This window comes from Aythya fuligula, chromosome 2, assembly GCF_009819795.1.
Source record: "Aythya fuligula isolate bAytFul2 chromosome 2, bAytFul2.pri, whole genome shotgun sequence".
NCBI classification, from domain to species: domain Eukaryota; kingdom Metazoa; phylum Chordata; class Aves; order Anseriformes; family Anatidae; genus Aythya; species Aythya fuligula.
Genome location: NC_045560.1, coordinates 44,366,315 through 44,500,031, shown reverse-complemented (window position 1 = coordinate 44,500,031; position 133,717 = coordinate 44,366,315). Strand labels below are relative to the sequence as shown.

Here is a 133,717-nt window from a genome sequence, read left to right as displayed (position 1 = left end):
GCCTAAAAGCCATTTTAGTGTAAATTTCTTCCCTTCTTCATAGCTGAAGGCATGCTACGTTTTAGGGCCATATCCCCATTGGAAATCCTTTCTTTGGCACCAGCAAAATTAGTGTAAGCTCCTGTGGTTGAAAGAGGAGGGCTCGTTATGGGTTTTGCTACAAACCAGCCAAACATGTCTTTTTTTTCCCAGCATCAGCAGCTTGTACCACTTAACCTTTTGTCACTCAAAATAATCTGTGAGAGAAACAGAGCTGTGTTCAGTGTTTGTTTCCTAAATGTAAAACCAATGTGATGCTTTTCCAATATAAATTGTTTCTAAAATCAAGTTGAGCATCGTTTAGCCAGCTGGGGGGGGAACAAAACAAAGTCTCGACTCTCTCCAGTTGCATTTGGTTATCTTCCGAGCGCTGCCCAACCCACTGTAAAATGTTCTGGAAAGTAATTCCTTACTTAAATGCGTCAGAGCTGATGATGGGGCAAACCGTAAAACAACCTCGTTGTACATACAGCGTGTCCAGTTGCTGAAGGCTTGCTCAGATAAAGCGTTGCGGGAATAGCCTGCACCTGAAAAGGGTTGGACGTGGCTCTGGCTTTGATCTATTAGGTTGCCAGTGTACAATAACTGGAAGGCAGCAAGCCAGCTAGCTGCCGATCCTTCTGGCAGCTTTTAATCTATTTATGTTTGTTTGAGAGACTTTTGCCCTTGAGTGTGCTTTGGCAAAGATTTTGCAACGATAAGTAGGATTTGCTCGATACTGGCAGAGTTTCAAATGTAAGTAACCCCGTGTTGCAAGTACATAATCTGTTGCTGAATCCTGTTCCTCTTGTTTTTCCCTCAAATCTGCCCTGTTCATTGCTAATTTGTTACACGTAGCAGTAAAAACACTTCTCCACCTAACTGGTCACGAGCTCCCAGGGTGTGAAATGCTAGCAGGAAGAGACATCAGAGCACAATTCTGTGATCTTCCTGTACGCATTACGATGAAGCTGAAGTATTTGTTACTGCACAGTCAGAACGGATATTGCCAAAGTACTCCAACTTTCAAGGAAGAAAGGAGGCAGCTCAGCTGCCGGGGGGGCTGCTTTAAGGAACTGCTTCATTTTAAAAGCTGCAGTGATCCAGCATTCACCTTCTTACTTGACTTGAGAGTCCCCTTCTGGCTCTCCCTTACCCTTTGGCAGGCGTACCTGCTGCTAGAGAGTGCAGGCTGTGTGCCCCCATCCCTACGCCTCTCCCCACAGAGCGCGGTGCTGGCTCCTGGGACGCCACACGTACGTGCAGTGGTAATGGACAAGACGTCTTCCTTCATTACCCTGAGCAGAAATCGGAATGTAATTTGCGATGTCTCATGTAAAACGTGTTTGTATTTCTTTTCTTTTTTTTTTTTTTTTTTTTTTTTAATTGAGCAGTATGATTGCAAGTTGACTTAAGTTGTTCCGAGGTACTCTTTTTTCAATGGTCTGCCAGTACGTAATCATGAATGAAAATATTTTTTTATTGATTTTTTAGGTTGTCTGTTAACATTCCATTCGTGTAAAATATGTACAAATCTATGTAATAAATCTTTTGAAGCACAGTTTTCTTCACAACTTCCAGGTGATTTGGGTCGTGAGGTAGTGGATGAGGCACCACCACGGTGGGGCAGAGCTGCCATATGTATGTCTGTGCTACAGACCAGACTGGAAATGGATGAGGAGAAATATGTAGACCCATCTAGAAGGCTCTCCTGCCTGTCTGAGACCCTGCAGGTGGGGATCTTGACCCTTGGGGCCAGAATTAAGGCTGTCAGAGCCCCTCTGCCCTTGTGAGGCTGCCCTCGTCCTGCTGGCTGCCGGCCTGCTGTTTGATGTCTCCTCCGGCGGTCGTTCACAGACATGGAGGCCTTCAAGGCCAGCCAGGTCTGGAGGTGGAAAATTCACCTGGGCAGCTTGAAAAACAACACAACTCAAAACCAGCACAAACTCAAAAACAACACAACTCAAAACCGAAGGACTGGCTGTCCTTCAGCGCTTTGCCGTGCCTGTCAGAGCAGCCGGGGTTGGATGTGGTTACCAGGGAACATGCTCCTATCTCTCGCTAGTGTAACTTCCTTTTTTTTTCTTTCTTTTTTTTTCTTTTTTTTTTTCTCCTGATTGCTTTCTGGGAAGCCTGAATTCCTTCACTGCCCGTAATTCATACGTTTTCCTCCTCCGTCTTGGGCACGTGAAATGGCAGCTGCGTTACGGGAGCAGTCGCTAATTAGGCAGCGCCGGGTTTGGCCTCGCCTCAGGAAAATCCGCTGGAAAGGAGTCCGTTTCGGTAGGTGCAGGATTTCGGGTGTGAGACATGGATCTGCGGAGCCTGTTGGTATCGTGTTCCCCTCACGGCTCTGCTGTGAGCGCTGTGCGTGTGTGGGGCCTGACGCGGGCAGGGACAGCGCTCGCTTCTGGACCTGGTGTCCCTTGGAGCAGCAAGGGGAGCAAAACGCGTGGCCAAGGAGCAAAACATGTGGCCAAGGAGCAAGGAGAGAGCAGGGAGGGTCTCCTTCAGCAGCTGGAGCTAAACAGGGACGTTGTTTTCTCTCCCCTGGGGTCCTCAGGGCCTCGTGCTCCTTCCAGGACTACCCCTGAGGAGCCATGTCTGTGCCTGAGGGGTGCGGGCCGGAGCCCTGCGCTCCTTCAGCAGCTCTGGTCGTGGATCTGGCCCCGTGTCCAGAAAGGCGAGAGCACAGCATGACCCCGCTCACACCCAGACAACGGGCAGCCCTGGCAGCAGCCGAGCAGGACAGGGTTTTCCAGGCCTGGCTTAATAAAGCGCCTGTTTTCTGAGGGGGATGAGGTCAGGGAGGCGTGGGGGCTGGGAGGAGGGGGTTGAGATAAATAAATAATTGTATGAAGCCCATCCTTGGTTGTCTCAAGATGACTCACTCCTCAAGGCGAGAGAAGGGAGGGAGGAGGCAGATGTTAAAAGGACGGGCCCTCAGCGGTGGGAGCTGCAGGTGCTTGGTGCCCCTCCAGGCTCAGCCCCCTGCGTTTTGAGCCACGCTGTGTGCCAGGCTCCTGCCCTGCTTTTCCTTTTCACCCTGGTTACAGATTTCTTTGTTTGAACAGGCGTTTAAATTTTAACCCAGGCGTCTGTCTCCTCCCCTCCCTTCCTGGCTGATCCTTTAAGCAGGCTTCAAATGCTAGGAAAAGGAACAAAGTCTCCGTCTGCCTCAAACCAGCTCCATCACTGACCAGAAAGTCCCACCACGGGTCTCCTCCCGTGCCCAGGGGGGACCCGGTGGCTTACTGGGAGGAAAGCTCTTCAAAATTCACCCATGCCAGGATTCACATCTGCTAAATTCAGCATTAAAGAGCCTGGCAGGTAGCAGGGGCATGAACACTTCATTTGAGCCAGTCCCCGAGCTCCAGTTCTGCAGCTCACGAGGCTTTCACCGCTGCTTACGTTGTGCCTCCTGTGTGCAGGCTGAAGCCCAGGCCAAGTGTCTGCTTGACACGGCTTCAGCAAGGCCAAAGAACTTGCAGCAGCCTGGTGGGGTTCTTTAAAAAGCTGTTTATTATCACAGCAGACGAGTAGAAAAAAACGTAACGCTGCATACAGAGAACGTCTTCGCAAATTACAAGCAAGTCTTAAAAAGGTTACAGCGGTGTCTGTCTCCCAGTAAACATGGCTTTTGCTGCAGACCACTAAGGTGCTGATCAAAAGCTCTCTGCAAGTAGCCTGGTGAGACTACAAAGAAAGAAATGGAGCCCACGGTGCTGTGCCAACAAAGTAGGACACTCAGGCCACCCCATGAGCAGTTCCGCCAGCCCCAGCATCCCAAAGCTGTGACGTGACTTGGGAGCGGGGTGCAGGGAAACCCCTCAGAGCCAGACCCAGCTGGACCCAGACCTGCGGGCCAGCCCAGAAGAGCTCTTGCAACCTGAAATCTCCGCTGACACCAGGGGGTGTGACTGGCACGGGAAACGAGCGAATAATTCAATGATTGGAGCAACCTGGAAGCAACACGGGCAAGTGAGGGCTCTGGGGAAGGCCCTTCTCACCCCAGTGTCTCCTCCCTTCGCAAGGTAAACCACGAGCAAGATTTTGACGAGGCACACGGGTGTCTGATTTGTTGAAGTGGCTGAGAAAGCTTTAAAGGCCTTGTTTTGGCAGATGTTTTTGCAACTGAAATCCAGCTCGTATGTAACTGTGCCCTTTTGCTTCAGTAAACAAATGGCTCAGGTGCGGAAATCATTCACTGGCTTTCCTCTGGCACAGTCTGAAAGCTTCGTCTGCCTGTCTCCCTGTAAAAAATCAGTGCTGATAGCACGGGCAGGGAGGAAAAGTCACTGAAAAATAATTACTGGGTTGTTATTAATCTTTTTTTTTTTTTTTTTTTAAATGCTGAATTGTTGAAAAGCTTTATGAGTGTCGTAAAATGTGTTAGAGAGCTGGAAAGAGCAGACAGAACTGAGGACTGGTAAAGGTGTGCTACCAAGCAGGAAAAGGAGAAAACCTACAAAGGAAGCCTTTTTTTTTTTTTTTTTTTTTTTTGGATAGTCAAGAAGTTTTGTGGCTTATTCAGCAACTGGAGAAACATTTCTCAAAATTTTAGGGGGGGCAACAGCATGGGAGAAAGAAGGAAGCTGGATCATGCTTCTCCATTTTCCGCTCTTTGTATGCAGCGTAAGGTAGAACTTGAGATTCCCCTTATGAAGAATGCCTAATTTGCACCAAAAATAAATATCAAGCACCCTGCTTCTCTGTAAACTGGTTTTGTTTAAGGCTTTCTAAAGTAACATTCTCTAAACGCTAATTATTTTGGAAGGGGGTAGTGTTTTCTTGCTGGTCCTTATCATCGCTACGAGCACCTCGCCTCGTGCTTTGCACTAGTTGAAGCATAGGATAGAAGGTTTCCCAGCAAATCTCAGTGCTTTTTTGTGCTTACACGTTGCTGGGAGAAGGGATTTCCACTTGACGCACTTGGTTTTCAATTGTCCCTTCACCCCCCCGAAGCGAGGCAATGTCATATTGGTGTATTGCCACCAGCACAGTGTCTAGGCCAAGAGCCAAGGCAATGAACAGGCTGCTAATTAATTTTTCACATTTATCTCCAGCCCCTCTCCCCAGAACAAACACTGTGAAAGCAGGAGGTGGCAGTATCTGTGCAGCCCTCAGGAGATCTTATGCAGAAGTGTTTTACTGCCAGTGTTATGATGCTACAGTGACGGTAGGAAGGTTTTCTGCTTCTGTAAAAGAACACGTATTGGTTTCAATATGGAAAAAAAAAAGATTATTGAAGGTAATCTGAATCTCACGTTTATCAAAACACGGTGTCTACGACCACTGTTTTCCAGTGGGAAAATGAAGGCCTCGTTTCTAGGCAGGAGAAAAAGATTCATGTGGATAACTTCAGTACCTCACAACTCTTACAGCCAGCTTATGTTTCCAGTAAGACCATTGTTTGCAGCTATGAAGCAGATAATACTGTCAGCTTGTGGAGCCTGGGCATCCTGCACCCCTTCTCGTGTACGCGTGCATATAAATAAGTTAGAGATTATTTACATCAGTGTACAGAATAGATCTGAACCCAGTTACCCAAATCCATCTAGCTGCTCCCGGATTTGGTCTGTTAGCACTTTGTGTTTCATCTTCAAAGCACCACACGGACATGAATTATTTACCAAGGCAACTTCCCACTCACCGAAAGGATTAAGAATAGCGAGCAGGGTAAGGGATGGAGCCGAGGGAGGGCAGCTTGTTCATAAAAACGCAGCTACTCGTGTCTCTCTCTCCTGCCACGAGTACTGCTGGTTTATGCCTTTATAAACTCTGCAGTCCAAGTGTAGGAGCAGTCTTTGTAACACGAAGCTCGTCGAAATGGCAAAGTCCTCACTCAGAAGCAAATGATCCGCTCTTCGTTTTCAAAAGCTTTGGCTTCTTCTTGGCTTATCAGGTTCCCGTTCAAGCTGTTGGAGAGGGAAAATAAAAGGGATGTGAAAGCAAGGCAGTGATTGTGCCCGGCTTCTGTTTCTCCAAGGTTTTGGAGCAGAGATCAGAACTCAGCAGTGCCGTGTGCTTCCCAAGGGTGTGCGCGTGGGAGCAGCCTCCAAAGGCTGACTGCATCTTGCTGCTCCCACTGAGCACACAAGGAGCAAGGCGACTTCTTCAGAAAGAAAAACAGAACACCTAAATTCATCTTCACAGCCTTTTGTGTCTTCCACGACAGCAAAGGAAGAAAACCCGTAAGTACTCAGACATTATTAATCTGAAATGACTTAGGGGAAAATTTTCCAATCTGGCTACGCTGATATTTACGCCCCTGAAAAAAAGCAGCCTGCTAAGTGCAGCTTTCAGAAACGATGGATACCATTAAGCCACTGAGATTTATGGAAGTATCAGGGCTAACAAACACCTCTCAAAATCCAGGCAAGAATCAAAAGACAGACTTTGGTTTGAAAATGCAGAATGACTCAAGCGGGAATTGAGGCCTCCTTTGTAGATGACAGCTGATGCTGGCCTTTGAAAAAAAATAAAATAAAAAGCATCTTTTCCACATCTCCGGGGAAGCCACTAGTCAGATAGTGAGTCATTGTCTTTCCAAGCAAGAATCCAGTGTCCTTTCACTAAAACAAATATGTATTTTTAAAAATACATTTCAGGTTCGATAATATGGGAGCAGCAGTGCTAAAACCAGCACCACTCTATTGACTCCCGAGCTCCCTGAGGTGAGGGAAGGAATGTGGTATTTGGCTTTGTGCCTTATAATGCACACGCGTGACTGGGTGATGCCTACCTAATCTAAAACAAGCAAATCTTACACAAAAAGTTAATCTCCTTGTAGCTTAGCACTTTTCAGGTGGCTGGAGCACTGCCCGAAGAAAAATCCTAGCACAAGTTGTATGAAGCAAATTAGTAATGCTAATTAAATGTAACCATCTCCTGCGCGTTGGGATTTAACTCCTGAGGAGCATGAACACGTTAAGAAGTTTGAAAAAAAAAAGTCATGAAAAGCAAACTTGTCTAGAAATTTAGACCCTAAGTCTGCAAGCACATGCATTCAGTGAGTCGGTGATACAGACAGATATGAATGTCAAAAAGTTTTGAGTTCCTAACACGCAGGGAAGTGTTTCAGTGACAGAGGCTTTTTACCTCTGTGAAACCTGCAGCTGGATCTGCAGCCCCTGCCTCACATAAACTTGATTTTTAAAAATTTTTTAAGGCTGGAAAGTGAATGCTAGATGTGTTTTTGAAGGGAAAGAAAGTTTACAAAGTGACCCTTTGAGGAGAGGATCTTTACCAGACTTCTTTAATCGCCGTGTTCTCCTTGAGAGCTTCGCTGAGGTACTTCACCCCTCTGGCTGTAATTTGATTCTGGATAAGCCTAAAAAGAAAGCGCTTCATGTCAAACTCGCATGCAAACCATTTCACAGCACACGCAGAGCCTAAGCTCAGCTTGACATCACGGAGCAGGGTTGTCAGTCTTGCCACAGGCAGACGGCTGCAATTTCCATCCAGGATGGTGCCCAGTGCTGCTCAAATGCCCCACAGGTGCACTTTCAGAACCAGAGCCCGAAGCATCAATCCCTTCCTTTTAAGCCTGCACGTGGCTGCGCTCTGTGTGGACCAGCAAGATCTTAACAAGTTGCATTTTGCTCACTTATGAGTATAAAACTACTCATCATCCTGTCCTAATTCCCTACTCACCTTTCGGTCTATCGTGGTGTGCCCCATGGCTGTACCACTTCACGTGGCTACCTGAATGAATCCTACAAGATTCATGAGGCTGAAAATCAGAAGGAAATGAAGGATCTTGTAGGGATGGAGGGAAGGAAGGAAGCAGGAGGTATCCATTGACATAACCAATCAGGCAGGAGATAAATTTGCCTACAAGCAGAAACCCTCTGACAATGCTGAGCTTTGGGAAGTTTTCTCATGACTCAAACCGAACCGTCCAGTGAAGCGTATCTGCAGCTGTGCACCAAGAAATCCAGCCCTTCCCACCCCTCTTTCATTTTCAGGGTGCTGGGCAGCAGGACTTGCACTGCTTTCACAACAGGCTGCAAGCACTCAGCCCCTCCGACAATCAGCACGCTTCCTAAGGGGCACAAACCAAGATTAATACAGGGAATGCTGAAGGGTGCTTAGCAAAGATTTTATGCAAGTCTGCAAAGGGACTCTGTTTATTACATTTTCTTGGCCACTTGGGATGAACAGATGGCTGTTTGTTTCACAGCCCACATCTGCCCAACCCCATTCATGGAGAAATTCCTGTGAACCTCTGGATTAGGACAGCCAGTGCTGTGTTTTCTTAGAAGCTTAACAAGTCCCTTTGCGATTGCTAGAAACCATAACCTCTGCTTTCCTGGAGGTTTGTGTCTCGTGGTTGAGTGTCTTGCCTCAGTGACAGAGCCTACAAGAAAACACCAGGCAAACGGGAGGTGTAAATGGCTGTCAGGTAGCTTCTTGGTGGAGGAGTCAGAGTTGAGCTTGCTACTTTGACAGTGCTGACAAAATAGCAAGAATTATAACAATGTTATTTGATTCTAGCTGTCTGCTTGTAGATTTCTGAAACTTACCTTGGAGGCCAGTGATGCTCTGCTAAAGAGAAACGAAATCAGCTGGTGGTTCGAAAGTTACCAGGACACACAAATAGCTTCAATTTTTCCCTGTAGGAAAGTAGTTTCTAGATGCTAGACACAGCTTTATTACCTTTCTATTAAAACTGTCTACAAGCAGTCAGCTGCATCCAGACCATGCACAGAAAGCTTACTGTGACCTACATAGACTTGGAAGGTGAAGCTTTAATGCGGTGACTGCCAAAGAGCCTGTGCCTCTGTGGAATGTAACTCACCATAAGTGCACCAGTTTCTTGTTGACCTTCAGCATCTCTGCAAAACTCATTGCTGCCTCATCATCCAGCTCATTTTTTGTCAGCCTAAGTGGGAGAGAAAACGTTCACTTCAGATGTTATTGTTATTTTTCATCCCCCTGCTTTTCCAGCTCGTCTGAGGCTTAGCTTTGGACAGCCAAAGGGGCGTGTGCTGTTCCTGCCCTGAGCAATTTCTAAAGTCTGGACCACAGACATGCTGAAGAGAAGCCCTGGGGTAAAAGGGACAAGAATATTAGGGATCTTCACTTCTTGGAGCAATGATCTATCTAATGCTATTCTCTCATGATGTTAAGGTGAATACAAAGCATGTGAGCTGTGGCGGAAAAAGGTGGAGAGGTAGAGACAGCACTGATGAGGTGCAAAACCTGTGAGGATGAAGAAGTGAGAGAAAATGGGGAAGGAAAGGTGGAGGGAGTAGAAATAAGCACAGACCAAAACTGCAGGTAGCCACAAGGGGAACTGAGAAGCCCAAACTCAATACTGGGCACGACAAAACCAGAAGCAGATGGGTTAAATCACTGCTTTCAGGCAGCAGTCTGCAGAGACACTAATAGGAGACTTCTTATGCCTTAAGTCAAAACCCAACCAACCTTTCTAAAGTTAACGGGTGACATAAAGAACTCAGCGTGCACACGGGAAGTGTGGCAGTGCTCCTCCAAGCAGGAAAGCTGCTCCTCATGTCCACGCTCTTCCAAAGGGTAGCAAGATACAGGGGATGGGAGAAGGGAGAGCAGGAGGCGCAGATGGGATCGGAGGAAGTAAAACTAGGCTGTGGCTTTCTCTGGAGAAGGAAGAGGAGAAGCAGAGCACGCTGTTGCTCACCAGAAGATTTTCACGGAGTCGTTGTGCTGCATGGCTTCAGCAATACTTTTGCCTCCCTCTGACGTGATGCCGTTGAACGCGAGACTGTGAAGCAAACAGACACAAAGGCTTCAGAACCAGCCAGCACTACCCGACCCCGCCGCTGCCAAACACTAATGAGTATCCTGGCGTGGTGTGTTTTGACTCCTAAACACAATACCTGCTGTTGTGCAGGGAGAGAGGAGCTTGTAAATGCATGCTTTCCATTACAGACCACAAACATTTCTGAGTCTGCTCTTCCTTCTTTGAATAGACGTCGGCAACATCATCCGGTTAAAACTTACGCTTCAGGCTTTGAGGGTTCAAAAAGCATTTCCAGCCTCAGAAGCTAGGCCAGAGCTTGAAAATAGCGCAAGGCCTCGGAAAAAAAAAAAAGAAAAAAAAGGCAGAAAGGGGATGAAACGGGGCAATGGCACAAATATGTGCTAGCATGAGCCCCTGCTAACTTCTGCTGAGACTGTGTACCCTCAGTCCCTCATGACTGGGCCTAAAAATGGCAAATGTGCTGACGTGAGCTGATGTAGCAGGCACCATCTTCTCTTAACCTTTGCATCAAGCTACCACAGTGAGCTGGTGCTAGCTGTGCATTCAAATCATGAACCAAGATGAAGCAGTGGGAGATAAGAAGGGAGCCCCAGTGCAAGGACGCTGCAGAGCAGCAGATTCACCCTGCACGGGTGCCAGCAAAGCCTGGCTGTGGCTTGCAGTTACCCCTCCTTATTTTTGCAGGCACATTCAGCAGCATATTTGTTCCTGTCCGAGCATCCCAGGTGTAGCCCAGCTGTGATTCAGGCTCAAACTGTTTGCTTTCAAGTCTGATGCACCTGGCTGGATTCTGCAATGAGGGGGAGATGGCTATTTCAGACAGCTTTTAAGTTTAAATGTATCTAGGTCACTGCACCTGCTTGGCTTTGAATTTTTTAAGGCCAGCTATAAGCTGGCAGAAAGGAGGACAGGCCACCAGCTCCGAGATCCCTGCATCTGAAGTGGCAGCAGCAAGCTCTCAGGAGATCCCCAAACTCCCCGAGCGCTGCATTTGGGAAGAAACCGGTGCCGTGTGCCACCTTGTGGGGAAACCAAGAAGCCTCATGTGTTTCCTCGCAGAGAGGCCAGTGGAAATGGGAGACAAATAGCAAGGATCACCAACGCTTCCAAGCGTGGTGGGAGAGCCAGCGCTGCGTCGAGCTGGGCTGGGGTTTTACCTCACGTTTGTTAAGGTGGGGTGGTTCCTCAGGGCCTCTGCGAACGCCTTGGCGCCTTCGTCTCCGACGTGATTACCCCACATGCTGGTGAAGACAGGAAACCAGGAGAAATCAGGCGTGTTGCCCTGCTGCCCCTCAGCATCGCGTTCTCTCCATTTCTCTCCCTCTCCCTCCCCCTGCCACCACCTCCCAGGCTTTGAGGCTTGCAAGAAAGCTGGCACGAGCCATCCCCACCGAGCCGGGCATGTTCCACTCCCTGCACACCACGCCATCAGCCTCTCTGACTCACCAGTTCCCTCAGGCCACAGCGCAGGAGACAGCCTGCTGCAGTGCCAATGCTTTTGGGATCAGCTTGCTGTGCTGGGCAAACCCTCCGCAGCCCTGTACCCTTGTGGGGTCAAGGAGTTTTGTGATCTGTGCAGCGAGCTGCTGTGACACGTAGACAAAGCCCTAAATCCTCAGCATTTGCTGTAGGTCCCCCTGCTGCAGTTTTCCTTTAGCTGTGGGGCACGGACTGGGTGTAACACAGCTCAAAGTAACGTGGCAAAAGCTGCACAGCTCTGATCGACGTTCAGCAGCAATATCTGGTCAAATCCTTGCCACGCAGACCGAGGGCTTTGACAATTCACCGGGTATTCTCAGGCTTGAAAGAGCCTCTGCTGAGTTACAATGTTTTTTTCACAGATCTCATGTCTTGATGACTCAGAGCTACACTCAGCTTGATGGGTAATTAGTTGGCAGCTCTTAAAATCAATTGAATTTTGTGGTATCTACACAGAGCCACTTCCAGTAAGTTCCCTAGAATTTCCTTCTCAAAAATAAAGCCTGAAATCTGATTGTTCAAACCTGATTTTCACATTTGTTACGGTGGCCAAACAAAAGTTTTAATTCCATGTATTTGAGTATTAGATCCTAAGAACATTTTCCTGCAGAGTGAAAAGAAAAACTGGGATTTGCCAGAGGGAAAAAATCAACCCCTCAAGTCTAGCATCTCTCCTAAGAGGACAGGGATCAAAGGTTTAGAGGACACTAAGACCTCTCTCCAGTAACAGGGGGCTCTCCAGTCCAGGACAGAAGGATGAGGAGGAGTTCCTTTTTATTCTCAGAGCTCACAAATTTATCAGGACTTGGCACAGAGTGTTTGACAACCTTAACCTTGACACTCAATAACTAGGTACATCGCCAATAGTCATAAAACCATTTTTTTTAAATAGAAAACGTGGCTGTGCTTCTGCACCGGTTTGGTCTGCAGCTGGAGGGAGACAGGAAATGGGAGAAGGAGGGCAGGTAAGAATGAAAGAAGAAATCCTAAGGGATTTATGAACACCTTGCCAAGACCAAGCCCTGAGCATTCCTCCTAAGCACTGAACTTACCCAATTTCAAACATTGTCTTGCTCTTCTGGATGGCCTGGGCGAGGCACTTCCCTCCTTCGCTAGTTATTTTGTTTGCTCCTATTCTGCACAAAACACGTGAATTGATGAGGTACCTCGCTGACAACACTACAGCTGTCAGAACACCAGCTCATGAAGCAATACAAGCATTTAAGGCTAATTAACTCTGGAGGCTAGTTACAGTTATCAAAGATTAACCCGGAGTAAAAAATCCTGCAGGCATTTGACCTTCGATTAAAGGAAGACATACTTTGTATGTTGGCCCTCCTAATATGACATATTTCTGGGTAGTGTCTTGATTTTGGTGCTCTGTGTGTCAGAAACGAGGCTTAGGAACTGGTCCCCAAGACAAGGCTCCCTGCCTGGTTTTTAATCTAACTCATAGCATCAATTGTTGCTGCAGAGTACACGAATTACATGCAGCACGATGCCAGAGGGAGCAGAGCAGTTCTTGGTAGTGTAGCTCGAGAGAAGACTAATAATTTTAGGTTTTTCTGTTCTGAGCACAGGCTACAGGTGGTGGCACAGGCCAGTCCAGCACTGGTCAGTGGCTGGTGCTGCTGGAACACCTTTTCTTTCCTTGGCTTGTGTGGGAGCATCACATGGCTGCAGTTCAAGAAAGAGGCAAGTCTCGATTGTATGCACATTGCTGTAAAGAGCAAACCAACCCCCCAAACCCCTCGAGCCACTGAATTTACATAAATGAAAACTGGTTTGGCTGACTGACTTCAGGCACACGAATATGCATTCTATCCCAAAACAAACTCTGGGATTACTAGGTAGCCTGACAGAAACTGTCTTCCAACAGGTTTTTTTGGTGGAAGTGAGAAGATGAAATAAACAAATCACTCTGTTAGAGCAGTGAAAAAAAATGGAGAGCTCTTGGCCTTCAAAAATCTGCAAGTATTTCAAGTGGGAAGTATGTGGCTTGTGTGGGGTTTCATAGCCAGTTAGTGGCAGAACAAAGCCTAGAACCCAACAACCCCTGGCTGTGGGTTGCTGCCTTCATACCAGCAGCTGGCACTGCTGTAGGTACCTCTATTTTCTGCTGCGGTCATAATTAAACCATTGGTTAATGGTTTACCTTTATGTCAAATCAGTGCTGTGCATGGCCAGACAGTTATGTGGAGAAGTTCCAGGAATTAAAGGGAACAACTTCCCAAGTGAATTTGGGTAATTCCAGCATTGAGGTATGACTCCAAAGGCCCATAAGAGGCTGGGTATAAAGAAGCCTGGTGCTAAATGCAGGTGAATTCACCCATTGCAATGGCCAGCAAGGTTTGTGCACCTCACTCAAGTGTTCAAACTGGATTTAAGTAAAAAGTTTCACCTGCTGCCACTCACTGCTAGACTACTGTAAAAAAAAAAAAATACATAAATGCAACCAAAATTATATTTTACTTGCAACAGGATTTTTGCCTTTTTTCACTCCACCTCCCTTTTCAAGTTGCTTTACCTTAATTATGATGCTGTACAAGTATAAAGGGAAAAAAAAAGCCCCACTTACTTAACATATTCAAGGCTTGAGCACTCCTCAATGAGTTTCGCAACATATTTGGCTCCAACATCAGTGATTTGATTGTTGTATAAGCTTAAAGAAAAATCACATTGGCAAAAATGGGTTATTCCTGCTGTTACTTTAATATTTACAACCTGCATGTTTTATAAAGCACACAGAGCATCAATCTTTTTTGTACGGCCCTGTACACATGCACAATTGCTTGTATTTCTATTTTGATACACAGTTAATATTGTGAAGGGCTAGATATAAAATACAAGAGACCAGGCTGTAAATCATGGAAAAATATGTATATAATTTTTTAAATGCACGGTCTCCTCAAGCAAATAAATCTTCCCTTTATTCCCGTGTCAGTACAGAAATAACACCACATAAGTCTGAAGAAAAAGAAAACACCAGCAGAATGTATTTTCATTTTTTAAAATGTCATAAAATCCCCTTGCAAATATTACTGAAGATCAGATACCTGAGCAGATGTACTTACAGTAAGGCACTGGAACAAGGAGGTAATTCTTGGTATCCACGCTCACTTCTCAAAAAATCATTTTCATTTAGCCTCTTATCCAAGAGTGGGAAGCCAGAGCTAACAGGCCTACCAGCTTTAACTTGATTAAGAATTAAAGTTTTTAAAAAAATGCTACTTTATATGTTAAAAAAGGAGGTGTCTTTGGTTCCCACCCCACCAATGCTGTGTCAGCACTGCAGTTTTATTTTCCAGTATCAATACCTCGTGCTCCCGGTTGGTACGTACCCCAAGAAAGTCACAATTTTGTACTTGGAGAGTTCTTCGTATAATATCCTGACTCCATGATCTGTGATTTGATTTACACTGAGCCTGGGATGAGAGGAAAGAAAAGAGAGTTTGAATCAACAGGGATTACATGTCTTCATCCCCCATGAGTTAAGGGATGACTGGAGGTCTGTGCAGTCCCCTCTGACATTTCAATAGGTTCTTAAATCAATAATCAAATCAGTTCTATTAAAATCAATTAAGGCAGATGTGAACTCAGTTTTACATGGTTCACTTCAGAAACAAAAGAAAACAAAAAGCCCCCGAACACCAAGGCAGCGTTCTGGAAGCTGCCCATAGGCCTGAAAACCATAAAAAGCGGTAAGTCAGAAACCAGAGACAAACACCTCATCTTCTTCCCGTGCTTAGTGATTGCAGAAATTCCCCTTGACACGAGCAACAACAAGCTTTCCAGCCCACTCTTGCAACCTTCTCTCTGGGTACCTAGTTAAAGCCAGGCGTCTGGAAAGGCACAGCACTTTCAGGCTCCACTGACTAAAGGTTGTGAAAAGCTCTGGCCAGGAAATGGAACCGCAGTCCCAGAGGCATGCTAGATGCTTCCAATTTATTGGCCCAATTACACGCAAAACAAATCAATGTCAGTCACTCACAGAATGAAAAATATGTATTTTTTTAAAACTCCTGAAGCTTTTTCATTGTTGCTAAAGGGACGTGTTCCTGTGAGACATTCCAATTCTGATGAATCGTTAAGCTCTTGGAAACCTTTAATTTCTAATGACCAAGTTCTGTAGGACAGGAGAAGTCCCAACATCAGAAAAGCCACCAAGACAACAAGGTGGGTGCCTAAAAGTCCGGTGTGGTGCTGCAGACAGCGCTGAGCTCCCCCTGAGCATCACTTGCTTTGATCTAGTTCTAGAAGATTTATAGAGGGGAAAAAAAATAAAGGCAGAGCAAAGCCAAGCAAGAGTTATCAATCCATTTGTTAAAAATAAAATAAAATCTCGTGAGGCTGAAGGAGCTTCAAAAAATAAATACTTCAAGTTCCTGTTTTTCTTCACCTGACTATTTGGACAAATAAGGCCTGGCTACATTACACAACCTCAGCAGGTGGAACAACGTGGCCTGTGATGTTAGAGGTGGAATGAGTTTGCCCCGATCACAGCAGCTCATGTCCTCCCTCCACACCACCTCAGGGAAATCCCACAACTAACACTTCAGCCACCTCCTTTCATGAAGTACTGCATGTTAGCTTTTATTCTGTGAAAGCCAGATGCTTTGGCAGGATGTAAAAGCAAGACATTCGCAGCATTTGGTCGTGGGTTACTGTGAATGGCAGATTCGCTCTCACCCTGTATGTCCAAGGGCAGAGACGGGCTCAGGCAATCTTCAGATAAAAGAGGAAGAATTTCTGTTTCCTTTCATCTCCCTTAAGCACCTTCTCCTATAAAAATCCTCTTCTGAGAAAAAAAAGTTTGTGATAGAGCTACCTAAACCTAGAGATGTAAACAGTCCTGGCTTCTAAGGACTTCTTACCACCTTTTCTGTTCGAGTTCCCAAATTCACTCACCCCTGCTCCTGCCACTGACTGAACAAATATTTCATGAGACCTGAAAGTGGCAGAGCTGGGGGTAATCAAACCTCTAATCCAAATCATGCTGCGTGGGGCTATTTCCAGGGTTTGGTCTCTGCTTTGAAGGCCAACTGCACTTTAATTTCCAGCAGCAGTGAGAATTCTGCTTCTCCACTTTGAAGATCACCTCCTCCAGCCCCGCTGCCAGTGGAATGAAGGCTAAGGGGGAACCAGCTCGTACAAACTCCTACCTGATCACGGCAAGCTTGCTGAAACAGGGCAGCAGCTGCTTTATTCCGTAGTCGTTGATGTTGTTGTTGTCCAGATCCAGAGCCAGGCGCTTCTGGAGGTGGTGCACAACAAAGGAAATGGCGCTGCAGTCAGCGGAGTAGGCATTGCAGTACGTCAGCTTGATGTAGTTGGCGTGCATGCGTTTGGCAGCCAGCTTCCCCACCTTCTCGCTCTGAGTCTCATAAAGGCACCTCAGCATCCAGACAAAGTTTGGCTGGACCTGAATCTGATTGTAGTTTAGGAGCCTGGACCGAGTAAGGCCCTTCAGGTGGGATTTCATGCTCTCCCCGAGGTAGGTGATGAGGGTCTTTCTCTTCCTCTTAATGACCGCAGGCAAAACTAAATGCCTGAAGAGCTTCTGCTTGGATCTGGAAAGCAGGCCACAGAGAAAAAGGTTGGTGAAATGGAAGTGCTCGTTGTTTCGGAAAGGATCCTCCCCTGCCAGCTGTTTCTTCAGCCAAGGGATGTGAAGGCAAGTAGGCTGGGCAGTCTCCGTGGAAGAGCATTCGTTGAAAAACTGCAGTATCTCCTTGGTGCCCGCTCTCTCTTCGATAACCAGGAACAAAGCTGTGAAAAAAGACTGAAGGGTTAAGTGCAAGAACTCATAAGTGGACTGACTGTCACAGCCGGTATAACCTTTGACTGTCCTGAGAAAACCCAGCTGCAAATCTTCTTCAGAGATGTTTGCTGCCGTGACCTCCTCCTGCTCGAAGATGAAGAAGGAGTTCCCCATCCCTCTGTAGGCAATTTTACCCAAGGCTAGCAGGGTTTCCTTTCTTGCCTTGAACATCTCTGCTTGACTCCTGGTGTTGCTCTTCAGCAAACTTGTTTTCAGAGACCGGTTCAGGTGGACCTCAATCATGAGCAGAAACACGTCTGTCAACGTAACAGAACAGTCTGGCAGCTCGTGGCTGTCATACATGGAGCGGAAGTGTTCGTAGCATTTAAAGATAATCCAGCAAAATAAAGGCACCGAGCACAAACTGCAGAGATTGGGGTTGGCTTCCAGCTGGTTCAACACCAGTGCTCGCTGCCCCTCGTCTTTGAAAAACATGGCAGTGTATTCCTTCAGGTTACTGCTGGAGAAGCCACGGAGCAAGACTTTCTTCCTAATGATGTTCCTTTGGATCTCAGTTCCCGTCCGTGCCGTAAGAACTTTCTTGGATCCCTTCAGAAGCTTTCCTCGGAGCAGGCTTACCAGCAGCACCAGGGGGTGGCTGGGCTCGTCGGGTGAACACATCTCGGGAACGCTGCTGAGATCAAAGTTGGAATAGATCTCATCAAAGCCATCGAAGGTGAAAAGAACCGTATGAGGGAACTGCAAGATGTGACGGAACACCTCCGCGGGGTCCTGGTCTGGGTAGCAGTTATATTTGAAGAGCAAGTCTTTCAAACACACGGCTTCGTCTTCCTTAAAGCAACTAAACATCCTACATCGGAAACGGAAGAAAAATTTGGCCCCTATGTCCAACTGTTTCCTGGCCCACAGGCTTTGTATCTTCTGCAGCAAGATCGATTTTCCAATTCCTGCATCGCCGAAGACATAAATCGTCTCTCCATCTTCATTAATTAGCCCGACTGCATCGTCAAAAAGGGCTTCTAATTGACACACTTCACCTAGGCTCTCGTTGGTAAAACTGACCAGCTCCATAACGCTGTTAGAGTAAGTTTCTTCAAGCAGCATCTCTTCCCTCTGAGCATACGACATAACGAACTTGGAGTCTCGTCCCAGCTCATATCTGAGCTTCTGGCAATACCTGCTAACTGAAAAGACAGGGAAGTGTTATTAAAAAGCCCATTGCATATGATCACCCGTCTCTGTGGGAACTGTGAGGGGCAATAAGTTAAAATAATTCTTCTGTAAAATCAGTTCTTTGGCAGACTGATGCTATGGATTTGGGCTGCCATCATTAGTCTCTTGGAAAAATCAGAGATTTGCTAATGACCTTGCTAATGAAAGAGGTAACGAGTAAGTCACCATCTCCTGAAAACCAGTACTGACTTCAAGACACCGCACTGCATTACGAGGCTTCCGTCTTTCAGCTGAGACTCAAAGTCAAGCCCTTGAACCTTTGTTAAAGATTTGTCTCTGCAAAGGCAGGGGGTTTTGGTCACAGATTGGTTTTGGCATCTGCCTTTTCCCTCTGTTTATATTCTACTTGTTACTTCTATTGGGTAGGTGGTGATTCTTTCCTAACTTGTTTGGTAATTTTTATTATTGCAAACGCATGAAAGCACGTCCTTTAGAAAGCAGGCATCTCAAAAGACCTTTTTTAGGCTTTGTTAGGACACAGAAAATTAAAATTGTGCAATGTTGCACTGGGTTTTTATTGCAAGAGAAGCTTTACTGCTGATGGAGGCAAAGTAATTCTTGTATTTATACACAGTGGGGCAGGTCTAACGAAAGGGATATGGATGCACGGCCTTACCTGGATCTGTATTTACCACAGGTCTGCTACAAATATTCTCCGAAGGCTCATAAGCTATTTCATCCAGCCAAGGCTGAAGTTCATAGTAAGCATCAGTGACTTTCTGTAGGACACGGATGAAATATTCCGAAACTTCTTCTCCCTTGCTTTGGACCAAGTCTAGGATTTTGCGAACCTGAAGAAACAACACGTGGAAGATCGGTGATGCATAGTGATGACTGTTGTACTGCTGGGCTGCTTTAGGATCCCTTTTGGACTGGGACAAGATCCTGAAATCAAAACTGGTGCTTAAAGAACTTGAATTCAAAATCTACCTCTGAATTTCAACCATCAAAACCCTCACTTTCTGTCTGTATTGGGATGTTGCAAGAAAGTCAGCTCTGCAGATTAAGGTCCCAACTTTTAGCTAAATCATATGCTAAAAAAAAAAACCAACAAACAGCGTGGATAAATACTTCTCCTCAACAGGGAAACTAAAGGATTAGCCCAGCCTGGCTGAGTATATTTTAAACCCCAGGCTGGTTAAAACAAAAAAGATGGAGGGGTTTTCTCAGTGCCCTAAATTAATTTCTCTTATTTGTAGATATTCCGGTCACTTTTAGATTTACCTCTGGCTCCTGCTAGAACCAGAGTGTGGCAGGCAGAATCTCTCTCTGGATCTTAATGCAGATCCAAAAAAACTGCAATTCTTTCTTTTAGCACAGCAACTCACTACAGCAAGCTATCTCTGTACAATTTACTTGTTGCCTGCAACTGTTGCTGAAGCTAATGGCTACCAAACAGTGTCTGGAGCAGCTCAAGGTGAATCCTTCCAAAGGCAAACCAGAGCCTGATCTCTGTGCAACCAGCACAAGGCAACCCCAGTACCGAATCCTCCTCAGGACAGAGCAATCCTTTTGGGGTTCAGTTTGAATGTTTGGATCCTCTTCTTGCTGAGAATGAATCAAGAATTCAGTTCAAGCAAGGGGTTTCGAGAGACTATGGCCTTGTGTGAGTAAAGCAGGGCGAGTTACATGGGACACAGCAAAATCATGGTATTTTTTTTGACATTTTGTGTGCTCTGAAAAACAACTTTAACCCTTCCAGACAAGCACCCACAGAGTCCAGTTCACTTACTGTTGTGGCCTGCTCCCTGTCTCTGCTTAGAGTCCTGGTGCACAGCCTCCCCTTCAGCTTTGCTACAACAAGCATGTATATTATGCTGAACAAAAAGAAAAGGGGATGATGGTACAGTGTGCATTTATTCAGCTTTGACCTTGCACACAGTGAGCACTGTGTTAGCGTCTCAGCTCGCCAGCAAGAACGATTATTTTATGAAAATCTGCACTGTTAGGCAAGTCCAAGCTCTCTGAATTCTTTACGGTTTGCCTGCCCCTAATTGTGACACTATTCTGAAGCTGCACGACTGGTCGGGGAATGAGGAGTTTGTGTTGGGTCACGACTCACAGAGCAACTGTGCACACCTGATGATTTTCTCCTATCAAAAGAACAGGAATTAATTTTTCCTCCTGATGCCCACAGATGAATTCCAAACCCCAACGTGCCAGGATATATCAGTTTCACAAACATTTACCATGTCCAAACATTTCCTAAAGTAAATTTTCCTTAAAATACTTTACATTATAATGAAGGCTCTTGTGCAGCAAGCTGCACTGACAGCCACGGTGGCCACCTCTTTATCCGAGGACAAAGCTGCAGCTGGGGACACAGAGCAGCAATTACCAACCTGCTCGTTTTGGCAGCTGCCAGCAGGCTTACGAGCAGTGCCAGCAGGGCTGGAAAGAGATGTGGTGGAGATGCTTGTCCAGAAGGAACGGGGTGGGGAGTCTCCAAAATAACAAAGATTGGGAAAGACATAAAGCCCATAAAACCCAACAGTAAAGTAGAAAGTAACAGAAAGTTCAGGTTGGCTAGTGAAATGAAAACAATACCTTGTCTGCTTGAGTTGGAAACTGAACAACAATCTCGGCATCCTCGGTGGAGAAGTACTCATTGTAAAGCAAGTTGTCGATCAAACACTGCGTGTTTCGGATCTTACTGACCAGAAGCTCTCGGTAGATCTTCAGCAAAGCAATGCAGGACGGCGGGCTTGCTGCTGGAGGTTTTTCCAAGGAAATCTCCCAGTTAGCACAAAGTTGGCCTTCCATAGTCGAGACAGCAAGAAGCTGCTCCGTCTAGCCTCATCTTCGGCAAGCTGGCGGTCTGCAGTGAGGAGTCAGCTCGGGGTTAGCTTCAGGGAAACGGGCGATCTGTCCTTCACGTTACCGAGCCTGTAAAAGGAATTGCACAGAGCCTCAATGTAAACGCTATCCTGTGCAGATACATCCTGCAGGTAGCCATCACAGAGTAATTCCAGCCTCTGCAAAACACCACTGACAACTTTATCCCAAAAAAAACCCACACCCTGTTATCTTCCTCATGTACTTCCAGACATTTATTCAGCTTTTGGAAAAGAAACAAACCAAAAACTGCTGCAGGCAGTCTCCCCTGTAATATAAATACTACGGTGCAGCTTGCCTCAAACAACAACGCTTGCATCTGCTTTAACTGCCCATTCCTCGTGCATAATTGAATATTTTTATTAGCTTTTCGTGTTTCAACAGACAAAGCAGGGCATCTGTCCAAAAGCAGCTCGACAAGGAAATAAAGGGGAATCAAATTCTATTTCGTAGCGATTAATTCTGTAGGAGGAATTAATTTCTACTAGCAATTCCTTTTGTCTTCGGTCGCAACGAAAGCCTCTGTGTAAAATAATTTTGCCAGGAGGGCGACTGTCCTCAGAAGTGAAGCTTTGTGAACTCTCCAACAGCCCTGGCTGAAGGAAAGCAAAGCACATCCCCAGCACAACTGTCTGGGGTCGCAGCCAACCCCAAAACGGCAGAGCTCTTCCGACCAAACGCGACGTGACCCAGTGAGCTGGCTTTCCGACCACGAGTGAGTGACTGCATCTGTTCAGACAACTCAGCCCTGCAGTGCACCACGCGCATGACCCAGCGGATCGAGTGGCTGACTCCTGAGTCACCCCGCTGCCTAGGAGCCACGCAGGCACATCCCTTCCTTTGAGAAAACTCATTTCAGAACTGAACTCCATCACCGAGACCAAACAAATGTTGAAAACATCGTTTCCTCCAGAGCTTTTGCAAGTTAAAGAGATCGAGTCGCCTCTAAAACACAGGCAACACAGACACTAGCACTTTTCTTTCAAGCCACTGCACCCACCCAACATCTCCTGCTTGCTTTGGTTGCTCTAGGATCACCTTATCCTAAAGCACATTTTCTTCCTAGTTTGGGAGGGCTAAGGCAAACGTCCAGGAGCCCGTAACACTGGACCAAGTGCTGCCACGGGTACAAAATAAAGAGAAATATTGTCTTTACTCTTTCAGATCCATCCATAAAGAAGGTTTTTTTTTTTAAAAAAAAAGACAAAAACATGGAAAACATGGAAAGTTCAGATGGTCTGAAACATGCGTGCCCCCCATTTGAGTGAGTCTATGTCAGCAGAGAACATGGTTGCTGTTGGAAGGGGTTGGCATATGGATGCTGCAAGACAGTGGAGAAACGAGAGGATTCAGAAAAGCATTTAAGGTGAAGGCAAGCAGCAGGGGAGAAAGGGAGAAAAAGCACAAAGGCAGAACGGGGAAGCTACAGCTGGCAATATTAAATCCGCGCACAATGACGTACTCAGTGATATTTTCTGTAGTAATATTAACTTCAGGATTAAAAAAAAAAGAAAGAAAAAAAAGAAAAAAAAAGATATTCAGTATTGGAGAAAACAGTAACTTTCACCGGTATCTTTTATAAGAAAAATGGAAAATTTCCACCATCCCCAGACAAAGAAAATGTCACGTCAGATGAAGAGCTGAGCGCCTGAAGTTAGAACAGCCCTATCTCCTGGCACAGGCAGCTAATAGCAAGGCAGGTACCTGCATGTTTGTAACAAAGTGGATCGGCTACATGAGGAAACTTCGGGTCCTACCCAGACTAAAGCAAACACAAAAATGTTTTACAGTAGCTGGTTTAGGTGCAGCAGCACCTACAGGTCCTTGTCAGTGTGGGAATGTGCTTAGTTTTTCAGAAAAACTCTCCACAGGACTCCGACATGCACAGTTTTGCTTTGCTAGCTTCAGGTTTTTGAAGCAGGAGACCAATGTGCTGACACTATGAGGTATCAGACTTATCTGCAAGTCTATCGTCTCCTTCTGGAAAGAGTCCCAGCTTCCACGGTGCTTTACAATGGCCTCTTTGAGTGATGGATCACAGGGTTACAACATACTGAGTCTCCCCTTACAAGGTTCTGTTAGCTTTACAATGCTGGCTTACACAGCTAGCATGTTTAAAGGTAAACGCTTATGTGGCTTAGAAATCTATGTTGAAAGCAACCACTTGCTAGACCACAGAGCATGTACAATGTTTTCTTTCTTATCTCAGGCACTCCAGCTGCTGGATCCAATTCCCATGCATCAGTCGTGGGGATGCTGGAAAAAAAGGCTGAGGCATACATTCATGTGGGGGCACCTCCGTGCACTAAGGTCTAAAAACATCCTCTGTTGAGAACTGCTGCCTCATTTAACAGCCATTCCATTTCTGAAAGGCCTAATGAATGAAATCGTTTCTAAAAGCCACCCTGAGCTTCTTACAGTCCTTTTTAAGGTATCGCTAAGTTACGATAAAGAGAGATCTAACAGAGATGCTAACAGCAACAGCTGAAGATGAGCACTGAGGTTTGTACAAAGGGCACACACACGGGGAGGAACAGAAAGATTTGCCTGCTCTGTAAAGCACCTGAACCAGCAGACCACCTAAGAAGGAAGGGAGAGAGGCAAGAACAGTGATACCTGGGCAAAGCAGGAGCCTGGTATAGGGGGACAAGGAGACAGACACATATGGGGCAAAGCTTCATATCTGGGAACAGAATGGGCTTCTTGTTCCTGCTGGGAAAAAGAAAAAATAAAGGTTTACTCGAGAGGCTGCCAATGATACTGTAGAGGAAATTAAGTGAGCCTCTTTGAGAACAGCTTCAGCCGAGTGGAGAGGACAGAAAACAGACTATCAGGAATTAAAAGGAGCCAGAGAGCAGAGTGCTCACCCATCAATTGCAAAAGCAAATGAGACAGAAGACAGTCTTGGCCAAATGAAGCATCAGTGGGGACTGAAGCGATGTGAGAAGCAACAGCAACACTAGCAAGGGCTGCTTATCACAGGCCTGCAAAACTGAGAGTAACAAAGAGGAAGCAAGATGGGGATCAGGCCAGGAATAAAGAGGGAAATGAAAAAGGGAAATGAAATTCGTCATAGTAAGAGATACAGCAGAAGTATCAGTGCTCACAGCAAAGTTTTATGTCAATAACCTGCAGCAGTGCCGATAGCTTCCGAGAAAAGGTATTGGCACTTTTATTTAGTGGCTCTTCTGACTTCCCTCTGTTTAAACTCTCGGCATTGCACAAGCATATATAGTTATATTTCCTGGCCCTGCCCTTCTCATATCCTCTTTTCTCGAAGATTGCCTGCTTTCCTTCTAACAAAACCGCTGTGCCTGTTCAATTTCCAGTGCCGCAAGTCCTCTGGCAGCGAAGAATACTCTGTTTTACTGGTAGGAGCAACATTTATCACAAAAAAGTCTTACTCAATGTAAATGCTGTGTATAGAGGGGCTGAAGGGTCTTAAAGAGTAGCTAAAAAGAATTCCACATTTGGGTAAACTTAATAATTAACTCCTTATTGAGCTCGCTGCTCCCAAGGAGATTGTGTAGGAAGAAGCAGCAAAGCCAATACAAGGAACAAATTAATTAGGAGCTGTCCTTTGAAGCAGCTAATTTAAGACCAGACAAGTGTATTTCTAAAGACCTGAAAAACTCAGTCAATAGAAAGTTTCTTCTGTAGTTATCAAAACGACTATTTTGTAGTATTCAAAGTGTGGTTACTCTTAGGAGGTGGCTCTACGAAAACAGTGCCCCCTTTCACAAGAAAATCTGAGCCCTTTGAGTCTTCAAGTCAGCTTTGTCTCCTGAGAAAAGCTGTCCTACAGTGCTCACCATCCCAGTGCAGGGTTGTTACAGCAAAGGGAGAACTGGAGATCCTGGCATGCTTTTTCATTAATTGCTGTAATCTTGACTCAGTCAGGCCAGTCCAAACTCAAGTACTTGCTACCACTGGGAGAAACAGAAAACAGACTGCTTATCCACATCTTATTTCATCCGTGCCATAACTTTTTTGAACATAGCAAATACACAAGAACTTATTTCCACACAGCGTTAATTTCAGAGTTGTTTCTGATTGAAACCTCACCTTTAAAAGACACTTAACTATTTTACGGGGTATGAGAACAGTAAAACCGTGCAGATGTTAGAAGCAAATGGGCATGTATACTACATGGAAAGTCTGCATGTTTTGACAAGAAGTGATGTAATTCATTTATTTCCCAGAGGTAAGGAAAAACACCCTTTATTTTTATAGCACAAATTGTGCATTTCTTGAGGTTGCAGAGAGTCCCTGTACTGATCTTAAAATGATAATCTGTATCCATGAGTTAAAACCCATTAATCATACTCCCATTTACAACTATCATAATCAATGCTACAGAATATCAATACATGTCTTGGGAGCCATACATTAACATCACACTAGTGTAAATCCATTACAATTCTTGTGGTTTTGGGGTCACTGAGATCAGCACCTTTCAGTGATTCCCCCCCCCCCTTTACGCTTTGACTTATTAGTGTAAGCTTTTATTGCCCCTTCTAGTTGTTTGAAGAGCAACAGGTAATAAAGAACACGTAAGAAATAATTTCTAACTCCATCTGGTAACCCGACAAGCTTTTGCTTAAAAGGCGGAGGCTTTTAAAGAAATATTTATATCCTTCACGAGTTTTGCTGCTGCATTTCCCAACAGCATACTTTTAAACAAATGGAGCTTTAGCTACCAGGCTTGGAGTCCCTGGTACCAAGTCCTTGCCAAAAAAGATGCTATGGGGCTCCCTGAAAACTCCTTTATGGCATGTTTCAGGAAAAAGATTTAATAAACAAGAAGGAGGCACGATTTGGCAGGACACTGCGGGTGCTCCGACACCAAGGTGCGGGCGTGGCAGACCCCCCCACACACACCCTTCTGCAAGCAGCTCCCACCTCCCCCGCTCGTTTTTTGCCTTATTTTTGCCTCAATTGGGCAAAACAGCGAGGCCTAAACGACTCCCGTGTGAGTCAGCGGGACTCACAGCCCTTCGGGCAGCTGCGGCAAGCAAAAGGCTTTCTAATTATCCCCCCCCCCCTCGACCGCCCCCCATCACCCGCCGCGACATGGCGGCCGCCCCCACAGGGGGCGCGGGGAGGGAGCGATGCCGCCGGCGGCGCCGAGCCCCCTTTCCCCTCTCCGTCCCCTGCACTCACCGCGGCGAGCCGGGACGGAGGGCAGGCAGGGAGGAGCGGTGCTTCCCCCGCCCCCGGCCCGCCTGAGGCGGCTCCCGCCCCGCACACGGTGCCCCCTCCCCGGCCAGAAGCGGCTCCTCCCCGCACGGCCATGGCCGGAGGCTGCTTCTCCCTCACAGCCATCGCCGTGCCTCCCGCTGGCTCCTCAGGGAGGGAGGAGGCTTTCACCGTCCCCCCAAGTTCCCCCTTTTCCTCAGCAGCAGGCATAAAGTATCCCTCCTAACTCCCTCCAGGTGTTTACTTTCCCTTTGCTTCTTGCAACAGTAAAATACCCCCTCAAAAGTGCCCAAGGAGCCTGGTGAGGACACAGTAAAACAAGCGGTCGTGGCATCGAGGAGCTGAGCTTCACACGCTTTTACCTCTTAATACTGCACTTTCACTTATTAAAAGTGCAAAGAGAATGAAATTGTCAGGTACAGTTTCACATCGTCAGCTCCAGCTTATGTAAGTGACACATTCTTGAAGCACGCATTGAATAGGCATGGAAGAGGTTTGGTAATTGCAATTTTATTTACTCCAATCTCAGATTGTGCTAATTAACAGTGCAAATATAGAAAGTATCATGTTTTGCTTTAGAGCTGTGGTGCCCAACTCCAGGAACAGTCATATGACATCAGGATAGCAACTACAGATCCCTGGCAGAAGTTTACAGAAGACAAAATATGCAGAGAAGACATGGTAAGTTTATTGCTTTCTCATTTCTCCATCTAAGCAGTCACACAGTGACACTGGATATACCTTACAGTACAGAAAATAAACCAAAGTTCAGTTGTTTCACATATTCCAGGTTGTCTGTTTTTCCCTGTCCCCGAAGACTAACTATAGGGGTTGCCAAGTACCGTAAAGATTGGTAAGTACTGTAAACCTTACAAGTGCTTCCAGTTTTGTAGGAAATTGTCACAGCTGTGGAAAAAAAAAGGCTGAGTCTGTTAATCTGTGATTTAACAGTCAAAACATGCTAAGATGAGTTCACAGAAGTCTTGCTGATTTCTCTGGACTTTAGACCAAATCCTAGAAAAGTACCAAGACAGTTAAAGTAATTTTTAAAACCTCAAATATCTAAAATGTTTTCTTTAAAATCTGCTGGTTGTACTTCACTAGTACACCTATGCTGATTATCAGCTATAGAAAGAGGGAGGCTGTTCTACTTTGAGTAAGTTTCTCTACTGAATGCAATCTTCAGGCCTGCGTTGCCTTTCAGGCTAACACTTAAAAACATGGAGCTAGTTAATAGAAGAGGAATATTTTTACCTATGTAAATGGGGACTCCACAGCTTCAGACAGGTTGGGCTTTAAGACCATTACAAGAAGCAGCGAAGAAAAAAAGTTTAGTATTGCTTTAGCGTTGAGTCTACCTTACACTCTAGTAAGTCTTTGAAATTCTTGGTAATTTAAGAACAAAGGGCCTGATCCCGCAGCCCTTATTCCTTAGAAGGTAACAGATGCCAAAACCTAGGAAGATGACCTTTTTCTTTTAAAAAAGTCTGTAAACATAGTGTAAGTTTGTGTGCAGAGCTCCATGAGAGTTACAGAAAGATAATTTACAAGTCTGCAAAAGCTTCAGCGTGTACTTAAGCTATACATACAAAGCAAAGAAGTTATCAATGTCAGTTTGTCTTCAGATGGCAAATTATATCTAACAGCTTCCTGTAGATGCACAGCAAACTCAGATTTTCTTGATAAACAAAGAAACCGCTGATCAGCACAGTGAGAAGAAGGATCCAAATCAAGGTGAATGGCCAAGCAAGTGCAGAGGTATTCTATGCAAAATTTGCTTTACTTGCTTTAAGAGCAGCTTCAATTTCTTCAAAGATTGGTACTGGTCCTGCGTAGTTATTAGTTTCAATAGCTTCTAATTTCTTTTGATATTCAGTTGGCAAGCCGTTCTGTTTTGCACCCATGCAGATAACCTATAGTCAAAAGGGGAAAAAAAAAAAAAAAAAAAAAAAAGATTCAATAATAATGTTAGGAGGGATAGATCCCTCCAAACATTTAGTCATACAGAAAGGACCAAGAGAAAAACAGGTACCACCAAGGGAGACCCCTAAGATTTTGAAATGCTGCCAAAGTGCCCCAGACACAATTAACTTGCCAATTCAGTCATTCGGATCAAATCCAAAGCACAACAGTGAATACCTAAACAGGTTATAGGAGTAATAGAAACAGATACTTAGCTTAGTGAAAACAGATTCCTTAGAGTTTGTTACTGCAGCTTTCCTTCTACATACCCCAAACCCTCAAGTTTTAGTGCAAGAGAACCTAAGTGACAGGGAGAGGAAAAGAGGAGGCTGTAGGAGCCAAGGCTTGAAAGAGGCACTAGCAAGTTGCCAAATAGAAATGAAGAAAGATAAATACAGAGGCTTTAAAAGCTGACACCAGTGTAAATATTCTTTCACACATTCAACAACCAGGAAATGCAAGGATGTGGTGTCTGGAAGGGATAAACTTTGCCACAAAAAGTACCTTGCAGTAGATGGATGTAGCTCATTGTGTACAGATACCTGTACTAAATTTTTAGACCTCTTGTCTGGTTAACTTAGGTTAAACAAATAACCCAGGGCAGGGTGGGGGGAGAAAAAGAGAACTACAAACCAACGGTGGCAACAGCGGGAGAGAATATTTAACTAGATAAAGTTGCCAATATTGGAAGTCTGCTCTCACGGCATCCTAGTGAGAGCTCACATGCAGCAGCAGTTTCCACGTACTAATTCCTTGAAAAACCCTAAAGATCTGTTTTGACAGGAAGCAGCAAAGCTTGCTTTCTAAGCAAGCTTTCTCTTAAGAAATCCTGCAGCAGCAAGCCTTCACTATGCTCCTGGAAGCTGATTTGTGGGAGCTGAGAGAGGAACGTGGGATTTCACAGGCTCAAGCCCCGTTTCTTTGCTTTTGGCCAACCTGTTACAGCGATGTCTGCCTGCAGTTGCTAGTAACTGCATAATTCACAGTTCCAGACACGCAGCCGTGCCACCTGAGGCTAGTCCTGCATCAGATCTCACAGGCTAAGCAGGTCAGGCCTGCTCCGTGACTGGGCCGTGTGTGTCTCTACAGAGTCAGTGAGTTGCAGAACGGTGTTGAAACACTTCTGCCTCCCCAGCTGTCAAGTGAGAACCCTGCAGTGCCTTACAGTGGTGCTAGAGATCCTGTGAATCTACTGATCTGGTAAAACGAGGCAGCTGGACTCATGCATTAGAAGATAGTAAGATAATTTATAAGGCAATAGGAATAACCCATGTCCTTAGGACTACAAGCCAGGTGCTGTATGCTCCCCACAGAAGCTTCCCTCTGTCCTTTCAGTGGAGTGCATTAATTTTTCATTCCCAAACAGAGAATTGCTGCATGTATGGAAAGGAGCTGGCATCCTTCAGAAATCCTGGTGTCAGTCATAACTAATTCATGAGTTAAACAGAGGCTTCATGTAAAGCAGAACTAAAGCAGAAAATAAAACTGATTTAGTGGATCTTTACGAGCTGGCAGTCCTCAGTAAGCATCATTACACTAGTAGATTGCACAAGGATGAAGTTACACCTCTACATTAGAATTATTCATGCCTTTTATCTACCGAAAATAAGGTCCTTATTAAACAGGCCAGAAGTACTGCATTACGTGTTTCTGTTCATTCTCTCCACACGCAACACCTACGTTTTTATACTGGGGAGAAGGGGGACCACGGACGTAGTCCCTCATCTGGTAGCTTCGACAGGTCAGAACCTTTCCTGCTGGAGTGTGGACGTTAACTTCTATTGGGACATAAATTCCATCTGCAACTCCCTCTTGCCTGCAAAGGACATATATTCCTTTCATGGTCAATAATTGAGGCACGGGTAAAAGGCATCTTACATCTTTCAAACTGTGCAATTAAACCTGTACATTTAACATAACAGAATTCAGGGCAGAACACTCATCTTCATGGTTAAATGACTTACAGAAAAATAATTAAAGCAAAACATATTCCGGTACTTTTTGTGCTAACTGCTTTCACATCCAAAAATAAGCTTCTAAAAGCGAATGCTGCTCCCTAGTCATCATTTTAGCAATGTAAGAAAGATGACCAGCAGATAACTTGTGAGATTAGAGAGTATTGCTTGTGATTCAGGTACTGTGCAAGTCTTGTAATCCACAAGAGAAATCCAACCAAGATTATCAGAATTAATAAATACTCCTGTGTGGAGCCAGGAGTTGGACTCGATGATCCTTGTGGAATCCTTCCAGCTTGGGATAGCCTATGATTCTATTATCATTACAAAAGGCAAAAAATAGCCCTAAATTAGCTTTTGCTTGAAAACAAGGCACTTTTAATCTCAAATATTTTAGAAGCCGATAAATGCACTACAGAGTGAAATTCACATATTAAAATCCAGTGTCTTCTTGATCCCAGCAAAAGCTTCCATCCTGCTTTTTACAAAAAGCAAACAAACAACGCCACTACTTTTAAATTGCTTTCTAAAGTAACAGAAGACAGCAAAGTTAAGTCACCTACTTATCCAGTGAACTTAAATTGCTAGTGTTCATTTTCCACACTACTCCCCACACTTCGTCTCCAGGGCTCTGAACAATGGTAGCTGTACCTCCATGCCAGACGGAACTTGTCCTGCCTTGATGATGGCCAAAATCAAGCTTAAAGTCCTGCAAATGAAACCAATGCAGAAAAATCAATTTCCACTTATGATACGGGTTGGTGGCTATCCCTGACAAGAAGGGGGCACCTACAGCAGAGCCTACAAGAAGTCAGCTGGAGCCATAGAAGGAAGAACTCAGAGTCACGCAGCCAGGATCTGATCCAGCTTCAGCTCATGAGGTTTTGGTGCTGTTCTAAGACATAAATGCTACCATGATGGGTCCAGGAAAACAGTGATGGTAAGACTCAAAAATGTAAGTCTTTTCCTCACGTGCTAATAGAAGTGCCCATGCATACAATACCATTCTGTGTATTTTCCAGTGTTATATGCCATCTCCTCACTCAACTGGAACACTTTTGGGTATTTTTAAGTCAAGGTATATGCCTCTTTCAGTAAGCTTATTCAAGTGCTGCAAGTCAAAACATTGCTTTCAAAAACAAGTATTTCTTTTTCATATAAGCAATACCAAATATTATCATACAGGCAAAATACAGTAACTCGTTCTTGCATTTTTTCCAGTGTAATTTCATGTCTGACTTCAGAGAGGCCCAGTTTCCTTTCCAACTTGTACACCTTTCACTGGCTGTAGAGGAGGGGAAGAAAAAAGCCTGAAGGAAGACTACCTGATCGATAACAGCAACAAACCAAAAAGCTGGCAAAGGCAGAAGTCATTATAAAACCAAACCAAACAATAATAATAATAACAATAATAATAATAAAACAACTATGAAACCTCACGGCTTTGCTTACTTCTGTTCATCCCCTTTTTAAGCTGTAAGAAAAACTTTGATTTGAAACACACGCCTCCTGTGCACATTAACATATTTGCTTTCTGACATGTTACCTTCTTGTGACGTGCCCTAACACATACGGGAAAAGGATGCAGAAATTGAGCAACTGGAGGCTTACAAAAAAAAAAAAAAAACAGAGGCTTTGCAGTCTATTTTCACGTTATTAAGCCTCCAACCACCAAGACTACAGTATCCAACCCCTGACCCAACACCAACCAGCCCTCCACCAACCCACACCACCCAGCTCTACACCTAAACCTCTTTTCAACACCTCCAGGGCTGCTGCCTCCACCCTGGGCAGCCCACCCCAATACCCCCAGACCCCTCCCCAGACCCCCCAGCCGTCCCCCCGCACCGGCAGCCTGGCGGTGCCGCAGGGCGCGGCGGCGGAGCCCAGCAGCAGGCGCTCCCGCAGCAGGTTGCTGCCATAGGCGAAGTACAGCGCCTCCATCGCGCCCGCGGGACGCTCCCCCTCCCCCCGCCCCGCCGGCCACGCCCATTTCCCCGCCCTAACCACGCCCGTTTTCCGCCTTGGCCACGCCCGTTTTTTACTTTGGCCACGCCCACCCCCGCGCAGCCCGGCCCTGCTATTGGCTGCCCGCCCGCGCGGGGGTGACGTCGCCATGGGTTGGGAGGGGAGGGGATGCGGGGGGGGGGGCGCCGCCATTTTGGGGCGGTGCTGGGGAGGGAGGGAGGGAAGAGGGGGGGGCTACAGGGGTCATTGTAAAAATTGCAATTCGTCATTAAATGCATTAAACGAAAAGCGTGGTTCTGAGCCTTCCTGTCCAGCAGTTTTACATTTATTTTATTTATTTATTGTTTTCCCCTAAGCAGTATTAAATAGGGATAAGTTGCCTTGGAGCGCTGCGTTCGGCTCTGGGGTCCCAGCACAAGAAGGACGTGGGCTTAACTACAAGTCCGGAGGAGGGCACAGGGGTGCTCAGAGCTGGAGCTGCTCTCCTATATGGACAGGCTGAGGGCGTTGGGGTCGTTCAGCCTGGAGAAGAGAAGGCTCCAGGGAGATCCTATAGTGGTCTTCCTGTGCCTAAAGGGGGCTACAGGACAGCTGGGGAGGGACTCTGTCAGGGGGTGTAGGGATAGGATGAGGGGTAATGGCTTTAAACTAAAAGAGGGTATGTTTAGATTAGATACCAGAAAAAAAAAAATCTTTACTCAGAGGGTGGTGAGGCCCTGGCACAGGCTGCCCAGAGAAGCTGTGGATGCCCCATCCCTGGAGGTGTTCAAGGCCAGGCTGGATGGGGTTTTGGGCAACCTGGGCTGGTGGGAGGTGTCCCTGCTTACTCTGAACTCTGCATAGAGATACCTGCCTCCGTCTTCTGCCAGTAGCATCAGGAATGCTGATTTCAACCAGACATGACAAAAAGCAAAGCGATTTCGAAGTCACTAACTTTCTGCTGGGTTTCAAGAAAACAGGCAGAGATGGCTGTGATACCTGTCCTTCAGAAAAGGCTGCTGTGTGAGCGCAGCTGTGGGACAGCACACATCCCAGTGGAAGAGCTTGCTGTGAGCCTCCTGGCTTCATCCACCCCATAGTTCTGCCTCGGGGAGCGTCCCTGGAGGACACCAGGTTCCCCACACAATAGTGCTTGCTGAACAACCCCTAAGGTTTTGTGTAGGAATAGTGTAGGAATTGTAGTGATGCATGTAGCAATTTTCACTTTTTAATCTCAAAATGATGTTCAAAAAACAAAAAAAACACCAGCCTTTCATAACACTTTTTAACAAGGAGTCTTTCATAACACTTTTTAAATTATTGGAACCTGAAATTCTGTACAAAAATGCTATTTTCCCAACACCTAGTTTTTCAACAGCAGTTCCAATGATTTTTTTATTCAAATAGCGTATATATTTTTGAACAAAAAGAAACAGTTTTCTCCTAAATCTTGTGTTCTTTTTAATGCTATTCAAATCTAGGCATGAGAGTTACAAACAAAGTCAGATGACTGACAAAATGAGGAGGCTGTCCCCGAGCTTTTGGCTGGATTTGTGCACAGTTAGCAAAATTACAGTCAAACATACAGAGGGAAAATCAATTTAAAACACTGCCACATGCAATTCTAAGTATTTAATCACTCAGGAAGGTATTTCCAAAGAGGTCTATTGAGGTTTCCAGTTTTTTACAGTATGTAATGAATATTGAGCCTTCTCTAGAGTGAAGGAGCAGTGGCAGGAGCAGGGTTCTGTTGTGCATGGTAAAAGTTGATCTTGCCTATTCCAGATATAACATACTGCTAATTCTGATGCTATTGAAGTAAACCCTGGATTTATAGTGTTTAATTTTTAATTAATTGAATGAGTCGATCAATTTGCACTTCTGAAGCCCATTTCTTCCCCCGCGCACAGCCCACAGTGGCACAGAAACATCACGTTTAGCCTGTCAGCTATTCATAAGGGTGACGGATGGCAGAGCTGAATTGGAAGGGCCAACACTGAGGGTATGGGACAGTGCTTTTTCCCCATGAGAGTCACAGTAAGCTTTGGTTTTAAACTAGCTGGAAAATACAAACCTCATCTCCCAACAGAGTGTTAAAGACCACCCCCCTCCCCTAATATTTAAAATAATTTAAACTTTTATGAATTTTTAATAAAACTTTTTTTTTTTTCTTAAAAGCTTTCTTAAAATTATTATTGATAAAGCACCCACATGTGCACTATCTGCTCTGAGATCACCAACATCTAATGAAGAGCACTGAGCAGCTCGTAGAAATTAGGCCTCCCTAGCAGGCAAAACACACTTTAAAGAGGGGATGTTAATGCTGAAGCCTACCATCACAACAACTAAGTTTTCCTGGCTGATCCAAGCACACAGATACAGTGTTCATGCTCCCTAGGAATTAGTCTCTGCATTTTCTGTATCTTCTCACCACAGCACCAGGAGGTGGTGCCTGGGTGCAACTCAGCAGCAGTGTGGCCGTGCTGATGGCGAGACAGCACAGGAGAAAAGGGAGTCAGGGAGGGAAAGCTTTGCAAGCCTATCAGAGAATCATGAAGGCTGGAAAAGACCTCCAAGATCATCTGGTCCAACCACCCCCCTACCACCATGTCACCACCAAACCGTGTCCCCAAGCACCGCGTCCAACCTTGCCTTGAACACCCCCGGGGACGGTGACTCCACCACCTCCCTGGGCAACCCTGATTGCTCTTTCTGAGAAGAAATGTCTCCTCATTTCCAACCTGAACCTCCCCTGGTGCAACTTGAGGCCATTCCCTCTAGTCCTATCACTCGTCAGCTGTGAGAAGAGGCCGCCCCCCAGCTCCCCACATCTTCCCTTCAGGTAGTTGCAGAGAGCAATAAGGCCTCCCCTGAGCCTCCTCTTCCCCAGACTAAACACCCCCAGTTCCCTCAGCCGCTCCTCACAGGACTTGTGCTCCAGGCCCTTCACCAGCTTCGTAGCCCTTCTCTGGACACGTTCCAGGGCCTCGATGTCCTTCTTGTAGTGACGGGCCCAAAGCTGAACACAGTATTCGAGGTGCGGCCTCATAACTGCACCCTTCCCACTGAGGTACATCCAAACCATGGTAGTGCATACATTGAATGCTTGGGCACTACGGGCAGACCTTGGCTTGAAACCATGTTCCCAACTGACAAAAAATAACAAAAAACACAAAAAAATGGAGATGGGTGGAAGGCCTTTTCCTGTCAGAATTTGAGAGAAGCCTTCAGGGCTCTGACGGTTGTGCTACATTTTGCAGTTCTGCTGGTTCAAGACCTCACGGAGAGCAGGGCATTAAAATAAACCCTGTTTTTGGAAGGTAAATCAGTGCTGGGGCTGTCAGAGCAGCTGACATGAGCCCTGTGTTAACCTGTCAGAGGCCCCAAACAGTTGGGAGCCATTGTTTCCCTTCACTGCAGACACAAAACCTGTGCCCAGTAAGCAGTCAGCAGCACGCCTCGTTTTTGGGAGGCTCCCAAGGGCTGGGCACGGGGAAAGCTCTGGATGCACGCTGTGGTTTGTGCATTGTCCCAGGGGTACTTCAGCAGGGTTATTTGTGCAATGAAAACCTGTTTTTTTTTTCCCCATCGTGTTTTATCCCTAGACACAGTTTATTCCTCAGCAGTCTCATATCCCACATAGGATTTCGGGATCTGGAAAAAAGGTTTTCTAGTGGGATGAGTTAAACCTGCCAAAGCACATGGCAGTCATTCAGTGTGCCTCCCTCCCCGTCACTGCACGAGCTTTAATTAATACCCAAGAAAAAGAAAGCACTTGGAGGAATAATAAGGGCAACCGATGCAAATGAGCCACTTGTACAGTCCTCCCCATGGCTTTTCTCTCCTTCTCCCCACGGAGCCCTAGCAGGACGTGCTCTGCAATTAGTATTTTGTGGAAATGGTAGCGAGACGGTTGCAGCTGATGGTAGCTTCCTGATGCAGCGTGCAAGGTCTGGGGGTCCGCAGAGATTTCACATTCATGCAGATGAATGCAAACCACTTCACAACGTGCTGTGGTGTTGCTGCGCTTCTTCTTTCCCTACAAAGCAGGGACCACGAAATCCTGTGCAAAGCCAGCCTCCCACTCTGCCCTCTCCAACAGAACAGCCCCTGGCCCACGGGGCTCTGACCAGGGGGAACATCCATCATTCATTTTGCAGTTCTGTTTTCACATGTTTCTGCAAATAGCACGTGCAGTCATTTAGGAGAGATGAGCTGTTAAAGCGCCTGTGTCTGTGCATGTATCCACCTGCCTTTTTTTTTTTTTTTTTTTTTTTTTTTTTTAGCTCGGGATGATGCCAAAGTGAGTTTGGGGCCCTTTCTGAGGCAGCCTGGAGGTCTCCCTGGATGCTTCACCTTCAGTGTGGTCCTGAGATGTCTCTGCATGGTCTGTGCCTTTTGGGGTTGAGGAAGGTGGACGGGGAAAGGAGAGCCATGCGACTCCCCGCTCCTAATCAGACATTGGGAAGAGGAGGATGTGAATCTCTGCCTTGCTTTAGTGTGGACCTCCTGCGACCCAGGTTTGTGCAGACGGACTGTGACGAGCTCCTCGAGTCCCTTCTAACTCTTGTAGGGGCAAGACATATGGGATCTATGTAAAAAGAAAAATGCTAACAACTTGACGTGCATGAAATCTGGAGACATGAAAAGGGGGAGGGAGCTTTTGCAAACAGCTCCCGGTGGGCACAGTCACAGCATGCAGCTGGCTGGAGTCAGTTTGGCTCGTGAGTGCCTCTGCTCCGCTCACAGGACTGCAGGCGCTTGCAGGTGTGACTTCAGCAACCGGTTTGAAAATCTTGCCAAACATTACCTCAGATTTCAAAGGAAGAATGCTGGGGTTTGCTGTGCAGGCTGTACCTGGAGCCTAATTTTTATCCCTTGTGTACAAGTGTACAGTGGGAACCGCCTGAAGTTGAATTTCTGCTCATCTTTGGGCAAATAAATTCAAAATCTGGCTTTTCTCCTGTCACCGATTGTTTTACTTCTCTCATTGTAAAGCTGCTCTGAATGAAAACAATTCTCTAGTGAGACAAAGCAAATGGTTACATGGGATTTTGTCAAGATAGTTTCCATTCTTACTGAAGTCCTGTGGTTTTCCTGCATCAAGGAGGATTTTGTTAGCATGACATTTCTGTGGTGCTGGGCATCTCCCACCGCAGACGTGGCTGTCCCTTCAGAGGACCAGTTCACATCGCTGTCCTTCTCCAGCTGAGACTTCATCTCACCAAACACCCAGCAGGTTGTCTCTGCAGCCTGTTGAGTACTTGAGATTTTTTTTTTTTTCCATGAGTGAGATGACTGTTGAATGCAGAGTGGTGAATGAAAGGGCTCTGTTCTGCTGTCTTTAGGCAGCCCTGCTATTTAATGTCCATTTCATTTATGATTTTTATTATATTTACTATTTATTGTTATTTACACTGTGTTTGCTTTCTTCTCATCCTTTTACCTTCTGTAGGCTAGGAGCACAGCAAGACCCAGTCTGTCTCAGTTGCATTTACCCTCTTTACCTCTTTCTTTACCTCTTTACCCTCACTTACCTCTTTCCTCTACTGCATCAGGGATGCAAGCCTTTGAGTGGGGCAGGAGAGCAAGCCTGCTGGAGGGAAGGGTGCTAACACTCTGCTTCCTTCACCAGATGAGCCTTCCAGGATACAGCAGAGATGCATCAAGGAGTATCCCATTTCTGATCCCTCAGGGGCCTCTTGGGTAAAAAAGGCAGAGAAGCCACCCACAAGCTGCACCCACAGATCTCACTCGTCATTAAAATCAATTGTGGTGTTCACATTATGTCACCCTTTCTTCACTTTCACAATGTCCATCCTAGTGACTTTTGGGCAATTCCTACCAAACCTGCAGAGAGGTACCAATCACTCTCAGTGACTCCATGTTTCAATGAGTTTTAGGAAAGGGAACAGCTAGGCAAAAAGTAGGTTTCAGACAGGGAAAGGCAGCAGCTTGAGATCAGTCACTCTTATGCAGCAAAGGAGGGAGACCGTGGCCCAGCTGCAGAAAACCTTCCAGGAGGAGTTCATGTTTATCAGAGCTAAGGGGACAACCCCTCAGTCTCTGTTCTCTAATGAGCCGTAAAAAAATCACTCACCTGCAAGATAAGAATCCAAACCCAGGCTGTCTTATGTTCAGTGCTTTGCGTGGGCTTGTTTTCCTATTCATCTTTCAGACACAGCCCTTCTGCACCAAAACTTCTGCTTGCCAGACACGTCAGTGCTGTGAGGAGCACCGTTGGCAGAAATTCAGCCTCCGAGCACACCCAATGTTCACAGGGTTTGCAGGGTACAGGGACTTACAGAAGTCGTGTCCTGCCAGGGGCAGCGAATGTCTGATAAACAGGCAGAAGGAGAATAACAAACTTTTATTCCAAGAAACATGTGGCCCTAAGCATCTCTAGGGATGCACATTCGGTAGCTGATTGGAAACAAGTTTATTTTATCTCTACTCTCATAGCAAGCCCTGATGTTGACGATTATTTTTTCTAAGCAGTTGGAAAAAAAAAAAAAATAAAATATGCCTTCAGCAAGATAGAACAGGTCCTCATTCCTCTCTTCCCACTTGCAGAAGCGTAACGATGTACTTACTATATACATATAGTGTATATATCATATATATGAGTGTATACCTCATCTGTTTGTGATGAGTGCTAGGGGGATCTGACCACCAGATGCCACTCGTGCTCCACAGGGAATACAGAGCAGCTGTGTGGCTAAGTGTAGTTTGTAGGAGAAGCCAGAACAGCCAGGCATCACTCATTTTGTCCGTATCTGGACTGGACTGAACAGTCACCCTTCAGTTCTGGCCATGGCATTCAAGCCTAAGGTTTCTGCTCCGTAACCCATCTGGTCTGGCTCATCTGCACACAGTTTGGTGTGTAGGAAAGTGACTGTCCTAGGGAGCGGGGTCCTCAGTTCATTTGTGAGTGAAACCAGCACCTTCTGGAGCCACAGCCACCACAGGCTCTCTGGGGCTCTGAGCACACTTTGGTTTTCATGGAAAAAAGCAGGATTTCCTCCCCGCTTGTCACCACGAGAGCTGCCCTTACCAGTGGCCCCAGGGGAAGATTTGTGCCAAGGTGCCATAATCACCTTCATTTTTTCAGGGGGAAGGGAGTGGAAAAGGCACCATTTGCACCTCAGCCCATGTTTTTCCAGTCTTGGCTGATGTTCGGGTGCAGTGGTGGTTGAGAAGCAAAGATCTTCTGGACCTGGTAGGTTCAGAGGGCTTTGGGGCACCATGTGGGCTTCTGATGTGACCCTACATCACATCAACAAACTCAAATTTTCCTCCGATTCTGCTGGCCCTTGCTGCCCTTCCTTTAACCCCAGATGACTCAGTAGACTTGGTTTTTAAGACAGGCTGCAACGTCTTGCTTGAGGTGTCTGATCAGACCCCTTTCTGTTCGAGTTCCCCATGGGCTTAACAAGCCTGACATTGTTGGTGTCTTCTTCAGCTGGGGGCCCTTCTGGTTTATCCTCCATGCTCTTTCCTTTTTGTTTTCCCAGATCATGAATAAAGATGTTAGATGTTGAATTGCAATCCCCAGAGCCACTGATATTTCACAAACAATTCCATTATGTGGTTTTGTTATGGTCCCTTACTGGGTTTTCTCAGGGACACCAATCATGGAACAGCAGGGCTCAGCTTCCTGCAACCCTCTTAAATCAATCCCATGGCATCGCAGAAGCCTTATTTTAATATCTTCTGTTCTAATTGTGTAATTGTTTGCTTGAAGAGGTCTTCCTGATGTCTTTAGCAGCAATCAGGTTTTTCAACAGATCACCATTTTAAAAGACAGGAGCTAAAAATAACACTCCACCTATGGTGTTGTTTTCTCCCAACTGGAGAAAAGTAGATCAGTGGTCTCCAGAACCAAGCTGAATCTTCTCTTACATGTACATCAAGCTGAGCCTGTGCTCCCGTTAGGACAGAGTGGTGTGTATCTTAATCTCAAATTGGTATTTCCTAGGAAAAAAAGAAGTAGTTTCAAGAAGTCCAAGTCCCTGGCATTGGGCTCTGCTTCACAGCTGACGTGAGGGATGCATGCCAGTGCAAGGGAGAAGCAACTAAGTTGTGGCCTTGCAAAAAATGTCCAACTGCAGCTGTATGAGGATGAAAAATTGCTGCCATTGCTACAATAGCTGTCTGTGGAGGGTTTGGAAGCAGCTCTTATTTGTGCCAGTGACAAAGACCATCCTGGCTCCGGCAATTTTGCTTAGCTGGAATGTTTCACCCATCAGTGACCACTTTTGATTTGTACCTAGAGGGTCAAAATCCTTCCACAGGCCAGTCTGCTGGCATGTTGCAGTACCTGCAGATTTGTCTGCTCCTGCAGGTGGCCCTGGTTTGCAGAACAAGTTCTTCCTGCAGAAGATGGTACCTGCTTGGCAGGTGCCATCGGTGTGGTGCAAGAAGGGCAGTAGTGGAAATAACTGCTCATGCCCCTGTCTCAGAGCTAGGGAAAATGCAATATGCCATCACTGGAAAGACACAGGCGGGGTGCACTTTATAGCTCTGATTGCATTAAGCAAACCGAGTTTTCAGAAGTACCTTTTCTGTCCAGGCAAAAATCCAGCTTGGATCACGTCATAGGGAAAAAATTGTGACTGTAGCTCCAGAAAGAACCAATAGGTGCTTTCTGAAAAACAACAGCAACAACAAAAACACAAACCAAAAACCAAACCAACAAACACCACACACACTCACACAAAGCAACAACAATAAAAATCAACCCCAATGCATGTAGGTGACTCGCTGCACGTCCAACGTTGCCTTGGTCTGCCTGCTTGAATGTCTTTCCTAAAGCAGAGCATCCCCTCACTCTGTTCTGAATGAACTACAGTCATTATTCTTAGCTCTCTCGAGGGCTGCACGCACTCCTAGAGCTAATTTAAATGAGCCATCCCTACTAATTAATACATTCTAATTCATGGAAAAATACTGAGCCTTTATCAGGCACTCCCTGGCTGGAATACAGACTAAGATACTGGAGCCAAGCAGGAGAGCTGTTCTCTCTTATGCTTTAAATAGCTTGCTAATGTGAAAATGTGGTTATAACCAAACTCTCCTGAGGAAGAAATTAAAGCCCAAATCTGGACTGTGTCTCCATTTCCACTCAAACCCCATGCCACGCAAAGTGGTGTTACTGTCACTTTTGCTCCTGTGGTGTTTGCAGGCCAGTGCCCCAGAGGACAAGAAATGTTCCCCCTTGTGAACACTTTGCTGTGCAAACACTGTTGAAGATTAATAATCTCTTGACCATTAAATCAACGTAACAGATAATTTATTCCATTCTTCTTGAAGGCACCGTGAGCTTCTTTGTGCCTTAATCAGATCAGATTCCTCTCTTCTCATTTGCCTTCGTTTTTCTCTCCTGTCCTGGTTTTTGCTAGGACTGGAAAATTATCTGATAGCCAGCTGGTGCCCCCCTATTCCTCAGTGAATTTCTGTGAATTAAACAAACAGAAGCAAACAGAACAAAACAAAAACAAAAACCCATCAACTGGTGAGGGATGTTAATGTAAAGATCAGAAAGCTCTATGTAGACACAGAGTAGGCTTTAGCAAAATGTTAAAAAAAATGAACCGAGTGAAAAAAGAAATCAAGTTGAGGATATTTTAATCCAAGAGATCTGGGTGTGATATTCTGCTGGCTGGTTTGGGTATTGGCCATTATTCAAGGTGTCTTGGCATATGCTTCTGACTCTTGTCATTTTTCCATTTTTAAGGGAATAAACATAAAAGAGGAAGGAGGCCCTCAGATAACACCACCACAATGCATGGACTCTACAAGTCATTCACTCTTATATCTTATATCACAAGGTCAAGCCCTTGCCTTGGGAGGACTCCCTGGCAGGGGATGACAAGAGATTTTCCTCTGAATCCCAGTAAATATGGGACGGCCATTGCTAGCAGCAGGCCAAGGGATTTTGTGGGTAGATATGAATGTATTTTGCTGTAATTGCAAGGCATTGCTCAAGAATCAGGAAAGCATCAGGAGGCTTTCGCCTAAACTCTGCTCTGGCTCAATGCTGGTTGTGCAATGGTGTGGCCTGGCCACGTGTGATAAGAGCCTAATGAAACCAAGTGAAAGTCTAACACATGAGTAGTCATTGTAACTAACTTGTGAGCCAGGGAGGAAGGAATGAATGACCACAAAAACCCAAAGTGTTTGAGAGCACAGAAAATAGTTATTAGTGGACACAAAACTGAACAGGAACAGATGACCCGCCCCAGCCCAAAACGAAACAAGTAGACACGTCTCATAGCGATATATCTAGCTACGTGAAGAATATTTATATAAATATATTTATGTGTATGTATGTCTATATGTGTATGAGATGTACATGAGCTGTTCTCTCATAATTGTTCCAAGAACAGAGGTTGCCTGAAGGTCAAAGGGAATATGGAGAATTAAAGGCAATAAAGCAGTGAACTCCATCAGCTCTTCCACCTCAAACTGTGCAGCACTGGCACAGACACACAGAGGTGTTGAGAGTTGTCTTGTCTGAAGACCAAATCAAAGAGATCCCACCAAAGAGACCCTGTCAATCTGGGCAAAGGAGAGAGGATGGGGCACCTCCTGATCAGATTATGATAACAAAACCAGACTTTTAAACATAAGGCCAATCCATTCTCCTTTAGTCCTTGGAACAAGTAATCTTCTCTGGATGAACTATTAGGAGCTCCTTTGACTATGCTGGATTATTTAAAACCTGTTCAATTTTGCAGAAAAGTCCCTGGAATTAATATTTTAAGCACTCCTGTGGTGAGCAAAACAAAATTCAGCAGAGGTCATTTCTGCCCTGTTTGATATTGATTTCTGCCCGATGAAGAAGCATTTTAACTGGGTTACAAAGTGTTCTTCCCCAAGATGCTTAAAATAGGACCGAGGAACCATTACGATATAAACTAATCAGCTGGACATCAAATTCAGAGATGATCCTGAAATTGCTTAAACATTGATTCTTTGTTATCTTTTCCCGTGGAGCCACATAGCTCTCAATTCTCTTATCATTGAGCTGGTGCCAGAAGCAGGAAATTTCAGAGAGCACCAGCAATATAGGGAACTAAGGTGATTTATTTATTTATTTATTTATTTATTTCTACAGAAGATTTTGGTCTTCTCAGGACTTTCACAGTAAGTGTATGTGATCAGAGAAATGGTAGCTTTTGTGCCTTTTTACTGCTTCCCAGTGGAACGATGTTATTACTCATGATTACAAAGCCGGCCAGGTGGGAGGAAATTGGTGTTGCAAGTACATCATAGTAACCCTCTCAATACTGTAAAAAAATAAAATACATCGAATTAAAAGACCTCAGATTGTTGACCTACCCCCTGAAAGTCCCATTGAACCTGTCCTTGTGAAAAAGAGGGCAAAGCTGGGACCTTTCTTTCCTGTTTTAAGTTCCTCCCTGTTTGTTTTGTGCATTTAAGAGCCTAGGATGAAAGGAATAATCCACAGCATGTGCAGGGTGGGCTTTAGCCAAAGCCAGTAGAAATCAACTGGAAAATGTCTTTACTGGGAGCTGGGCTAAGCTTGATAACAATCAGAAGCTGCCAAACCTCAAGGAGTTGTTTCTGCACTAATGCAGCATTGTGTCCCATCGCAGCCCCAGATCTGATTTGTATCTCTTTATTCTTCCTGGAAGGGGTAGGTCTCTTTTATATTTGTAAGTGCCATTGGCATGAGGGTAGCAGAGGAGGCTCCCAAGAGCTTGTGGGAAAATGCTTTGGGAAGCTTTTTGTATCTACGTATGGTCGGGTGCTAGGAGGAGGTCGCAGCAGTGATACGAGTGCACAGGCACAATTCTGCACAGTTGGGATGCTGAAAAAATAAACATACACAAAGAAGGATGAGCCACCACGAATGCTTGCAAGATAAGTATATGTTAAGAGACAAAATCTTGCTCATTAATTTAAAAATAAGTGTTTTTAGCCAGGAACTGTCCTCTGGAAGTCCTCTAGGCAGGACTCCTGGCAGACACAGATAAGGGAGGGCAAAATACCAAGCAGTGACTCTTGGATCCTGTTTGACCTGGGGACAGAAGGGCCTTAAGTGGGGTCCCAGAGGAGCACCCTTTTCCTCTCGGGATGTGTGCCTTGTCCTTCTTCCCTTGAAATGGGTGCCAGGGTCTTATTTGGAAACTGGCAGAGGAAAATCACCCTTTAAAGCTCAGCTGATGTCAGGCGTTTTACCCTTTTTTGCCAATAATAAGCTCTGTTAAAAACACTCTTCCCTGATACAAGAGACCATTTCAGTCCTTCTCTGGGGATTCACAAACACACTTTCCATTTCACACACAAATGTTGGGACCGACAGGCTACCAACTACAGTGAGGGGACGGTCAGTGGGTATTTTCAGTCCGTCCTGTTGAACCATTCCAATTTCTGCAAGCTCCCTGTTGTCTTTGAGGACTGATTTAATGTCATCCAGTGCTGAAATAAGCTGAAATAGAATGTTTTGGAATGAAAATTTTGATCAAAAACATCCATTCCTGTGCCAAATTTTCATTTTCTAGCAGCAGATTGATTTTTAAAAACTCATTTAGGTGGTGAGGTTTTTAAAAGTCTCTGCAGTGAGCAGATTCCTGGTCAATAACCAAAATTTCACATTATGGAGAGTCCCAGCGTGTTATTTATGTCACGAGTGCTATGAAGAATACATGAGACTTTTCTTTTGTCTCATTTTCAGCCTTAGAAGGAGAGAAGGCTTCTTGATGGAATTGTAACTATCACTAAATAAAAATAATAGGAATTCATTGCGCGAGCCATTGCATCAGTTGAAATCGTTAGCTTCAACGTACGGAAAAATTCTGCGAAGAATGAGTATTTTAATTTTGTCTGAGAAGTTTAATTTCGTAAAATGTATGACTGTGCAATTCAATTAAAGCCAGTGGAGTTGAGCTAATAGAGAATTTGACCTCAGAAGAATAAATCTCTCTCGTGTTCTTTTAGCGGAGTTCCAACAGATCAGTCTGTTAGTGGGGCTGTCAGTTCCTAGAAGTCAATTGCATTTGCTCTGGAAAAGAGTGAAGAAATAATTGTAAACACCTGTACCCGAAGCTCTTTTTAAATATACTTTTCTTTCATGGCTGGATTTTCTATTTCTTTGTGGGGTAAATGTATAGAGTATCTGAATTACCAGCAAAGAGTATCTGAAATATCAGGAAAAGGTTCTGCACCAAGAAGATGGTCGGGCGCTGGGACAGGCTCCCCAGGGCAGTGGTCATGGCACTGAGCCTGCTGGAGCTCAAGAAGCATTTGGACAGCGCTCTCAGACACATGGTCTGGTTTTGGGATGGTCCTTAGGGGACCCAGGAGTTGGACTTGATGATCCTTGGGGGTTCCTTCCAGCTCGGATATTCTGTGACTCTATGACTTTATGAATTAGGCAAAATTTCCCTTCTGACCTATTGCAGTTTGTAAAGTGTATTGGGATGTCTCCAGGTAAGAGGGATGAGATGGGCATTGCTTGGAGGAAGAGGGAAAATAGGCAAAATAACTGAGTGCAAACAGTTTGCTGTATATTTTTTGTAGTGTTTATGTTAGAAATAGCAGGTTCCTAATGAAAGCCACTTCTCTTATTACCACGTTTCCTTGCCCTTGGCAGCAGCACAGAGGTCAGACGTTCACACACAGCTATTCTTTGGTGACCTCTCTGATGTGCTGAGCACAAACACACTGTTCTTTGCCCCGGGCATGCTGTACTTCTATTCCCACTTGTTTCTTCAATAAACCTACTTATTTTGTCAGCTATAGAAAACCGCCACTGGCCTCACTTCTGCACGCTGCCTCTCTGGCTCAATATATCTCTCCGAGGAGCCTGGCAGTTCAGGAGAGCAATTGGAGTGTTCCCTTAATTTCCAGTCTATACCTTTGGCAATTAGTGGCAGGAGAGTGGACAGCCCCTGGGGGCAGACATGGAAGCAGGATGTATAACGTATGACCCTTTCCAGGTTACAGCAGCAAGCTCCTGTTTGATAGACACCAGAATGGAATCAACCAGGTTTTGTTTCAGTTTTGGACTTTCCTAACTTTTTTTTTTTTTTTCCTTGTATTTAGGATGAGGCAGCACTAACAGTTACTTCTCCTGCTGGATTTTTCCTGTATGCATGAATGGATGCAATTTCCCCATAGGGTCAGGTTGTTCAAAGAGTCTATGCAGCCCTACAAATTTATGTAAATTAACACAAAAGTGAACATTATGTTTCTCACAGTATATAGGCAGGTCTTTAATTCTCATTACATCTTAAATTCTGGCTCCAAAAGCCCCTAATTCACATGTTTTCTTACGTGTTTGATTCTTGTTGAAAAGACAGGTTCCTTCAGATGTTCCACAGAATGAGGGTTTATAATTACATATAAAGTATACATATATAATATATATATAATATAAATAATAAATATAAAATAAAAATACAAAATACAAATAACATATAATAAATATAAATAAAAATACATGTATAGTATATATATTATATTTATGTGTATGTATGCCTATATATCTATGAGATGTACATGAGCTATTCTCTCACGATAGTTCCAGGATCAGAGGTTGCCTGAAGATCAAAGGGAATATGGAGAATTAAAGGCAATAGAGCAGTGAACTCCATCAGCTCTTCCACCTCAAACTGTGCAGCACTGGCACAGACACACGGAGGTGTTGAGAGTTGTCTTGTCTCAAGACCAAGTCAAAGAGGCTCTGCCAAACAGACTCTGTCAATCTGGGTGAAGGAGAGAGGATGGAGCACCTCCTGATCAGATTATGATGATAAAACCAAAATTTTAATTTTAATTTAATTCTCTTCTATGGAAAGCATCTGTCAAGCATGCTACACATGGATTAGACACTTGTTCAATGCTACACCACCTGTGGTTCCCAGCAGCTAGAGGGATGCAAGATTATCTATACCATTCTCTCCTTTGGTGCTAGCTCTAATAAATCTCATTTTAAAGGATACCTCTTAGAGTCTGAGTACCTTTTTTACTGTTATCGTAATGGGCCCACACCTCAGGGTGCAAAACATTCATCCTCTAGGATGAAAGGCTAGATGCCTGCACACTGTAATTGCCATCATTACCATTATGACTGCCTTAGGCTTTTCCACTCCTATTTGGGCTTACATGTGTAGACTTCGGAATTTGAAACACTAACATCTGAGCATTTCATGATCTCATTTCTCATCATTATTCTAAAACAATCTAATCCTAAGCAGTAGGTGAGCATAAATACACTCTAAAGCAACTACAGTTGTAACACTGGAGAAATATACCTCATTTTATAAAAGAATTAAGCACTGTCTCATGAAATTAAAAAGGACATATTGTTTGGGCAAGGTTTCTCTGTGCAAGTCTGGACTTTACTGAGAGATCCAAGCCGATTAAACCAGACCACTTCTAGCATTGAGGCTGCTGTGGAACTTTTACGAAACAGGCAGACACCTTGTGGGTTTGCCTGCTGCACGTGCTCAAAAAGCAATCAAATGCATTCGGGGACAGAGAGATCCATGAGGCACTATTAGATCAGATATGACATCTGGCTCATGGAGTCTCTAAGGCCTGAGATGGCAGCAACTGAGAAGGTAGTTTTGAGGAATTAACAGGGTGTGGTAGCTCAGTCCCGATAGACTTCTCATAAACATCTGCTCCTATTGATGCTTAGGGACAAGAGGCATCGACCTTCTGCCTGATCCAGTCCATCTGTTAGTTCCTCTGCATTAGTATTGGGGAAGCAGGGCTGAATTACTGAAGTGAAGAAAGAGAAACAAACTGGAAAAGACAACATCAAAGTATGCAGGTTCCTGAAATACAGTTTATTAACGCTGTTCAGCAGATAGAAGTCAAAATGAAACTGCCTGTCTGGAAGTCTCTAAAATTTGAAACTTTGCAGATACAGGTTTATGTAAAAAGCTTTAAATATACAGAACAATATGAAGCTAATTTGTTCCTGGCAAATAAAATAGCTTGCAAACCATAGATCAGTGATGTGTTTTTGTGTGGGTGATGGCTGTTTGCACTGAAGTGAAGTGACCCGAGGGAGGTCAACCTTTGTGTTCATAAACAAGTCATTTGGGCCAAGTTCACATGCAGCTTCATTGAGCCCCGTTTCAGGTTTTTGGTGGTTAATGTCCTTTGTCACAGTTCTGTCCTGTACCCTGGGCAAATGAGGGCCCTGCTGTTGTTGGCACCTTGCCTCTTCCACTTCGGAGATAATCCCTCCCTCGGGAACTCACAGGACAGACCGTGACTGGAGGGAAAGTGGAGGAAATGCTGTGTCCATTGCCACAGACTGGCTGACTGGGGTTGAAACCCAGTGCATTGAATTCCTGCCTATTATCCAGTGCTACCAAAGTGTGTAGACAGCTAACCATGGCTCCCATGAACCAGTGGCTCTTAGGACCTTTACCTTTTGGTCACTAGGTACTGAGCAGTCATCCAAAGACTGCCACACATGCTTTTTAAAGGAGATTTTTTTGTCCTGAACTTATTTAAAGGAATCTGCCACAACTGGAAACATTTTGGATAGTGGCCTTCTGTGCACGAGTTGTTAGAGGAGGAATACCATTTCCCCAGAACAGCAGGACCAGCGCTGAAGAAGACTGAACACGGAGCAAATCAGGAGAGTTCAGGAGGAGCAGAATGATTGTCACACTGGATTTGGCTCTGGAGGAGGAAAAACAGGACAGGATACTGTTAGGCCTGATTTGGGGAGACAGGAAGAAATGAATACCGAGCCAGACTGACACCGATTTTCAAAATATTCATATGAAATCTGCACCCTTCGTATTTTGTGCTCATACTGCTGATGTGGCCAAGCAAGTAACCGCAGTATTTCTGTCTGAGAGAGACGGCCCTCTTGGGCATGGCTGGTGCATATATCAGCTGCCTTTAACATGCCTGGCTCTGCTGTGCATGTACAATGAATCCTGTGGCTGGCACGGGCCTGTTGCTGACTGACATAATAGACCCAAGCTGCAGGCAGTATCTCTGTCACTTAGGTTTTATATTGCCTTTGTCACTCATACTTAACACCCAAGGCTGACTGAAGGCACAAGTCTACCCGACATAAACCAGAGGCACTGCCTTGAGTGGGGTCATAAATCCATCAGCCCGTGCTCAAATGGTGTGTGTGATACGGGTTTATGCAGGTCATCGACGTTCAGGGCACCAAAACAGAGACAGGCCCAAAGTGTGAGCATGTGGATATATGAAAAAATAAACATATGATCCCACAAAATGCCAAACAAACCCATGTTGACTCAGACACTGCTATCACAGCAGCTTCTGTGTTTAAAAAAAGCAATCTATCCATGACATAGTCCCTTTAATGCTGTAGGAGATACACCATGAGCTCAGCCCAGCCCTGTCGCTGCTTGTTTTTAAAAGGGCATATACGTATAGCTGGTGTTTGAAAGCTGGTAGCTTGCTGCTGCTTCATTTAGCATCTGTCCATGCCTTGCGTATGATGAAACATGCATGCAACTGGAAGAGCAAGAAAGGGGAAAAAAAAAAGCCGAACAAAGAGAAAAATCACAGATCTACCCAAACTGAATGCGTTTTTCACATCAGGTAGATTAATTACCACCACTGTCATGAACTGGTGATATGTCATGAAGAGGTGATAGCATGCTTGTGACTGCAAAGATTAACGAAGGTAACGAGACGTACCGAAGATTGGAGGAACATCCTGATCAACATGAATCTCATGCCCTCTACCCAGGCCAGCTTTGTAAGCCAGTGAGTAAGACATTCCCTCCCCACTACTGGATAAGAAAAGGCTTCTCAATATCACAGAATCAAAACTGCGGTTTTATAAAGTCTCAGTATTTATTCATCTGGTGAACAAACAAGCTACCAGTGCAGGCTGTTTTCAAGCAGGAACTACATCATGGTGAATCTGCAAATTACAAATGGTTGTTCTAATTAATCACTATTGCAGGGATCATTCCACTCTTCCGTATGCTGGTTGTTTTCTCCCACAGGCTTTTTTGCTCTGTACAACTAACTTTAATGGCTGTAATTGCATTTCTGAGCCTACGGGCGATCCCGAACACTTGCAGTTTAATGTTAGTGTATAGAAAGCAGCAAAAAGAACTTGTTCTATTGACTCGGAGTTAGCGAAGCAATGCAACAGTGAATAACAATACTGGCAGGTGGACTTGGAGAGAATTATAATAGAACTTTTTTCATCCACAGATCTTGTACTCAAGGAGATAAACTGACTGTGGAAATGCATTGGAAAAGTTCTTATCTAGGAATTTTAGAGTGACTCATATGATTTGATCCATTCTTGGAAGATCATAAAAAGGTGATAGAAATGCTGCTACAAATGACTTCTTCGCACTTTTTTTGAAAACATGGTGTGTGTGTGAATCTACTCTCCTGAACAAGCATTTTGTCTGCAATTACTTCTGAACCAAGAAAAATGCAATATTATTGACTTAGAGTTGTCAGTGTCACAGAAATATTCCATGTTGATTTTTTTCTTTTTTTTTTTTTTTTTTACACAACAAATTTTGAAGGATTAAGTCCCACTGCGTGGTTTCTGGAATGTATCCGCATTCACTGGAGATGGTGGATCTGAGCACAACAGTGAATTTCTTGTAAAAGCATCTTATTTCTTTATGAGATTTCCGTGGCCAGTTGTATGACAATGGCAATGTAATATATATGTCAAGTCATAACACCTGCTTGCAGGCATGGCTAAAAAAAATGTACAAGTTTCCTGCAAAGCTCTGTGAGCTTGGCTTGCAGCTTGAGAGCACAGAGCAAGAAGGATGGGAGCACTGTTACTCCTGGAGAGCTTCTCTCCTTACAACAGTGTAGTGAGACCATCCAACACCCTCTCCTGCAGCAGCAGCAGCTAGTTTGGCTTTCTAAAACTAGGGCATAGGCAAAATAGACAGAAGGCTGTGTATTTCTGCTGTTCCAGCAATCCGCTGCCCTAATTATGTGATTATTTTGCCGCTGCCTACAACTTGTCCTGGCTCATAAGCATGTGATCAAGGCTGTCCCTGAGGGTTTTTAAGTGATTAAAGCAGCTCTTGATTCTTTGGACAAGAAATGCAAGGTATAAAGCTTTAAGTCTCAGGAAGGGAAATAAATAGATTAAAAAGCATTTGGTTTAAACTCTTATCTGTTTTAAGACCTCACAAGAAGATGATGTGGACTAGAAAACTTTTATCACAGTCATGTGTATGAGACAACATTCAGAAACTGCATCTGAGACACTTTGTTAGCTTTAGAGCTGTGGTAAAGGAATAGAAACATAAACCAACAAGTAGATGTGTAAGGAATTTTGAAGAAGCCATCAGGGAAACTCTGATGCAGAAAATGCACTGCACATATCCAGACATTCTTCAAAACAAAGAGGGACAAAATGAACTTTTATGCCCTAGCTGTGAATTTGATTTGTTGTTTTTTGTTTTTGATTTGTTGTTTGGTTTGTTTTTGGCCATATTTATAGAAAACTAATGATGCTTTTAAAGCTGATGAAAAATTAGTTTTGTAACTGTGCACTAAAAGCAAAAAACTGCATCCTTGAACTCTGAGGAGAATCACATTCTTCTGACATTCTTCAATATGTAGCTTACAGATGTGGTTGGTGACTTCCTTGCTTGAAACCCTAGGATCCTCACCCCATAAATTAGCCAGCTAACAAGGTGTACAGCTCTATGTAGAACGTTCATCTCAGGCAATCAGAGAAAGTGCTTTTTGGCTTTGAATAAAATGTTAAGCATGTGATTGCCTCAGAAACTTCCTTTAATTTTCTGTAGTTGTGTCATTGACCAGACCCCTGCTGCACACAGTAGTCCCAGATCCATAATTTGGCTCTGCCTGCAGTTCTCACAGTTGATCTTGAGACAGAGAGGTGAATGTGAACAAAGCAGGTCTTTGGGCGCAGCAGCCTAGTGAATGAAGTGTCTTTACAACACTGGTGAAAAGTCTCCAGGAAGATTGACAGAAGTGATGAACTTGAGCTAAAGGACATCACACACTTTGGCTGATATCAACACAAAGCGTAAAAAAGGCAGTGAAAACTTAGGAAGAATGGGAGAGCCCCTCTGTTTATTGGACCTTGCAAAGCACGCACAGAAACTGGGGGTGGACCTTGTTCCTATGAACCGATGAGGTACCAGGCAAGAAGACAAACTCATCTTATTGCAACCACCAGTATCTTCGTAACGTCCATTATTATATTGACATTTCTCTCCATTTCACCCTATCTCTCTCTCATCAGAGGATATTTTGAGACCTCTTAATATTGCACCATCAAACGCTGTATGAGTGTTGGAACAGATGCAATTCTGTGGTCTCTTGAGATGTATAATCATCCGTTCCCTCTGCTGCTGTGACTGTACAGGGAAATGAAGCAGTGTCTGCTGCGTATCCTGTGTAGATGTGATATGATAAATGTATTGCAAAAACGTGTCTGTAATGAACACTTTATTCATGTCCACAATATTTTAGTTTCTGGAGATTTGTTATTGATCATAGCAACTAGTATTCATCTGTGAATCTGACAATATCAGTCACTGTATTTTAAATCCACATATTTGTGCTCAATGGTACCAAAAGCAATAAACTTTTCCTCGGGGCTGTCAGCAATCCAGCTCATTTGTCATTTTTAAATGGACACCTGAGATAGATTCTGTCCAAGCAAAGCAAATCAATACAGTCAGTTACACTAAATGTATTAAAACAAGGATACTTGAAGGGGGAAAAAAAAAAGTTGTTGCAGCAAAGGAAACGATGGAGAGGTGTGCATGCTACAGGCATGGTGAAAGGTGGGGAAATGGCAGCAAATTTAAGCTGTGCCTTGGGAGTGAAGAAGGGATGGAGGATCAGATGAAGGGAGCTATAAAAGGAAAGGTAGGGCTAAGGAAGGAACTGAAGAAAAGCCAAAGAGATAGGCTTAGGAAAGAAAAAGAAGACAAAGTAGTGGATCTAAGATGAGCCCTGAGCTGAATCAGAGGAACTGGTCAAGAAACCAGTTACCTACCATGCCACAGATGCTGGGCTGGCCTGGAGGGGAATCTTGCTTCTAGACCATTTGATTTAGGACCACTGTTCTGGGCTCTAAAAGCAGCTGGGGGATTTTACAGCTCATATCACTTACACTGCTATCCTGGCTTTAGCACAGCAATAAATGTCACAAGAAAAGCAGCTTGTGCAACAGCCAAGCTCTTGCAAATGGTGAAGAAAGAAAAAGAATCTCTCATACCTATTTTTATGGAAGAAAATGAATGCTTTGGAAGGTCAGGTTTTACTTTCTTTGTAAGCATTACACTGTGGTCACTGGTGGAAGGAGGTTGTAGAACTAGCTGAAGTGATGGTGGATGCCAGTGCTTTATTTTTTACTTCAAAGTGTTTTCATTTGATGGTAGCAAAAAGAGTATGCTTTACCATGGGGTTGTAAGCAATCCAGCTTCTCTGACATTTAAAAGGGACATTTGAGACAGATTCTCTCCCAGCAGAGCAGACTAATACAGTCTGTTGGACTAAATGAATTAAAACAAATGTACTTGGATGGAAGAAGAAAAAGATGCCTTGGGAAGGGAAATGGCATAGAAGCAAGGAAGTACATGTAGCAGCCAGGGAATCAGGATGGATGGGAGGCTTTGTCTTTAACCAGAAATAGCCAAACTGATCTGTGAAGATCACCATTAATCCAACTTTAATAACATGTTGTGATCAAAAGAAATGACCTCTGCTCCTAATCGTAAAGCTCAGTAGAGCAGAGGTCCTGAAATGGGTAGGCTATGCAAGGAACCTTATAGGTGAGTCACTAGGCTGCAGCTGGTTGCTTGTTCTCCTTTCTTTATTCATAAATCAGAGATAGTGTAATTCATCAAGATCAATACAAGGAAAGAAAGCAACTGAGTGTATTTTTATTTTATTTTATTTACATTATGTGAATCTGAATCCGAGCGGAATAGGCAAATGATGACAAAGTGCTTAAGGTATCTCAGTGTGATTCCAGAGCTCGTGTCTCTGGCAAACCCATCCTCTAGGCTGTTGTGTGATCCCTGTCTGGAGCTGATCACACAGGTCGGACAAGTGATGGGAGCCTCATCTTTGTGACACTGCTTTTACACATGCATCTGTGTCTGTGCTAACCCCGCTGCTCAGTCTAGGTTTGGTGAGGAATCCAGCAAAACTACAAACCCAGGGGTGCTAAAATGTTTGAACCTGAATGGAAAGGAAGCCTTGAAACTGTAGGGCTGCCGGTTTGTGAGGACTTAGAAAAATCCTGCTGAGGAAACACTTGTTTCCTACAGAGAAGGGAGGGCTATACCCACAGCGTCACCTCTAGGCAGCACACTCCTCCTGCCTTTGCTCTGGGGCAGAACCCAAGAACATTTAGGGACACGCAGCTCCTTAAAGTAGTCAAAGCCAGATCTATTTCCGGAAAGAGGGCAGCAGCTGGAGGGGAAAGGGAAATTTAATTTTATTTATTTATCTTTCCCTGCGAGGGCCGGGCGGAGGGGCGGTTTCCCGCCCAGCGGCCGCCCCGCTGAGGGGAGGGAGATGGCGGGCGGGCGGGTTCCCCCTGTGGGCTCTCCCCTTCGGCTCCTTCCCTCGGCTTTTCCCGTGCAAAGGGGGAAATTTGGGGCTTTGTCGGAAACCACAAGCGGTGCTCGAAGCCTTCTCACCCGGGGCGGTGAGCAGAGGGAAAGCTCAGCGGGTTCGGCCTCTCCCTTTAGGCTCCGTGTGCTTGTTTCACTTCTTTTCTCCTCCTCCTCCTGCTCCGAAGGCAGGTCTGCGAAAGCTTCTCTCGCAGGTTTGAAAATGCTGTGGTTTGGGTTTTTTTGCATCGCTTGAAAAGCGTTCACCTGCAGACCACTTCTAAATAAACGCTAATGTCTGCGTATCTCCAGTTACTGTGTGAAGGAAGGTACGCTGCTTGCCCATCCGCCCTATGAACAAACAGGTCAGTACCTAAAATAAGCGGGTTTGATGTTACAGGTAACTCGGAGGAAGGGATCTCAACATATAATATGCACTGGCATTCGTACAGATGTATATTTAATCTGGTTAAACTCAAAATGTTGGTGGCATGAAGTTTAGTCAGCTTTCCTTTGCATTCCTTTTGCTTGAACTGGGGCGTAGAAAATGATCTTCCAGTATATCTGTGTGGTCCACGATACTCAACTGGCTGTGAAAAATACACGGCTGTGTTTCTGTCTTGCTTCAGGAGAATGTTTTAATAATGGGTTTCAACTGCTTTTTGATACTTAATTGAAATCTTATTTGGCTTTTTGTTAGCAAGCACGGGATGTTAGCTCCAGCGAGCTACTTGCCTTACACCTCTCTTCAACCCCTCTTTGATACCTCTGTAGATTTCAGTGAATGCAATAAAAATTACTGTGTTGCCTAGGATGTGTGAGACCTGGGTGAGGCTAGCTGAAGTTGGGTGCAGCCCTGCACTTCTGACCCAGTTATGTGAAATCTTCCACCGACGTGGGCAGTTCAGATGGTAAGGTGTTACCTGCGGGGTGACTTCAGGAGGGCATGGAGTGTAAGGTGTCCTCCTTCTGACACAAAGCCTACTGCTGAAATGGGAAAATACATGTTATTCTCTGATGAAGTTGTCCTATTTGTCTTGTCCTACTAATGGGACAAGATTGTAGGAGGAATGTCTTAAGAGAAGCTCCTTTACCCAATATGCTCCCTATCAGAAAAGGTTTTTGAAATGAGAAAATGTGTCTAACGAAGATGAATCCCAATACAAGGAAAGCACGTGATAAAAAGGATATAGCAGAAAACATCTCAGCAGTCATCACGGGTGTTCTTGAGTGTTAATAGTATAATAATTATAATTGCTTCTCTCTTTAGTAGTGCTTTAGTTTTTCAAAGACTTCTTTGCCCTGAGTTGTTTTTTTCCCCCTTGATAATAACTTTTCTTTTCCAGCACTGTCAGTGCTTTGATCCAGGAGTGAATGGTATAAATTAGGTTGCAAGTAGGTAACTTCTCTTTCAGTCACCTTTCAATTATGGATAACACAGGCTGAAGAACTCACAGGGCTTAGAATATGGAAGCTGTGTGAAGAAGCACTTTATTCTGCCCTTCTTCCTCGGTCCTCTGGCTCTGGTTGGAGCTAAGGGGACAGACGATGTGCTGCAGGTACAGTGGGACTAACGGGATGCCAGGACTAACCTGATATTTATATGCCAAAGTAACTAGTTTCTGGAAATGAGAAAGACAGGAAAGTTCTTCTTTTTGTGTTCCTCTGAAACTTCAATGCTTATCACCTACCACTTCTTTCCTCCTCAGCCCTGTGGAATGTAAAAATTTTTAATACGGGGTTTTCAGACTTGAAGGCCTTTTGAAGTGAAAAGCTGTCAGGCTAGGGACATGCAAAAATAAAGGATGAGTAGGAATAACAGGAAACCTCAAATGCATTTGAATTCTGGAAAACATTTCTAGAGGTTATAAGCACCCTTACCTTCAGTGTGCATGCTTCGTGTCACGTTTACATTGGTCTAGTATAACTACACTTTAGATTTATGTAGATTCAGTGCTTTTCATGGCAAGATTTTTGAGTTAAACTGTATATTTTTACTTTTTGAGTAGTACAGAAAGATAGTACCAGGCTCTGCATTAATACGTGTACAGACATACACACAAACCTACTTCATGATTGCATTGGCAGTTAGAATAAAGATGCCTGCTTCGATGTTCCTGAAACCTTCCTAGTTTCTTGCTAAAACAGCCTGTATCTAGTACAGACCATGACCTTGCATCTCTGGCAGGAACCTGCATTCATCTTCATTGAGCAGCTGCCAGCATCGTGTCTATGTGGCTGTGTCTCTGTCACAGGCACACGTGGGATGGGTGAGGGTGCTCTAGCCCCAGCCTGCCCGTTGCCCTCATCTCCTGAGGCAATAGCAGGTGGGGAGCCTGCATCTACATGTCGGCACGGTGGGAGACGAGCAGACTGGCAGCTAAGGATGAAATCTGGCACCACGGGTACAACCGTACGCACACCCAGACAATGGCAAGTTAGTGATAGCAAAACACCAAGCAGTTCTTGGGAAGAATTTTCATGTAGCACAATTTACATTTTCATGTAGCACAATTTATTTGATGCAATGTGATTTTTTGAGGAGTCTTGACTGGGCCCCATATCTTAAACACAATCACTGAATCCTTTCACATTCCTTAAGCGTTTCCCCTTTTGTTGTTACAGGATGCTCACCAGAACTCCAAGCGTTGTTGCCCAGGTGTTCCTGCTCCTGAGCATAATTCTTGTCATTGCTATTGCAGTGATTCAGATAAATCAGCAAAAGATCCTCTCCCCGGGGCTTAAGGTAAGCCTTAAAATAGGTAAGGAGAGAGAACAATGTTTTGAATTGATATTTAATAATGTTCCTTTCTAAATGGCATTTTAATGCGAGTGACTTTACAGCCACAAATTAATGATTCATCACATCTTTGTCACGGGAAAACCGAGGCTGAGATAAAAAGAGAATTGGCCAAGATGACAGAGTAAGTCACTTGCAAAGCAGGAAAAGCATTCCTCGGTTCAGTGTCTGTGATGCCTATCGCACAAAGGCTTCTCCAGGACTGAAAGGCCAAACACAAAAAAATGCCGCTGCTTTTTATTTTTTTTTTGTCTGAGATTGGAAGTAGTTTTAAAATAATTTTGAAGTTATTTGAAGTATATCCTGGAGTTGAAATTCTGCTCTCAAACACAGCTTGAGAGGAAGGTTGTGCTGAAATCATTGCAAACCACTCCTGAGGCTCATAAAAGCATTCAGGCTGTAAGTGTGCATTTTCTGATTTACCACACGTTGGGACTTGCTGGCTATTGACAGAAGCAAAGTAGCTTCATGAGGAGGGGCAGAGCAAGCTGAAAAAGACAAACACAAAGAATCTGGGAAGTAGGTTCAGGCTTTGCCTTGTGCTGCAGATTCTTCAATGAGAGAAAACTGAAGGCAAAGCTGTAGAAAGTGGCCTTCTGGAGCTGTTCAAGTGAATATCCCTGACCTGTTTTGGCCACAGCCAGGTTGGTTGAGTGGGAACGGTGTAAAACTGCCTGTGAGGCCTCACAGAAGTGCTCACACAGGGCATTTTGCATTGGTTCAGGAAATTGTACTGCTCTTTGTGTTGTAATTTTGTTACTTTCAGGAAGCAGGATGGGAAATGCAGGGGAATCCTGAAGCAGGAGGATGGAAATGGGTCAAAAAGCCTCAGGGTTAGCTGAGGTAAAAATATTATTTTCCAGCTCTCCTTGGGCGTGATAGTTAGCACTAAAAATAGCCAAGTTAAAAGCTTCTGGTTGGCACTCGGGGCTGACTGAGGCTGGATTTAATTAATAGCCCTTGAGTAAATTTACCATTAGTGCGTTATGTGTGTGCAGAGCGCTCATCTGTCTGTTGAGGAGGGGGAATACGCCTCAGGTGTCTTTGCTCGAACAGAACCTGCCGGCCTAGCGGATTGATAGTGGCCGAGGAACCTTTTGCTCTGTGGTTGATCGAGTTAAATACCAGCTGGGTAAATACGAGTGAGATTTTCATTATCCAGCAGCCCTCTGGGAGACAGGCTGATATTAGAGGTGACGCTGTGAGGGCCGTGAGTTTGCAGGTTTACGGTGGGAAGCCGGGAACTAACGAGGTGCAGAGGCTGAACGGTCTGCCACCTGGAGCAGCGACCTTCCTCGGTCAGATCTGAGGCTCTCCGGGGAGGCAGTGTGATGAAATGGATCGGGCTGCTGCTGCTGCAGCTGCTGATACTGCTCTGCAGCCAGATGGAGGCTCTCATTTTGCAGTATTGTTCGGCTCCTTCTGTCTTTTTTTAAAAAAAAAAAAAAGAAAAAATGCTGACTAAGAAATGAGCCCTGTTAATGTGCACTTCCTACCAGTCAGATGATTTTGGAAGAGAGGGACAGCTGAGCTTACTTTCGGGAATCCCAAGGGGGATAAACAAATTTGCAGTTTACTTCCACAAAATCCCAGAAGGCTGGGGTGGGATGGGACCTCCGGAGGCTGCCTGGCCCAGCTCACTGCTCAAGCAAGGCCACGTGGTGCAGGTTGCCCAGGGCACATCCAGGCAGATTTTGGAGATCCAAGGAGGGAGACTGGGCAGTCTCTGCTAGTGCCCCATCACCCACACAGCACAGAAGTGCTGCCTGGTGTTCAGAGGGAACCTTCTGTGTTCAGTTCATGCCCACTGCCTCTTGTCCTGGCACTGGGCACCACCAAAAAGAGCCTGGCTCCATCTTCTTTGCAAAATCCTTTTAGGTATTTATCAACACTGATGAGATCCCCCCTGAGCTGCCTTTTCTCCAGCCCGAACAGTCCCAGCTCCCTCAGAGGAGAGGTGCTTGGGTCCTTTCATCACTTGGTAGCCCCACACTGGACTCTCCCCAGTACGTCCAGGGCTCTCTTGTACCAGAACTGGACACAACATTGCAGGTGCAGCCTCACCAGCTTTCCTTCATGCTGTTTGCCTGCCTGGTTGCCAGTTTTCTGCTGCCACAGAAGGAGGGGAAGAGGGTAAGAGTGATCTGGTGGGCAGTGGAGTGAGATGGAGAAGCCTGTACTTTAATCCTACAGAGAGCCCACGGGGAGAGAGAGCCTACTTTGGGCAGGTCACAGTAATGTTTTTCATTTATTTCATAAATAAAAGTGGCATAATATCAATTCTCTTTCCCTCCCTTGTTGTCTCGCACTCTGGCACAGGCTGTTTTCAGAGCTAGACTCTCAGGTGGGCTGCCTAAGCCGCTCAAAGGGAAAGGTTTATGGCAGAATTAGAAAAGAACCAGGCTTGTTTCATCAATCTTCTCGTGGGCTATTACACATTTTTACCTCTCTGCTCATGACTTTATGGATCCCTGGGGCACCCTTGAATCTAAAGCCGGTGCTTAGGCACCAAGCCCTTCGTTGCGCAGCGAGTGTAGTTGGGATAATGGGAAAGCAATTTGCTGCAAAATTGGGTCTTAACACAGTGCTATAAATGTGTCTGTGTGGGTTTTGGACCCGATGCGGAAAGGAGATGAGCACTCTCCATTCCCAGTGCATTTGTGATTGAGGACATGTAGCATGCTCTTTGTGTTACACCCTTTGTTTTGCTTCTCTGATGGATTTCTGCCTAAACACCTGACGCTAGCCAGGTAAATATTTACTCCTGTAAATATTTACAAGAGTGTGCTTGCACTTCCTAAAGGGTTTGATGAAGAAAAGTACGGCTGCACACAGGCCCTTATGGAGTCACTGTTTGCCTCTTGTTGCTTGTCTCCTAAGCTGTTATTTTTTCTCCCCAGTACGGAATAGTTCTCGATGCTGGATCCTCACGGACTACGGTCTATGTCTATGAATGGCCAGCAGAAAAAGAAAACAACACGGGAGTAGTCAGCCAAACCTTCAAGTGCAACGTGAAAGGTATGCTCGGACTGCAGTTCCTTGTTTCTTTCTAGCCTCCAAGAAGAAGTTAGCTGAAAGCTTATATTGCTTTTTGTTTTGTTTTGTTTTTTTCACTGTGTTTCCTTTTCAGTGCTGGGGAGCAAGCACTTCAGACTGTATCTGTATCTCTCTCTTGTCCTCTTGAGACAGTAGGGTGCTCTAATTTCCAGTAGGGTGCTCTGCTATTAAAATTTGACAAATTAGCTTTTATTTTCCAGCGGTGTTAGTGGTGTTCAAAGAAACCTTTGCTGATTGAGTCAGGTTTCCTAGAGAAGCAGGGCTGGTGCAGTTTATCTGGCGTTATTCAGCGATTACTTTGAAAGAGGCAGCTGAGGGGGGGTTGTGCAAGGCACGCAGAAGCTGAACAGGAAGAGCTTGTCCTGGAGCTACGGAGACTAGAAAGCTAGGAAGCGTCTAATGAAATTATCAAGTAAAATAGCTCCATTGCAGAACTGCTTCTGACAGGATGTTGCAGCTGTGTCAGATATCCCTGTGTAGGTGGGCCTTTGACTCAGGAAGACCTGGAGTTGTGCGGTGCAGTTTGTTGTGGATTCCTTCATCATAACTTCCGAAACTCTTGGTCACCAGATGGCTCAGGCACAATCTGCCCTTAGGGAAGCCAGGTTGGCTGTCAGCAATCACCTCTTTATTTTCCATGTGCCATAGTTTACTTTCCAGGAGAATCTGCCCCATGATCCTGCTGGGCATCTCAGCTGGCCCCATAAAGTCTCAGTGCAAGTATTGTTGATCTCTGCTAATAACTGTGGCACTTGAGGACATTTTTTTCCTTCTCTCTGAATCATAATCATGTAAAATCCTGCATCCTGGTGTGTGTTTGGAGGTGGATGTTCAACCTGCAGCCCTGGGGGTCCATAAGTAGCTTGGGGATGTGCAGGAGCAAATGGTTTCGTAACACTGCCAACATTTCTATCATCAGCATTAAGCACCTGTGGCCATTCTCTGCAATTTTAGAGCAAGGAAAGGAAAACAAAAGTAATATGCAGAGAAGAAATGTGCTGTCACGTGCCTGGTGGTGTGTCCTCACAGGCTGCAGGAGTGGCAGCCTGCCTGCCGAGGTGTTGCCTGGAGGGATAGTGGTGTGAGAAAGATGCACAGAGAAACTGAGTTACTGTTCTCCTCTAAAACTGACAGAGCAGTTCTTTGTGAATTGGCCTTAATTGCTTTAGGTTTTGTTTTTACCTTGAGGGGGAAAACAAAACATTGCAAAACAGAGGAGTCCAAGTTGCTGTGAACTGCCCTTGTTAGTTTCTGCCCTTGTTAGGTACTTCTGCCTTGTCTGTTCAAGCCAGCCCCAAATGAAAACCCTCTCATTATCTTGCAGTTAGCCTGTCCTGGTCAGGCCCTAAGCATCAGCAAAGCAGGTGCCTGCCCAGAAGAAATGGTCACAGCCCCGTGTCCTGCTCTGCCTGTTCCTAAACCAAGAGACCCAGGCTGCTGCCACCAAGAGGGAGTTTGGGGGCTGTTAGATGACAGCAGCTGCTGCCGAGTTTTCCTCTGACAGCTATTTTTCCAGCTTGAGGCCTGCCTGTGCTAGATTTAAAACTTTTTAAAAGCCTTATTCCAAAGCAGGACTGGAATATCTAATGAAGACGTGGTGATGTCTGTGTGTAAATTCATACTCTGGAAGGAGAAGTGGTGGAAAGTGGAGGCTGTAGAGTCTCCTTTTGTATTTTTTCCTTTATTTTCTTCTTTACCAATGCAGGGGCGCATGTGGCTGAAGAGAAAAGGTTCCTCATTTAACTCGGAGAGCTGCCCTCTGCTTAGCTTGGGGTCGGGCTGCGGGGAGGGGTGGCTGTGGCGAGAGAAGTGGATGGGGATCCGGCAGGGTTGTTCTCCGTGTGGGGCAGTGGCTCCGTGGGAATGCCTGGGGTTTCCCCGTGCGCCGCTTCCCGAGCTGGGGAAATTTGGTGAGGAATGTTGTGATTCACACCCGAGTTAAGCCTGAACAAGTTGAGGTCCTGCTGGTCCTCGGGGCGTTGAGCAATGGAGGAAAGCCTTTGATGTCAGGTGTTGAAGCAGGGACGCTTTGCGCTGACTCACTCCGGATATTGTAAGGCCTTGGAAGCTGGGAGGGCTGTGGAATACCAAGCACCAACCTGGACTTGTACCTCCGGGAGCCCAAGAGCCTTTTGTGTGCATCTGGGAACTTCACCAGCAGTTCCCTGCAGAAGCCTCTTTGTTTTATTGTCAGCTGAGAGCAATGAGCTGTAGAGGTGCCGTGGTTCCCACAACAACTGCGGCAAAACAGGTTGGGAAATCTTCGCCTTAGGTTGTGGAAGGAGGGATTTTCTCTAGTTTGGCAGATCAGGGGGATTTTACGTTCATTAGACATCTTAGTTTCTACAACATCTGCCAAAAGTAAACCTATTTTCCTCAGGAATGCAGCACTATTGCCATTATGGCATTAGATGGTTGTACTTACATATTTTATATACCATTTATATATAAAATGCAAGCAGTTTCAAATGTCTTCTCTGTCTCACCCAGCTGAGCCAGTCACGACCCTGTTTATTCCTGAAGCAGCCCTAGCTTTCCGCCACCCTGTCCTTGTTTACAACTACAGGAGGAAAGGTGGAGCCTCTTTCTCATCACAACTGTTTGCATAATTAGGCTAATTTGGAGTTGGCAGAGCAGAATGCAATCAATCTACTTGTTCTCTTTTAGGCCCTGGTATATCCAGCTATGAGAATAACCCAGGAGCCCTTGCCAAACCCCTTGATGACTGTCTGAGTAAAGTCAAGGAGCGAATCCCCGTTCATCTGCATAAAACCACTTCTGTTTATCTGGGGGCTACAGCTGGCATGAGACTGCTGAGGTATCGTGCAAACCTGAACTCCCCTGCATGCGTCCTCGCGTAGCAGGCTGTGCAGAAAGGAGGAGAAAAATGTCTTGGACAGGTTTCTGTCCACTGGAAATTGCTCTTTGGAAAAGGAAATGGAGCCCAGCCAATTGAATTCAATTAATTTTCTTTATAGGGAATGGAGGGCTGTACAAAAGGGGAGGGCTCTGCTGTGCCATATTGAAAAGAAATGCTTGCTTTACTCTGGAGAAGGCAAGCGTTTAATTCTCTCTTCCAAAGCTACCTTAAAATCCAGCGTTGTGTAAGCAGATGATGTTTGTGCCTGTCTGAGGGCAGCAAAAGCAGCTTAAAGCTACACACCGCAGAGGTTTCTTAGCGTGAATGCGGTGTAATGGGGCTTTTGGGGTCTCTCTGTGGTTTTAGCCATCGCACAAACTGTGTTTTACATGTTTGGTCTGTGACTGAACAGAGTGGGAGGAAAAATTTAGGGCTGTTCCAGCTCAGTTCACTAAAAAGTGTGTGTAAGAAACAAAATACCCATGAGCTCCTATGATAAAGAGTGAAGTTGGTACTCAGTGGGTGAGTTGCCAGCTTCAGTGAGGCTGGGTACCTGGCTGTTCCCTACACTAAATGAATGAAGTTCCCTTTGGGCTAAAACAATGTCCATTTTTTGTTAGGGGCTTCTTGAATTTCTAGTTAGTGAGGAATAAACATGGAATTGTCTTTCTAGATGCTCAGTGTCTCGTGTTTTGTGACTCGCTTAGGTTGCAAAATGAAACAGCAGCCAACGAAGTCCTTGCAAGCGTTCAGCACTACTTCAGAGCCCAACCTTTTGAATTTAGGGGCGCGCAAATCATAACTGGAACAGAGGAAGGGGTGTACGGATGGATAACAGCCAACTATTTAATGGGCAATTTCTTGGAGGTGTGTGGAAAAAAAATGCATGCTTTTCTTTTCGCTGTTGTCTCTGTTATAAAGGGAAAGCTTCATTTGTAGTTTCATGTATATAGAGAGAGGGAAATGCCTGTTGAAACATGAGCTGTAACTAATTTCACACTGTAACATCTTGTCCTGGCAGTAACTGAACAAAGCAAACGTAAAGGATACGATGTGACAGGGATGTGATACAGGTAAAATTGTTGAGCCACAAAGCAGGGCTCTTCCACAAATGACTTCAAGATGCCTCACACAGGAGAGGAGTTGCCTTGCCCTTAAGTGCATTGGTATGTTAAAATGTGCCAGGTGATGACTGTCAGGCAGGTGCTCCATGGCAGGCAGCGTTTTCTCTGGGATTTTTTTCATTCCCAGTAAAAACAGTCCCAAGATGACCAGCAACTGCTCGTCCTGTCTGTGTTTATGGCAGTCGTGTGCTGCTCTTAGCATTATTGTGCTTCTTCCAGATAGTCTTGCTAGGCTGTCATAAATTTCAAGCAGACCCCTGGGTGTTGCTCACTGTCTGGGCAGCATGGTTCCTGTTCAGTCCTGGCCATTAATAAGCAGGAATTGGGTGCTGGTGATCCAGGTGATAGCTCATGATCAACGTGCTGTTGGTTCCCACAAAATTAAGAAAAATTACATTAGAATCATGTGTTTTGGCACAGCTTTCCTCATTTCATGCAATAATGATGGCTTCGTCAACGTCAGGGCGGTGCCAGTCTTCCACCACCTGAATTTTAATCGTGACAAGAATGGTGCTAAGAGTGGAATTAGGCTGGGGGCTGTTAAAGGGAATCTTTCACTGTAGGTTTTTCTCACGAGCATGTTTGCTAGTCCATAAAGTTTCTTTTCCCTTCTTCTGCATACATATTACCCTCGGTAAATAATACTACCGTAAATAAGGAGGTAGATAATGATGCAGAAATATATTCTGCTCTGTGGCTGTGTGGATCGAATAAAGAATTTGGGGAATGTTTTGGGTAGCAGGGAGAAGCACCAGCTGTGAATGGATGAGATTTATTGCCACTGCAGCTTCAGTGAAGGAAATGCAGATTAGGGGTTCTCGTTCCTTTTGACTTTGATGGAGATTTTGTTTGACTACTGTTTTTTTTTCACCCTATTTTCATTCTCTTTTCCTGTGTGATCTTTTAGTGTTTTATTCCTTTAATAATTCCTCTTGCCTTGAAGCAAGCAAATCTTCATGCTGCTTCCATCCAGATTTGTTCAAGATCTCACGGGTACCCAGAGACTTCAATTTCCTGCATTCTAGTACAGATATTGATCTGGCTAGTGCTTTGATTATTGTGCTGTCTTCTTTTTCCATCTTTCAACCTCCTTTTACTCTGTGAAAGTACATCCCTCACATCTAAAAAAACACAGAGCTAGGATTTTTCAGAAAGGACGAAGGACAAAGGGTGGGGGGAATCTAAAATAGTTAAGTGAGAAGTAGAAAAGCTCGAAGGGAGAACAAGCAGATGATATTTCTAATTAGCTTTGCTTTTCTTTTTACATGTAGAGAAACCTTTGGAGGACATGGGTCCATCCATACAGAAAGGAGACCATGGGTGCCCTGGACCTTGGAGGAGCTTCCACCCAAATTTCATTTATCCCGGAGGTCTCTCAGGAGAACTTCAATAGCACCTTGCAAGTGAAGTTGTATGGTTACAACTACAATGTCTACACTCACAGCTTCCAGTGCTACGGGAGGGATGAAGCAGAGAAAAGGCTTTTAGCATTGTTGCTCCAGGTCTGTTTGAGACCCATTGCTGTGATGCTCTTGCAGCCATTTGCTAATTGTCCAAGAAGGTTCTGAGGCTCGTGTTCTCTTCCCCTTGGTGAAGTTCAGAGACCCCAGTAAAAGCTCTGTGGTGCTTACTCGTGGACAAATGCACTTAGGCTTCAAAGATCTTTGAATTTGTTAAAATCTGGTTTGAGTTTTGTGTCATTTAACAAAAAGACCCAACAAGTCCTGTAGGTGTTTTGCTGATCTTGCCAATGCGTTTTTTGGGGAAAGGAGTTTCTATGAATTACGATGTTCAGCAACATTGTATGGATCAGCCGTGACAGAGAAGAGAAGAAGAATACATGCATATGTGGGTTAAAAGATGCCTATAGCTATTGTTCCAATAGGTCTTTCTTGCTTTTGAGTTGCCTTTATTGTTTTCCTTCAGAAATCAAGCACCAGCTCCAGCGTGGAAAATCCGTGTTACCCTCGGAATTACAACACTGCATTAACGGTGAAGTACTTTTGTGGCAGCCTCTGCACACAGTCCCTGAGACCAGCAAATTATTACCCAAACCAGTCAGTGAGCTTCCGTGGAACTGGAGACCCAGGTCTGTGCCAGGAGATGGTTTCGTTATTGTTCAACTTCACTGCTTGCAGGAACCGAGAAGATTGTCCATTTGATAGAGTCCATCAGCCAAAAGTTAAAGGGAATTTTGTGGTAGGTTTGCAAACAAGCATTTCTTTTTTGAGCTTTTGATTTCTGTAGTTCTGAAAGTAACAGGCCTTTTCATCTACTCCTTTTCCATAGGCTTTCTCAGGATTCTACTATACAATTAATGCTTTGAATTTATCCGATCATTTTTCTCTAGCTGACTTCAATACAAGTATGTGGTTTTTCTGTTCACAGAACTGGACCCAGGTACGTCGTTTTCTTTATTTTTTTTGTATCTGTGAAATAGAGAGATAAAATAGACTGGAAAGTATTCAAAACTTTTCTGATCTATAGCAATGTTAACATTTGTTTTCCCACTGTGTTTCAAACCATGTGGTATTTCTGGCATGCTTAAAGCTTGGAAGAGGTTTGAAAATTCCACTCACCACAACTCTAAGCCGAGTTTCTGGGCTGTAGCGAAGCATGGCCAAGCAGTGCATGCTTTTTCCTGTTGTGATCTCTGAGCTTTATACATCTGAGATGTCTCTGAGGAAGCAAGGGGTGCTGCAGCTGAATTCACACTTGGGTGTAAATTTATGCATTTTGGGGAATTGGAGATTGCTGTGATAGAAGCATTTTGAAGGCTGATAGAACGGGCCAGCTTAAACCTTAAAACAAAACTTAGCTAGACATTCATTAGCAACACATTTCAATCGCACACATTATCAGTGTTATCGCTATATATTCGAAGCACTTAGCAGCTAACAATTGTGTCCTGTGTTATCAACAAGCACACAGAACCACAGAGCTGATGCACTGTAGGTGGAACGCGAGCTAAACGGGAGCTAATGCTGCCCGCGAAGAACTTGTTCTGGTGGAAGGCAAATTGATTTCTCATTATCATCCCTGCAGAGTTCATATGAGGAAAAGACATAGCCTTTTTCTTTTCTTTTCTTTTTTTTTTTTTTTTTTTAAACCTAGAGTATATTGATGGACCTGTTTTAAAATTGAAGGAAAGTGCCTCAGATCACCAAGCAGGCTCCTTGTTTGCATTCATTTTGTTGCTGGCATTTCCTGCTGTAATTTGCCATCATCACAGCGTGATAGCTGACTGCCACATGCAAGGTGCACTCCATCTGTGATCCTCTTTAAGAGATTTGTGGCTGCAGTTTACTACCACAGTTTTAACCACGCTGTAAAGATGACATGGAAAATTTAGGAACCATAACATCCTCAATCTTTTATCTGCAGTTTATGTTTATTTTATTCTATTTTATTTTTCCACCACATAAGCTATGTCACTGTCTTTGCACACTAAATCTTTATGTCTAGTTGCCCACGGTTTTACTTGCTGTTTCTGAACAATGCAAATAAATTTGAGTTAGAATCCAAAGTATTCTTATTTATAAAAACCCCAAAGTATTTATGTTTCACAATTTACGTGTTTAAACAAACCCCTTTTGCTTTCAGCTCCAATTCATGCTTCCTAAATTTGAAGAAACATATGCTAGATCCTACTGTTTTTCAGCCAATTTCATTTACTACTTGCTCGTACATGGCTACAACTTTGATGAAGGAAATTGGGCACAGATACATTTTCAAAAGGAGGTGAGTAATAATCATGGCCTCTTATGGTTACTTTAATCTAAAAATGTTTAGAAGAAGACCAAAGATGCAGCAGCTACAAAAATATAATGGTTGTAAATAGCCTTTATAAACAGTTGTCAAATGTTTGGCATAAAACAAAGCCACTTCTCAAGCCTCGATACCAATTTCAGTGTGGTTTCAGAGGCTGCAATATTACTTGGTGATGCTGGCTAGATTCTTTTTAAAAGCTTTAAGAATGGGTCGAATAATACTGTTTTAAACCTTGCCCCAGTTTGTTAAAGTACTGGCTCGCTCAAGGCCTGAAACACCTCTCCAGTCAAGGTCAGTGAGCTAACCCTGCCAAGCTGAACAGAACTCCCACGTTTCTCTCTTCCCTGACCTCCAATTTTCCTCCTTAAAAAAAAAAAAAAAAAAGTATTTGGGGTGAAGTAGTATACATCCATTCTAAAGCTACCTCTGAGAAATCCTTCCTTCCAAATCAGAAGGCGTGGCCGCTGGGTAAATCTGGCTGCTACATCAGGAAGCGTCGTCCCTACAGTGCTCTGGGACTCCATCCTTTCCCCTCTGCTGCTGTACAGAGCATTCTGGTAAAACCCTCTCCCAGGCTGCCTCTTGATCTCCGTACAGTCTGGAGATGCCTCAGCACTGGCACGTGAAAACGACAAATGAATGGTTGTGGATCTTCACGTGGGAGGCTCTTAAATGCGGGCTATGCTGACAAGCTGTTGCCGAGAAATCACAAGCAGTGCTTTCTGAACAGTCACACTCGATTATTGGCATACCGAAGAATTAAATAGGATTATCTAGACTTATTTGGTCCTCTAGAGGGGTGTTCAACGTTTAGCCCTTCTGCCAGGAAATCAGCGAAGCTTACTTTGGGATCTTAATCTGGACCAGGAGAAGGGTGGGTTTGTAATCTTCTTTACATATCTTTTGTTGCCCCCAGCAAGTGGGAGCAGCCAAACACGGCAGTATTTTGCTGTATTTTGCCAAGACTGTAAAAATACTGAGCAAAAGGAAAACCCAAAGGGCTTATCTGAAATGAACACTCCCGTTACCCACAATTTGCACAAGGGAAATCATGAATCTCCAAGAGGCAAGACTGCATCCTCTTAATCAGAGCTGCCCCTCAAAGAACTGAAAATAGTAAGATTAAGATATCTCTGAGATGGTATATTCTAAGAGAATATATTGAGAAGCGTGGAGAGCTTTTTGGTCTTTGCTAAAAGCATATTTGCTTTTAGTTAGTGACCACAAATCAATGAAAGAATCTTAACCAATGCTAAGCTCTGGGCCAAATCTAGAACTAGATGATTTGCAGAAGTCCTGAACCCCATAATGAGAGCTTTTTCCCCTCTCCTAGCAATGAGGAATTACCTCAGTCCATCTCACTGCTTTTCTCAGTCATATTTTAGTTCCTGTTGCTGTAGCTTTCTCAATATCAGTTAAGCAAAAGGTATTGGGGTACACATCACTACAGAAATGAGCTAACGTTATAGGCCCTAATGGTCTGCTTCCTACAACCAGTAGCTGACTGGTTAAAACAGTTCATTTAAGACATTAACCTTACTCAGGCCTCCTCTTTGTCCATGTCAGTTGGACTCTTTTTTTTTTTTTTTAATTATTTATTATTTTTATTTGTTTGAATTAAATAACATTTTAGGATTTGGCTGAGATGGCTGCTAATTCTAGGAATTAACACAATAGTTCTGACGTGTTTCATGCACAGAACATCCCATAATTGGCTGCCTGCTGATGTATCACACATCCTTGCTCCAGTCCATCTCATCTCATACCTGTGTCTCATGTCTTTAGCCCAGTGATCATTACTTTTTTTTTTTCAGTTCCAGAAAATGCTAATCTAAAGTGGTTCTATATTTCTCCATACACCCCACTATTATTTTTTTCTCTGATAACTTAAAAGACAGTTGACAGCAGGAGCCGTTCAGCTTTTGGAACCTCTCTTTGAACATTTAACGGGACTGGGACTCTTTTATCTGTATTTCAGGTTGGTAACAGCAGCATAACCTGGTCACTTGGTTACATGCTGAGCCTCACAAACATGATTCCAGCAGAAAGCAAGATGATCCAGCTACCTCTGAAACCTCCTTTGTTTGCTGGGCTCCTCATCCTCCTCACAGCTACGGCCCTGTTGTGTCTTCTCTTCCTTGTTTACGTGTGTATCGTGTCACGTAATCAGAAGGACATCAGTCGTGTGGAATACGTGTTTACTCCAGAATGAGTGAACTTGACTACAGGCTGAAAGAAGAATCTTCCATGCCATGAAGTTCTGTAGGACTTTGTTGTTGAAGAACACAGGGAGAGGTTAAGACAGGCAACAAGCCCTGAAAAGACCAGAAGCGTAAATAAAGGAGACAAAAGGCACTCAGGAATCTGTGATATGGCGAACTGGAGTGCTTTTGAAATGTTTTGGCAGTTGTTTCTGTAAAACTAGTTTGTCCAGTGCGAGGCAGATAAAGCAAGGGCAGCTATGCCACTTTGCTTGTTGAGGTTTAAATAGCCTCTTCTTGTCAGGTCTGTCTGAATTTTTGCCCATTAACTCCGTGCTAACAGGTAAAATCAGATGGGGATGTACTGGATCAATGATGGCAGTTGTTTAAGATAAAACTGAAGAGTGAGTCAGTGAAAACTGTGGGAGAAGAGAACGTTGTGGCTGTTCTCGTGTAGTGCTGACACAAATCCCCCAAACAATCCAACTTCTGAAACTGGAACAAAGGCTGGGTAATCACACAGACCGAGGGGAACAGCACAGCTGGGACAGAATTGTTTTTATTGCTATTCCAAACCGATTGAGCCCCGCCACATGAAGGTGTAGTAAATTGCCAACATCTGCCAAGCCCATGTTAAAGCTGAGCTATATTTTTGGTACCACTGAGACCTCAGAATGCCTCTGTGACTGCACTTAAGGTTTGCTTTGAAGGCGGAACAAAATCTTTTCAGGCTTCAGTAATGAAACCTAATTTAAATGCATCGCAGTTACCTCCAGAAACCTGGAGTGTTTTTAGTGTCTTTTTTTCTCTAATATCCTCAACAGAAACATTTCTTGTAGTTCCTCCTGCCGGCTTGTATTTCCCGTGGCCTGTGCTCTCAGTTGCAGTCTGTACCAGCTCATCACGTACGTATCATTTTGTCTGCCTTGGATCTTCTTAAGCATTAGCATGAGTACGCCAAAATTTAAGCCCTTCATTCCTGGCCAAGAGGATTGGGAGCCAAGCTGTAGGCCAGCAGAGCTCCCTTTGTGTAGCGGGTTCAGGAACGTGTAGCTGCAGTCCCAGCTGCTGCCCTCAGCTGTAGTGCCTTCATCAGCCCCTCCACAGTGTTTCCACCACAATTTTGCCTCCTGGTCCTTCACGGGCAGTGCCTCTTTCCTCTCTCTGACTTTTGTAGCTTTGGCTTTCCTCAGCTGGCTTCTGAACAAAGCCTCCGAAAAGACTCCTGTGTCATCTGCCATCTCTTCCACTGGCACAGTGTTTTTATTCTGTTTTTATTCATTCCTCTTAACACTGCCTTGACGTCATCTGTGGAGCTGTGAGGGGGACGTTTCTGAAGGGCTTTGGAGTTTCATTTTGGCAATGAAGAGATTGTTGTGCTGTTCAGGACCTGCAAGAAGAGAAAAAGCACCTCCACTTCTCTTCTGTCCTTCTACAACCTCCTTTTGCCCAGGTTCACTACCTGCACGGAGCTGCGTTCACCCACCATATTCCCCCAACTATCCTACAGACAGCCGCTGCCAAACGTTTTGATACATCCCTCCTTTTCCAGCCTCTCCAGGATTGCTCTCCTCTTCGTGTATTTACCCTTGCATCTCTGCTTCTCTGAAGGTACGGCTACCCCTTTCTTGCACTGAAATTTTCAGCGTGAGGAAGTGTAAACTAAAAGGGAGGTTGCTGTACTCAGCATCTATTGGGAACTGGCTAAAGCCACGAGTCCTCATGGGTTGCAGCTTCCACGCAGATATTTTGCATGTAAGAGATCTTATGTGCTGATGCGTATGCTCAAAATTCAAATTAACATTGAATGATGAATTCTGGTGGCATATTGGCTGTTTTCTATCCCGACTTCAAGTATTTCCAGTGTTGATTTGGTTGTGAGACGCTCAGAATTCAGCCTTCTTATATGCCTTTACTGTATCGGTGTGACAGCCACCTGATTGAGAACTCAGCCTTGTGTCTCCTACCAGTTTTAGCTGGGAAAGTTGACAAGGTTGACCTTCAGCACCGCTGTAGCTTGCAGCTTCTTCTCAGCCAGCACCACGATCACCGTTCAGTGTCACAGCAAAAAAAAAATTGCTCAGACACGGCCAGCTTGGCTCTCCTTGGCTGTGGTGGCTACGTCTGGAGGAGTGGTGGAGCAGTGGGGCTGGTCGCCCTACCTAAATCCGCCCCGATCAGCGGGTGTAACACCCGGTCACCTGGAAATGAACAGGTCCCGTGGGGAGCCAGTGAAGTGAACAGCGTTTACAAGCATGTACAAACTCCAGCTCGTGTATCTTTTGTACTCTTTACTGCTTGCTTACAAAGATTAATAAAATAAAATGGTGAAAAGCTAAGCCAACTGGACTTTTTTCCCACCTTTTGCCAGTCCCGGTACTTTCACATCCTGCCAGACAAGTTATTAGAGTGACGGGAAGACTCTGACAATAGCAATTTTCAGAGCTTGCTTCAGAGGCACTTCCTAATTAGCACAGGCAGTAGATGAAGACACAAATTGATTACAAAAAGAATCCTCAAGTGTTGGGAATAGGGACGGGAATGTGTAATGTGAAGCAGAACTTTAAGCAAGCCCCAAAAAATTAATCCACCAGAAGAAACAGCTGAGAGAGGAAATACCCACGGACATTTCTGAAGGGGGAAAAAGTGAGAAACTTCTCCTAAAGCAACACGCAAACGTGGCAAAAGAAAGCAGTAACTGGTAGTGCATGGCATAATTCAGCATTGATGGAGGAGAAAAGCCATCAAGAGAACAGAAAAAGAAAACCACTGAGTGTAATAGTCAATCATACCCCAATTTAGGGAGTTCTTATTTATTTTTTTTTTTAATTATTATTCAATTATTTCAGAAACAATTTATGTTCAGTTGAGTGGAAATGAAGATAAATATATCACAAATTGTGCTCGCCTGTACTTTATGTGTTTTCCTTCTGTGCAATAAGAAACACAAAATCTGACTTTGTGATTTTTGACTCCGCTGCATTTTTGCTCTTGAATTGTTTCCATTGCTTGGTGTCCGGGCACAGCCCAACTTTGGTGTTTTCTGTGATGCCTCTTCTATGCGTTTGTGATCCGAACAGGTGCAGGAGCGCACCCGTGCAGGTTGGAGTTATGCAGAGCAGATGCAGCCCTCACGTACTCAACAAGTCGTCAGTGCAATCACCACTGGCATTTGAGTCTCTCTGCCGTAAAACCAGCAGAGATCATTAAAAAGAGCAAGGTTTTAGGTAGCCTCCCTTCCTTCCAATTACTAAATCCCAGCAGGTTTGTTGCACCGAATGAGGAGAAGGATTTTTCCGGATCACTACAGAAGAGAAGAATCCAAAAGCCATTACCTACTGCCTCGACCCAGAGCAAAAATAATGGGATTAATACAGGCAGTAAAGTATCACTATCATAAAGCACACAGTGAATTCTTGTTGTAATGGTATTCTAGATGGGACTTTCAAACATCCCTGATGGAGTTAAGTGCTCTTTAATGTTTTTATGATCCGTTCCCCAGGCGCTTGCATAATAAATACAACAATTAAGTGCATTTTTTTTTTACCTGCTCTATTTTACTGTACAAACAACATCATACACGCAATAAACACTGCACCTTTAGACAGCTCACACTTCCTACAGCCCAGTTGGGATATTTATTTCCACTGTTGACAGCAGACCTCGTGGAATGCAGGTCAGACCGACTTGCCATCTGCGATCTGCCGTACGTTGTGCTTACACTTTGCTGCTCTGAAAAATTTCCTTACAGCAAACGCTTTTGGCCAAAATCTTTGGATGCTCTTGGGCTGGTCACGCCTCAGGACACCTCTCCAACTCGATCATGACATTGGCAGCGCCACTTCAACAGTGTCAGGCTGGGGAAGACCCGTTCTGCAGGATCGCCGAGCGTGCCCTTGCATCTTCACTCTCTAGGAAATGTGGCAAGAGGTGCGGAGAGATACAGTAAGAGCAGCCCAACGCTTGTCTCTGGGGGTGCCAAGGTCCAAGAAGAGAACGAATGCATCCTCCTGGCCACCAGGTGACACTAAACTGAAGCATAAAGCTGCTTTTACCCTAGGAGGTTGTCCTGAACACGCTCTCCTACCTACAAGTTCATTCTGCATTTCTCTATGGTGCCTAGGGTAGGGCAGTGCGTACCGCCACGGAGCCATTCTTCCAAATTCGGGCTCAGCTCTGCACTACGATACGAAAACATACATAATTTATTATTATTTTTTTAATCTATGCCCTTGTTAAAGCGCTCTGCCTTCCGAAGAGCAGGGTCACTTCATCTAGGGGTCTTGGTGGGGCACGTTCCATTGCACTCTACTATCTTGGTATCATCTGATATCTCCTCCGGAGCTCAAACCCAACCAGATCAGCCTCTGGCACAGCACGAGCACGTCCCCTGGCTGTGCTGCGTCCCTGCAGCACCACTCTGCCATCGGTGCCACCCCTCGGGGGGTCCTACCCCCAAACTCCCCCTATGCCCCTATAACCCAAGACAGTAGCACAGCCTCCATTTCCCGCGCCGCCTCGCGCCGGCGCGCCGGCGCCACCTTAGCCACGCCCCCCCGCCTACAGAGTGATGATGCGGGCTGCGCGCATGCGCAGTGCCCCCTCCGCCGTGAGGGCCCATCCGGTGGCGCCGAGCCAGCCCTTTCCTTTCTGCCGCCGGCCGCCATCATGGTACGGGCGGGCGGTGCCGGGGCCCGGCGGCTTCGGGGCTCCCCCGCGCCTCAACCGCCGCTGTGGGGGCCGTGAGGGGACCGTGAGGGGGCCGTGAGGGGGCCGTGAGGGATGGGGCGGCCGTTAGGGGGGTGTGGGGGTCGAGGGGTGTCGTTAAACGGTGACTAACGGCTGCCCCCACCCCCCCCCCCTTCTTTCTCCTCCGTCCCTCAGGTGTTCAAGCGCTTTGTGGAGATCGGGCGCGTCGCCTTCGTCGCCTTCGGGCCGCACGCCGGCAAGCTGGTGGCCATCGTGGATGTCATCGACCAGAATAGGGTGAGTGGAGTGGGGGGGGGGGGTCCCGGCACGCTGCCCCTGCGCTGGGGGTGGGGGAGTGGTCGGAGAGTGGTCCTGGGGAGAGGGGTGAGAAAAAGGAGCAAATGGTGAAAAAAATGAGGTTTGGGAGTGTTCAGTGTGGGTGAGAGGGGAAGGAGCACGTGTTGGGGCTGCCAGGGTGAGCGCCGCCCCGTGTGGGGCCTCAGAGCACGTGGCTGATGGGCATAAAGCTGAAAAATGCACAAGATCACCCAGGTTGGAAGAGACCTCCGAGATCACTGAGCCCAACCTCTGACCTGACACTAACCAGCCCTCCACTAACACACATCACTGAGCTCTACGTCTAAACGCTTTTTAAAGACCTCCAGGGATGGTGACTCCACCACTTCCCTGGGCAGCCTGTTCCAATGCCCAACAACCCTTTCCATAAAGAAGTTCTTCCTAAGTGGCACTTACGTGTGCTGAAAATAAATGCTTGATCCTGGAAAAGCTAAAAATAAAAAATAAAAAAAAATACGAATTATGAGATTAAAACCAAACATTTTCTCCTCCTTTCCAGGCCCTGGTCGATGGCCCCTGCAGCGGTGTCAGGAGGCAGGCCATGCCCTTCAAGTGCATGCAGCTGACTGACTTTGTGATCAAGTTCCCGCACAGGTGAGTGTTCGTTTTGTAGGCAACAAGCTCTCACTTCACTCCTGAATTATGTGATCTGATGAAGAGCACTTGTACGTTGTTAAATCAATGCATTAGTGTGTATGCAGCTAAAATTGGGCAGACTGCGTTAGGACAGTTGAGTACGTTTAAGTTTTCATTTTCACTGCTGGCTAATAACTGGAGAGAAGGAAACAGCAGACTGGCCTAGGCAACTTGCAGGTAGGTGTGGGCTGCAAGGATTTTGGGGAAGCAGTTACAGTAATACTGGGCAGCTTTGCTTTTGCTGTTGCACAGGTTGCCTTCAGACATTAAATAAGTTACCTCCCCGCAGAGCTACACTGGAATTGTAGGAGGCCGAATCTGCCCTCTTCTCTCCAGTGTAGGTACTATTTAAATTTGTAATTTAGAAACAAAAAATGTTGCCTCTGTGATTCAGGAGTGTTGCTAGGAGCGTTAATATGCCTCTTGAAATCACTTATATGCTTAGTTCTAGCAAAGCAGTTACATAAAATATTAATCAGGCCACAGAGAGTTATGTGGCATTGGCTTAAACTAGGCATCTGAAGGAATGTAGAGGGATGATCTTGGGTGTAATTTGATGGACTAGCTTTAGAGATTCTTTTTTTGGAAAGACTGTGAATATAACTGTGACTGTTGTAATGCAGTGCTCGTCAGAAGTGTGTGCGACGTGCCTGGGAGAAGGAAAATATAAATGAAAAATGGGCAGCAACAAGATGGGCAAAGAAGATTGAAGCCAGGGAAAAGGTACGGAATTTGATTGGATGTGTAATGTACTTTGTACTGCTTCTACTCATGAAAATTAGGTGCTGGTAAATTATGTATTTTTTGTTGCTTAGATTAAAAAAAAAAAAGGTGTAGATTAAAATCTCTATCAGTTTTAATTTCTTGTAGTTTTATTGTAAAGGTTTGTTTTGTTCAGTGATCACAACTTGTAGCTTCACATCCTCGCTTCCCAGTGAAGGCCTGTAGTGAACCCCTGGTAGGTGTGTAGCTAGACCTTGTTTGCAGATGCTCAGAGTTACTTGTGGAATGTTTTGAAATTCTGAGTTTTATAACTTATGCATGTGTGGATCAGAGCCTCATTTTTTTTTTTTTTTTTTTTTTCTAAACAGAAAGCCAAAATGACCGACTTCGATCGTTACAAGGTTATGAAAGCAAAGAAAATGGTAAGTGCTTGAGTGTGGTTTCCTTACAGGGTTTCTGCTTGTAGGCTTCGCTTTAGAGTCATACACAGATGTTAGTAGCCTTGCTTTTACAGTTGGTTGGCACAAAGCATGTGAGTGCCTTGAATTCCGATGGCTCTTGGGCCACCAGTTCAGTCACTGATCAAAGCTGAGTTGATATGATCTGTGCATCGGTGTTCCTGGTTATAGCTGAGGAAGGAGATGAAATAGAATATTCTTGATTGGCACTGATAATATTTCATTCTGTAACAAACTCCTCATTCATAGGATATCGGGATGCCCAAGTTGCCAGCCAGTGATGTTGGCCACTTTGTAGAACAGTTTTAGGTAGGATTTGACACTTAGGATGTAACACACGTTAAATCTTTTAACATAACTAAAATATAATCAGGTTAGCAAAGGGTGATCATCAAAAAGGGCAGATCATGAAAGATCAGAATTAAAATCAAGGAATAATACTTTTGAACTGTTAAGAGTCTTCATTTTGATTGATAGTATTTTTGTTTCTTCTTGCAGAGAAACAGGATCATTAAGCATGAAATCAGGAAGCTCCAGATGAAGACTTCTAAAAAAGTCAAGAAGACAGAGAAGAAACAGAAATAAAATGAGCTTCTAGTTATGTTTTACTTTGTGTCCATGTTCTGATTCTTCAGAAATGACAAATGGATATAAATTGTAAACATAAGTTCATTTTGCTCCTGACCAAGAATTGTCTGTCTCGTTTATTAATGTCCCAAGGGTTGGGCTCAAGGGTTTCTCTGAAGCACACAGGAATGTTTTTGTCACGTCATGTTGACCATACAGTCTGTGCTCAGTACTCTGTGCTCAGTACTGTTTGAAATATTTGCATACTTTGGTATTCAAAATAGTTCAGGTCCTTAGACATTTTTAAAGTAATCTGCTATTGGATAAACAAAATTTCGAGCACAGTCCTTGGTGTGAGAAATGATCAATTAAACCAATTTTTCTGTGTAATTTCAGGCCAATTGGAAATGCATCTTCTGGTTAGAATGCAGGTATGTCAGAGCTTGAGAGATTAACAAATTGCTGTTCTTAACTACTTAAAAAAACACATCCCACAACCAAAAACTTTGTATAAGCAGTTTCCTGGGATACTTCCATACCCCAGAAGTCTAAAAGCATACAAGTTGTACTGTAAGTACAGTCGTAATAATGAGAGGTATATTAACAAGACAAAAATTGGTGACTTCCTTTACCGTGCTTGCTTTTCAGAATGTTTGAAGTTGATGGCTTACATCGATACCTTATACCTTGCCCTAATTACAGTTCCTTAAACTATGCAGCACATAATTACTACTTTTTAATCAAAACCAATAAGCAAAAAGGGGCATGACCTAAAAACTAATTAATTTGAAACACTGTAATGATGGGTTGAGTCTCCATGCTTTAAAGTCTACATCTAAATGTCAGCATCCGTTTCTTCCATATGTTTTCTTGTGTGCAGTTTGTTGAGAAGATGTATTTTCTTCGTGTTGAATGAAGAAACTGTAGAAGTCTGAGATCTCTTGTAGTCAAAAAGCAAATTATTGTTACTGTCATAACATTGAAGAGGGAAAATATTAAGATGAAGGTTGTAAGACCTTCAAATATATTACCAAATACATCAGTATATTTAACAATATATGAGCACGAGCATATGCTTCTAAAAATGTATGCTCCAAAGTCGTTATGTGCCTAATGTTGCTTATTTAAGCCAAAATTGGGCATCTGCTTGCTCAAGCACTTTATGTTGTCTTGAGCTATTTATAAGCTGTGGAAATTGAGTTCAAGCACATGGTTGATAATGAATGGCTAAAGCTAAGGAAAAAAAGCCTAAGAAATGATGCAAATTGAGATTAAAATTGAGAATGATCACTGTGTTCAAGCACCTGGAGATTTTGAGTTACACTGGATTTCAAAGTGATTAAATCCACCTACTCCGAAACTCAAGCTTCAGATTAATTTGAAAGGCATATCACTCATAACCAATTCACAAGTGATTTTTCTTTCATCCTTGCCCATTTTGGAAGCGCTCGCTTCCAAGGAATTTGTCCACTGTGTCCGTTCCCCCCTATACCACTTTACATGACCTGGAAGAAACTTGGTTCTGTAACACCACGACTGTCCTCAATTGCTTCTGTGGAAACATCCTTTTTTACTCTTAGGAGGAAAGGGGGACAGAGAAACAAGAGAATTTACCAGTCTTTGGTAACTACGCTGTGTTTCGGACAGTGTGCTGTGCATCAGCAGCAAGTGGTGGTCCTCACAAGTCAACAAAACCTTTCTGAAACTTTTTGGGGCTTTGCGTCATGTCAGTAGTCTACCTGCTTTCCAAACAACGGGTGCTGTGCCGCCTGTGCTGCTTCGTCTGTTTTTTATTTTTGATTTTTTTAAAGATACTTGGATATAGAAAAAATGCAAAGTATCGCTTTGTTTCTAATGCTTACCACACGATGGCAATGTTAGCTCTTCACTACTATATTCCTGAGGCTTACCCTAACCAGACAACTGCTGCCCTTCAGTGAGGGAACGCTGCCAAACAGAGGTGATGGCACAAATATTTCAAAACAATGGGTTTGCTTTATCTGTATCTTAATTTTGCATTCCTAGTTGACTAAGATGTAGTTTGCCCATCAGGATATACTTCTTTCATTTACGTCGTGGAGCTGAATGTAAAGAAACAGGATCTGCTGTACAGAAACAGCTGAAGGTGAAGTCCTGGTGTTAATTTTCTTACCTGATTTCACACAGAGCATGTATGGGACTTACTGGGAGCAGAGGGGAGTATGCTCTGCTCCAGTTTCCTCCTGAGATCAGCAGGTAAATTTTCCTGAACTGATATCAACAGCAGGAAAAAACAGTATTAATCTTTTTTTTTTTTTCCCTGCAAAGTCTGGGCAATGTGAGCAATGATAGGAGCAGGACTGGGCCCCTTGGCATAACCTACAGCTAAAAGGTGTAAAACCTACTGCTGCTTCCGTGAACCAGCCGCGGTTCTGGGCTGAGTGATTTGCTGGTTATGCAGATATCTTCAAAGACAAAACCAAAACAAATCTATATTTAAGTGCTCTTGTTTCTTGTCTAAACACTTCTCTTGATCCCATGCTTGGCATCTGAATGTATTTTGGTTTTATTAGAGATGAAATGCACTGGGAAGAGGGATCTCTGGATTCACTGAACCTCCTTTTCAAGTGCTGGTGTCCAAACTGACCTCCGGTCAAGGTTTGCTTAGGCACATTGACCATTACATTTTCAAATTATTTGATCTTGTAATTACCTATAGCTTAATCTTTGTATTGAAAAATTGGGGGCATCCTGCTGAAACTTTGGGGACATTTTGTCTTGTTCTGGGAGTGCTGCTTCATGCGTGTGGCAAGGAGAGGCCCGGCCTGCTGGTGGTGGCCCTCCTGCTCGTGCTGGGCCCCACACAGCTGGTGGGGGTTGTATGGGCAGCTCTCATCGGGGGCTCTGCTCTGATGGAAAGGTGGATTTTTTTTGGAAAAGTAGCAGTGTTCAGATTTAAACAGCACAAAAAGAGAGCAGCTTTCAGATCGGCTGGAGATTTACCTACAGAGACACCCAGCGGGAGGGCACAACTTCTGAGTGCTTTTCACAATAACTCAGCAGCCGAGACTTCCTAGAGCCACTGTTTGAACCTCGTGTTTACAAAAGCCATCAAATAAAAGAAGCAATGGGAAAAAAAAAAAAAAAAAAAGAGCTTGCTATCTGTATTACTGCATGAAGGTGATCTAAAGAAAGGATGGGAAATAGGCTTGTGGGCTTCTTCCTTTCCTTCCCCCTTCTCTTCCTCCCTGGAGCCCCTGAATAACTTTAAATGATTATTTTTTTCCTTTAGTTGTTTATCTTTTATTTTTACTGCTTATCTCATTCACATTGCACATGTGAGCCTTAGCTCATCCTGCAAGTCTCTGTGGGTAATGAAAAAAATCCGAGAGTTTATGGCATAATGAAGCAAATTAAGCCTGACTAGCTGAAAGTGGCATCGTTTTTGCTCTGCTTGCTTGGAGCATTTTTCAAGGCCCAGGGGGAGGCTGGCAAGCTGCTGCTCTTTGCAGGGCATGCAAGTCCTCGTCCCAAATGGGAGCAGGCCGCCTCGGCTCCCCACCACCTGAACGTGACCTTGGAGGGGAAAATGTGTTTGCTCAGAGGCAGTGTCTGCCATCTGCTAACAACACCACGCTTCTGCTTTAGTGGGGAGCAGGTATCTGGCCCCGAGGGTGCTGGAGGGAGACGCTGTGAAAGGAGTGGACATGAGTTTGGGCCTTCCTTTTCCAGCTCCACAGCGCCTACCACAGCAGGAATAAGGGTGCTGGAGGATGCCCCCCTGTCCATCACCTTCAGTATCTCCTTTAGACTCATTTGGGGCTCATTTTGACTCAAAGCCTGCAAAGAGCCTGGCTCCAGGGCTGTTTTGAGTGATTAGGAGAGCAGCGCTGATACATAATAAAGAGGGAGGAGAGATGCTCCCTCTCAACGAGTGGGGTAAAAAAAAAATTCCTCACAGACCTCAGAGGCAACCTGTCCTGAAGTATGGGACAAGCCTGAGAGAAACATGACACAGAAAGCACCATGGGCAAACCTCAGCTGGGTCTGCTCCTATCTCCTTCCCTGGGGGAGCCAAAAAGCTTTTGGCCAAAAGGCCAAAACCCCCAAGCCTTCCCTCTTCAATATCCCACCCTCCTGCCCTACATTTCCCTATAGTGGTTCAGCAGAGGCTCCCAGCCAGCTCCCTCTGGTCTATCCGGAAGCTTCCAGAACTTCATGCCTCTGATTATCAGAAACTTTCTAATTACCAGCCTAAATTTATTCATGACCGATTTACAACCAGGAAGCTCTGCTCCCTGCTTCTGCCACCGCAGGGCTGTCAGGAAAGATTCATGAGCCCATATGTCGGCCAGGCCCCGTGTTCAGCAGGCGTGAGGACGAAGTGCCGCTGCGGTGCCGGGTGTCTGTCTCCCCGTGTTCATGTGTAAGCTTCCTTCCATCCCAGCCCACCCTCGCAGCAACAGAGCACAGCACAGAGGTATGTAAATGGCCAATATAGCGTCTTTGTGGACCCAATTCAAGCATACGCCAGTAAGTTTCTTCCAGGAAAAGAAACAGATTGCTTCTGTCTCATTTTCTCTCTTTCTTCACTCACCCCCCAGAAAACAGCAGCGTGTCCATATCCCCTGGGGGAGGTGCGAGCAGGCATCTGTGGCCCCAGAGAGCTCAAGGACTGCACGTTGATCCCGAGGAATCCCACAGGCACCACGTGTGGGGCAGCTCAGGTTATTAAGCCACGGGGATGGTTTCCAGCGATAAGGTGCTAGTGAAGCAGCTTGGTCCTGGACATGGCCTCCGCACACCCACTTGCCCACCTGAGAAATCAAAAAATGGAAAGAAAACCCTAATTCAATTGAAGCATTACTGTGCCTGTCCCACAAAAGCAAGGCCATGGTCTGAAAAGCGATGCAGAGTTCCCATCCCTCACCTAAAAGGCAAACTGGAGGAATGAGCAATCACCTCTGGAGGCCCATTTACCAGAAGATACAGGAGAGAGCAGGGGGAAAAGGAGAAGTCCGAAGGCTTTCTGAGCAGCTCATTTCTAATCAGTGGCTGATAGGCAGTGATTTATCTGGGTAGAGCTTGGGCCTCAGAAATCCATTCAAACTTCTCCAGGGGAAGGAGGAGGGAGTGGGAATCAGATCGAAATTTCCAAGTGCTGAGGTCGAAGCATCTGTTTGCAGGCTCTGTGGCCTTATCCCGGCAGTTTGGCCACTGATCCCTGAAGTCTGCCTCCTGCAGCAGCCATCCGTGCCTCTTTCTGACGGCGAATTCATCAGATGTCAGGCGTGCATTTTAAAGGGTTATTTGTGAGGAGAAGCAAGCCGGAGAGAGGAGCCGGAGCGCCTGGCCTGTCAGTCAAGGCGCACGGTGCTGTTGCACCAACAGGAGTCATTTTGACAGAAAATTGCATATCAATTGGCTCACTTCAGAATTACCAGAAGGAGAGGAAAGCAGAAGCCTCAGAAATGGGAGAAACTCCTCCCACCTGAGGCTGGCACAGAGATGCTCAACGTGCAGCCTTTGGACCTAACCTTCCATCCGTGTATTTTCTTAGGGAGAGTTTTGAGGGGCAACAAAAGGTGCTGGGAGACACAAAAAGGGGAAAATAAATGCACTCAACGTGCCAAGGGTGTGTGGGGGAGCTGGGACTGGTAGAAGCCCGTGCTGGGCAGAGCATTACACTGCAACCATTTCTTGCACCTAGCACACAGTCCTGGGCAATGTCACCACAGGGCTGTGCGTGGTCAGCGGGCTAGAGGGGCTTGGGGACACAGGAGCCACCTCCCACCACTACTGAAAGGCAGCAGCTCAATGCTGTTAAAAACCCCAGAAGGGCGCTTTTTGGGGCACCCATCAGCAGACCTGGGGCTCCCTTTCCCAGCTGCAGTGGAGCAAGACCAACGAGGTCCCTGGGGCTCTGCCTGTCCCCTGCTTGTCCCAGACTCAGGAGGAGCACGTGTCATTCCAGCCTCCTTTACCTCTGCCTCCCATATCGAACTCGCCCTCTGTATTTAAAAAAAAAAAAAAAAGAAAAAGGCAGCAAGAAGGGCTTTTATTGTGAAAAAGAGACTCTTCAAATGCCTGCTCCCCCCTTCCCAGCCTCAGGGAGGTGGGTCTGGGCTGCTGCAGAGTTGGAAAACTGGCGGCCAAAGTTGGCCGGGCGTCCGCCCGCCGGGAGCGGAGAGCCCACGCGGAGGCTGCCCCGAGCCCCAAGGGACACGGGGGTGACAGTGCCTCGGGGAGAGGAGCCACGTGGATTGGACTTTTAAAAAAAACTTTCATTTATTTTATTTATTTTTCTCTCTCTTTTTTAATTTTTTTATTTCCATTTTATGGTTTGCGATGTTCTGGTTTTCTATGGAAGCGCTGCCAGGAGCTGGTGCCCAGCCCGGGAGGTGACCGCGTGCCGCCTCTGCTGCACGTGAGGAGCAGGACATCAGTTGCTGCTGGGAGCCATGGTATGATTTTGGGGTTTTCCTCCTCGAGATGGTGCTGGGAAGGGATGCTGGGTCTATGGGATGTGTTGCAAGGCCATCCCCCAGTTGCCTCCATGGGACAAGTCCAGAGGGATCCCTCGTGGGGCTGGAGCATGCAGGCAAGACTCCAGCATGGATCTGTCCTTAGTAACACAAGGGATGGGCAAAGCGAATGGTTAACAATCAAGGGAGTGTATTTAATTATCTCAAAGCAGTTAATTAAAAAGCTGAGGAAGCGAGCAGTGCTTTACCCACCTCTGCTCTGCCACCCCTGCAAAAACCCGTGTCGGGCAGCGGCTGCAGATGCACGTGCTGGGCGAGAAGGGAGGTGCTGCTGCCAAAAACTGTTCTGGTGTCACCCACATATGTCACTGAAATGCTTTTAAGTCCCAGGAGCATGGCTGGGGGTGCTCAGGGGGCTGGTGCACGCTGTGGGGCCAGTGGTGCTGGTGAGCAGCAGGACTCACGGCAGGGCACATGCATGGGCTACTCTGAGTTCCCTGATTAATGATGCCGGTTTCCTACCAGCATCAAAAAGTGTTTTTTTTGGGGGGTTGTTGTTGGGTTTTAAAGCACGGCGAGGCCAGGGCTTGGGGCTGCTCCCCTGTGTCCCCAGCTCCAGCTGAAAACACACCGAATGCCAGCAGCGGGCTGGGGGAAGGCTGCGTGAGGGAAATGCCTCCTCGCTTCTGGCTCCAAAATCTGCCGGTGAGTAATTTCCAGCTACTCTGCCGCTCTCCCAGTACGAGGCAGCACACATAAGAGGGGCTGACGGCGCTTTATTAATGCTCTCGCAGAGATGCCAAATGCCATAATTACCCCTCCAAAGGCTCAGTAACCCCGTGGCTGCTTGCCTTCCCCAAAGGCAAAGCCCCTCCAGAGCCGGGCTGCGATCATTCACCCGGTGGGGTCGGCTGGGAGAAGGAAAAGCAGGATGCAGGAGGCAAAGACAGGCAGGGAGCAGATTCCTTTCCCTTTTTATTTTTATTTTTTCCCTGCATAGGAACTAAAGGAACGGGTTAAACCTAGGGAAACGGTTACCTTCCTGAAGCTGAGGATGGGCACGAATGAACAATTCTGTTTTCAATAAAGGCAAGGGGATGAATGGCCCCGCTGTCCCTCCCCTCCCGGCCACAGCTGTGGAATCCCACGAATGCGTTCCTCCGCTCTTCAGGAAGAAAAAAAAAAAACCCTTAGAGCAAGAGAGGGGAGACTGAGCCAGCCGACTTGTCCATCCTCCACCAAAAAGCGTCCAAGGGAATCTGGAGCCAGTTGTGCAAAGCCCCCGCAGGGCACTGAGCACGTGTGCCTCTTCTCCGGGGCTGGTGCGCCAGCTCAACATGAAGACTGGAAATAAATGGATCAAAGCCCACCTCCCCAGCCCATCTATAAGAAAAATGTGACCCCCAATAAAAGGAATAAGACCGGATCAGGTGCCAAAAATGTGTAAGAGAGTTTTAGTGGTTCTTCAGGCACTCATCAACAGGATCGGTAAGCTCATCAAGAGCAAGAAGGGAATAAAACTTGATTTTATTTAAATGTATTCATCCCCGTGTAGCCCAGAACACGCTACAAAATAAGATGTCACTTCCCAGCACCTTTGCTCTTTGCTGCAGCGATGCAGGAGGCAGCACAACCCTGCTGGAGATGCAGGGCTGAAGCTGGTGAGCGGCTCAGGAGTACACAGGGAGAAGCTTTTAGGGTGGGGGACATTGTGAGGAAGGGAACTTTAGAGGAACCCCTGGGCTCCTCGCTGCTGTCACTGTCCTAGCTTTGGGCATCCTATGGAAATTATTCGTGTGAGCAGAAAAGCAGCCGTGTCCTTTGCTGCGGCTGCAAGCGAGCTGCTGAAGAGCAGGACTTCTGATTCCTGAAGAAGGTGGGGAAGAAAAAAATCACGTTGTTTTCCAGCAGAAGGAAGCCAGGCGTGCAGAGGCTGTGCGTGTGAGGGGTTAGCAGCGAAGGACCCCGGCATGTGGTCTGCAGGCTGCTGCCCTCCTCCGGAGCATCCTCCGCGCAGTCCCCGAGGCACAAAGGCAGCACTGTTGGAAGGGAGCGGGCGCGCAGATGTTGCACGAGGGGATGGAGCAGAGCACAGCAAGTTTCAAAGCCCCATCCCGGGCAATTGAGCTTTGTCGTGTTCAGGTTTGGTTTGGACATGCTCTTGGGAAGAGCTCAGTGAGCCAGCCTGGGGGGTTCTGCTGGCTCTGTGGGACAGACCCAGCACCACCTGGCAGCAGGTCTGGCTTCTGGGGGTTTTTCAAGCAATTTTTATTAAAATTGGTCACAGTGGGCTGCGTTGCCTGCTGTCCACTCGGTTCTGTGTTTATCTGGCAGGCTCCAGAGGAGAGCAGGGATGGATCCCGCTTTCAAAGGCCACGTATTTCTATGGCATCTTCTTGAGTTTGAGGGCTGTTCCTCACATTCCTGGATAATGAAGTTTTGGGTTTGTTTTTCTTTTCTTCCACGCTCGACAAAGCCAGTTCGATGCACTTTGTGAAGCAATTGGAAACAGGCTCCTCCGCTTCAAATTCCGCCAAGCTTCGAGCACCCCGGGAACAAAGTGTCGGGGATAAAATCCTCTGAGCCACACTTAGAAAATCTCACCCCCGAGTGGCCAGGCCATGCCCCCGGGAGCCCGGGCTGTGCTGTATGTCCATCTGAGCAGTGAGCAGATGTATTGTTTACTCCTTGGCATCCTGGCCGTACCTCTCCGAAGCGTTTTTTATGGGTTTTTCTTCAGCTTGCCTGCTGGGAAATGTACCTAATTTCTAGAGAAGACGTGCTGTACTGTCAGTTTGTCAAGCTGGCAAAGCAGAGCGGTATGTATGGTTTTCATTTCAGGCTGAATTGAAGCCATAGCTTAAAGTGCAGCATTTTTTTTACAGCCTAGACTCGGAGAAAGTCTCTTTGGAAAAGGATTTACCCTGGGTTTATAAATACAGCGCCATTTCTGCAGTGTTATATCATCTAGATTATTATTAAGTTTGTAATATTGACTGCCAGAAATAACGTAGAGGCTGTACTTGCACTTTTTTTCCCCCTTATTATTGTCGATGTGGCAGTGAAATCCAGGCTCCCCGAGCCGAGCAGGGAAAGGGCTGCGGTGGCCCTGGTCCAGGAGCAGGATTCAGCCCCGGCTGTAACCAAACCGAGCCTGCCCACAGAGGGGACAAAGTGGTTCCAGGCACTGAGGATGCTTCAACCACTCGCCCTGCAAACCACCTTGACGTAAAAAATAAATAAATTGTAATTGTTCCCATCCGCTTGGCTCCCCGTGGCCAGCGTTGCTCTCCAGCTGTGGATTAAAAAGGGGTTTTCCCTCTGTGTTCGCCATGCTCCCCGTGTGGCTCTTGTTTGCTCCCCCAAGGGTGTGAGTTCTGCTAATTAAAGCCAGTCTCGGCTGCTGTGCCTGGACAAGTGCTTTCCGCACCATTACAATAAGGGGAAGAGTTCCCAAGTGTGTTCATGAATGTTGGCAGCAGAGCTCGAGGTCTGGTTTCAGGGACCCAAAAAGCAGCAGAGGTGTTGTTATTTGGGTTGCTTTGGGCAGGGCTCTGAAAAACACTCGGATGGGTGTGAGATTTCTGGGCAGCCCCTCTATTTTTGCCGTGCGGGTCTGACACACACCTGGAGCTGCACAGGAGGAGGCTGGCACAAGCTGAGTGTGAGCGAAGCGTTCCTCCCAGCAGCTCCATTTTGCTGTGCTGTGCTGTATTTCTGGGAGAGAAACAATTAAATGAGAGCTATAAAGCTAAATCACTCCAAATGCACCATCACAGGCTCTTGGAAGCTGCTTTAAATCTGCTCAGTCCTTGAGACCTTGAAGGAAAACCCACTTGGGCCCTCACAGGTTTTCGGATAGTGCTCGATCAGCTGATGAGGTACAGATGAAACATTTCTCCTGGCACAGGCTGCCCAGAGAAGCTGTGGATGCCCCATCCCTGGAGGTGCTCAAGGCCAGGCTGGATGGGGCTTTGGGCAGCCTGGGCTGGTGGGAGGTGTCCCTGCCCATGGTAGTTGGTTGGAGTTGGGTGATCTTTAAGGCTCCTTCCAACCCAAACCGTCCCGTGATTCTCATGAGCTGCCTTCTGGAAGTCACTCTGGCCGCTGGCTCTCACCCCCAGAGCGTTTGAGCTCTTGCTTTTTCAAGCTTTTCCTCTTACAAACAATTCCTTATCCCTTCCTTGGCAATACACCACCCCGCTATGTCCGCTGTGGATGTGCTTGTGCTTCCAAAATAAATAATGGCAAAGCGAAGAGGAACAAGGCCCTGTTCCCTGCTTGTTGTCCTGAGCCTCATCGCCGAATTGCTTGGAAATGTCTCTGTAAAGCACGAGAGCAGTGCTGGGCTGGAAAGCTTATAAAGAGACTATAAAATACGTTGGCCACCAGGCAGGTCACAGCCAGTGAGGTGGTCTTTGAGCAGAACCAGCGCTGTGATGCCAGGGAGGGCTTTAGGGCAAAGCAGACACGTTGGCCAACGTGTCTGTGACACCAGTGACACTCTCCTTTCTCCTTTCTGACCCACAGGCCCAGCGACCGTGGCGAAGGACGGGGCTGAAGCACCCTCCCCTGCTGGCCCTGGGGGTCCTGCTGGCCCTGGCCCTGCTGGCGCTCACCCATCTGCCCCCACCACCAAGCGGGGACCATGGCCGGGCCCGGTCCCTTCGCATGGCACCAGCACCCATATCACCATCCCCACCCCCTTGGCCTCGGCAGGACACAGCCACCACACTTTGTGGGGACAAGCCGTCCTCCCGGGGGACAAGGAGGCGTCATGGGGACAGCCGGCGGCTGCGGGAGCTGGGCACCCGTTCCCCTTCGCCTTGTGTGGAGCGGCCGTGTTGGCGGGGCGGCCCCCAGCATGGGGACAGGCTGCGTTTTGGTGGGACGGCCCCGCCGTGGCTCTCTGATGATGACATCCAGAAGATGAAGCTGCTGGCCCAGGGGCAGGTGGTCTCCAAAACCCGTGTGCCGGCCCACGGGCAGGTCCTGCGTGTCCGCCTGCACGCCGAAGGGGACCCCCAGCCCCCCAGTCCTGGGGGGGACTGCAGGGATGGGCGCTGCGGGCTCATCAAGCGCCCTGGGGACCTCTACGAGGTGGTGGCTTTCCACCTGGACAGGGTCTTGGGGCTGAACAGGAGCCTGCCCGCCGTGGCCCGCCGCTTCTCCAGCCCCATCCTGCCCTATAGCTACACCAATGGCGCTACGAGGCCCATCATCTGGTGGGCACCCGATGTCCAGCACCTGGAGGACACCAACAACGACCAGAACTCCTGCGCCATGGGGTGGCTGCAGTACCAGGAGATGCTGAGGACTCACGGCAAGGCCCCGGTGGTGGTGGGGACACCCTGCAAGAGCATCCAGCACGGCGAGTGGGGCCGCCTGGCGCTCTTCGACTTCCTTCTGCAGGTAGGGTTGAGGTGAGGGAGGCTGCCTGGCATGCCTGGTGGGACACGGCGTCCTCCTGTGCACACCTCTGTCACCTCTTTCTCTTCTGTGAGTTGTGTAGGCTGTGTTGTCCAGGGAGAACATGCCAAAATGTGAGTCAAAAATTACTGATTTTTGCTGCTGGAGTAACTTTTGCACCCAGAAGGGACATCTCGGTGATTGCATTTAGCTGGATCATTGGTGAAAATCAGAGAAGCCTGAGGAGCTGAAGCCTCATCTGTATCATTCAAAAGCTCTTTGCTGGCTGAAGATTTTCAAGTCTGGTGGGTGATCCATGGCACTACCAAGTGCCTCAGGACCTCGATCCAGCCTCCAGGCTGGTGAAGCTCAGCTGCAAGTTGGGGTGGGAGGAGGCTGGAGCTTCTCTTGCTGTAGATGCTGAAGAGACAAGTGAATGCAAAGGGTTCAATTTTTCTGCTCAGCCCTCAACATTTCAAGAATTCCTCAACTTTCAAGCCCAGGCAAAGTTTCTCTGACAAAAGAAAAATAAATAAATAAAAATCCCTGCCACCAGGCAACTTTCCTTCATCTCCTCAGCACAGGGTGAAGGCAGCATCTCCTGCACCAGCCCCGTGGCTTTGATGCAGTCACTCCAGAGACGTGCTGCTGGTGTGGGGAGTCTTCATCCCTACCCCTCTGTGTGGTAGTGTTTTCCTCCTCCTCCTCCTCAGGGTTAACAGGCTGATCTGTCTGGAAAACCATAGCCTGCTGCTGCAAGGGATTACCGCAGCGTAACAGGCAGTTATCATTTATTAGGGAGTAATCTTGAGGAGGAAAAAGGGGTTTCTGTGGAAAAAAAAAAAAAAAAAGGAAAAAAAAATAAAAAAAGAAAAAAAAAAAGAAAAAAAAAAAAAAAAAAGAAAAAAAAAAAAAAAAAAAAAAAAAAAAAAACTGTTTATGTACCTCAGGGCTGCAAGTTTCATTATTAGACAAGGGGAAACTACCTGAAATGACAATTTTATATATATAAATACATATACTTAAAAAAAAAAGGAGGAAGAAAAAAATACTATTGAAATGTGTGTTCTCATTACTCTTTCTGTTTTTTTGGCACGGCCTGGCCATTAATCTTTATAACCTCAGACTATGGCTGGCAAAGGAGACGCAGTCATGGTTGGGCTTGGAAATATTTTAGATGAAACAGCCAAACAAATGAGAAGATTAACCAGTCCCTTTCCCTCCCCCAGGCCAAAATACCATTGAATGCAATGGAAAAGCTGCATCTCCAGGAGAAAAAAAGCATCCAGTTTTAAGGAGACTTTCCTGCAGATGGCCAAAACAGAGGAGTAATAAATCAAGGAGCAATCCACTGGCTTTTTCTCAATAACTCAGTGGGATCCTCCCATGTGGAAAAATCACATAAAGAGGCATGAAGCCAGCAGGATACTGTAGTAATGAAATAATGTCTCTAGCATCCTGCAGCATGCACTGAGGAGAGTGGGAAGCCGCAAACTTTGAGCCTTCCCGTGCAGCCCTGAGCCAGGCATTGAGATCTTCATCAGCTTCTTCTAAAGGGTTTTAAAATTTGGCTTCTTCTGCATTATTCACGCCTTACATCACACACACACAGTGTTTGCAAGTAGGAGAGTTTCAGGCTGCTGGCTGTCCCCTACAACCTATGTTCACCTGAGTCCCATAGGTCTGAGGTGTCAGGAGACAGAGATGTCTCCTTTACCATGGGTAAAACGCAGAGCCCTGTTGAAAGGGAGCAGCTACTGGCTTCATCCCGTGCCTTAAAAAGAGCCCAAACCACCAGCACACTCAGGCTTCACCCCTGCAGCAGCATCCCTGTCTCCTTCTGAGGTTGTCCCATCCTTCCTGGGAGCTGCTTGGTCTGGAAATTGGCTCAACTCCCCCAAAATGAAGGCTGTGAGGGTGGCTGCCCCCCTCCCTTGTTCAAGCATTTCAGCACACGGACACTTTCCTGTTTGCTTTCTCTCTGTGTTTCAGAGCCTTTTTTGCTGACAGCTGGGGAATGCAGAAGCTGAGGACTTCACCCAGGCGCTGTGGTGATGGCCACAGGCATTTTTGGGGCTGCTCTGCAAGCCCAGGAGTCTCACACGTGGCTCTCCCAGCCCCCTTCCTTCTCTTTTCCGTGACGCGAGAGTTAGTCAGGCTCTTTGGTGCCCTACTTGAGAGCTTCAGCAATCACAGACTACCCCGATGGATGCTTTCCCATCAACAACACACAGAAAGACCAAAAAAAGGAAACTTCTGGTGTTTCATCACCTATTTGACCCCCAGATGACTTTGCAGGCTCAGGCCTTCAGGATGTAGCAGTCCTTGCAGGCCCAACTTCTTCCAGAGGACAGTCACCCCTAGCTTAAATGCTTAAAAGCATTTTATTTTCCTCTGAGCAAGAAAAGCTCCATGTGAGGATCCCCGGGACCTGCCCACCCCAGCTGTCTGCCCCAGCTGAGGACCCCAAAATATCTCCCACAGGTTCACGACCGCCTGGACCGATACTGCTGCGGGTTCGAGCCCGACCCCTCGGAGCCCTGCGTGGAGGAGATGCTCCACGAGAAGTGCCGAAACCCAGCCGAGCTGCTCCTGGTGCACATCCTGGTACGTCCCCAGCCCTTGTGACCCTTTCCCCTGTCCCATGTCCCAGCGACATGGCCAAAAATGAAGGTTTCTGGGAAGTACTGGCTGCTTCTGGCCCCCAGAGGCTCTCGGGGTTACTCAGTACCCCAAACACCCAGCCTAAAGCACCGGGCTGGTGACTGCCCGTGGTATCTGAGCTGCTCCTTCCCGTCCCCACCGGCAGGTCCGGAGCAGCGCCCCGTCCCAGCTCGTGTTCATCGACAACGCCGGCCAGCCACAGCAGCCGGAGGCAAAGCTCAACTTCAGGCTCCTGCAGGGCATAGACAGGTAAGGCAGGCAAGGCGCACGCTCCTGGTGGGACATCCCTCCCCTCCTGCAGAGCCTTTGGTGATCTCTGCACACCCGCTGGGTGTTGCAGCGAGATGAAGCCTGACAGGGAGAAGACCCATCCGTTTTCACGTGTCCCGGTGAAGCGGGTGGGGGTGGCTGATGGCAGTCTCCATCCTGAATCTGTTTCAGCTTCCCGGAGGCGGCCGTGGCCGTGCTGAGGTCGGGCTGCTTGGGCCGCCGGCTGCTGGAGTCGCTGTACGTGGACCGGGAGCTGTGGGACAGCCAGGGAGGTGACGAGGGGCTGAGACCTCTGCTGCGGACCCTGGAGAGAAGGGGGCAGGTCCTGCTGCGGTACCTCCAGCAGCACAACCTGACGGCGAGGGGCACGCCACGCTGAACCCCGTGGTGGTGGCTGGGCCTCTCATGTCCTCAGTTTTTGTGATGTGGAGCTGCGGGTGGGTTCTTGCTGCTCCAAAAGGTGTTTTTGTTTTTTTAATTTTATTTAACCCCCCCATTGGTGGGATGTCTTGGAAAAGGAGAAGGGATTGTAGGAAAGATAAGGAGACCTTCTCCAGAGACATCCCACGAATGCTTGAGAAAGGCACTAAGCAAGGCTTATCATGCAACGATCACAACTTGGGATTTTCATCAGATGTCCACCAGATTTTGGGTGCCTTCACTCCCCTCTCCTCCCCAGCACCTTTGAAAACTGCAGTTTTGACCAGCTGAACTGACAGAGAGCCTGGGAAAGGTTAGCCAAGCACTGAGAGGCACCGCTCAGGGCTGAGGGAAGTCACTGACAATCTTCCCATGGTTTGCATCAGGCTTTTTTTGATGATGCCTTCATCGTTCCCAAAATATTAAAAGCAGAGAGTCTGGAGCGGTGTGAGGAAAAGCAGAGGAGACTTTCCTAACAAGTCACCAGAGCTGAGCTCTGTCTTCCCCCAAGGAAGAGGTGACACGTGCCTGATGTCTGCATGAAGCTTTCTCTAAGGTTAGCAGAAAAAAGAAAATAAAAATCCTTTAACAAACATGCAGGGTTACCTCAGCAGAAGGCAACTGGGTGCAAAATGCATTCTGTGAGTGCTGACACCCCCAGCAGCCAGGCAGTGAGAGCGCACAGCAGCATCCTGGCTAAATTGGGCCTCAGGAGTCAGGGCAGAGAGCAAAACGAGCAGGAGGACACATGGGTGCCTGCAGAGAGGCAGGGAAGCGGGCTCCTGTGCTGTCCCCGAGCCATCCATCTCGGCCGTCTGTCAGTTTTAGAGCCTGCGAGGGGGTACTTCCACAGCCACGCTGATAAGTGCAAGCAATTACCTTTCCCTCTTGCTTAAGAGAAGATGAAGTGAGGCTGGAGTGACATTAATCAGCCAGTGTGAGTGCTCTCCGAAAGCATCGGCACACGACATCGTGTGTGCCTCAGCATCCGGAGCACCGGCAGCATCTTGCTGCACTCCTGCCCTTGAGGTGATAAAGGAAACCCTTCACCCCATCCCGTCTCCACCAAGAAACCCCACTGAAGCCCAACTCACGGGGATTCATTATCAAGAGGTGACCTTTGCCTGTGAACTTGGAGAATGAAACGACTCATCCTGGGTCCAAAATAACTCAGCCATGCCTGGGCACTGCCTTATGTGAGTAAATGAGAATAATAATATAACACAACGAAACCCAGAAAATAGTTTGCTGGCTGAACACATGTGGGAGCATCTGTAAACCCTTATGCGCGTGAATAAAAGTCACTCCTGAATTAACAAAGAGTCACGTATGGATAAATGGGAGAAGCAAAAGCCATGATCTTGCTCAGATTGATCATTAGTTTCCTCTAATTATTATTTTTTTCCCCACGTGTATTTATGCATGTAGAAAGCAGAACGCACAGGCCCTGAGATGTGGCCGCAGTGGTTCAGAGAAACCCCTGGGGACTGCTCCAGCCCCATCAGCCTTCACCAGCATCAGGTCCCGTTCACTCCAGCTACAAACATGGTTCATTTCCTATTATATTTATGCTCTTATACCAGGATAAGGCACCTTCCCTGGGCTTGTAGAGCCTAAATTGCAGGAGGCTCCCACGGGGGCAATTGGAGCAACCCCTGGTCCTAACCAGGCACCTGCCTGTCTTCAGCCAGGGGAGCTGGGAAGGGGAACCGCCTTTGGGGCATGCCCGTGTGCTTGCTGGCACCTTGACGGGATGGAGGAGAGCAGCAGCAAGGAGGTAGGACCACGGGGAAAGCACTGCTGAAACCATAAGACACCAACACCTTCACCTTTGCCCCACGCAGATCCTGCAAAGCACCCACTGAAGACGATGAAGGCCCTGCTCATGCAAAGGCAAACCCAGCTGGAAGGGAGCCACAAGCCCTGGAAGCCCAGCCCCACACAAATTTATTGTTAAATCACTGGATATAAAACTAATCTGCCTTTTAGAAAGCAATTTATTTCTGCTTTAGGTACTTGCTTAAATATTTATGTGTAAAACGAAAAAAAAAAATCCTCTCCGACGTAGGAATATCATCGTGGCAACGGCCTTTAAGATTAATGGGAGTAAATTAGCCTGACGTTTTGTTTGCATCCAGCAAAGAAACAGATAAACTCCCCCCCGTGATGGATTTTCTTCATTAGTGGGGAGAACGCCTAAGGTGCTGCTTTTGACATTGTTTCCTTCAAATGGTTAGACAAACAGTTCATCAAAAGAGTGTAAAATTGTCGGGAAATGAAGCAGATTAATGGTCGGTGGAGGGAAGATCGTGGAATTTATGGGGTAAGTAGCAGCATCGCCGGAGCTTATTAGATGAGCAACGTGTGCCTGCAAGCGCAACCCCAGGGCTGCAGCGGCGCGCGGCAGATTTACAGCTCACGGAGACAAAACGAGGCTGAAACAACGAGGCAGTGCTCAGCTCCTTCCCGAGCTGGTGCTCAGGTGAAATATCCCCATAAAACACCGTGCCGACTCGCAACCCAGCCTGCCCCCGCTGAGCTCACGGGTGCAGCAGTCAAAACTCGTTTCCATGTCTAAACACCCAGCACAAGATGCCCTGCCCGGAGAGGAGCTTTTCCCAAAGTGGGTGCTCTGCTCCGGCAGGAAAAGGCTCTGCCTCCAATTGCTTCCCCAGCAATTACCTCTGGAATGATAATTAGCTGTCAGATGGGGCCAACGGGGGAAAGGAAACCGTGAGCCAACCCCTTCCCCGTGGTGGCTCCCAGCCAGACCCCACAGGCATGTGCTCAGCTCTTCAAGCTCCAAAGAGGGGCTTTGGGTGTACGGATGCCTATGAAAGTCCAATTTACATGGTCCCACAAATCCCAGCCTCCACGTTTTTTTTTCTCCAGCAGGTGGCATTGGCTCAACAGGGCTCCGAATATAGAATTGGGATCATCTAGGTTGGAGAAGACCTTCACGATCACACCATGTTAGCTGGAGCTGCTGAGCGTTCCCCTTCCTCCCCAAAAATGCCAGCTGCCCTTCTGCAAGGTGGAAGTGATGGAGGCCACCAGGAGCCCTTCAGGGCAGGCTCCCTCCAGCACACGGGCAGTGAGGCAGGGAAAGGAAGTCAAACCTTTCTCTAAACCCGTGAGCTTATCTCCCTGGTCCCCCTTTGAAGAACAATTTTGCTCCATGGTGCCACGGTTTGTTGGTGGCATCTCCCCCACAGCGCTTCCCCAGCCTTGTATCTGCTCCCTGCTCCAGCAGGCAAGGGAATACGTCTCCCAGTCCTGCTTTTGGGGCAGATTTTGCTCCATTTGGTTCTTTTTTTTTGGCTGTATCCACTGTGGATACAGTGGCACAGGCTTCGCTGCGAGTATTTATGCAGGTGTTGGGCTTTAATTGACCATCCTGGCTGCATCGCACAAGTCCCAGGGCTGATTATATATATAAACAAATGAATTTTTTATTGCTTTGACCTCTTCTGGAGACAGAGGAAGATGAAAGCCAAGGATGTGGACATCAGCTGTCTCTTTTCCCTCTCTGCTTCCACCGAAGCCCAGCACAACGTGGTAAAGGAGCTGCTCAGAAGCTGGCTGTCACACCAGGCTGGTGGCCCCTGTGGTAATGCTGTTAGGGGCTGGGGTGCGACTAAACGGAGGGGTTTGGTGGTAAGGGAACAAAGGGAGATGCTGCCACAGCGCGTGAGGCTGCTTCAGAGGCAGCCCGAAGGAACGTTTCGCTGTGATTCTCTGGCTCTGGCACGATCTGTGTCAAAATCTAATAAAATGTGGATGTTCCCGAACAAACAGCTTTTAAGACTTCAGAGACCCGGGCTCACAGCAGCTGAGAGAGAGTACAGCTGTTATTTCTCGGTCTTAAGCAGCAGCATTAGTCATTACCTCCAGCTGGGCTCCAATAATTGCCTCCATAAAACCGGCGGTTTCACAACAACCCAATGCAGATGATGGGTTGCTGCCCAGAGCTGGGGGCTTGCTGTGCATGATCCCATGGGGATGGCCAGCCCCTGCCCATGCACGGGCCTCCACAACACCTTTTTGGTGCCAACGTGAGATGCAGCCTCCCTCATCAGCCTCCACTGGGCTGGAAAATTAGGCTGGGGGGAGAAATGTGAGGTCAAATCAACCTGCGTGGACCGCTGTGGCCACCAGCCCCATGCACACCTCACCAGAGCCCCCCGGAGATGTTGGCACTGCCATACACTTTGCGCTCGAAGAAGCCTTTTGGTAGTGGTGATGAGGCAATGTTTGTTCTGTTTTCTGCCTCCCTAAAAGCAGGATGGGGGCATCAGCAAGTCCTGCTGCTTCGTCTTCCTTTGGAGGGAAGAGATGGAAGCAGTGGAGGAGCGCAGTGCTGAGAGCAGGCAGGTGATGGGAACGGATGCAGAAGAGGAAAACGTGAGGGTAAAGAAGCTGAGCTTGTCCTTTGTGATCATGGGGCATGCTCAGAGACTAAACCTGCACTGTCAAAACATGGTATTTTTAGCACAAGGTGGGAAACCTGATTCCAGGCCTCTGCTGCAGTCCCTGCAGCCAAAACCTGGGGTTTCTACAGCCAAAATTACCTGGCTGGGACCACAGGCTGCAAGGCCACCTGGCTGCGGGGCAGGAATATAGGGAATATTTGGGTGTTGGGAGGCAGAGAAATGGGGGGCAGAGGACTGACCTTTGAGCCAGCTGTCTGCTGTGCCTTGTAAATCAGATTTTAATCATCTCGGGGAGACAGCTGTCTGCTGCTGCGGGCTGCTAACCAGGTCTGCAGGAGTTACCCTGCAAAAGGTACATTTGTGGGGTGTCTTGGTGATCAGGGCCCCAGCTCCATCCTTCGGAGACCGAAATGCAACCTGAGCAGGTGGGTGCAGACCTGGCCCATATCAGCCCCCATGCAACTCCTAAGACAAGCAGCATGTTCCTGACACTAAGACAGGCTGTGGAGGATGCTTTAAAATATGCTGAACTGCTCTAACTGTTCTCATTCTTTTTTTTTTTTACTTTTTTTTTTTTTCTCAGTCATTATATTTGGAAAAGACATTGCCAGTGTTACTGGGAGACTGGAAGTCTACCTCTTTGTGAGCAGAGAATCGATGATTTGCTAGCTTCTTCCCTCTGTGAGAACAACACCACTAAATCACGTTGCTTTATGAAAAAGGCAATGCCCTCGGAGGACAGGCAAGGTGGCTGATCACAGGCTGCCTGCAGGGAGGCACAGCTCTCTCAGGCGGACTGAATTTCCAAAAAAGAAGGTAGCAAGGCCTCTCTGAACGTGGCTGCTAGCTGCATGGCCAGGCTTTGGCCCACATGGACGTGCCCGCAGGTACAGTCAGACACAGCCCAGCACTGTCTGCTGGAGGCAAGGAAGGGAATGACAGGATCAGTGCTTGAAGAAAAAAGACTGAGAAGGTTTTAGCTGCTGCAATGATCCATTAATATTTTTAATCTGGTGGCACTAGAGTTTAAAATGTTGAAAGGGCACAGGAGAACAAAGGTGCATCATGCCAGCATCTCCTGGTGGGCTGCAGAAGCCAACCAGCACCTGCACCAGTGGCTGAGGTGTCCTTAATGTCACACAAAAACTCCTCGCCCACCTCTCTGTGGTGCTGTGGCTGCTGGGCTTATATGGTGCCCTAATTTCTAAGCCAGTTTTGGGGACTCAGCTCTGGCCTTGCGATGTGGCAGGTTTTGGATGAGCTGCTGCCAGCCACCTGGTTTGGCTAAAACCCATGATGGAGGTGGTCTCTGCCACAGCTTCAGCAGGCAGATCAAAGAAAGTAAAAGCCTGTGGGGAAAAAAAATTAAAAAAATTATATATATAAATATATATACATTTCCATTAGACCCCTCATCGACCTTCCTTACCCCAGCTCTCCCTCCAAAATCCTACATGCTGGGGGAGCTTGGCCAGACCCCACACCAGCAGATGTCCATGGGACTGTCCCGGTGGAGAAGTGGTGTCCTCAGCCAGGAGAGGACACCTAGGGCAGAGCCCCAGCACCCGTGGACCTTGGGAGCCTGCGGGCTCCCAAAAACCAGCAGGATGAGGTCACCCCAATGCAACCTTACTGGAGACTGGGGAGCTACAGGCAAGGTTGGCCATGTCCAAAAATCCTTGATGGGATCCTTCACCCCATGCCCAGCTTACGAGCACATTCATTTCTCCCTTAATTCACCACCTGCAAAGGCAGAGAATTTAAAAATTAAACCCTGCTGGGAAATAAAATAATCGTGGGTCACTTGAGACACGAGTTACAGCTACAACCCAGCACCAGGAGTGTGGAAACAGCCTCGCTACGTATTGTGGGGTTTAAAAGGTAGGAAAATATTTCTCAGCTGAGCGTTCCCCCTCCAGTTTGGCTCCAGCTTTAGGGAGAAATTCCTGCCTTTCCCAGAACAAATAAATTTTAAAACGTAACCAGCCAGAGAGAAGAACTATCTGCTGGATGTCTGATTAATGCTGAATTCCTTCCCTCTGTACAGAGTTCCTCTTTTGAAAGCACTCTGGTTCTTCACAGCTCCTCTCTTTCAGACTTTGCGGAGATGCCTGTGCTGAGGACAAGCAGGGAGTTCAGTTTTCGTGTTGTTTTTAACGTGGCAACGCACGCGAGATACATGCAGTAAAAAGAACAAGGGGAGCTGTTTCCAGCAAACAATTTATTTCAGCTTGTGAATTATCCAGGAGGATAACCACTACATGTTTTTACTACACAGTCAGCTGTCTGTCAGAGTTACTGGGCAAGCCACGTGAGTGTATTTTGGTGTGTGAGCTGTGCCTCGTGATGCCTGAACCGCCTGCCTCCAGGAGGAACCTGCTCCCACCAGCAGTGGGGACCAAGGTCAGCACACCCATAGGATGTCACAGACAGCTTTGTGCTGCCAAGACCAAACTTTAACCCTAATTTGATGCACCAGATTCCAGCCCACCCCACAGAGCCTGGCCACAGGCTCCCACACCCGTGGATGTGGCTGGGTAATGGGAAAAGGCAGCGAGCCCAGCTGCAGTGCTGCCTTCTGAAGAAATCCTGACATCACAGGTGGAGCTGAATTGGAAAATTAATTATCCCCATCAGGAAGCTTCAGAGCTGAGCAATAAATGGATCCCTTTCACAGCCAGCTTCAGCTTTGCCCCCCTCTGCTGTGAACCTTTGTAAATGAAGCGGTGCTCAGGGAGTGTCACGAGTCTCAGGAGCCCTGCTAGGTCTCAGCCCCAGCAAATCCGCCTGTTCCTGCATGTGGGGCAGGCGTTGCAAGGCTCTCTGCTTTGGTCTTCTTCCCGGTAAGCAATTGTATTCAAAGGCCTGATTTTTGTTTATCCCTCTGCACCCCACATGGTAATTTACATGAATGCAAAGGGTGTGAAAAAACCATCCAGGCAGAACGGGGAAAAAGAAACAAACAAACAAAAAAAAAGCTGCCTGGTGCTGCAGTTGGATGCTCTGACTACACCTGTTAGCATTTTGGCATCGTCGGCCTGCTCCTGCAACTGTTGCTCTCACCACGTCAGTAATATTTGCATAAAATTAGCGAGATGAGGTGGGACTGGTATTGCGGGTTTCTCTCCACTGAGCAGAGAGCGTTTCCAAAGTCGCTCACCCAGCCCAGAGGGGCATTACCACTGCGTGCGTGTGATTTTCTTTTTTTCTCTCCCCCATCCCAAAATGTGACTGCTCTAAAAGGCAGCCAAGAAAGCAGAGCCAAAAAAACCCTTGCCCAGGATTTTGTGGCTCGGCGTGCGCAGTGCTTACCTAAGCAGCCCTCGTCCGAGTTAATGATGAGGAAGAATCAAGCCAACCGTGAATATGCTCTGCTCTTGCATTTTAGGAGCTGAGCAGGATTTGCCAGGGATATCAGGTGTGCCCGCACAGGACAAAGCCTCCCAGGGCTGCTGATATTGCAGGTGCAATGCACTGCCTGCGTGAACAGCAAAAACCACACAGTGCTTCCTGAAAGTGCTCTAAATCCCTCATTTTCAAGCCGCAGGATCCCCTCATCTCAGCTGGAAAACACCTCCAAGGTCACTCACCAAGCCCTACCTGGTCTACCAGGTCCCATCGTGAAACCACGACCCTTGCTGTGGGGTGGGACCCACAGTGTTTGCCTTGGGTAAAACCTCGTGGTGCCTGTGCCCATCAACGGACTGGCTCGTGGAGCTGCCAGGATGCCCCATCCAAAATCCTGACTTCTTGAACGTGCTTAAATTTGGTCCTTCCTCCAGGAGGTGATGGCTCATATAGAGGCCACACACACCACAGAGGATGAAGGCAGCTGTTTTTTGGCCAGGATTTCCTTCTGCCTGCACGGGCACACCCAAGCTTTGCAAGGAGCTTTTGGGGAGAAAAGGCTCCCCTGAGGGTCCCATGAAACCTCTGCAATGCAGGTGGGGCCCTGGTGTCAGCCCGACTGATTTCACAGCCCTCCCTCTAGCTGGGAAAAGGAAAGCAGCCTAAATGAAATGCTATTTAATCAGAAAGCACCCTCCAACCCCTAAGGGATTCCTGAAAACTTTGCTTCAAAACTAGTTTCCAGTGGAAAGCTAGCACTTGAATTTCAATTCTCCCATTAAAATGACGGTCGTCTCCCTCACAGAGCTTTTATTGCGAGGGGGAGAGGGACGGAGGAGAAATTGCCAAAGAAAGCATTTTCCAGAGGAGCAGGCAGGATGTGCAGCCGCAGTGAGCATCCCCTCGGGGCTGTGGCAGACACCCCACTGTCCCCTTTCTCCAAGGAGACAGCATCTCGACGGGGCACCGCTGAGCAGAGGATCTCCTGTGGCCACCTCCTTGCCAAAACGTAGCCGCTGGGAGGTGGGGAGAGCCCGAACACCACACACCTGAGACCCTCCTGCCCAGAAAACACCTCCCAAATGAATCCTGTTTTTTTCCCCTCAGGTAATCTACCATTCATAGTGCTGCTCTGAAACACCATCATAATCCTGGGGGAGAAACGTGAAGGAAGGAAAGAAAAAGACTTCTCACACACCCCTTGCCCTGTCTGACTCTGAAGCATTCATGAGCAGGGAAAAGCATCTTTTGCTGTCTGAAGGGACCAGTGGACAAAATATGCTTGTGAAATACAGATGCAGATGGTAGTCCTGCCTCCTCCTTGCATTAAAACATTAGCTCCTGGATGCTCGCCTGGCCGTGGCTGGAGACGTGATGGTATTTTCCAGGACAGCTCTTGCCCCTGCCCAATGGCCAGCTCAAATTTCCCCTCTTCCAAAGGCAACTCTGGGGACTTGAAAGGAGGGAATAGGAATCAAAAAGCAAGGTAGAAGCGGATATAAATCCACAAAACGAGGCAAGGCAGGGTTAGGATGAGGGCTTGTACGAACAGCACATCTCCGTGCCCAGCTCTGCGGTCGCTCACCCCAGGCAGCAGCACTACGTCCTGCCTCCCTCTGCTCCTCTCTGTGGGGCTGAGGAGGGAAATGGTATTGCTGGGCTCGATTAGGCTTTAAAAGCACCACATTTACACACAGCGGGACAAAGCTATGCTTAAAGGTGACGATTCCTGCCATGTTCTTGGGAGAAAACAGGAGGCAGCAGCCAGGCCCGGTCCTGGCAGGCTGGGTCACCTTCGGCTCCACGCTGCAGGCCCCACGAGGGGCTGTGTCGAGGAGGAGGCGACTTATCTCACACAAAGACTATGATGTGCTTCGTACACACGCAGATGGTGCTGCTTCTTGTGCCACCCACAGCACAGATGGACTGTCAGTCATCACACGGAAAGCGGATCCAAGAGCGCTCCCACCCCGAGGCCACCAGGAAGGCACGAAGCGCTCCCGTACCCACCCAGCCCGATGCTGCGCGGGCATCAGAAGCAAAAATATTGTAGCAATAAGCCTGCTATTTATACAGCTCGGCAGATGAGACACGGCGATGAGGCAGAGATGCTGAAGGCACCCTTTTGTGTAACGTTAATTAAATATTGTTGTGCCTATGGGACGCCTTGCGCCCAGGCAGGCCCCGCTTCTCTCCTGAAGGTCTCAGTTGGGATCTTTGTAGGGTTCTGCCAGCCACACGCATGGACAGCCCACAGGGGCAGGGGCTGGTGCTTATGACAAACCGTTTCCTAAATGTCTTTGTCTTGTCTGGGCCCTGTGAGGCACCCCAGGAGCAAAAACATCAGGGGGAGCCAGTGCCACCCACAGGCAGCGTGGCAGAAGCCAGCAGCTGGAGAACCCCATTGGGTCAACAAATAACTAACTAAAAGAAATAAAGCAATTAAAAAATATAGCAATATTCTTAAGCAAAAGCTGGCCTGAAATAATTTCTGGTTGTCACGGGGGAGAAGCAGCACAGCCTCCCATGAGGATGGGGGCTGCACCGACGGGAAAGCGTCGCTCGCAGGAGAGCAGCACTGGCCCGATAGCAGAGCCATCTGCCTCCTGCCTGGAGCTGAGCCTCTCAAAAAATGCTGCTATTCCTGGGCACTGCTTTTGAGGGCAGGTCGGGGCTCTGTGCGACTGAAAATAACTCCGTCGGTACCCAAAGTCCCGTCCCGCATCCCTGTACGGCCTGCAGCTGCTGCTCCAACACCACACACCTGCAGGCTGGCAAATGCTCCCTTCACTTCTTCATCCTCCTCCTCCTCCTCCTGTGTTGGGAAGAGTCCTCCCGCGGCAGCTGGCTGCTCCCTGCACTCCGGCTAATTAAAATGAGATATGAAATGGCAGCCAGAGGAAATCCTCTTGGCTGATCCATCTCAGTAAGCACACCCAGGGCCGGGCGGCAGCGAGCTGCAGCCCAGCTTGCTATTAGCATCCTGCCCTGCCCCGAGAGGGTTTTGGATGTAATCCCAGCTATTTCTCTTTTTCCTGGACAGCGAGGCCTGACAGCAGCACAGAGCTTAATGCATTTGCTCTGGGAGCATCAACAGTTGATGCAGCAGTAGAAGGTGCGAGTCTCCTGAGCGGCACAGCTGCTCAAAAGGAGCTCCAAAGCTTGCCTGATGAATAAACTTGTTGGGAAATACAATAAGCCAGCCCCAGCCCTGTCCTCCTGCACATGTGAGTGATGCATCCCCAGCCCCTGTGCACAAAAAACCTGCATTTGTTACAGGACGGAGCTTTAAGCAACGCCAGGCCAGCATTCCTTTTGATCAATGCAAGAAACTTTTGATCCGAATGCAAGAAACAGTTTGATGCTAGAGTTATGAGCTCACAAACCTGCATACGTGACACCACTGCTCCATGGACGGTTTTGTTGATTAGAACCATTAGGGTAAGGGAAGAAAATAGCTCGCATGCTGTAAGCAATCTGCAAATGTGAGAAAAATTGCACTCATCTGAAACTAATTTTAAGTGCAATGGGATGCTCTACAAATTATGGGCGAAGGATTGCTAAAAAAAAGGCACCGAGAAAGATGGGGAGGAGAGAAACACACAGACCAACAGCCTGCCCATGACGAAAGGTGGCTCCGAGACCACGGGCAGCTCACACACCCGAAGAAAATCACTTCTGAACACCGATGCAAAATGAATGGTAAATAAATTTCAGGCTGCTTATGGCTTATTGAACACTGGGTTGGCAGGGCACCGACCTTACCAGCCTTGCGGCAGCCAGCAGGGGGATGGCGAGAGGCCCTAGGGCTACATGCAACTTGAATTAAACGTGGGGATGGAGGCTGCTGAAAATCCTGATGCGAGGGGAAAATAATCATCCAGTGGGAGCCACAGGTCGTGGAAGCTTTCCTACAAGCCCACTCTCTGTCTCCTGTTTATGAAGTTTTTCTCATCTCAGTTCTGATGGCTGTGGTATGTGATGTGCAAGCAAATTGGTACTTCAGGACCCCGCTCAGGCACTTGCTTCCCTTCAGCAAGAAGCCCCTTTTGTCTCAAGAAAACAACAGCTGGAGTATTCATACACCCCTTCAAGATACCAAAGCAAAAAATATTAATGGGCAAGGCTACGACGGCAAAGCAAACAGACTTTGACAGGCTTCAGGATTTTTTTTTTTCCCTTTACATCATACACAACGTTTGCAAAGAAAACAAGACATAATGAAAACGAATTCACGGAAGTAACACTAGCCTGAAGGTCCAATGTTGTACCGTGGTGTTTTACTCATTTTTCAGCCCTCCTGCTTCTCGTCTGATTTCTGTCGCAGTGTTTTTCTCTCCCCCTCACTAAAACTCATGCTATAGTCCTGCCCTGAGATGCTCACCTACCAGTCCAGCACTCAGAAAGCAAGCCATTTATCCCACCATGCGAACATCCATCCAGACCCTGGCAGGACAGTAGGAGAAAGCGCTTTTCCTGTTGCTTTAACGTTGGTTATAAACCACGGAGCATGCCAACATCAATCAACAAAATATCTCCACGCTGCTGCCCTTTTTTTCCTCTTTCCCCCAAGTCCTACACCTCTGACCCAGAGCTTTCATTTGTCACTCAGCCCAGCTCAACTGCACCCATGTAGCAGTCCCTGCCTGACTCTTCCTCTTCTCCCAGCACCATATCCAGCAAAATCTGTGCGCAAAAAGCTTCCCTTTGGGACTTTGGGATCTCAAACTTAGCAAAACACGCACCTATGAGCAGCTATTACCAACAGATTACACTAATCAAAACCAAAGAAGGATTTCCTTTGAGAGGATTTTTATCCGGACAACCTCTCTCATCCACTGTCTCTTCCAGACCAGCCCCTTCATTTCCCAAAGAAATGTACATAGCTCACACAATGAAAACAGATATTAAATCACAATAAATTATTTTACCCACTTCAACCTCCCACCTACTGCTCCAGCTTTTCATTTTACTATCGGGGTGCAGTAAAATCAGATTTTAAGCACGGTGCTGATGCTGCCATCTCCATCTCTTCAAGGAAATCTGCCATTCATATGCTACTCAGCCAAAATGTGAAAAATAAAAAGCTACCCACGTACACATTTTATCACAGCAACAGATAAATCTATCACAACATCATCCTGATAGACAATAAAATGCAAAAAAGGACCGGGGAGGTTTACAGCAGTTTAATGAAAGCTCTCATACCAAACCTTTAACTCAAACTTACAGACAGAGTTATTGGGAAAAAAAAAAAATAACTTACAGTGAAAAAGCTGATGAGAATTGCCCACCTAGCCACAGAATTAACTGCGGATTAACGCTGTGCTTAGATACTCACGACACAATAGAAACAAATTCAAATCACGACCGAGGTACACACGATTCGCTTCCATTCTGTTTTCAATTACACGTGTTCATCGCGTAATCTGACCCCTGGAAGTCCTCCGAAGAACAGTTTTCTTTGAACACTCACGGGAAATAAATACCATGGAAAGAACACACACGCACACACACAGAGTGCAATCAGATGGACGCTCAGGCACTGGTACAGCCTAGTCCTCTCGAGCCCTCTACAAAGTAGGTTTTTAGACCACGGGTGGAGCGGAGAGCAGGACAGAGCTGTCCAGGTAGAGCTCCAGGTTATGTACTACACAAGAGCACATCTGCAAAAGGTCCCAGGAGATTTTTGTTGAAGATGCAGCGTATCCACACCAGGTATATGGTGAAGGGCTTAATGTTTTCTGAGAAGGTGTGATTCTGATGGGACAATATATAAGGCATGTAAGTGTTTTCCCCTTGCTCTTGTATCCACACTTCGTATTTCACTTCTCTGACCTTCAGATACTTGAGGTTCCAGGGGATCTGCCAGGACACGGAAAGCTTGGCTTCACTCGTGCCCTGGACGGAGGCTTGACACTTGGCATCCCTCACCTTGCCGGGGTAGAGGCCCCCAGCCCACTTCTGCTTCTTGGGCCCGGGCTTAGACTTCACAGCCTGCCTGATGACCTGGAGGAGGGCAGGGATGTCCACCTTGGTGTCCTGGTAGGCACGGAACAGCCACTCGGGGTTGCGGCAGCAGAGGTGCCGCGGCACCTCGGTGCTCCTCATGATGCGCTCCTGCTCAGCTTTGTCCAGGTGAGCAATCCCCCCCTGGTCCCAAGGCCTGTCGGGGTAGGTGACGGTGTCTTCCCTGGCGGTGTTCTGCCAGGCGACGTACTGCAGGTCCATGCCGGGAAGGGTCGCCAGGGTTTTGTACGGGGTGTAGTGCTCGGGGTTGATGGCGTAAGGGAAGAGCTCCACCACCGCGGCCCCTCTGGGCAGGAAGAGCGAGGTGACTAGCTGGGCCCCGTGCATGCTGACCAGCATGGAGGCGTTGCTGATCAGCCGGACGATGTCAGGGAAGGAATGCTCCTCCAGAGAGACGGTGATGGTTTTCATCTGAAACTCCTGGGCCAGCGCCAGGATTAGTTCCGCCTCGTTGAGGATCAGCCTGTTGATCGTTCGGCTGAACACCACGATGTACTCCTCGCCGGAGCTCTCCTCCAGGCTGACGTTCAGCTTCTGCATCAGGAATTTGGTGAACTGCCTGATCTCGTTGCCGGAAACCAAGATGTTGGCCTTCGGGCCCTGCGGCTGGACAAAGCCGTACTGGTACCAGGTGGTGATTTTGGACAGCCCCACGTAGGATTTGGTAAAGCAGAGAAGCCTGCCCAAGGTTTTCAGCTGCTCCCTGAGGAGCGGCTGCTTGTTACTCAGTAACTTGTAGAGGTCAAAGTGAGCGCCTTCGCTCCACCCTTCCATGAAGAAGAGCCGCGCCTCCGCACCCAGGTCACTGAACTGCTGCATGGTGTAATAGATGGGGAGGAGGTCGTCGTGGAAGACGTGCATCAGGTTGTCTGGGTTGAACCTGTTGGCGATCAGCGCCACGTCGGGCACGAAGACCGGCTTCGGCATAAACTTCAGAGCGGCGGCAGGCAGCTCCACGAAGTTGAAGTACTGCGTGTTGTGGTCTTCCACCGAGGAGAGGTCGAGCAGAGCGGGCTGGAAGCGCCGGGAGCCCAGGTTGGGCAGCATGACCGAGGCGTTGCTGTGGAAGTAGATGAACTCCTCGGCCTCGGTGGAGTAGCAGAGGGACTGGAAGCGGCAGAGGCGGTCGGTGTGCATCCTGCCCGTGCACACCATCCTGGTCCCGTCCTCCAGCAGCGCCTGGAGAGCCGCCTGGTAGTCGATCTGCACCTGAGAGAGCTCCTGGGACTGGCGCATGAGGACCAGCTCCTCCTCGACCAGGAAGGCATGCTCTCGCAGCTTGATGTACTTCCACAGCAGGGCAGCGAGGACAGACACGAGCAGGGCGTTAAACACCGCCGCTATGTTCATTCTGGAGCTGGCTCCTAGCAGGACGACAGGCGGGGAAGGCGACGGGGAGGGAGCACATCATCAGCACCCCTTGGCATGGTGAAGGCAAAGACCTGTGGGAGATAAAAGAAGACAGGAACCATTTAAGCATCAGGTTTACAGGCTTATCGTAATTCATATTTTATGGACTACGCGAGAGGGTTTAGGCTTTTTTCAGCATTTTTTCCTTTTTTTTTTTTTGCAGCGCAGTCCAGCAGTCAGAGGAAAGACAACCTCTGGGCCACTCACAGAGGACTTGGGCGAGTCAGCTCCTTTTCCTGGTCCTTGTGCCCAGCCAGCTTTATCCAGCTCTGCCTCTCGCCTCAGCTGTAGCTAGCAGCAGGTAACAGCAGCACGAGGAGCATCGCCAAGGGCAGATTTTGATCCACGATTTGACAGGTGAGCTGGTGAACATAATGCTTGGTGTTATTTTACTGGGGGCGAGGGGGGACTTGCCGCTGTTCTCCTGTCCAGAAACACTCCTGGCTTGTGTAAGAGCATCGATTGTATTTTCTGCTGCGAACTTCAGCTGAGATATCGATCCGCCTACAGTATTCATGGGCTCCAATTTTCATTATGCATCAAGGCTCGCTGCTGGCCAGGCTGGAGATAAAACTGCAGCCATGACTCCCGGGGAGCCGCAGGAAGAGATTTCTCATCGGGACGCCCCGATTAGTCTGTTCCTAATTGCAGTTTTTAAACTCCGAGTAGCAATTTAAACTCCCTTTGATGCAAGTCGGGAGGGAGGGGAAAAAAGCAACGCGCTCTGACATCCCGAGCAGTGGTCCTTTAGGATTTTAACCCAGAGATGCTTGCTCTTACATGCCAGGGAGAAGAGAAGGAGGAGAGGAAGGTGGATTTAGGACAAATGCAAACACTTCTCTACTGCCCAGTTCAGTGGGGTTAAAAGGGATCCCTCCAGCCTGTGGGATCCCTGTCTGAAGGGAGAGCTGGAAACACCCGGGAGACTGAATAATGCCGGAGAAGCGAGCGCTCGCTGCGAGCTGTGCAGGCTCGAGCGGTGGTCCCTGGGGAGCTGAGCAACAAATTCATTTCAATTTCGGAGCAGCTGTAACGACTCCAATGAAATAGAAATGAAGTCCACCTCCTCTGGCAAGCGGTCTGAAAAACTGCTTTGTTTAGCAACGCCCTAAAAGCAAGCAGCGAATTTAAGAGGTGCTACTTCAGCCATGGACAAGGAAGGGGAAGGGACACAGAGCAGTCAGGTAGTCATCTGATTATCAGGGCAAGGTTAGCTCCCCCTAAACCATCCCCAAAAGACACTCATCTATCCCATTTTTAATGCTTATCAATCTCTCCTGCCAAGCTGTAGCAATAAAGGCACAAAGGGTTAGCACAGACCCCTTCCCAACATTCAGCCTTAATTTCCTCTGCGGCGATTTAAACCTCATCTTGTCCCGGGTGCAAGTTGCAAGAAATGGCTACAAATGCACAGCTCAGCTTAATAAAAAATAAAAAATCCCCTGCAAGGCCCTCCTCCACCTCCTCCCGGGCTGCAGCTCTCACCATCACTTCAGCTAAGTGCAAGGAAGTGAATGAGCTTTGGCTGACCAAGTGCCGGGAATAAATATTGAAAGCCAGCAGCGCTGGAGGAATTCATCTCCGCTCCTGCTTCTCGTTGCTGATCCGCGGATCTTGGCTCACGCTGCTTCGCTGAGAGCTGCTTGTGATGCAAGGGAACGGGGGGAAAAAGGACAGGAACGGGCTGTCAGGGGCAGAAATGAAGAGAGCATTTCACAGGCACTCGGGGAATGGTCTTGGATCTTTGCTTGTTTCCCCACATTTTTATCATCTGCTCTTTTTACTTGATGCCTGCAGTGAACACCTCAGGGAACTAAAACCTTGGGGAGTGGCAGAACAAGCAGGAGCACGCTGTCCCACCCGCCTGCTTTCAGGAGAGGCTGCAGCAAAGGGGCAGAGGAAAAATAATCCATCTCCAGGTCCCCTAGCTCCTCGGTGTCCCCAGGGTGAAATCAGGCAGTAAGTGCTACCAGCAGCAGCAGTCCTGGGATGGGAAACGTGCCCAGGAGGCAGCAGGTAGCTCTGCAAGAGGTGAAAGCATTCAGCCCTCCACCTAAAGCGAGCTGCTTCACAGGAAGCTGCCCTCTGGACTTATCCCAGGCACACTTATTAGTTAGGTAAGGAATTAGGAGCAAAGCTACGTTAGTTTAACATTTGTTGACTCCCAGCTCCTTCTCCTGCTCGGCTGGCTTTCCGGCGGGGAAAAAGCAAGGAGTGCCAACGTGACATTTCACACTCCCCCTGCAAAACGTCTCCCGCTCCTTCTCCCATCCCTGCTGTAGCCAGGGACGTGGTGTATGTAATGCTTGCAGTCTTAAATACCTCCTTCATTCATGCTGAAAGAAGTTGCTAGAAGGCAGCTCTCCTGATCGCGAGGAGGGGGAGTTGGGATCCAAGAACTGGCTTTTCTTCTCATCTCTGTCACAGCTTTCCTGCAGAACCACCAGCGAGTCGATCCCCGCAGCCCGAAAGGCTGTTATCATCTCATTCACTGTATTTGTTTAATGAGATACATACATCTTTCACAGCACACATCGCGTTGCAGAAAGGCTGGTACGCCGAATGATTGATATCCTGGAACATTTCCTTTGTAAAAAGCAGCCAAGTGTAGAAAGGCTGACTTTTTTTTTTTTAAAGAACAGGAAAAGAGCCGATTCTTGAAGGGAACAAATGCAGCAGTTAAAGCTACAAATAGCATTAATGAAGCCTGAGACAAAAAGAGGGTATGAAAAATAAGAATACTTTGACTCCATATCCTCGAGTGGAATTTAAGATGAACTAGAACCAGGATAAATAAAACCAAAACATAACAGCAACTGAAACCAACTGTTTCACCAAAAACTTTAGCAGTCTACGGACAGCTGTAATCAAAATTAGGTTGAACTTCAGTTCTTCTGGTACAGCAGTGTAAGGCAGGAACAGGAAGGAAAACTGTAAGCCTTCCACACAAGGAGATGGGGGCTCTGTGCCATGGTCCCTACTGCAAACATACCTTCAGTATGAGCAGGAGAATACTGGTGGCTACTGCACGCCTACCCGTGGTGTTTATGGATGGAAGGATTTACCTTTTTTACCATTTAATTTCACATTCAGTAAGAGCTGGAATAGGAAGAGACTCGGCCTGACTTTCAGGTTGATTAGAAGCCATGAATTTAACATTTGTTGACCCCACTGTCTTGACCTACAAGAGGACAGGTAATAAAATGGTAATTTCAACAGCACGCAGCCAATACTTGGAAGTAAACCACAGAACTGAGCTAAAAGTAGGAAGCGATGAAGAATACTTCTTGGGCTTTTAAGAACCACTTTTCTACACTCTCTTCTCCAGCCAGGAGAGTACTAAATCCCTTCCAGAAGCAAAATGAACCCCAATCAAGAGAAAATTCCCCCAAGTAAGGTGCATTTCTGATGAAGATAAACAAGGTTGAGGTGGGAGGACAAAAATGAGCTAATAATAATAATAATAATAATAATAATAATAATAATAATAATAATAATAAAGTATTTCCCTCAGCCCCCAAGTCTTTGCTTTCATCCACAGCTAAAGATGACACCTGAAGGTACTCAAAAAACCCACGGCCAGCCAGAGGGGGAAGCTTAGCAGACAGAGCTCATTTCAGCTGATCTCTGCACATCCGAGTATCCTACTGAAACCTCCTGGGTTATGTTGGTAACAGCACTGGCATATGAGTAAAAAAAATAAAGATATCCTTCTGTTTGGTCTCTTGCTTTCAGTCTGCAAGCCAGATGTCTTTGTCAATAAGAAAAACGTGTTGGAGAGCAGTAGTTTTACCTGAATCCAGTGGTCCACCGACAGCAAAGACTGAGTGGGGGTGGCTGAGGGTAAAATTTACAAATGCTGCAGAAGTGAATTTAAAAGAACACGAGGCAAAATCCTGGAAGTACTGAACCTGATGAGCCTTAGCCACTCCAGCCATGCCTTTGGGCTTTAGATGCAACTTGTTATTCCTCTGTATCCCTTCTTTCCTCCTCCTCTGAGGGGCAGAGTACTGGTGTTATTTGGATACTGGGACCGGTGCTTAGCAGCACGCACAGCCTGAGCTCTCCCCGCGTCCCTCCAGCACGGTCCTGAGGCCACCCCTGGGTGCTACAAATTGTAAGCAGGGGCCAAAAAGACCGGGAGCACAGCCGAGCCAGGAAGAGCAGTGAAAATCTTGGTTACCACAGGCTCTACAGTATCATATCTTTAGGGGAGAGTGAAGAGAAATTAAAATAAATCCATCCCAAAGCAGCCACTGCCCAGCAAGAAACCTATTTCTGAAAACCCACAGAATTTCGCCCAGCTCGGAGCTGTTTTTCCCCATGAGACTTTTGTTTAAAGCGACAGAGCGAGCCGCCGGCCAGACAAAGAGGGGCCACAAAGACCTGGATTACAAAAGGAACTACTGACCTCCTTCCCACGCAGCCACGGCCACCGAGGAAAGGTTTGGAGTGAAGCGTGCGAGAAGGCAGAGTGAAAGCACATGCTGGACCCCCCCCAAGAGTACACTGCAGCCAGGAGACCCGAGAGAGCTGAATTCAGAGCCACACAGCAAGCAGAGCACAGCTACAGCAGCACCCGGCGCAGAAAGACACCAATTCGGGGTGTTTTTAGCACTGGAAGCAGTACCGCTGGCAGGTCAGTGTTTCAGCACATGCACGCATACCTGGTGTTGCTAAATAAAAGGAAAGGCTATCCGCTGCTGCCCCTCTGTCACGGGAGGAAGGACAAAAGAAGACACCTTAAAGCTACGTTTTGCACGGGAACGAGCACTCCCCACTCCTCTTCTTTCCCTGCTACCCAAAAGAAAGAAAGGAAAGAAAAAAAAATGCATCCAGCAGCTCCCGGCACGGCAACCCGGGCACCATCTGCATCCCCGGCTACCTTTCTCCCCCAGGTCTGAGCATGCTCCGTGTGTGCCGGCGGTGTCCTCTCGCTCCAGCTGGCTCACCCCAATTTGTTAGCCTCCCGGAGGTCAGCCTTGCATGCAGGATGATTTGCTGCAGTGCTCCTGCAAGTCCCCAAAGAGCGGCCGCGCTGGAACCGACAGCCCCGCAGAGCAGAGCCAAGCACGTCCCGGGAGGTGGACGGACAGCACACGGGTGTGGGGACATTAATTTTAGAAACGCTGCTTTTAGGTATTATTAATGTCCCTTTTGGGGTATTATTAATGCTGGAGGACAAAACAATAGGAGAAAAATGCCCCTCGCTTGAGGATGCAAAAGCCATCCCGCATGCTTTCTAGCAATTCCCTTGGCACCGGGGAAGCAATTTCCTAGCTGTGATGGTCAGCAAATGGCTCAGTATTGAGCAGCGTTGTCAGTGCCCTCCTTCAGAGCTTGAGGGAAGTGTCATTTTGCAATGAAGTTATCCTTTACGGTGGACACGGTAATTCCTGAACGCAAAGGCACTGAAATGAGCTGGGTTTTTAAGAGAGCGTCTGCCTGCATCCACGCTGAAGGTCACTGAAGTGCCTGACACCAGCCTCAGCAGCACAGCTTGAACCCGTGGGGACCTGGGTTTTCCGAGTGCCGGTTAAAAGCCAAATACAGGAGAAAAATAAGCTGCAAGAAACAAAGAACCAACCCAAATGGCGTTCTGCAAAAATCGACAGAAGATTCTTCACAAAGCCAGACCTTCAGAAACGAGCCTGCCAGCACGGCGAATAAACAGAACGGCGGCATCTACTAAACTAGGGCACCACGGAAATAAAACAGACGTTTTCTCATCTCCTGCTCGGGAGTGCCATTTTTACACCCCTGCCTTCTCCGCACAGAACGAGCAGAACGGTTCTGGCCAACTTGGAAACATTATAAACCGCTAGGATTACGAGGACAAGGTGCCATCAACTCCAATTTTCCAGGCCTGTGCCACCTCAAGGAGGGCTCTGAACTCCAGCACGAGCTATAATAACTGATTGTTAATTACTACAACACTCTAAGTGTGGCAGTCCCGAGCTCTTTCCAAATAATCAGCACCCCCAGCCTGCTGCAAGTCAGCTCTGCGCCAAGGCAACCTATTCAAACCTCACCGAAGATCTGGCTAAATATTTAATGCACCTCAAAAGTTGCAACCTCCAAAAAAAAACAGCACCACACAAGAAAATGAGTTAACATTTTGGAACTCCTACGAAGCCATACAGAATGACCCAAACTCGTCAAGCCAGCCCAGAAGTCTGAATAGACCCCTCTGGGTGTAGGACTGACAAACAGTGGGTAAATTGGTACCTACTGAACCTTTGCCTTGCACGTGGTGTGGTGCAGGGGTGCCTGCGTCAATCCGACTTATGACATTTATTATTTATGGGCCTAGAAGCATGCTCTGGAAGAAATTGTTCTTCCTGCAGTGCTTTTCAACCAAAAGTACAGCTCAGTTTGAAAGCACAACAAAAAATAATGCCTGAGCTGGCAACAAAAGCCTTTGTACGAATAAACAGGCAAGGCAAGAAGCGTTGCATTTTTGTATACTGAGAAGATCAGGACGCCACGCTCGGAGGACAACATTTTGATTCTGCAGAAGGCAGAGCTAAAACTGATGTCAAAAGGACCAGGGCTTCAGCCAGTCACTTAAAACCCCACTACAATACATTTTGACAAGGGGAAAGGTGTTTTCTGAAGAGTAACTCAGTGTCCAAAGCCCATTCTGCTCAACTGCTTCAAACAGGACACATTCCCAGGCTTACAGGAGATGTCAGATGCAAATTTTACACCTTCACAAACCTAACACTGATGCAAGGATGATCAAACATTTCATACGTACACACTTAGGTTATACATCTCTACATCAGCCTGAAAAAATCACAGATATTTATTCTTCTCCTTCATAGGCACGTGAATATTTTACATATATAATGCATGAACCTGTCAGGGAAAGGTACACCAGCTCGTGACTGCTTGAAATTAGACAATGCTGCTATGGTTTTGGGAAAGTGAAGGGCCTCACCATGGCGTTTCCCACTGCCTGTTCAATGTTTTTGCTCAGGCAGTGGTGAGACCATCTGCCCTCTCTCAGACTAGACTTTAATATTAGGCCTTTATCACCACAACATCACCTACGAAACAGGCTTCCCAGTTTAAAGAAGTAAAGAGTGAAATTGGCAAAGAGATCAAAACCAAACAGCTCTTGAAAGGAAAAACATCTCTGAATGTGAACATCTTAGGTGGGAGGTTGGGGTATACAACAGGAGAGGAGTAACAGAGAACTAAAACTCGCCTTTTAGGCCAAGGCCTGAATTCTCAGGCACTTTGATGGATACGTAGGAGGAACACATCTAACAGCCACGTGGAAGGATCTGAAGGACAGGGGTTAAGATCTCCGGGCATTTCAGTGCCTTGGCTGGGTTATGCACTTGTTTGTAGGCGGGCTGCCCTTGTCCCAGTGCCGACGAGCACACCTCTGCTCACCAGCAGGACGGCAGCAGGACCCTTCCCTGCAGCTGCCTTTGCCCTGAGCTTCTTCTGCCTGCTAAGTTCAGAGGCTTTGTGTGTTTCTAACAACCCTGGGGAACCAAAACCCACAAAACAAAGGTACGGTGCTTCACAGAAAGAGCTCCAGAAGGAGGTCGGAGCTTGGATCCCCGCCGGAGCGCGGGCTTCAGTCAGCCAGGCCCTGACCAACGCCTGGGGGTGCCTCGCACGGCAGGAACGTAGCTCAGAGCCAAGGCAAAGGAGAATCTAAATCAAATCAGGGGAAATGGAAAGATTTACTGCCATTTTGAGTCCCCAAATGGCAAGGAGATCATTTTATGTCCAACACCCCCTTCAGGCCCACCTGCACAGCACAGCCTGCTGTTCTAACGGGAAGCTGCCAGCACGTACCCCAACCCCATATGATTGCAGCGTCACATTAACAGCTGGCAGGAGCACAGCACCACTGGATATCCCCCCCCTTTAGCATAGCCATTTCGGCTGGTGCTCTGGGAGCATAAAACATGCCCGTCCTGCGCTGGCAGCACATCCCGGAGGCGCTGATATTCACAAGATGATTCCAAACAGCGCGCGAGATCTCATCCATCACCTCAAGCACCTTGGAGCAGAAAGAGGGAGTTATCTGACAGCACGGGCCACAGGCCTGAAAAATAGCTTCTGGCCACTCTAAAGGCTTCCCCCAAATTGTTTTTTGATGAGTACTTAAATATCCGGCTCTGATTTTCCCCATGGAAAAGGCCAATCCTTACCTCGTCTCTCATCTGCTTACAGTACCATCAGAGGGCCCAGCCGAGCAGCAGCTACTCGTGGCTGTGGGCCAGGCACTTACTGCTTCAAACGCTGCTCTGAGGGCTGGCTACTGCTGCTACTGACAAGAGGGAGAGAGGAAAGCAACGTGAATCATCTTTCTCAGCTTCGATGCGAGCCGTCGCACGCAACCGGGGAAGTGTGATGAATACATCGAGCAGCTTGCAGCAAACCATTCCGGGTCCGCCAGGTGCCACACGCAGCAATTCACAGTTCAGTAGCTGGCAGGAACTTCTTCGTGCCCTCGGCAGCCAGAAAATTCATGGAAGGACTGTTGAATCTCGGCTGATTTATCAAGGGCGCAGGAGCAAGAGGAAGAAGTTCAAGCCTGATTTTTCGGCTTGTTTGTTTAAGGCTTCCTGATCCGTTTACTTGAAAGGTGGTTAATTTTCGCCCCATAAATCCCACCAGCATATCAATTTGTCATTCCCCTGCAGCCCTCCTTCCCACCCCACCTCTGTGAAGGTTACAGCAGCCACATAAATAGCTGGGATGATATTTAATACAAACAAGAGTGTGAACACTTTCTGAGATAAAGCAGAAAGCATCTGTTGGGAGGGGAACCTTCAGCCATGGGACAATCCTTACCCTGCCCTGCTGCAGTAGCTCATTTCTGCTCCCTTCCCTTCCACTGGCAAGGTCTGCTGCATCTGCTGAGCCAAAGACATGCATTTGGGAATGAGTATCCCTTAAAATAATAATTGAAGGGGTAATCTGACTGACTCAGAGAAGGGCAGCATAAGCTTAATAAACCAACTGCTGTTTAAAACAGCTGCATTTAGAAGCACCTGTTGCTGATGTACAGCTCTGGACCCCCGTGAATACATTCGTGAAGCCAAGCAGAGCAGTCTTTCAGCTCCTCTGCACTGTGTTTCAAGACATCAAGGGCACTGCAAGCAGCATCCTACATCAGGACGTGCTTCCCCACCTCTAGACTTCTGCGAGCATCACTGCTGACGCGGCCGTTCCCTGCAGAAGCTGTCAAGCCCTTCCAAAAGCCCTGCAGCAGCACCCCCAGCACGGGGAGGGTAAATATATATATAAAGCACCCAAGTCAGAGGCTAAGCATTGACTAAAAAACAGCCATTTCAGTGACTGACTCAGTTCTACACAAAATAACCAGTTTCTTTACCGTCAAGGAGACAAAACACACTAAAATAAAACCCTTCTTCTCCAACTGATTTGAATGCATTCGATGCTTAAAGACAAGCATGCATTGAAGAGCCCTTGGCTGCAACGGGACAAAGATATGCACATAAATTAAGCAAGGACTAACAGCGCTTTTTGAATAATGATGTGACTTTGTGACCTCTGTGCTAAATATGTATAAATGTATACACACGTCCATATGTATATGGGTATAATATGCAAGTATGAATAGTAGAAAGTTCATAGAAAAGTTTACAATTCATATACAGAGTATATATTGCTCTGAAGTTTGTGTCTGCATTAAAAAATGATTAATACTCAGCTTTATAAATTTAAAGAAATTTATTTTGATAAGCTGTTAGCTTTCCAGCTTATGTTTTATACCCGTGGCACAACTGTAACCCAGTCAGAAGCCAAGAAGCAGTGAAGCTGCATATAAGCATGTGTGAAGCTGTCCCAGATAACCTTACAGGAGGAAGGGGAGAGCAACTTGAGTCTTCATTTTCTATTAACTCTCAGGTCTCTGCATGAACATGAGCAATAACAGAAATATTAAAAAACTAAGAGCCAGAAGCAAGGAACACGGGTATGAACAAATCATTAAAAAGTGGTTAAGTACCAAGGGCCCTAACTTAGCTATGGGCAGTAAAAATATACGCACAAGAAACCACCTCACGTCTCCTCAAAATGAATCTGGTCGTATACTTTTAGTGCTGAGTAAGTGCCTGCCTCAGCGAGACACCAGTGTCTCTGTTCGAAGGGACAGTATTTCATCTGTGCTCGGAGGCCTGACAACCTATTTACCCAGGTGCTTCTCTCCCTCTTCCTAAAAGAGGAAATTACACAGCAAATTAACTTCTGGGCACCTTTTTTTATTTTACAGCCCTCCTCGTCTCCTCTCCCTTCACTCCTCCCATCCACTGGAATGATGAAGAAAATTGTCTGAAGTGGTCTTCCAAACAGCCAGCAGCTGAAAAAGGGGCTCCTGGATCCAGCTGCCTAGAGGAGTCCAGCTGCCAAGGACTCTCCAAAGCTCTGTTTCAATTCTATATGGCAGAGTAAAATGCCAGGGGGAGAGGAGGACGCTTGCACGGGTGTTTTGAAGGGAGAAGTCAAAATATTTGATGGTGGAAAAAGGGAAATGTCAACAGGTTCAGGTGTAAAAATTGTGCAGCATGGATTGCTGTGGGTATGACAAAGCAAGCTTTGCTGTGGGAGACAGTCAAATGGCAGTGAAAGCTGCAGGCGAGATGGGAAAAGTTGGAGAAATGCTTCAGCTCTTAGTGGAAAGCTTTAAGAGCTGAAGGGACAAATTACTGAGCTCCCCATTTACACAGCATTTCTAAGGAAAACCTCAAAGTTAAGCCCAGTCAATTGTACTTAAACTGAGGTGTGTTTCTCTCACAAACATAAATACAACAAGCAAATAAAAAGAGAATATAGAAGACACGAGACTAGAATAAAGGGAAGAAAGAAAAGAAATGGGTAAGAGAGCAAAAGAAGACCCACTTGACAAAGGATGTACACCTGAAAAACATGCAACCTTCAAGGACTGCTACAGAGAAAAAATACAAGAGTGGGAGATTATCTTTTTGATCTATATTTATCAGTAAAACACCAAGGGATTTCCAGTCATGACCCGAGGACCGCAGAAAGCAAAGAAAATCGCTTAAAACACGGGAGATGGATATGAGAATTGCAGTGCCAGCTGCAATGTTGCAGGACCAGTCAGAGGTAATTCAGGGAAAATAAATGATGCTATAAAATCAGCGCATCAGAAGTCAGCTCCCATCTCTCTTCTGGAGTCTCAAGGACACAAGAGGGATGACATCTACCTCAGCACCCCAAAAATAAATAAATCAGCAATAAAAACATTTCCATTTGAACCTGCAAATGACATCTCCCCTCCCGGTTAGAATCAAGCTCAAACCAAGCAGGAAGGGGACAGGCAGCTTCACTCCGACAGGAGCACGCAGGCAGCATCCAGAGCAGAGAACACGCTGCTTCCTTCCTCGGGAAGGGAACACGCCGTGGAATTCAAAACAGCAAGAAACATGTTATGAAAATGAACGAGGGTGGAGAAGAGAAAGCTCCAGTCTCTTCCAATGTTTCAGCCCCAGTGTGCTGAGCCAGCCTACCGCTGCCAGGGTGCTCTGCTTGTGGTTAGCAGGCATGGGTAGGGCATGAAAAGTGAGAAGGGGAAGTGCCCGGGTGCACTGCAGAGTAGCAAACACCAAACCACGAGGGGCTCATCCTCATCAGTCCACGCTATGCAGTCCAGGTCAGCGACGCCCAGGAGAAATATCTGTGCTGCTCCAGGCTGCTCCTCCGGATGGCTGCACGAAGGCTCTTTGCCTTTTCCTCCTTCAATCCGCTAAAACAAATTAGTGAGGGCTTTTGAGCCAGGGCTTTGCCCACCCCACACCGCGTGGTGCCAGGTGGATGTACGCCCAGGGGAAGCAATGCTCGTGCTGAGATTTCAGCGCGCACTTCGCTCCCCTGAAAGTGCCGGATCAGCACCTTCAATCACGCGTCCTCGTGGGCCAGGGATTTGCATTCTTCTGCATCTGTGAACTTCCCAGAGCATTTAATTTGTCATCCTGCCGGTGTTAAAGGAAGGCAACGCCGTGCTTGTTTCTCTTGCACCCGCTGCACTGCAGAAAACAACAAAGCAGGTTTCTCGACAGCAAGGTGAAGGACAGTGGTATCCCTTTTCGCCCTCTGATAATTTATCTGCAGAGTACCACCACCAGGCTTGAATGAGAAAAATGGAAAAAGGCTCGAAGGGAGAAGAAGAAAATGTTGGAGAAAGGGATATTTTACTCGCAGCAACAGGAAAAAAAATATCCATCGCAGATCACATGAAAAGAACATTTATATTAAATGTGATCTCAGAAGAACTGACAAGGATAAATCCATGTGCAGTTCCTTGTATTTCAGCCTAAATATGGAAAACACACATTACGCTGAGTTCACAGAGGGCTTGGTTTTATCAGCACTATTTATACACACGTTCCTGGTTCATTTTAGACGTGGTTTATACCGTACACAAGCTATAAAAATGAAATGCATGGCCGTGCAGTTACGTACCAAAGAAACAGGATTAAACCAACAGACCTGAGTGCTAACTGATTTTAAAAGACAACAGACCTTTATTTATTTTTTTTTACACATTTTTCTAAATTATGTATGGGCCGTGTATCCCTCCAGACAAACGAACACTGATAAATGACATTCTGTCTCTAGCCAGGCATTTGGAGCAATCTCCACCCTCCCACCTCCCCGTCGCATGAAATAAAGATGAAGCACGGCGGAGCGTCAATCACGCCCCAACTCCATCCAGCACCTGCCTCTACCTGAACCAACAGAGCAGATGTGTCAAGATTTCCATCAGGATTTGCTATCAGCTGTCCAAATTTCTGCTGCGAGGGACTCGGGCGCTCCCGGAGAGGTTGCTGCCTACCACATGCCCCACACACACATTTAGCGTGACGCTAGCCTGCATCCAGCTCTTCCTGCGGGTTTCCCGTGGTGGAACTGCTCTCCTTCCAGATAACTTTTATCTTTTTGCCTGGACGAGTGATTTGGGCTGTGTCTGTGGGCTGAGGCACGTTTAACAGCGCGCTCCATGACCCGGCTGCTCCCCAGCCACGCGCCTGCAGGAGCGCTGCCCGCCGCAGCACGAAGCCCGCTGCGTGTGCCTGAGCACACACACACCCCATTTCTGACCTTGCTTCATTACCCTTTCCCCAGCGAGCTCGCCCAGAGTTAATTTAATGTGTTTAAGGACTGACGACCAGCCTCAGCTCCCCGCAGCGCTGCCGAACGTGTTGCAAGCAGAGTTTGGCTTTATTCCACCTACGGGGTTTCTGCCCGAGCCCACTTACCTTGCCCGGCACTCAAAGTACGCAGTCGGATATCACAGCAAGACACAGGCGTTGTTCTTCCCTATATTCACACCCTAAAGTTGCTTATTGCTTTGGCACACGCCGTCTGTCTGCAAAGGTTAGTACCAATGTGCCAAAAGTCCTAGCTAGTTTTACTACAGGATGATTAGGATGTAGAACCACAAAATCAGAGAATATCCCAAGCTGGAAGGCACCCACGAGGATCATCGAGTCCAGCTCCTGGCTCCGCACAGGACCACCCGAAAATCAAACCGGATTTCTGACAGCACTGAATTGAACTCCAATTTAGGATATCAGGGCTCTGATGAAAACTGAAGCATTAAAAAAAGAGGGACTGGGGAAGTACTGAAGAGTAACAGAAGGAAAGGCAGCAATTTAAATAAGTGTGAGGGTGCCTGCAGATGGAGAGTTAAGGTCATATGAAAATTGAGAAACCCAGCAAAAAAAGATCAATGACAAAACTAGGAATGGACTACAAATCTCCCAAGTGTAATTACAGCACCCTAGGTCCACTTAAATGCACTTGGGTTCAAGTTCATTCATTCCCCTTTCTTTGTTTTAAAAAAGCCAACCACAGGCACCACAAATGAAACGCCACCGATCAAAAGCAACCAAGGCTGCATTTTTAGGGTTAACTCCGCCCCTCTCCTCTTCCTCTCGGGCTTCCAGCTTCCCATCTCAGGGCTGTCAGCAGTTGTCAGCACATCATACGAGCATACGATATCACTTGAGAGGCAATACATCAGAATACCTAGATGTGACAGCAGCAAATTCCGCCAGATGGTCTTGGGTCACATCCACTGATTAAAAAAAAAAATAATAAAATAAAAAAGGAGAAAAACACACACAGAAGAAAACAATGCCCTCCCCAACAGAACTTCTGAAGCAAAAAAAAATAAATTTGGTGTATGTACCATTTCCCCTTTTGTCCTATCCACGCCGGCAGAAGAGACGCACAAGAGCTCCACCTCTTGTCCTCACCAGCTTCTCCTGTCACCAACACAAACCCATGTATTTCATCCTCCTTCCCTAAGGAGAAGGCATCCAAATAAAGCTGTCACCCCATGAAAAGGCAGAATGTACTAGTAACAATGGTGCCTTCCACCTGAGAAAACTCTTAGCATTTTGGGCACCAGGTCCTGCTCCAGCATCCTCACTGTCTCTACCTACCCTAAACCCAAGCTCTTCATCCTGGATCACTTCCAACCCCACCATCTCCCACTTTGCCCAGCTCCTGGTTGCTCTAGCAGGAAGCTCAGACTCTTCCGATTCATGGAGCCTACAAACCCAAAAATCAGTTTCCAACAAGAAACTAGACTGATCATTCAACAAAGGAAAACATTCGGGTAACACCTTTTTAACGGGATGCCCTTTGACACCCAGAAGTTCTTGCACAAACCCTAGACTAAAGATTTTTCAAAACATCAAATTTCCACGGACAGCAAACACCACCAACCTGCTCTTTTAATTGTTTTCCACAGAAATACTGTAAAGCTGTAGGCATAAGGATAATACCTATTTAATAGAACTGGTAAAATGTCACCTTCTATTTTGATTTTTTAATTATCGCATTAGCAAAACAAAAATACTGCAAATCAAAGTCCAACAATCAGCTGTTTATTTATTTATAGCCATTTCTGTAGCGCTCATCACCATGGTAACCAGGAACCTTTTTTTTCCCTTCCTTGTTCAGAAGAAAAGTTGTAATTTGGAAATGTGATCCTCTGATGGCACAGAACCGAGGCCCTATGCTATGGACACTTAGGCAGGTGCTTAAAGTACACGGCCAGACCTAAGTCAAAGGCAGGGGGGTAGAGGAACAGAGATACCAAAAAAAAAAAAAAAAAGAAAAAAGGAAAGGAACGAGGAGCCAGTTAAAAAAGATGGAAAGAGTACAAGGCTCTCCTATGAAAATTCAGTGTACCTAGTCCTACAGCAAGTCATGACCTCCCCGGTGCTTCTTCCTGCAATAACACGTGACTGGTTCACGGAGCACAGTTCAATTAATCAAGAGCGATCAGCAAGTTCCCAATTTATGCCGAAGACACTGGTGAATACTCTCGAGCAAGGATTTCTAAGAGGAGAGCAGCTTACAAATGAGGCTGCAGAGGGCTGCCTCTCTTTTGAGAGCGGAGAAGTCAGGAGCCTCACTTTGCTGCTCACTTCTAATTCCTCAGCAATTAGCCATTATCAAATTCCTCCAGAATTAATAGAGCTTTTCAAATGCCATCTGCTTACAAAATATCAAAGAAATGAGTAAACTAGAATATTGCTATTCCATACACCATTATAAAATGAGTTACTAGATACGTCATGCAATTGCAGTTTCTCCCTGATACTCCTGGTGTGCACAAGCACACAACTACTCTTCAGACCCTCAGAAATGATTGAAATTGTCTTTATATTATTTGTCTGGTTGCTTCCCAGCACCCTATGAAAATATTAGAGATTATGCACACACACACAAACACACACACAGAGTAATATTTCAGATCCTTTGAAAGCCAATGAACTTCTAATGGGAATTATATAAAAATAAAAAAGATGAGATTTTTAACCTGTTGTCATTTTGTTATATAAGAGAAATTATCATCAAGATTTCCCCAAGACACAGGTATCAGAAGAACTGCCTTCAGCTCTGCATTTAGTTTGGTCTTGTCTCTTTGTAAACTGACACTGTCCAAGGCAGTAAAATAAGGAGCGTTTGGCTGCTCCTAACCAAACACATAAATCTTTACGCAAGACTGGTGGTTATTTCATAGTCTTTTAAGCCATTTTCTATATGGGGCAGAAGCCGAGTGTATGACAGGAGGAAAAGTGACAAGTCCCTCATCTGGGAAAGCACCAGCAGGCATTGTTACCAGAGCAGACCAGCTCTTTTAAAGTGGCCCGATGAAGCTATTTTTAAGAACACCTCATAACATCACAGAGGAGAATCTGATCTCCGCAAAGGTGAGCTGTGCGGCTCAGTACCCCTGGGAGGCAGCTAATGAAACCGAAGCTCGTCAGACACAGGCTGCCTCCAGTAATTGGCTTTGAAAACCTGCAGCTTAAATTCCGCCACGCTGAGCTCAGTGCCCTGCTCGCAGCTAGCTCCAGAGCCCAGGGCTGTGTAGCAGGACCGAGTGTGAGGAGCTGCCCTTCTCCTCCTGCTGCACAGCCAGGCACGTTTGGAGGGCAGAGGAAGAAACCTGCTTTCTTCCAACACCTTGCACCTACCAGTTCTCTGCCAGGACGGGAGAGGCAGCTGCAGGGCAGTGTTGGAGCCGGTGGTGCGCTGACACAGGAGGGAGCACGTCCTGCCACAACCAGCGAAGGTCTAAAAGGAGAAAAAGGAGAGTGCCATGTCACACGTTCACCTAACAAAGTTAGCCAAATGCAAAGTCCCTTAAGCACACCCCCTGGTTTCCTTCAGGAGATGGCTAGCAAAACTGGGGGAGCATCACCCATTTCCACCAAAATCTTCCCTAGCCCCAAAATCTTTCCTATGGACCCACCAACCCATTCTGCTCACCGCCCTGAACCACAACTCTGCTGTGATCCCAGATGACAACCCAAGCAATGAGTGTCCCACGTGGGGGAAGGCAAAATTTTGTCTGTGCAGCCCAGAACCTGTGACCGGGTTTGAGCTGCTCTCCTCTCCGGCACCTTCTTTTCACGATTCCTCCTGCCTCCCACTGCTTCCTAGAAAAAGCTGCTGCTTCGCGGCCCAGATAGGCTTTGGTTGGAGAAGACATTTAAAAAAAAAAGAGCAGGTCTTCTGCTGAGAGAAGCCGTCTGTGGCTCTGTTTATATGAATTAAATGATCACAGAATTGGAGGGGTCGGAAGGGACCTCCAGACATCATCGGGTCCAACCCCCCCGAAATGATAATTTTGCTTGTGGAGGATCTCTAATGCATGTTTTAAAACCCCTCTTGAAGACCTGTTTTAAAACACCTCTTGGATACCTTGCTCTTTTAGCGCAGGTCAGCTCTAAATCCTGCTAAAAACTTTGAGGAACAGGAATTGCACCACGGGGGCTGCAGGCACAGGGAAGCGCTTAAACCAACCGCACTTGGAAAAAAAAAAAAAAAAAAAAAAGACTTTATAGCAATGGGAACGACAATACCAATGTGTCATGGTAATGAATGAGGGGACGGAAGCGGATCCCACAGCACCCACCGGGGCCAAACTGAGAGGCACCGACGAGCTCCCAAACCCAAACCAGGTGCACCCGGGGTGTGTTCCCCTGGCTTCCCGGGACCCCTCACCCAGCAGCCCGAGGTTTCTCCCTCTCGAGGCTCCACGTCTGACCCAGCCCTGCCCGGATCCCCCCCTTCGTGCCGTGCCGTGCCCTGCTCACCTGTTTTTTGGGGCTGCCACCGAGCCGAGCCGAGCCGTGCCGCCCCGACCGCCCCCTCCGGCGGTGGCGGTGGCCCTGGAGATGGCGGCGCATGCCCGCGGCCCGAAGGGCGTTGTGGGGCTTGTAGTGCGCCGCCGCCTCACACGGCAGGCCCCACTGCACCTTCCTTGTGTGTTTTATTGTGTTTCTTTCTTCTTTTGGCAGCTTTCTGGGGTTTGTGTGGCGCTGCGGGGCTGTTGTGGGTGTTTCTTTCCACAGCAGGTGCCCCCCCTCCTCTGCATTTCTCGGCTCTTCTCTGTGCTAAAGCACAGGGCTGCCCTCTTTATTAAGCATAGCCGGCTTCAAATCCCCCAAAAACCTGATCAGTAACAGGTATCTGTACTACACCAGGGTTCCTTTCCACCGTGGAAAGTGACAGCAGGTCCCACGGCGAGTTTCAGTGAGGTCAGGACTCGCCACTGCAATTCGGAGCTTGCCACAGCTTGAGCAACCAGCTGAGAGCACGCAGAGACCAGACTCAGCCGAGCACACATATATTTATGCATTCAGCACCTGTACAAGACCCTGCTTCTCTCAAAGCCAGTGGGACTTTTCTCTTTCTCCACACCGAGGCTTTTTATTTGTCATGGGAGCTTCCCGTTTCCACCCCCCCACACCGTCCTCTAAGTGGAAGAGAAGGGCAATGTATGGCTTGGTAGCATCTCTCACGTTAGCGAGTGTTTGTGTGCATAATTAAATCCTCCCAGAGTGGCGGGACTGCTAACCATGCTCAGGAAATAATGTAAAACTCAGCCATCGAAATGTTTGCCCCTGGAAAGCAGAGAGTCATTTGGGGAAAATCAAATTTAATAGCTCAGCACTCCTTCTGCCAGTCTCCTTTCCTGTCTTGCAAATTTTTGTAGCTAACGATCCGAATAACTACCTGGTGTTACAGGAGAGATACGTGAGAACGAAGGGTTTTCAGAAATGCTCATTGTTGCACTAAATATGACTTCATTAAAGTCTATACGAATTTTAGCGTTGACCTCCCATGGACTGATGAGGCAAGCATCAGGCTTTTGAGATTCATTTTCCCGAATTCGTTCAGGAACTATTACGCTAATGAAATCTATTGCAAGAGATCCCATCTACTGAGTTTCCCATTAGCTTCGTGAGTTATACTCCAGTCTTGAAGGGACTTCAGAGTGCTAGATCTACATCCTTACAACTAAGCAATGGTGCAAAGGAATAATAATCATCATAATCATTTTCATTAACATTTGCTGGAATAAAACCTAACTATTTATTTCAACAATGTTTACAGTTCTCTATTAATTTCCCCAAAGCATTGTGAGTAGGAGACTCATCTGGAAAATAAGATTTCACAAATACCTGTTTGCATATTCACGGAAATGTCATCTGCAGTGCTACTTCTCGTCCTCGTTATGAAGTATTTAATGAACCAGTCAAAAAGTCAGACATTGCAGTAATTTGAATTAAGTGGCCAGTCACGTACTACAGACAATGAATGGCCAAGTTACAGACATAATCATTCAAAAATAAAAATAAAAAATCCAACCATAGGCTGAAACATGTTTGTGTGAAATATTCATAGGACTGTAGTGATTTACTGCCATGTCTGTTTTGGAATAATTTGCAGTAGGAAAAGAGTATAATCTGATAAACTTTTCCTGCAAAATAGTTTGTTGGTTATTCCTGGAATATCAAGCTTGTAGACTGATCTGGTACGATGTTTAAGCCTGTCACCTGTAAGGGGGAGGGAATTGTTTTCCCAAACATAAGGTTTTACAGGGGATACCTAGTGAAAGCAGCATGAGTATGCTGGTAGAGGAGACAGTCACATAGGTTCCTGGTGCCACTTTAGGCAGCTCTGGTTGCCTGAGATGTGTGTGCCAGGCTGGTAGATGTGGCATGGACCTGCAGGACACTGTCACTCATTGTAATGGCAGCTAGAGGCCTGGACTGAGCTCGAGAGCCAGCACAGTACTGCTACATGGCCGAAATCACCCCAAAAGCACTGCTCAAGGAATGAAGCAGCCTTCAGAGACACGGGCAGAGGATGGATCCACAACTAGGAGCTAGAATCATTGAGTTGCCTTTTACAGCCCAATAGACTGAGCAGTAGCTCCAACCTAAAGCAAACTTTGACATGTTCCCATTTCATTCTTCACCTTTTGTGCTCCCTTTATATGTGTAACCTCTTCTAATGAGAAAATAATAGAAGGCCTGATCCCAGAAGCTGCCCCCATCCAGCAGAGCCACTGATGTGATTTTTTTTGTTGTTGTTGAAAGCCGTAAGTGCCCTCTGCTTGCTTCCTGAGGTGCAGCCCATTATCTGGACAGAGCTGACCTGTGCTGGGAACGGGGCCCGGTGCCTGGATGTGGAGAACAGACATATCAGCAGCTCAAAGATTCAGATGGACAGCTGCCAGATGGTGGAGAGGAAGGGAAGGCTGCTTTTAGTTATTTTTACAGAGCCGTTGCGTGTTGAGGTTTCAGAGAGAACCCAGCCAGGCTGCATGCCATCCCTGCAGACCCCTGCTGCAAGGAGAGAGCACTACAGTGCTCTGGCTGAGGAGACAGCCCTGCTGCCCCGGCTGCTTGCAGTCCCCCGTGGCAGAAGGACCACGCTGCAAAGCAGCCTCAGCTACCTGCAGGAGCACGGAGAGGGATTCAGTGAGCTGTAAATTCCTCTTGGAGGAGGAAAGAATTATATTCATTCACAAGTGACCCTTTTCTCTCTGGCAAAGTTCATGCAGGTCCAACTCGCTGCTAGTTTTCACCATTTCTGTGTGTGCTGCGCAAACATTCGGTGGGCACTTGTGCTGTTAACCCTTATAAACCAGGACAGAGAGCACCATTCACACACGTTGTTGCCAAGCCACCCAGATTTTTTAAATGTCAGCTTTGCAAATTATTAGCCGGGGGGACTCACGCGAAGCCAAGGGATGCAGCAGCTTGTGTGCAGGGTAGTCACAGCTTAGCAGAGCCAGCCAGTAGGTAAAACTCAAACAATTTTGGATCAGCGCCAATGATTCAAGTCTTGTAAGAGGTATTAAGCGACATCCATGGACTGTGCTGCTGCCTGATCATCCTGCCAAAGAGCACTGTTTCAGCCAAAAACGTCAACGAAAGCATTTGGGACTAAAGGCTCCGCACATTTGCTCGGCATCCTCAAAATGCAGACAGAAGAGAGAGCAGAACTAAGGATTTTGAAAGCGCTACATGCCTCAAACCTCTCTTGCAAATTCATGTAATTCACTAAAGAAATGATACATATTAATGTCATTCTGCCTCAGGTATATGAATCTGTTTGGATGGGCTAGATGCTTTGTTCCCTCCAAAGAGCAAGACTCATTAAACTGTCTCTCATTTGGCAAATCCAAGCAGCGACTCCACTCTCTGGAGTCCCTGACAGGCAGTAATAGTTGTAGCGTGATGAGTGCCTACCCTCGGTATCAATTTTCACGTGCTGATACCAAGCACATGCAAGAGGGGAAAAAAAATATGAAATAAATCTGCTGTGGCTGCTGAGCGTGAGGCACTGAAGTGGCTGGTGTGCATGCTGGGGAGGGCACTGGCTGCCCCAAAACGAAGGGTCAGTTAAGGTTATCCGGTAATTTAGTTAGAGAACAAAAAGAAGAGCTACCAGGCTTGTTTTCTGCCCCGAGTGATCAGGTCCCACTGACCAGAGAAGTGAGCAGCACGTGGCATCTGCACTGCTGAAGGGAGAGAAGCTCTTCCCTAGCTCATCATGGAGTGGCGACAACTTCTGACTGTTTTTGGACTTCTCATCTTTTTTTAGAGGGGGTAGAGAACAGTTAAATAAGCAAACACTTTATTTATTTAGCTATTCATTGAGAAACTTGAGAAATAAGGGATTTTCCTTGTTAACGGGGTTGTATTTGGACTTTACAGAGGTGGTGCTCTTAAAGAAAGGAAAAGGCTTTTACTGACTTAATGCCGTGACACAGAGAAGGAATAGGTAGTTACCAGTGACAATGAATAAAAAAGACAGGAAAATGGAGAAATTCAGTGACAGTCAGCATCGATGAATGTGCCAAAAGCTTGTGAAAGCTCCCTTTGTATGATAAAGTGACTGTCACATGAAATATTAGCAACTATCCAGAACTGGGAAAGTGTGAAAATCTTGTTGCTGTATAAATTATCTGAGACACTCATGCCAATTATAGACTTGCTGTGAGGAAGAGAGACATTGGTAATCATGACAGCGACTGTGTTTGAGTGCCATGTGAATATTCCCAGGCAATTATTCAAATCAATCACTTCTTGTCTGGGTAGGAAGGATTCATCACTATTAGCACCTCGCGTCACGCAGCGACTGAACGGGTGATGCCTCGCTATTTCGGGTGCTCTGAAATCTGCCCGTTTGGGATGACAACACCGGGATGTGGAGCACTGAGGTGGGGACAGGCGCCCACGGGGCTGTGCACCCCACAAGGGTTGCTCTGGGGTAGGAGACATTGCTGTAAATGTGCGATGCACGTGGTTTATTCGCCAGGCTGTCACGAGCCAGGCTGACTGCTTGGATGTGGACCTTTGGTCTGGGCTGATACAGCCGGGCTGACCTCCTTGTGTACGTATCAGGAGGTATAATTTAGCCATGCACGTGGGTTGTACCGTGTCCCATCCATTCCTGCTCCCACTTCCTGCAGGCTGCTCACACACAAAGTCTGATTCCAGTTTATACACAAAGCCTGGTTCCAGTTTATACACACAAGGGAGTTACTCAGAGCTGCCAATGCATCCCTGCCAAACTTTAAGCACCTGATTTTGCATACTAAATGAAAAATTGCTTACATGTCGCTGCTGAAAGTGCCAAGGTGAGGTATCAGCTGGCCTTCAGGACCTCTCGCTGCTGTTAGAGAAACAAAACTAGCAACACAGGCGAGCGATAACTTGCAATGGCATTTGTTCTTCAATAAATTAATGAAACAAAGCCTTCACCAAGGGCTAGTTTCCTTTATTTCTGCATGGAAGTGTTTGTACCAAAACAAAGAAGTGGTTAACTCTTCAGGCTGGTGATAGCAAATAAAGATAGGGCTCACCTCTGCTTTCACACGCTCGCTCTCTTGTTCCTAAGAGCTCCTTCTCTTTATTCATGAGCTCTTCAGGGACAGGATTTTTAGCAGTGCCAACTTGTGATTAGCAGAATATTTGCTTTCCTTTTTTTTTTTTTTTTTTTTTTTTTTTTTTTATGCCTGTGTTGTGGCTCCTAGGTATCCATCTGTATCCATCTGTACCTCTCAGGAAAAATATTTATTGCTTGCTGCTAGAACATGTTTAGGATGCCCAGTTTGAGCAGGTGGCCGTGTCACTGGGTTTGAGACTGGTTCACAGGCTGGAGCTTAAGCTGCTGACATCTGAAAATCACTGAGCTGAGCAGTCCTCTGGAGACCCTCCCTTCAGCCATCTGACTCCTGCAGGTCACCCATCTGAAGTCCTGAGTCTGTCTGGTGTTGGTTGAGCTCAGGAGATAATTTTGTGACTTCCTTTTAAGAGTGCTTCTGCTGCAGATCTGCATGCAGATTTCTGCAGCTCTAATTAGCTGTGATATCCTTCCTTCACATACAGTTCTGAGGGCATATTACCTATTTTTAGGATCTTGTTCTAGGGGTAAGGAAAGCAGTTCTGTGTCTCACACCTCCATAGCAAACGTCTGAGGTCCGGACACAGAAGATGGCCATTCCCACTTCACGTGCTGGTTGGGCTGTGACAGCAGCAGCATGGTTTTTGTCAGATGTGGGCATTTTCCCCGCATGCCAGCCATAGCCTGAATTTGTCACCTTCCTTTAATGACCACAAGGTAAAATGATAAAGATTTGTGTTTGTCCCTTTGTCTGAGTGCCAGGCCATGAGGGGCAGGTGGATCCAGCTGTCCTTGCCTAGCTGGTCCTGCTCCAGACCAGCCAGATGTGAGCAAGCCCACTGCCAATCCTTGCTTTTGAAGCTTGCATCGTGTTCAAGTGACCTTGCTCACAGCTCACCAGAACCGTGCCCTCCTCAGCACCAGCCCTGGGTGTTGGAGGAGTTGTAAGAGAAGAGAGAGCTGCAAGGGCTACCAGCAGCTAAAGCCCGTGCCAGTTATTAAAGCTGGTTCCTCCCCTTGGAGTCTGCCTGCTCCGGGAGCCTATGTTGCTAGGAGCTCAGTTTTCAGATAACACAGTGAAATGAATGGAAACAAGTCCAACAGCAAGGCTCCGCTCCACCGGGAACGCAGGACCCCGAGGCTGTAACACAAATTCAGCACCTGTCTGTTTTCTGGAGGATTTATGCACAAGATGTACGGGATGGGGACTCTCCAGGGCAACAGCTCCCTGGGCACTCTTTTTTTTTTGTCTTCTTGTAGCCTAAACATGTAATGTTTATCCGTGTATTTGGGGCACAGAATTGGGCTCTTTGCGTTCATCTCACAGGAAGGCAGGGCAGCTTTCAGACAGCATCATTCTCCCCCTCTCCAACACCCAGCCTTCCCCTCCCGTGCTCTGTGCCGACAGAAGAATCCTCTCCAGACGAAGCAGCTAGAGCCCCTGGGCTGCCTTCCCCCTTCTCCCTCACTTGCAGATGCCACATCCCATCTCGCTTCCATTATTAAAATGATTTCCATGGGGTCACCTTCTGCTGCACGCCTGAAATGATGTAGGAAATTAAGCTCTTCCTTTCGGGGCGTTCGGGTGAGAATTGTGCATTTTAAACCTCTCCTCTTGATTCTTTGATTTTCCACGGATAGCAACTGCGTTGGATATCCACAAAAATATCAGAGGCACGTCGCCTCACACGACGGTACGAGGAGTGAGGTGGGTAATAACAACCACGCAGTGCGTCAGGCCCCCACTGGGTCTCTTTCCATTTCCTTCACAGCCAACCCAAGCAACCTGCTGCGAGGAGCGTGAGGAAGGTGGCATCCAAGGCACATCTGCACATCAGGGCAGTGATTAGCCCATGCGGCAGGATGCTGGTGACATGCCTTTAATCCTTTTCCCACAGACAAAAATGCTGGGTCCTGTAAAGGGATGCTCGCACTGAAGTCAGAGCTGGCAGCTGGTGTGACATCCCAAACGTTTGGTTCCTTGCAGGTGGGTTTGGATTGTTTAAGGCGAAGTGCTGGATTTCTTTAGGAAGTGTGATTCCTGTTTTCTGTGCTTTGCAGGTGAGAACACTGCCAGGAGTGAGTAATTATTCGTATGATGCAGTAAGAGACTTGGGAAATGGGTTCTTCCACCAGAGCTTGATTTACATCTGTGAATTGTTTGCAGCTTCCCAGTATTCCCCAGGCTTTACCATTGCCTTTCTTCATTATCAGCCTGGAAAAAGCCATTGCCAGATGGAGGGCTAGGACAGCCAAGCGTTACAGCCACCAGCCCCGTGCCATTCAGAGCGTGTAGAAGCTGCAAGTCCTCGTGGTCCCAGACAAGAGTTACCCTTTGTAGCAGCAGCACTGGGTTTTCTCGCATCTCTTTCCAAGTCAGATGTTGCTGGCCCCTCTCTTGGAAAGAGCACCAGCTGAGATACCCTGAAGGGTTTTTCCTGCTGGCGTTGCCTACATGAGGCTGGTGCCCCCAGCAGCACAGTCCTCTGCCCCTCTTCCCTCTGCGTGCCGCAGATCAGACAGGGTAACAGGGATAGAGGAG

General features: G+C 46.8%; 6 protein-coding genes across 16 annotated transcripts; 3 read left to right on the top strand and 3 right to left on the bottom strand.

Moving 5' to 3' along the window:
- Positions 1-3,522: 3,522 nt before the first annotated feature.
- On the bottom strand, positions 3,523-26,315 carry NOD1 (nucleotide binding oligomerization domain containing 1). 3 transcript variants are annotated; one of them, XM_032182323.1, is made up of 12 exons: positions 26,259-26,315; positions 20,808-21,146; positions 18,877-19,051; positions 16,408-18,211; positions 14,587-14,670; positions 13,824-13,907; positions 12,298-12,381; positions 10,924-11,007; positions 9,683-9,766; positions 8,822-8,905; positions 7,268-7,351; positions 3,523-5,936 (listed from the first exon to the last, which is right to left on the bottom strand). In XM_032182323.1, exons 2-12 carry the CDS (start codon positions 21,021-21,023, stop codon positions 5,864-5,866), a joined length of 2,856 nt encoding a protein of 951 aa, XP_032038214.1. In that variant the 5' UTR covers positions 21,024-21,146; positions 26,259-26,315; the 3' UTR covers positions 3,523-5,863. The 3 variants fall into 3 exon arrangements, with proteins under 3 accessions (XP_032038214.1, XP_032038215.1, XP_032038216.1); XM_032182324.1 differs by lacking the exon at positions 26,259-26,315 and adding an exon at positions 24,908-24,985; XM_032182325.1 differs by lacking the exon at positions 12,298-12,381.
- Positions 26,316-26,784: 469 nt separating this feature from the next.
- On the bottom strand, positions 26,785-32,175 carry GGCT (gamma-glutamylcyclotransferase). The gene is made up of 4 exons (XM_032182876.1): positions 32,060-32,175; positions 30,775-30,920; positions 29,937-30,072; positions 26,785-28,207 (listed from the first exon to the last, which is right to left on the bottom strand). The coding sequence occupies exons 1-4, from the start codon at positions 32,153-32,155 to the stop codon at positions 28,058-28,060; spliced, it is 528 nt and encodes a 175-aa protein (XP_032038767.1). The 5' UTR covers positions 32,156-32,175; the 3' UTR covers positions 26,785-28,057.
- A 22,882-nt stretch (positions 32,176-55,057) lies between these two features.
- ENTPD3 (ectonucleoside triphosphate diphosphohydrolase 3) lies at positions 55,058-71,804 on the top strand. Its single transcript, XM_032182186.1, has 10 exons — positions 55,058-55,103; positions 57,364-57,484; positions 60,439-60,556; positions 63,263-63,413; positions 64,163-64,322; positions 65,851-66,081; positions 66,506-66,778; positions 66,869-66,979; positions 68,183-68,320; positions 70,329-71,804. Exons 2-10 carry the CDS (start codon positions 57,365-57,367, stop codon positions 70,560-70,562), a joined length of 1,536 nt encoding a protein of 511 aa, XP_032038077.1. The 5' UTR covers positions 55,058-55,103; position 57,364; the 3' UTR covers positions 70,563-71,804.
- A 3,356-nt stretch (positions 71,805-75,160) lies between these two features.
- Positions 75,161-78,105, top strand: RPL14 (ribosomal protein L14). Its single transcript, XM_032183049.1, has 6 exons — positions 75,161-75,222; positions 75,436-75,537; positions 76,097-76,191; positions 76,857-76,956; positions 77,325-77,378; positions 77,913-78,105. Exons 1-6 carry the CDS (start codon positions 75,220-75,222, stop codon positions 77,997-77,999), a joined length of 441 nt encoding a protein of 146 aa, XP_032038940.1. The 5' UTR covers positions 75,161-75,219; the 3' UTR covers positions 78,000-78,105.
- A 6,006-nt stretch (positions 78,106-84,111) lies between these two features.
- Positions 84,112-94,524, top strand: GASK1A (golgi associated kinase 1A). Its single transcript, XM_032181760.1, has 5 exons — positions 84,112-84,424; positions 88,976-89,857; positions 92,339-92,461; positions 92,664-92,767; positions 92,960-94,524. Exons 1-5 carry the CDS (start codon positions 84,422-84,424, stop codon positions 93,165-93,167), a joined length of 1,320 nt encoding a protein of 439 aa, XP_032037651.1. The 5' UTR covers positions 84,112-84,421; the 3' UTR covers positions 93,168-94,524.
- An 11,632-nt stretch (positions 94,525-106,156) lies between these two features.
- POMGNT2 (protein O-linked mannose N-acetylglucosaminyltransferase 2 (beta 1,4-)) lies at positions 106,157-126,116 on the bottom strand. Of its 9 annotated transcripts, none has more exons than XM_032181754.1 (4): positions 112,223-112,252; positions 110,752-111,610; positions 108,637-108,791; positions 106,157-108,461 (listed from the first exon to the last, which is right to left on the bottom strand). In XM_032181754.1, the coding sequence occupies exon 4, from the start codon at positions 108,367-108,369 to the stop codon at positions 106,633-106,635; it is 1,737 nt and encodes a 578-aa protein (XP_032037645.1). In that variant the 5' UTR covers positions 108,370-108,461; positions 108,637-108,791; positions 110,752-111,610; positions 112,223-112,252; the 3' UTR covers positions 106,157-106,632. The 9 variants fall into 9 exon arrangements, with proteins under 9 accessions (XP_032037645.1, XP_032037641.1, XP_032037648.1 ...); XM_032181750.1 differs by lacking the exon at positions 112,223-112,252 and having other exon boundaries at positions 110,752-110,861; positions 110,947-111,610; XM_032181757.1 differs by lacking the exons at positions 108,637-108,791; positions 110,752-111,610; positions 112,223-112,252 and adding exons at positions 124,941-125,040; positions 126,066-126,116.
- Between the last annotated feature and the right edge of the window lie 7,601 nt (positions 126,117-133,717).

What these genes read in the sequence shown, in the direction of transcription:
- NOD1 (XM_032182323.1), bottom strand. Translation starts at nt 21,023, where the DNA reads ATGGAAGGCCAACTTTGTGCTAACTGGGAGATTTCCTTGGAAAAACCT. An exon ending in TGTGGTAAATACAGATCCAG is followed by an intron (nt 18,212 to 18,876) that starts GTAAGGCCGTGC and finishes CTGTCTTTTCAG; the next exon opens with TTAGCAGGTATTGCCAGAAG. An exon ending in AAGACAATGTTTGAAATTGG is followed by an intron (nt 11,008 to 12,297) that starts GTAAGTTCAGTG and finishes TGTCTTCACCAG; the next exon opens with CATGTGGGGTAATCACGTCG.
- GGCT (XM_032182876.1), bottom strand. Translation starts at nt 32,155, where the DNA reads ATGGAGGCGCTGTACTTCGCCTATGGCAGCAACCTGCTGCGGGAGCGC. An exon ending in AATTTAAGTTCACTGGATAA is followed by an intron (nt 30,073 to 30,774) that starts GTAGGTGACTTA and finishes TGTCCTTTGCAG; the next exon opens with GCAAGAGGGAGTTGCAGATG. An exon ending in CTTCTCCCCAGTATAAAAAC is followed by an intron (nt 28,208 to 29,936) that starts GTAGGTGTTGCG and finishes TTTTGACTATAG; the next exon opens with GTTATCTGCATGGGTGCAAA.
- ENTPD3 (XM_032182186.1), top strand. Translation starts at nt 57,365, where the DNA reads ATGCTCACCAGAACTCCAAGCGTTGTTGCCCAGGTGTTCCTGCTCCTG. An exon ending in CTTCAAGTGCAACGTGAAAG is followed by an intron (nt 60,557 to 63,262) that starts GTATGCTCGGAC and finishes GTTCTCTTTTAG; the next exon opens with GCCCTGGTATATCCAGCTAT. An exon ending in AAGTTAAAGGGAATTTTGTG is followed by an intron (nt 66,779 to 66,868) that starts GTAGGTTTGCAA and finishes CCTTTTCCATAG; the next exon opens with GCTTTCTCAGGATTCTACTA.
- RPL14 (XM_032183049.1), top strand. An exon ending in GTGATCAAGTTCCCGCACAG is followed by an intron (nt 76,192 to 76,856) that starts GTGAGTGTTCGT and finishes GTTGTAATGCAG; the next exon opens with TGCTCGTCAGAAGTGTGTGC. An exon ending in TTATGAAAGCAAAGAAAATG is followed by an intron (nt 77,379 to 77,912) that starts GTAAGTGCTTGA and finishes TTCTTCTTGCAG; the next exon opens with AGAAACAGGATCATTAAGCA.
- GASK1A (XM_032181760.1), top strand. An exon ending in TCTTCGACTTCCTTCTGCAG is followed by an intron (nt 89,858 to 92,338) that starts GTAGGGTTGAGG and finishes TATCTCCCACAG; the next exon opens with GTTCACGACCGCCTGGACCG. An exon ending in CTCCTGCAGGGCATAGACAG is followed by an intron (nt 92,768 to 92,959) that starts GTAAGGCAGGCA and finishes AATCTGTTTCAG; the next exon opens with CTTCCCGGAGGCGGCCGTGG.
- POMGNT2 (XM_032181757.1), bottom strand. Translation starts at nt 108,369, where the DNA reads ATGAACATAGCGGCGGTGTTTAACGCCCTGCTCGTGTCTGTCCTCGCT.